Source organism: Haemaphysalis longicornis, unplaced genomic scaffold, assembly GCF_048455015.1.
Source record: "Haemaphysalis longicornis isolate Haplotype H1 unplaced genomic scaffold, Haemaphysalis longicornis Haplotype H1 scaffold_3, whole genome shotgun sequence".
Classification (NCBI taxonomy): Eukaryota; Metazoa; Arthropoda; class Arachnida; order Ixodida; family Ixodidae; genus Haemaphysalis; species Haemaphysalis longicornis.
Window position 1 is genome coordinate 127,283,480 of NW_027526335.1, and position 144,179 is coordinate 127,427,658.

Here is a 144,179-nt window from a genome sequence, read left to right on the forward strand (position 1 = left end):
GAGGAGGGCATCAGGATGCCGAACCGATCCCGGCCGGGAACCGCCACTCCCAGAGAACGGGAGGCCGTGCCGATCCCCACGTCTCTCCGCAGGGTCAACAAGCGGACCACACTGCCCCAGACCATCCGCCACGAGGCGGCCGCCTTTCTGCATGACCAGCTGAGCAGGCTACCTGCACCATTTTACCGACGGCTCCATCAAGCACAGCACGGGCGCTGCTGTTACCACGTGCGTGGTGCTCTAGCTGGTAGCAAGCCGGAGTGGCCGCCTGCGCTTCCCCGCCTCCTTCACACGGGTGGAGCTGGCCGGACTGCACCTGGCGGCCGACCTCCTACCAAAGAGGGGGGCCCAGCGGCCACCCAGGGGTGCTCATCTTCACGGACTCCAGGCCAGCCCTGCTGCTGCTTCACGCGGCCGACCAGCCCATCAACAGCAGCGGCTACGCCACGCTCCCTCGCCGCCATGTAGCAGAAGGTGACCTCCCAAGGCTGCGACCTGCGGCTCCACTGGCTCCCGGCCCTCAGTGGCAACCGTGGCGAAGAGGACGTGGTCACCCTGCCGAGGGAGCCAACGAGGAGGTCATTGCCTTGGACGAGACCCGTGCCATCCTGGCCCGCATGGCGCAAACGATGCACCCCGACCTACGGTTTGTTAATAGCCTGGCGCCACGCCACTACCTACTCGCATCAGCAGGGACCCCTGCCGGCCGGTGCTCAAAATGCGGCTCGACTGCTGCAATATGGCGGAGCGCCTGGGACGTAACGGGTGCAAGTACTCCCCTACACGCGCGGAATGTTCGGTACCAGAAACGCTGGAGCACCTACTCTGCTTCGGCCCCCACTCCGCTGTGCCGAGAGCAGAGCTCGAGCTCCACCGACTGCTCCAGCGTCAAGGCCTACCCAGCGCCGGCGTAGTGGACGTCCTGTTCCCGAAAGGGCCTGCGGCCACCCAACGGAAAGTCTTCGCCTATGTGCTCCTATACCTGGAGACGACCGGCCTCACGCAACGGCTGTAGCACGGACTGGAGTGTTACTGGCTCTTGTGCCCGGACTGAAAGCTCTATCTCTTGTTCTTTCTCCTCTCGTTATATCTTCCTATATCTGTCCAACACTACACTACTTTATCGTTTCACTGCCCGCTTCGCTTCCCCCAGACTGGCTTTTATGCAGGTGGGCTCCCTGTCGAGATCAAACGTATCCCCAGTGCACTTCATTTCCATTTCCTTTCCCACAAGCCACAACCACCACCTATATTACTGTTCCCAGCCATTCCCTTCCTTCTTATCGGTCATTACTTTTTTCGATTTTCGTGGACTTTGCAGAATATGCACGACGCGAAGCCATGGGGGTGGTCGTAGTTGATTCATCCCATCGAACTCTAGCCACTGTTTCCTTTCTTACTCAATTTCCAACCCTACGCCGAGAAACGGCTATCGCTCTTGCCATAATTTTCAGCCCTAGGATTAATACTATAATAAGCCACTCCAAATCGGCCATTACCACTTACTCCAACGGGCGAGTTGACCCCCGAACTTTACGCCTTCTGTTGCAGGAACGCAATTTCCCGAAACGAAAAATATATATTGTTTGGGCACCGGGCTACTCCGAACTCCAAGGAAATTATTGGCACACGAGGTTGCTCGAGAACTGGTAATCGGAGATCCCAGTGACGCTGCAGAATCTGCTCAACCGTTCTCCCTTGGGTACCGCGTCTTGACCTACCGATCAGTACTCGATCACTACCGACTGTCCAGAGCTCGCTTTCTACCACCTGACCCATCCCTTACCTGCCGCCACGGTGTTGTATGGCGCGAACTTCAAACATCCACATTTCCCCGCCCCCCCTGCCCTCGTGTAACTCTACTACCCCGAGTTGCACTCTAATCGATGTCATCTTTGCCATCAATACGCAGATCTACCACATGTGATTTGGTCCTGTGAAGAAAAACCCCTTCAAAATCTTAAAAAGCACCCCGTTTTATACGAAATACGAACGAGGAGCAGTGGGAGGCCGCGCTGCTCAGCACAGACCATATGACCTAGGTCTCACTAGCCCTGGTGGCCGAAGACGCCGCAGAGATCTACATGAATCCTGCCGTCGCCGAAAGGACACTGGGGTCGACCTGAAAATGGTCCCACCCGTGGCAACAATAAAGTTTAATCTGAGCTGATCTTTCAGGTGAGTGTTGTCGATGGGGACTTGGCTTCCTTTCGCTTACAGCTGAGTTGCTAACCCAGGCTGCATGCTCAGCTTTTGCACACTTGCTATGCTTTGAAACTTTTTGGTTTATACTTGTCACGTTCATCTCTACTGCCACATTTTCACCCCTGCTACATTTTCGTCATGCCTTCCTATTAGTACAACTCTTAGAATGGTGCACACCGCTATAGGATGGCGATATTGCTGGCCATAGTCGAGTCCCGAAATACTGCGCTATCATTTCATTGAAATGTATCGCGTCTTTACCAAACGGGGGCCGCGGCCTGCACTGTTAACTTCCGGGATGAGGTCCACTACCCCAAAGACTATTGCGTTACGAAGCGCCTGTGTTTAATATTCGCGTCAACCTATTATCTTTCACCGTGGGCTTGGCACTCAACTTTTGGCACTGTGCAGACCTCGATATGAATAATTTCAGCCCTTTACCTGAGCTCTCAAGCGCCTTTAACCGAAAAGCCTGCATGTCTTTTCATTGTCATCGTCCCTGCGACACGTCGTTGCCGCCTTGTTACCTCAAGGACGGTGGCGTGGGATGTAGTAAAGTCATGTCATAGTGACATTTGTTTTTACTTTGTCTTTTACAGCAATTTTAACTATTTAGTTTTATTTATACATGAAATATTAACCTACTATTATACATAACCTCTACCTCAGCTTCATACTGAACAAATCCTCGTCATAGCACTGTCGCTCTTTGGCCTTGGTGCCCTTTCGCCAAGAAAACCTAGCGTCATCGTCATCATCATCGTTACCGCCTAGCGTTACCACCACAAGGTACCCGTCAGTACAGTCTCACCCGTGTACCATTGCCTTGCATATGACTACGCTGCCATTTTTTCGGGCATCGTGCAAACATCAACATTCTGGTCCTTACCTATTTGCTGCAGGTCTGCGGAATTTAACAACGTAGCACGTAGCCTTAGAATTTACCTTACCCCACATGGTGAATCAGCCCACTCGCGGTTAAAACAACTCATTCTCACCAGCGCATGTGAAACAGTTAATACCGTACTATGCATATGCGGATATAGCCATCATAGCCCTGTTTAAGTAACGCTTAACGTTCGGGTACAGTTTACTGGCATTAAAAAGAAAAAAAAAATGCCAGACTACAAAAAAGCTAAATACAGCAGAATCGACGCCGATCTAGAAAGGTTCAACAATGACATATTCCTGCCGTCCTTTTCCAGTCGCGACATCAAATATGACTGGGTGCTCTACACAGACAAATTATGTGCGCTAGCAAATCGGCACATTCCACTTGTTTCATTTACAAATGATAAAAACCTTTTTTTGACTGCATCCATCCGACTGCTTAAAAATAAAAAGATACGTCCATGACGTGCGGCAAAACGACTTGATACGTCCTCAGCATTTCAAGCGCACAAAACATTTATAAAACCTACCCTTCTACAATTCAATCCTCTAAACAAATATATAGCTGTAATGATTTGCTTTCCCTTCCGATATCACATTTTAGTAAGATTTGGAAGCTAATATTCCCGGAACACAATGCTCAACACATTTTCTTGCTGGATGAACACCATGCTCCCCTCTCAGACAATCCTTGCACATCAGCGTTAAACACATTCTTTTTATCCGTTTTCACCCGAGGAGGCCACTCCCCCGTTTCCTATGTTCCCGATCTCTACACAGATTACATGCAACCTATTGGATTAACGCCAGAGGGTATTGCACTTCTTTTCAATAATCTCCAGCTATCTACTTCAGCTGGCATTGACGATGTCAATTCCAAAGTTCTCAAAAACATCCTTTTCGTTTCTTTTATTACCCTATGTCACCTTTTCAGACAATATTTACCTACAGATGAGCTCCCCATTGATTGGAATACTGGGAGACAGTCACTTTCTTTAAAGGGGTAAAGACTTATGGTCCAAGGCATTGTGTTGTTCACCATGATGGCGCGGGTTCGATTACCGGCTGTGGCGGGCGTTTTTCTGATGAAGGCGAAAAACGAGAACGCTCGTGTGTACGAGATTCCGGCGTACGTCAAAGACCACAGGTGGTCAACAGTATTCGGAAGCCCTTCACTGTAGCCCGCCTCATCGCCGATGTTGCTTCGACACGCTAAACCCTACAATCAATCAATCAACTTCCTGTTGAATTCCGGCGATAAACATGCACCCGAAAGTTACCGCCGAATTTCTCTAATGTGCATGTGCTTCAAATTTCCAGAGCACAAAATCGATTCTCATGTTTTCCGGCCCTTAGAGCGTAACGACTGGGTTTTTACAACAAGCCTGAATTTAGGAAAGCTTTTTCAAGCGAAACACAGCTGGTAGAGTTTACGTCACAACTACATTGCAACATGAAGGAGAACTTCAGAGGGACTGCATTTTTCGAAATTTTTCAAAAGATGTTGATCTCGTACCCCAGTGCCTCCTGATTTCTAAATTATCCGCAATTTTACTAGACTCCCTAACTTTATCTTGGCTTCGAAACTTTCTTTCGCTCTGCCAGCAGTTCAATTCAGTCATAAACAATTTCCAATCCCCCTTTCCCACGTAACCTCACGTATACGACAGGGGAGCATCCTCAGCCCCTGGCTATTCTAAACCTATTTACGATTTGCCGATAAACACCTCATTTCGCATGCGAATTTTCACCGACGATTGCACTAAATACCGCTCAATCACCTTTACCTATGGACACTTAACACTGCAAAATGACCACAACAGGTTTAATAACTGTTGCAAAAAATGGCTGATATCGCTGAACAAGTAGAAACGCAAAATCATCTTTCACACGCAAGCAAAACGTTTCCGGCTATTCGCGCAGACGTCATTCTACAAGTGCATTGTTATTCATTTCACATCAAATCTTTCCTGGTCACACCATATCACCACTATACGTGCAAAAGCTTCAAAATCCTTTGTATACTCACGCTGAAACTTGCATAGCTATCCCAGCCATTTTCGTCAGCTAGCTAATCAGACCTTCGTTCGCACACAACTTGAATTCGGGACATCTGTCTGGTCCCAATACCAAACTTTTCTAATTATCATGCTTGAAGCGATTCAAAATAGGGCGGCTGGTTTTATTTCAATAACTTATGGCTACCATAGCAGCATAACGGAAATTAAGCTCTGCCTTTCTCTTCAACCACACACTACTCCCAGGACATTTCTCTTCTATGCCTCTTCGATAAGCATGCTTGCAGCAGTAAACCATTCCCACTTGTACTCGCTATATTTTCCGTTGCAACTCGCAGGTTTTAAGCTTCACACAATTATATGAGCAAAGCGACGACATCTACTCATCGGCTGTTCGGGTCATCCGTTTGTTAAAACGATCGCATCTCAATCTGACCCGGAAAAATTCCGACAACTCAAGAGAGTGATTGTTGCGATTCCGAGACGTGCGGATAGGCTTATCTGACGTACTTTACAGCCTAAAATATGGGTCAAGCGTGGTATGCCGATTACTGAGACATCGAGAACGCCCAGCCGATGTAACGTAAGGTGCCCACCATATTGTTTCACCGAACCGAAACCGAAACTGGCTTTAATCTTGTACATCATCGAATCACGTAGCACCTGGCATGCACGTGACTGTTTTAGTGGTGCGGCAGTCGCAAACTGCGCATGGTGGTATTTCTTCTTTGGGGTTTTTGCAGCATGTAAACGATTAAAAGTGTGCTTGCTTGTGTTAGTCTACGCTGTGTAAGCAGGAACAGAATCTTGACAAATTCTCCTAAGTATGCGTTCAAGGGGGACACGGCTTTCAACTTCGGAAAAATGACCAAAACATCGTTTATACGCCATACATTCCGCTTCCATGTTTTCTATTCTGCGAATTGGCGAGGTTTTTCCGCACAGAGCCATCACAACGATACAAAATACTTTTTACAGCTTGGTGAAAAATATCACCGCAAGAAGGCAAAAAAACGCCAATTTTCGGAGCGCTGTATCTCCACAACCATGCTACCGGACGCGGCAATTTTGGTATGATCATTTGGGGTTAGCGGTCCCCTTTCCGGTTCCGGTCTCTCTCGTTTTCATTAGCTTCGCGCCCAGTGGAACTTCCAGTAAAGCCTCGGTGCGTGGAACTTCGACGCGTTAAACCCAGTGGTTATTGCCCAGTGTAGCTTCGGCGCGTTAAACCCCACAAACAATGAATCGGTGCCTGTGAAATGCCGAGACATTTGGCCGGATGTACGTTCCTTAAGTTATGTTCCTTTTGTGCGTTACTTTATGTTATACCCTATTTTCTTTTCTAGAAGTGGGCGCCACAAGGTACTTTTCTAACTATACACCAGGGGCGTTTACGAAGCGAACGCCGCAACCGCCATGCTGGAATGTTAAGTGTTCGGTTGTTTACGTTCCTGTGTCCAGTGGGCTTGCGTTTCGCAATGAACTGTACAGGCTCCGCGTTACGTTAGCGGTTGCAGTGCTTGTGTGTGTGTTGTGTTTTGTTTTTATCGCGTGGGGAAAAACACGAGTGTAGATTTCAGCTTCTGAATCGCTGCTAGCGTGGGCGATGGTGACCCCGTCGGTTGCGAGCAGCAGTAGTAGTAGCGGTGGTGGTGCCGGTAGCATTCCGCAGTTCCGCGGTACAAACTTCACCGGTATGGTGCCGACTGGCAGAAAATTGATATCGATGAAGTAAACACACATTTGTAGGGCCGCCTTGTTTGTGATGTTCGCCGTTTAGCCATGTCTACCTAATGGGAGAGGACAAATGCGGAGCCGGCGCAATGTACATGCCTCGCTCACCCACGCACGCGATGGAGTTTCGACAAAACGATTACCGCGTTGTTGACATAACAATACAATATGATCCAACTGAAACAAACTTTTGACGATTGCCCGCTAAGTGTGAATGAACTGCGAAAAATAACACGCAACCGCACACCAGTCAAACTAATATTTCAAAGTTATGATCATGCTTGGGCTCATTCCGCGTATACGGTATTGGCACTGCCGCTCGGAGCCGATCTTTGTCGACCCTCTGCTTCTACCATGAATGCTTTACGCGACCAGCAATGACTGTTCTGTAATTGTATTGCTGTAAATTCCGTGAGAACCCATAAGGATGAGCAATTTCCAGTTATCTGTCGTTTTGTCCTGGTTGAGCTATTTTCCGAATAAACAATTCGCATATTTCAAGCGGCGTTGTGCTGCCTGCTTGTGCTGCTACCGACCAGCAGTGTACCACGAAAAAAGTTATACTTTCATATACCGCTTGGCAACGTATTGCGTTCGCCTACAAAACTAAATAAACCGCCGTAGTTTTTCAACGTTATGTTGCATAAGCTGGGGATTCTTTACAACACCAACCTGCATAACGACCGAACAGCTAGCGTCATTTTAAATTGTTTAAAGGATAAGAGAAATCATTATAATAGTATATTGTTAGAATGAAGTTAGTTGTGCTTCTAGCATTTGAAGGGGTTCCTTTTTGTCGCCCTTTTCATAGCTTCGTGTGTCAAAAATGGATTTTGCTCTGTTCTCTGGCGTCCAAGTACATCAGTCTGACACGAAAGTTTGTCGTGGGTGCGGAGTTTTTGCGAGTTATCGACGACGTCCTTCGATGTCCCAACTCAGCGTATAGGGGTAAGCGATGTAGCATAAGCATGCAACCGCACTGCATTTTCGCAACCCCCTGTTATCCCCATATACTTTCCGCGATTTTTTTCTCGTGGTTGTTTCCACAACGCACGACCGCACAGTGCTAGCAGAGCGAAGTCAGGGCCATCAAAGGTATCGCAGCGTGCCTAAAACAGCTGAAAGTTAAGCACAAAACTGGATGGCGATTACGATACTCCCTAATGTGATATTTGGTCGCAGCAGCAGCGCGCTGAGCCCTCACTCGTGGGTTCTCTCGACGGCAGCGACGATGAGCCTGTCCGTCGGTGGCGCGAAGTGTATCTCAGGAAGAGACAGCGACCCGCGTCTTAGGCAGGGAACGCACACGCACGCCCCCCCCCCCCCCCCCCCCCCCCCCTCACGTCTTCGCTAGCGTTGCGAAGACGAGCGTCTCGTGCGGGCACAGCATACTCCCTCCTCCCCCACTGCACACTTTTTTAGAGCGCTCGCGTCGCCACGGCAAGCCACCCTGGCCTCCTCTAGCAATTTCACGACGCTCTCCTGCTTTGCTTTGTTTCACTATTCAATCTTCGTGACCCTTTGCTTCTTTGATTTCTTTCACTATTCGGTCTTGCCATCGTTCCCCAATTATAACAACATCGCGGCTGAGCCCAGAGACGGCCGCCAAAGGGCTTCTCCCTAAAATTGAAGAAACGGCGACAAACTCTTACTAATACGCAGTGCAGCATACCGAACCGAGCTATATTACAGCAAACCGCACACAGGCAACGCTGGTGCGCCGGCAGCGGAAGGCGCGTGCCGCTGAGAGAACTGGTATGCAAGTATTTTGCTTCTCTGCCGGCTGCGTATGGCAAATGTTGTATGGAACAAAGCTGGCTTAAAGCCAATAAAATCAGCCACTGAAGTAAGTAACCCGTAGGTTTATGATTGGAAGGAGACGGTAAATAAAAATTATCTTGTCATGTTCACAAAAATAATTCAGTTAAACTTCGAAAAAAGAAGTTATGAAACTTTTACAATGTCCCAATACAAGCCCTAGAAAACTCCACAATATCACCTTTAGGCGTGGCCTTTTAGACAACAAGTGGTTGCTGACATTACTACCGAAATGATGGGCATGAAGCTCTTCCGATGAAATTGTTTTGCTGGCCGAAACACTAACGAATTGGGAGCTCTGTTAATATGTTTCCAAGATTTTCTGTTGCTATTAAGTTCACAGTTTTTCGCATCGAAGTTAAAATGTCACGTGTAGTTCACCACAAGGCGCTTAACAGAAAAGGGCAAATTCCTATACTGCATGTGAGGCAGCGCTATACATTTTCTGGGGTCAACGGGTCGCTTACGACAATATTTGATTTTGGTGCTTTAGTTGATCCTGTACTGCCTCAAAGTCTGACACCAATATTACTGATTTTAAATCTAGCCTCACCGCTAAAGATTTCAACACACAGTTTTAATGTGCATTTCAGGCTCATATACAACCATTGTAAACACCTCTTCGGAGATGCAGCAAGTTGCTCTATTGTGGCTGTAAACGTGCATGATTTCAAAATCCACTGTGGGTATGACAATCATGCTGCCGCATCCGGCTCCGTGATTCTCTTTGATCAAGTCGAATTGCTTGTTAGTATTACACAACCAAATTTCTACCTTCTGACGTGAAGGCAAAAGTAATGTTCACTGAAAGAACGGGATATAGACTGAAATGATGTAACTGCCTGTAAATTATTAGCTCTGAAAATTCAGGGTGCGCTTCCATATAGCTAGGAAGCAGTTTATATTCCACAGATGGCACGGCGAGGTACCGGGCATATTTGAGATAAGGGGATGTCTGTGGGTTTTCAGACCAATTTTATTCGTAGAAATTCTGTGGGCTCCTTATGAACATGATTGTACTGGGCTTGGTTAACAGCAACAATATTCCGTGCCACCAGGCTCACCAAAGGTGCTGCTCTTAGCATTTTGAGCAATTCTTATTAGTAAGACAGAAAGATATAAAAATCGTGGCACACAGGTTATTGAAAGTACTCACCACCAACATTACGGCATATCTTGCATACCTCCTCGAGGATTTCCTTTGTAAGAGCTTTCTGTTTAGCATCGTCCACTAATATTGCGAAACCGCCATAATTTTTTTTTCGGAAATTGGACGTTCATGGTGTACAAAATGGCCGACAGATGGTACGAAAAAATCCGTCAAAAAAACACGAACTGGAATAGGGATAAAAGTAGGTCAATGAATGCTCCGAAGGACTCTAGAATCTCCGCAGTCCTTCCACTCCCAGATAATCTCCAGATAATCTCCGTAAAGACAGTAACATATTGCCCCGAACCATGTATGGGTGTGTTTATTTATTGTTTGTTTTTACTGCCAGGCCATGCCCGTCTCTGTTATCTGTGTCCCAAGCTAAGCGCGTCTTCCATTCTTTATTTTTATGCCGCACGGGCTATCTCATTCAGAAAAGCAGACTGTTTTGTTTTAACGTCACTAGCCTAGAATAATCTTTTCTGATCTTCAAAGTTATGGATGTAAATCGACGGTTCGAGAAACACTCGCGCCGAAAGACTAAGGTTTTGCGTTAAATACCGGCGACTGAACAAATTCACCAAAAAGGACGTGTACCCCCCGCCCCGAATCGACGACGCCCTCGACCACCTCTGCCATGCGAAGTACAGTCTCCCAAAGTTTTAGGAATATAGCGGGAGCGACGACCGACCGGCATGTCAGCACCTTATCACGGTGTTCAGCAACAAAATAGGCGAGAGTACGCGCACGCGCATAGGACCATCTTTTGTATGACTCTCATCTGCTACGCTGTTTCCTTGAGAGTGGCACACCCCCTGCCGCTGCATCTGAATCCCTTTGTTCCCCACGCTGCTTAACTACCATTGGCGGTAGCGAAACAGCCTCGCAAGATAAGAAAAACAGGGGGTCTGTTGCCCTGAGAAGAACAGCGGGGCAGACGGCGCTCCCACAGCAGATACTTCCATGCGCGTGCGCGTACCCTCGCCTACTTTGCGGGTGAACACTGTGATAAGGCGCTGACATGCCTATCGGTCATCGCTCCCGCTATATTAATAAAAATTTTGGAGGCTGTGCTTCTCATCGATGGATCTGAAGACCGACTACTGGCAAATTGCGGTTGACAAGAGAGACCGAGAAAAGACCGCATTTTTAACCCCGGACGGCCTATGCGAGTTAAAGGTGATACCATTTGGGCTGTGCATGCCGCCATCCACGTTTCAAAGAGTGATAGACACTGTGCTAGCTGGCTTGAAGGGGCACACCTCTCCCGTTTACCTCGACGACGTTGTGGTATTCGACCGGACTTTCGACGAACACGTTGCAAGGTTGGAGTCTGTACTCCAGGCCATTCGTACGTCGGAGTTAATGCTGAAGCCTGAAGAGTGCCGTTTCGCGTACGAGGAGCTCAAGTTCCTGGGCCACGTCGTCAGCTCCGCGAGAGTCCTACCTGACCCGGCAAAAACTTCAGCCATTGCTAACTTTCCAAGTCCGAAAGACCAGAAGGGCGTGCAAACATTTCTCGGACTGTGCGAATACTACCGGCGCTTCGTCGCAAACTTCACATGCATTGCACAGCCATTCCCACGCTTGACGAAAAATAGCACCCTTTTAAGCTGGGAAAACGACCAACAAAAGCATTCTGCGAGCTGCAAAAACGCCTGCAAAGCCCGCCCGTGCTCGCTCATTTCCAGGAAGACGCCGAAACGGAAATGCACATGGATGCCAGTGATATACGCTTGGATGCCGTCCTCGTTCAAAACCAAAACGGTCGCGAAAAAGTAATCGTCTTTGCAACCCGTGGTCTGTCGATGGAGGAGAAACAAATTACACCGTCCTCCCGTAGGGGAACCCTGAGTAGTATGAAAGCAGCCATGGGGTCGATTCATGTGCCCATTAGTGTTCAGTTCGTCGTTTCCATTAGGTTGAGGTACGTAGCTACCTTTATATTTACAGTTTGGTTTCCATGGTGTCTACCACACTTTTCACTTACCGGAACTACGAAATGGGAAATTGCGTTGAGCCCATGGCTGTTTCCCATACTACTCAGGGTTCCCCTACGGGAAGATGGTGTAATTTTATTAGACGCGATGGGGCTATGTCCCTCCATTGTCGTTGTTGCGCCGTCCACACCCCCACTGTGCATGCTCGGCTTGCTGAACACCCAGTGGTGTCTTATCGTTTAATGGCTCCTGGAGCGACAGTGTTAGCGGTGTCTTCCTGGGACGGCCCGAGATAAGCCGATCATGCGCATTGGGGGCGCCAGAACAAGGGAGGGACAGAGCCCCGACCATGATATGCTGGAGCGACAGTGTTGTTGGTGTCTTCCTGGGCCGGCACGAGACGAGCACGCTTCCCCTTAAAGGGCTTCTGGAGCGGCAGTGTTGCTGGTGTCTTCCTGGGCCGGTGGATGGACGGATGACGGAAGACGGACGACGGAGCCCAGAGCACGAGATTCTTTCCATCTAAAACTACTCAGCGTCTGAAAAAGAGTGCCTCGGTATTCTATGGGCGATTTCAAAATATCGCCCATACGTGTATGGTAGACCATTCAAGGTTGTGACAGACCACCATGCACTGTGTAGACTCGCCAGTTTGAAGGACCCTTCAGGCCGTCTTGGGCGGTGAAGATTGCGCCTGCAAGAGTTTGACGGTACGATCGTCTATGAAATCGGCAGGAAACACTCCGACGCCGACTGCCGGTCCCGCGCTGCCGTCGACCCACCAGCAGAAGGTTCTGATGAAGACAGCGCCTTCTTCCGAGTCGTGATGGAGAGCGACCTAGCCGCCCAACAGCGTGCCGACCCCGACTTACGCGTGATAATCGACTACCTCGAAGGTTGCAACGTCGCCGTGCCTAGGACCTTCAAACGCAACCTACAAGCATTCAGCCTGAAAAACTCCGTTCTCGTGAAGAAAAGAATTTCAGCCCCGGAAGCAGAACGAATTATTTTCTTGTCATCCCCGCAGACCCCCGCAACGAATTTTTGGAACCGTGCCACGACGACCCGACTTCCGGACATCTCGGAACAGCCCGCACAATTGGAAAACTCAAGGCGGAGTACTACTGGCCCCGCCTTGCATCCGACGTCGTCACCCACTACGTCCGGAGCTGTCGTGACTGCCAGCGACGAAAGACGCCACCGACGAGACCCGCCGGACTTCTGCACCCGACCGCCGTCCCGTCGAGGCCCTTTCAACAGATTGGAATGGACCTTCTGCGCCCGTTCCCTGCATCCCAATCCGAGAACACGTGGATTGTGGTAGCGACAGGCTACATGACGCGCTACGCAGCGACCGCCGCTCTTCAGAGGGGGACTGCAGAACAAGTCGCAAAGTTCTTCATAAGCCAATTTGTGCTGCGACATGGAGCCCCGGAAGTCCTAATAACGGACCGTGGACCGGCCTTTACTGCGGAGCTGATGCAAGGAATATTACGCTACAGCAACACGGATCACCGGAGAACGATGACGTACCACCCCCAAACGAACGGACTAACAGGACGTCTGAACACGGCAACCGCAGATATATGGTCGCTGTACGTCGACACTGAACATGACTTGGGACGAAGTGCTCCCTCCCGTATGTCACGTTTGCGTACAACACGTCTATCCAGGAAACTAAGCAGATTACGCCGTACGAGCTTGTCTACGCAAGACGGCTGACTACCATGCTTGACGCTATGCTTCCGCATGTAGAAGGACGACGACCTCAACCCCGACGTCTACGGATACCTTCAGCATGCGGAGGAGGCCCGCCAGCTCGCTCGAGGTCGTACAACAGACCAGCAGCTGATGGATGCCGGGCGCTACAACCTCCGACGCCGAGACGCCGAGTGCCACCCACGGGATCGTGTTTGGGTTTGGACTCCTTTCCGACGACGCGGACTCAGTGAAAAGCTTCTGCGACGGTATTTCGGGCCCTACCAGATTCTACGACGTGTCGGCTAGCTTACCTACGAGGTGATCCCCGATTGTGATACCGGAACATCACGACGACGCACGCGGCCCGAAGTTTTCTACATGGTTTGGTTGAAACCTCACTATGCAAGATGACGGACTGAATTTTGTTGTTTGTTCGCATTGTCTTTTCTTTTAGCATCGGGTCGATGCATTCTTAGAGGGGGGTCATGCCGCGAACAATGTATGGGTTTGTTTAATAATTGTTTGGTTTTTCTGTCCTGCCATGCCTGGTTCTGTGATCTGTGTCCCAAGCGAAGCCCGTCTTCCATTTTTAATTTTTATGCCGCACCTGCTATCTCATTCAGATAAGAAGACTGTTTCGGCTTAACTTCAGTAACCCAGAATAATCTTCTCTGATCTACAATGTCCTGATCTACAATATACTTCTTGGATCTACAATGTGCTAGATGTGAATCGACGGTTCGAGAACCACGCGCGCCGAAAGATAAAATCCTGCAGAGCAGACGCCACGGCATTGGAATCGTCGACGCTCGCCTTCGCACGTCACTTTGTTGACTGCTGCTTCGCCGGGTGTATTCTTTGAGTTGTTAGGGAAGCACAAGTTCGCTCCAGTAAACTTGTTTTCATTGAAGAAAACTGCGTTGTCTTTGGCGACGTGACAATATGAACATAAAAAAACAACTGGGCTAATTCCGCTGTAGGGGTATTGGAACCAGAAGCGTTCGGATTGCAATGTGTGTACGGAAACTCGGGGCTACGGCTGCTGGATGACTTTAGCTTTAAGGGAGCATGTGCGTTGTGGTCTTGAACTAAAAAACATGTAATTTGTAAAACTACTGCGTCCTACAAGAGTGAATTCAGCGTTGCAGTTGCAAAAGCATTGTTAAAGCGGCTAGCAAGGAAACTGTTGTGTAAGGGTAGGAGGTGTAGGCGGCGCGTGATAAGTATTATAAGGAAAAAATAAAACGGGTGCTTTTCATTTTTTCTCCAAGATGGCTTTTCTCTTAGTCGCGGTTCACAACAACTTGGTGTTGATTTTATTCTTCGTAAACTAGCCGGCCCCATCCGGGAGAGCCATTGGGCCTGAGACAAGATGTTCAACTATTTCAAATCCAAACCAAAGACCTGACGGGCCCTCCAAAAGAAACTGGATAACAAAGACAAGCCTGCGCTACAATCTGTGACTGGAGACCTGGCGACCCTGCAGGGTTTACTCTAGTGTTTGACGATTTTGATGCCAAGAACAGCAAGACTGCGTCTTTTATTCCTGTCGAATCACTTGAAGCTGACCGCTCTACAGCACACAAATGGGGAGCTTAATGCGTTATCAAGTCTCAAAACAGTAATCGAATCGTGAGAGTCATAACGCGTCAAGCAGCAGCGTCTCATGTTTGACAGTTCAAAACGAACTCTCTTCAGTCCTTGCGCCGTTCACCTGGACCAATATTTTCACAGAAATCGCGCCATGTAGAGTTTATAGAAGCAAATGGCTGCCGTTTTGGGAGCAGTGGGAGGCAATATCGACATTGACACCAACAGAAATTGTTTACTAGCTGAGGAATAATCTTTCCGGAGAGGTAACTAGAGCCATTGCCAACCTATACATCACAGAGCCTTCTTGCAAAAATGCAATCGAGATCGTTTGCTCCCCATTTTTTGGCCTCTTTCGCATCAAACAGGAACACCTCTTGCGTCTCCGATTACTAACTGCTGACCGGTATTCCTTCGATGTGATGGCTTACGCCGGCTCGTCGACACCTCTCAGATCCATGCTCGAGGTTTCATGACGGTGCAAGTGCGGACATAATATAATGCAAGTCGATGATCATGGACAACCTGATTCTGCAAATTCCCTCCCACATTGTTGTTAAGCGCAATCGACGGAGCACGCAAACATCGGCGTAATCTACTGGGGTACGCACGTAATCAGCTCATACCTGATTGCAAAATGTGATGCACTTTATTTGTAAGCAGGACGAATACCGTGAGAAATGAAACTTGTGTTTGACAAGGTGTGAAGCAGCTTTGGAAACACCGTTGATTAGTGCCACGAGGACCCTCACGAGCCATGGGTGCTGTCTTTCACAGCGTAGGAAAATCACAACAGAAAGCAAGCCATTGTTTTTTCTGAAACAACAGACATGTAACGTAAGGCTACACGTCGCAGCCTACAGGTAGCGCCAAAAAAAATCCCGGGCCATTTCCGCTAACTATTAACGTTGGGAGAGGCGAATAGTGCAGTGTATCAGTGTATTCTTGTCGCATCTGCGTTTTTGCCAACGGAGACGAAATTGTTGGGGTAGAGGCATACAGCTGCGCCTGAAGCACGACGCGTTGTAGCGCGAGGCATTGGAAAACGAGTGTCCCGATCTGTTCTTTTTTGACGCCGACAGCCCGAGCACCTGCACGGCGAAATCCCTAAAGACCGGGGGGTGTTGGTGTCTCCTGTCATGGTCGTCTTAGCTTGTCTTCTGTAGTCACGGTACAAAAATACCGGCACATTCGTTTTCCAACGCCTCGCGCTAGAATGCTTCGTGATTTAAAGACACGAGACTTGTACAGCAAAGCTGTATAGCTCTACCCCCAAATGGTTTCACCTAAGTGCACAAAAATGCCAGTTTGCCAAGGATACACTTAATTATACACTGCATACTTCGCCCATCCCCAGCTATCACCTTAGCGAAGACGGCTCGTTTATTTTATGTACGAAACTACCAGCCCTGGACTGTAAAGGCCCGGCTCCCACAAGCATGCTGTACGTCTGTCCGTCTGTCTGTCCGTCTGTCCGTCTGTCTATCCGTCTGTCTGTCTGTCTGCCTGTCTGTGAGTATATCTCTCCATTCAGCCGCCCTGTCAATTTAACGCAGGCGTTAAACAATACGTTTATGCAGCCATTTTGTAACATCTCAACATATTTATATACTGATTTTAAACATAATTACATCTCCAGATTTAAACATCTTTATACAGCAATTTTTAATCATCTAAGACTGGTTGCAACTATCATAATTGACAGAATTGTTCAGCCAAAACAAGACATTGCGCATAACTGAAGCAAACCATCAATACATAAGCGACAGTAGCACTGTTTCTTTAATAAAAAATACATGGGTGCTCTATTTAATAAAACATACACCCAGAAAACTAGAAAATCGCTTGCCTGCGGCACTCGGGGTGTTATTCTAATTTCTTGATGCGCGCACTCCGAGCAGCTGCACCGGGTGTCCTTGCCTGCTGGCTACTTTCCCTCGCACTTTTTGGCGTAGCATTTCCCCATCTCCGCTTCATCGATCAGAATTTCCTGTTAACAGTACGCAAGGCCGCCGGAAATCTAAAAATCCCGCTCTTAATAAAACTCACACAAAAATACTGATGGCGCACCGCAGCTACCAAGGCTTTCGTGCAAGAGCGAGAGTCCCCAATCCTTCCTCCCTTATCCGCGGGAGTGTGGAGGTCGAAGGTCGAAGCACGGCGGCGAGAATAAACCAAAAGTCAGGAAAACTAAACCAAAGTTGGCCTCTAAGAGACAAACCACCTACTACGCCTCCCACCCTAAACGAACAAAAAAAAATCTGCCCCTCAGAGCTTCCGGAAACGTAAAATAGCGAGTGCATGGACCAAATAGTAGATCTTTATTATTCCATTTATACCACATGACACTCCCGGCAACCGAAACTTACAAACTATTGGCTCAAATACCATGATTGCCGATTGCGTGTTTCAACGCCCCGAAGCTACACATGGGGTCGTGAGGAGCCAGCACAGCGCTCAACTACGACGGCTTTGAGGTGTGCCGTGGTGGAAGGCTCCGGATTAATTTTTGCCGCTTGGATATCTTTAACGTGCGCCAAAGCATCGACGAGTGGGTGTTTTCACTTATTGCCTCCACTGAAAAAGCAGCGACTGCGGCTGGGATTGAAGCCGTGTCCTTCGGCTCAGCAGCGCAACGCCGCAGCAAGTGGGCCACCAAGGCGGGTACTGAAAAACAAAGTCAGGATGACATTGATTGCGGCAACTATATCGGCGTTGATGATGCCCAACAACCCCGCTTTGGGGACTGCTTTCTCGAGCACAAGCAATGAGCTGTTTCGTGTCCACGAACATCATAACCTTAAATTCTATAACTGGAAAACTACAGCATTGGAGCGGTGGTGGCGTGCAATGATACGCACATGGCATGCGTTATGGTGAAGTGCGAGGACCATTTCGGTCTCGGACAGCGCGAAAACAAAATGTGGGAAGAGGAAGAGTAAACCTATAGTACAAGAACCTAAGATTGGGTCAATTATATTTATGTTGGTTTTGCACCTTGATGAGTACTCCTATGCACCCATTAGGCACTACGTCATTTGACTAATTGAGTTGACAGTGTGCATTACGCTTATCGGGGTCAGAGAGTAAATTGGCAAGATCCTCTTCATGAAATTATTTCCCGGTCAACTTGCACCGAAAAATAGGTACTGAATTTCAAGTACCATATATCCTACGTTATGCACGTATCGGCGGCTGAACTGCACACGTTCTAACATAAATTAAAAGGAAGAAAAAAAAAAACTCATGAGATTTCTTTAATATGGGCGTAACAATGCTGTAAAATACCACAAGGAGGCTGCTACTTTCCGCCTTGATCTGGCTTGCACTGTAGACGTCCGGTGTTTGCCAGGTCTATTCAAGATAAATGAGCTTCCTGCAAACTTTTCGCCCTTCGAAAGAACCAAGAAAATCTTCCTCTGGCATGGTAGGAGGTGCACAGTGAAGTGCAAAGCATCCCGTACAATGATTAGCTTTGCTAACGGTTACGGGTTGGCGACTTTCGCCGCCAAAGCTTGTGGTTACTCCTAACGTAATGCGTTCCGGCTGAATTTTTCGCAATCTTTTAGTCGATCTTTGCAGTGCGTCGACCAATGTGATATTTACAATACGTCGCGGAGAGCGAACCAATTGACGACGTTGGACCCTGAAGGCGCAATGTATAGTTGTCTAATGGCCGCGCTTCTCCCTCCCTCTGTTTCGCATGAAGTTTTCCAGGATACTGCTATAAACAAAAAACGGGGATTCATGCAAGGGGAATTGTGAATGAGGCATCAGGAATTCGCGCAAAACCGGCGAAGGCAGTCCAGCAGTGCGTTCGCAGCGACGAAAAGCGTGTGAGAAAATCTGACATTGTGGCTAGTATAACAAGCCGAATGGTGAGTGTCTAGTCACCCCGCAACTAAATGATCATCAGGGGTGCTATTCAAGAAGGCCCGAGATTGACCGGAACTCAGGAGACACAAGCTCAAGCGAGATCCTGGTAACGTGATGATGATATGTAGAGGGGGAGCTCAACCGCAATAAAAATGCGATTCATGCTATTTCCTGTTTATTGAGAAGCCGTAACCGTTCCAAGGCAGCGCGCTCTAAGGAGGAGGGACGAGGGTGTGGCACATTTTTCAGTGCGTCCTGTCGCTCCACTGCTGCAGTGGTGGTTACTGAGCAAGCAAATCCAGCGACTTTCCTTTGTCGCGCTTTTATTTTTTTAATCTGTATTTGACTGCAAAATTTATCTATTGCATTATTTGAGGCGTTCATATAAGCTTTTAGTTTGAAATTTGCCATCCTAAGAAACACGATCTGCCCACGTGTCACGTGGCACGCACTATTCTACAGCTTTCGCTTTCAATTCACAGTGTTGTGAATGTTGAAAACCGGGGTTAATTAATTTCTCAAAGGTCCCAATTCCGGGCAAGTCACCCAAGAAGGCAGGTGCTACTAAGAAAAAATAGCAACAACCACAACTTTTCAACTTTGCTTACTTTATTTCGCTTTTCTCTTCACAGCTCTTCTTCAAGAAAGCTCTCTACAGTCATTGCTTTTTTAGTGAGTCCAATCCGCTCACTCCCCTCTCCTCGTTCGTCCTCCTTCTGCTCTCGTTCACCTCCCTTATGGCGTCACGCTGTTATCTTCGCTTTCAACTCTCCCCATCACAAGCTATGCATGCACTGATTCCCGACCGACTACGAAAAAGCTGGACAAAACCCATTCAAATGCGTAGAGACCGCCTCCGTGAATAATACACGCCGTTAACTACATACTATCCTGCCAGTTCGTTTTCGCCAGAGTGATCGGGCACCGGACGCCTTAAGCGAAATTGTCTGCAGCGCTGACGATAAATAAAACGCGCGGTCATGCAACGCCACGTTCGAAAGTTTTGCGAGCAGACGGTAACTGAAGCGTACGCTCCGGCTGCGGATGGATATTCGCATGGTAGCACCTGCCGAAGCCATTTGCGGCGAACCACCTAAAAAACGCCGGAAAAACATGTATGCAGTAATCTTACTGCACCCATACCGACAGACAATCGACTGATGGCGGCCGCTGGTGCTTCGGTACCAACGCTTCCGTTTAAGGCGCCCGCCGTCGAAAAGCGCAGCACACACAACACCTGCTCCTCCGTAGTCACCGAGCGAACCAAAGTCGTCGCAAAGGGGTTCGGGTGCCAGCTGTCTGCACAGTGAATGCCTAGTAACTTCGATAGAGGAAAAATAGCTCGAGATTCCTTCTCCCCTAAAGAAAAAGATCTGTCGGCAGAGATATATGCCTCATACAGCGACCGTGAACAATGAACCATGCCGCAGCGCCGCTACCACGAGTGTAACGAGTTCAACTCTGCCGTGCAATAGCAATACCGAGTTTCCTCCGAGTTCTCGTATCAATCAAACACAGCCAGCCCATTCGTGGGCGCGGCGTAGCAACCGAAGTCCCACCCAATCATGGCGTCGACTTCGCAGGTGGGGTAGCGTCACAGCCATGGAGTCACTTGCATTTGATGCTCCAGTAACACAGTAACACAAGTCCCCACGCCACCGTCAGTCAAATGTTGCCACAGTCGGGGTGGTGTTCGGTCCTAACGAAGAGATCGCTCTAGTCCGAACGATAGAAGCGGCCCAGATGACGAGATTTTCCCACAGCAGCAGTCTTCATACATAGTACAGACAGCGAAGACATCTGACACGACTTCAACGTCTGAAATTCACTTGTCAATGTTCAAACACGCTCATGAAATGCTAAATTGGGGCGATTTGTTAATACTAAACCACCTTCTGCACGTAAACAAAGCCGGTCACGTTTGACAGAATCGGGAAAACGTCACGTTCCTTTCGATACAGTGAACTCCTCCGCTCACTTGGTTTGGGCTTCCGCTGAATTGCTCTGGAGCCACCCTGAAATCACGTGGCGAACACATTTCTGTGAAAGAACACCGAGAAAATTGGAGCCGGCCCGCGCCGCTTTTAGAGGGCGGAGCTTTGAAAGAAGGCTGAGGTCAGACCGAATTTTTAAAAGAAATAGCGGGGTTATCTGCTTTACGTAACGCATTGCAATTGCTACTCTATTCTAGAAGGCGCTGCACGTGGATGTTCGCATAAGCTGTGCTCTTTCAACGTGGGCGGCCTCAACTGGGCGTGCTGATAATGCCAAGCGTGCTCCGCGCGATTGCGCAGGTGTAACTCCAGGTTTATCGGATGATTTACTATCGCTGGAAGCTCGGAATCTCGGGAGCGAGCTATATCTGGCCTACTGGAATAGCGCCCCAGGTCGAATACACAGCATTAGGATAATACGACAAAATGACAATGAGAAAATATATTCCGTTGAAAAGTTTTTATTTCTTTACGTTTCGCTGTATGACTCTTCTCAATTTGGTAATTGTTTATTTCATTCCCCGTACTGTAGATAGCCACTAGCAGCTTGGTGGCCTGATCGGAGCGGTCTGTTCTTTGCACACTACAGCGTCATTAACTTTAGTACAGGTTCCATTAACGCTATGTGTTGAATTTACGATGTGCTGAAAAAGAAAAAAGGAATTGAGAATAACATAATGGTTCTCGCAAAATAGAAAGAACTCATCTATCCGTGTTCGACAAGTTAAGGCTGTTTATTGTGAGACGAATTAAAACCAACTTGACCAATTTTGCGTTCTTCTGCTTTACTTTCTGCTGCATCTTAAAAAAGGTATGTTGCGGTACGAAGTGCAATTAAACCATTCGTCCCTTTCATAGGAAGTGCGCCTACTATGTTCTTTTTCAGAGACCCTTGATCTGATTTTATTGTATTATTTAACGCTCCGACGCAAAGCATGCGATGAGGCGCACCGTAGGGAAGGGCTCCGGATTAATTTCGACCACCTGGAGATCTTTAACGTGCGCCGAAATCTCGTACACACGGTAATGTTTGCTTTTCGGCTCCATCAGGAAAGCGGCCACCACGGCCAGGAATCGAACCCGCGTCCTCGTGCTCAGCAGCACAACGCCTTAACCACTGTCCCACCGCAAAGTGTATTTTTGCATACACTCTCTGTGAGCAAGTTAGCATTTTAAGTGTAATATTACCTTTACAAATGCCTACCGATTGAGATGTCCTTGCATGCGAGCGTACGCGCATGCTTCGACTCAAGAATGACTTTATGCAAAATTAAACCTCTTTTTCCCAAGTGGGGTTGCTCCTATGTTGCGATATTTGGAATTAGAAACAGGAATCACTTCGCCTTGGGTCACGTTGAATAATATTTGTTTCCGAGCACAAGTTTTAAAACTGTTGTAGAAGAACAAACGGCAATAGTGCATGCGTTTTATTCTGAACTCCGTTGGTCTCCTAGGTAATTCCATCTTAAAAGCACAGAATAAATATTTTGACCTGTGTGATAGAGAAGTATTACATTACTCCATGTTTGGAAAACGGCAAATATTTTGTTTATTTTCAAAGCCCCCGCCGCAAATAACCTTTTCACTCCGCTGCGGCTTAGCCTTTTTTCTGTCGTGGCATTTTCAGTGAAATGTTTACATTCTTTCGCGATGACGTGAGCAGCCTCGGCAGTAATGCGTTACAACTAATGACGTTACCAATAGGCGTTAGAATTGGTTAATTTAGTAGTGTTTTCACACAACTACAGAATAGTAATGTGTGACGTACTTACAATATGTTTGGTAACTAGTATGGTCCCCAACACGTTGCAAGTTTTAACATTTCCTTTATGAACCCCTTCGCCGCGTGTCCTCAAAACCGGCAGACGTGATGAAGAGGAAACACAAACCCACCTTGCCACACCAATTCTTCAATGCTCCAGATAGCGTTATTTCTATTCGCGAAAAAACAACTATAAAGAACCCTCGCTGGGGTTCTCAACTCCTGGCTCAACTACAGTTTACGATGTCGTGGGTTCGGATCCCACCTGGCGGGCATTTTTCCTTTGACCTACCACAACCTCCCCTTTGCTTTCCGAGGTTTTCTTGGCTGCCAACCCTTATTTCTGTGTTATTTCTACGAGCCCCTCATTTCCTATTCTGATTCGCTATATATATATATATATATATATATATATATATATATATATATATATATATATATATAGTAAGGAAATGAGGGGCTTGTTGAGGAAATACAGAAACATAGGTCGGCAGTCTAGAGCACTGCACGGGCCTGATTTTAAGGCCCGAGCCCGCTTTGTGAAGCCCGAGCCCGACCCGGGCCCGTAACACCAAGCCCGGGCCCGGCCCGGGCCCGGGCATTCATAAGTGAGCCTAGCCCGGGCCCGGCCCGGGCCCATCATCTCAAGCCCAGGCCCGGCCCGGGCCCGTCGTCTCAAGCCCAGGCCCGGCCCGGGCCCGTCGTCTCAAGCCCACGCCCAGCCCGGGCACGGTCTTTTTTTTAGCCTACAGAGGGCCCGCATGTATGTGACCAGGCCTGGTTTTAGACGTTGAAGAAAATTAGTTTATTATATTTGGTCGAGTATCTTCGTAGCGGGAAATCAGACGGAGCATCTAGTCTGTACAAGCACGCCCTGAATTGTAACGCAAAAAAAGGGTTGAAAAGTACACGTAGTTTAGCTCACACCGTCTGCAGTTAACGCCACATGGGCGTAATAATAGCTCGTATTCTTACACGAGAGACACCATCACATTTGATGGCCAGACTCTTGGCAACTTCATGTGGTTGTTTCGGTCACAAGTTGGTATTAATGAAATTTCTTGCTCTCCATTTGAATCCACGCGTATGTGCGTGCGTTGAAATATTTTCCCTGGAGTGGTTGTTAAGCGGTGGTGCTTCTCTAGCACGCGAGTTTGATTTCCAGCCACGGCAGCCGCATTAAGATTGGTTCGGCATCTAAAACACACGTACATAGACATAGGTGCACATCTTTAGGGTGTCTTAATTAATTCCTTCCCCTCTAGGGCATTCCTTGTAACCGTATCTTTGATATGTAATACACCAAAATATAAAATCTTGATGCAGCACATGAAATGTCATTAAAGTTACAGTATAGTGGCTATCAGCCCTAGCAAAACACGTTTTCAAAACAATGTGTACAACTAACACCAAGAAGCGCGTAAAAGTATGCTCAGAATTTTCAATTTTATGCTCTTTTCTACACTTCATGTCGGAACTATTAACGGCCGGGCCTATGAATTCAAGCCCGAGCCCGGCCCGGGCCCGTGGCGTCGAGCCCGAGCCCGGCCCGGGCCCGCGGCACTGAGCCCGAGCCCAGCCCGGGCCCGGGCCCGCCGATAATCGACTTCGGGCGGCCCGGCCCGGCCCGCGGGCCGGGTCGGGCCCGGGCTTTCGGGCCGGCCCGGGCCCGTGCAGTGCTCTACGGCAGTCTACAACGCCAAAGGAGGCATAGGGGTGTGGTTAGGCTCTATTTTTTACTACGGTTAATCAAGTTACGATTTTTTTAATTATAAGGAAGAAAGAAAGAAAGAAAAACATGCGCCCAGAGTGGGGACCGAATTGGTAAGGCATTCGAGATCTAATCGAAAGGCGTGGGTTCGGTCCCCACTCTGGGGGCGTGTTTTTCTTTCTTTCTTTCTTCCTTATATTAAAAAAAAAATCTTAACTTCATTAACCGTAGTAAAAAATAGAGCCTAACCACACCCCTATGCCTCCTTTGGCGTTGTAGACTGCCGACCTATGTTTCTGTATATATATATATATATATATATATATATATATATATATATATATATATATATATATATTGTAAGGCGACAGGACGCTTCTCTCAGGGAGGCAGCAGAGCGAACGGTTCCGTCCTTTACTTGCCAGATCGCGATTCCACACGCACGCGACTTGTGATGATGATTATGTACAAATGAGGATTGTAATGGTTATGGACAGGTGAGGGGTTGACCACACCGGTAGACGGTGGACGGGCACGGTTTGGGGCAGTTCACAGGTGCACAAGTAAGCGCTCACAATATATACATCGGACACAACTCCGCCGTGATAGGAAGCGGGAATCTAGTCCATGACCTCCGCATAACACGTGCAGTGTGCGCCGAACTGCGCTATCCTGTCGACGACTTTCCTCTCGGCTTCAGCTGTGCCTTAAATTTCAGAGAGGTTGAGAGACCGGTGGAGGTGATGGTTGGGACGTCACTACTTGACCTGTCTGTGTTAATTTGAACAGATCACCGGTGGTGTATCCGTTTAACGATGATTTTTATCTCTGTGTTCTCTAAGCATGAATAGTAGACCTATCTGATTTACTTAATTGTTTTGATAGCACCGATTATCAGGCAAATATACTGTCAGAAAACCAAAGGTGACGCAGTTGCCTTGATGGGAAAGCAATTTACTAGAGCGAATTTGTGCTGCCCAAACAACTTAAAGAATATACAGGCGGCGAAACAGCAGTCAAGAAAGTGGTGTGCGCAGGCAAGTGTCGGCGAATCGAATACCGCGACGGCTGCCCAGTAAGCAGTTACCCTTTGGCGCGCATGTTTCTCGAAATGTCGAATTACAACGGGAACACCAGAGATCAAAGAAGTTTATTCTATGGTAGTGACGTCAGGGTCAAACACTCTCCCTATCAAAACAAGTTAGCCCTTGCTGCATTCAAAAGAAAGGAAAGAATAAACGCAGGTTGTTTGAAACACTGATAACACAGCCGGGCACAGCCGGAAGGTCAATTTAAAACAGAAGTGTATAAACAGGATGCATTGTTCGCCGCATTTACTCACCAGGCATGGAGTGCTGATATTGAGATATCCAAATTCCACCCTCCCCTCAGGGTAATTGATACATGTGAAAGTGCATCCAATTTGAGGTTGTTTTTGTTTCTAAAGAAAACAAACAACGAACGAACGTAGATTACAAACACTTCATGGGAGTCTAAGAGGAGTTCAGCCAACTAACAGTGGTGTAAATAACGCAACATGACCTGACGTGACCTCTTTGCAAGCATGCCATAGTTTGCCACGTCCAACCTTTGAGCATTCTTCCTTTTAGTACTTCATGAGGTACAGCTTAGCACAACTCGCCGCTACAGAATAGTGTTGCACGCAGGAAATGTAATCCGCTCAGGCCAATCACGACCAAGTAACCGCATTTTGTGATCGCATAACCAAGCAACGATAATATTCAAAGCAGCTCGAAGTGCTGTTTAACAGAGATAATTCTAAATCACATGCATACTTCACACCGTACTGTGTTTCCTAGCAACCATGGCTGACACAGCAATGCATTGCGCAAAGCCATCATTTGCACCTTCTTGAAATAAACACATCGCGCTCCCGATGAACAGCAAATAGCTTGCTCGGCTGAAGAAAACTGCAATCTAGTCCAATTTATTCTTAGCAGTTTCCGGATGTACCTCACAGCACACAGGCGCTTTGCGAACCAGTGCGTCTAACGCGACACTCGAAGTAGAGGTACCCCCTTCGCACACTAGTGCTACAGGAGCTCAACGGCAATTTGGCCAGGAAGGAAGCCGTGTAGTCTCAATGTGCGGTGACATTTCAGAATGGTGGCTTCGAAACAAGCCGCATTAAACGTAGTTCAAAAAATTAGATCAGCTTCACTGACTTAACATCGCGAACACCGATGTTAACAGCGAAAACGTATGGCGCTCCATAATCGCAAGGCTAAGATTCATACCACTTCTCGCATCCAGCATATAAATTTGCACAAGCTGAGCTAGCTGAGCGGTTAGCTATCCATGCCACTCTGTCTCCCTTTTCGGGCCTGTGGATTCAGCCAACGACACCGTACCCGTTCGAGCGCCAACTCTTGCTTGCGCTCGCGATCCGCGGCTTCTTCTTCGGGAAAGCGCGTGAATTTACCCATTTTCCGAACATTCCAGAAACCACCGCCAAGCACACTCATATATACTGCAAAACAAAACCCCAAATCGAAAAATCAAATTTGTTTGGACGCCCGCTCTCACTTCTATGAAGCGAAACGAGTTTGCCCGTGCATCAACAGACCTCCGCACCGGCACGCCAGAATAGGGTGGAAGACGTGAGGTACTCCCAGCTCGTCACTATCAGGGATATCACGCAGCACTGTCGGATAGAAAGACAAACGTTCCTTCACCTCAACCCAGCCTGTCTAGAGAGCAACAACCAGTCCTTCACGCATTCAATTTGGATCCTCTCTCTCTGTCTACGACTCATGTTCTCGGAGCACTACGTTGCCGAATGCAAATCTTGTAAAAAGCTAGGGTCACTCCGCCGCATAATAACGGACTGTGAATTGAGCTAAGCAAATCTCCCACCTCCTCTTGGTAGGTGGGGAAATTTGGGAGATCTTGATGTCTAGCCCCTTCCATTCGGCCCAGCTTGCGCTGGTGGATAGGGCGCAGGTGGTCACGATGCCACTCCAGTGAACAAGGCACAAGTTCCAACGGGCCACCCGACCCACTTTAGACGCTCAGTAGCTGTACTCCCCTCTGTTTCTCGCTGTCCCTTTACGCTTCATACGTAGCAGCAACGCGGGCAAGGAGCCTTATTTGACGCTTCTTGTGATTAGGAACGTCAGGCGCAAAGCTGCTCAAAGCAATAAAATGGGGAATACCTTGAATTGAATTATTATAGTCAGGGTTTTCTAGATTTAACTGGACACAAAAAGACTACGTACATTGACTACTGCTTTCATTGTTTGTTACAAGAGGAACTCAGAGACGACTCCATGTGTCCAAGCAGAATGCTGCGAGACGAGCACGCCTGAGCTTGAAGACGACGCGAATGGTTTCGCGTAAGTGATTTATTTCTAAGCTGGAAAGGTTGGTGACACCATGGATATTATTGTGCCCACATAAGGGCATAGCTCTGCTAAACGTATTAACTGTAAGAGGGTAGAGGTGGCAAAAGAATGGTGGTGAGAGGAAGGAAAGAAGCGTAGCTGGTTGTAGACTGTGCTGACTTTACGGCTGGGGTGGTTAGGGGTATTGGTGTCGCCCTGTGGCCTAACTGCGCTTGGTGCTTGCTCTACCCCGCGCTAGGCGATGCCCTCTGATGCCCTCTAGGCAATGCCCTCGGTGCACCCTTGTTATCACGCTCAGTCCTATGAAATCCTCTACCAAGACAAGCGTCGCTGTTAGAAAATTATACAACCCAAGAAAGGTAACAAGAAATATAGAGCATGCTAACGATGTATAAGATGTAATTAGTGATTGGCAAAGTTGGTTCACGATTGATACTATAGATTAGAAAACTATACCAAAGTGGGACTAAGGTGTATTATGATTGATTAAGGTGAATGTAGATGAATTAGCTTATATTAAAGGGTAATAGGAATACAGTAAGGTAGATACTTAAATTATGGTAATAACCGGTGAAATTTGGATAAGGCAGGCAAAAATAATAGGGTAAACGAAGATGGATCAGGTTGAGAATCTGGTGGGTGTGAGTGACGGTCAATATATCACTGAGATGGTAAACTAGCATGGCTCCTGTGTGGCAGTGTATAAGCAGATACTAGTCACAATACGAAAGCCTGAACCACAATTACCACATCGACCGCGGGCGTGATTACTTATCGCGAGGCTTTCAGTTTCAGAGCCCAAACGCAGACCTAAGTGTCCCGATAAATGTTTTCTGGAGTTTCGAAGAACAGTTGATGGGCTGCCGTTGCTTACAACATTTAAAGAGAGATGGGACATCCTTAAGTACACCATTCTGCGAAAACAGGCAGTTATGGTAGTATAGTTGCAATTTTCCAGTGAAGTAAATGGCCGCCGCCGTTAGGAGTCAATAAATAAAAACGCATGCGCGATTCTACGAAATTTGAATCCTGGTTCACGAAGTAGCAGCGCAGTGATCTGCCAACTCTGCTATCCCAGCTCGAAAGAAAGGCGATAGGCGTCTGCCGCCACCGCCCTGTAACTGCCTTTCCTGTCTACCCGACCCACCACTCACGATGTCCTCTTTGTCTCAGTACTGCCATGACGGACACAATAGATGTTTCTGGAGTTTATTTAAAATTTCTCATGTTCGTGCTGGTGGGGAAGCTTTTGCTGGGGCCTTTTTTACTGTTGTTCTTGAGCTAAAGCACCGTCTTGGAAATCGTCTTTGAATCCCTCGTGGAAATATCACGTGGTTCGAATGACCTACGCAACGAAGAGGAGTACCACGCACCACGTGTTATGCTTTGATAATTTTTGTTAACTTGGTAGAGCAAGGTGCTCGCTGATATGGATGCCTGATTTTGCATATCCTTTCTCGGGCTCCGCTACACGCCGCAGGAGGGTTTCGCCACACCCCTAGCTAGCCCTTTCGGTCTTTCCGGTGTCAACTGGCGCCATAACGTAAAACACCCTCTAGCACATATAGAGCGAAATGAAAACAGCTAGTTTTCTGAAAAATCCAACTTAAATTATGCCTGTTTGGATAATTGATTGATTGTAAGGTTTACGCGCTAACGCCACGCAAGCGATGTGGTGCACCGCAGTTCTGGGCTCCGGATTAATTTTGACCACCTGGGTACCTTCAACCTGCTCCGAAATGTTGTACACAATGGCGTTTTTCTTTTCGTCTGCAGATTGCGATAGACGTCAGTGTTGTTGCATTTTACCATAGCTGCACGCTACTAGAGGAAGGCGGTCCGGTAAAGACAAAACTAAGGAGTTGAGGAGAAAAAAAACGGAGGTCCTTGTTTTATTCCCAAGCTAATACATCAATAAATGCGTGCACTACGAAGCTCCCTTTTTTGTTTTAGGTTTGTGTAGTCATGAAGCTTAAAAAAACATGAAAGATCCTTTGGTCCAGATAAAAATTTTAATTGGTAAATTCTCGATTTTTTGGCTCATCAAATGTCAGTTAATCTTGCACTACCGGCTCATGTTTGTGTTTGTGGGCTTATTGGTTTCTAGAATTTAGAAAAACAAACAACATTGTCTTGCAAGAAATAAACGAAATCAGGGCTTAAAAAGCTAGAGGCAAGAACGCTGGCAGTTTTTTATTTTGTTATTAAAATATTTTTCTAACGCGTTTTTTGCTTCATAACCAATCATTACGGCCACCGGTTGTTTTAATGAAGCACTGGAAGAATCTCTCATGTATTTATAGTTTCCTCAAATATGCCTAACTTTGTCCCCTTTTAAATAATGTTGACAAGTAATGGGTGTGACACCATATTTGGCAGCTTGCAAATTTTTTGTATATAAAAACAATTTCTTCTGGAATTCTTTTAATTTTTATCCGGGCAGCTGAATCAAGGGACAGACAGACAGACAGACAGACAGACAGACAGACAGACAGACAGACAGACAGACAGACGGACGGACGGACGGACGGACGGACGGACGGACGGACGGACGGACGGACGGACGGACAGACAGACAGACAGACAGACAGACAGACAGACAGACAAGCAGACAGACAGACAGACAGACAGACAGACAGACAGACAGACAGAGCAAAATTCTGTGTTTTAAAAGCCCAGCAAAGGCAATCCTTATTAAAATCAGATTTTGAACGAAGTTTACATGCACAGGGCTCCTTGTGTAAGTGCGAGGCGTTACACAGACTGCGGCGTTAAAAAATGAACGTCCCGGTGTGTGTCCCGTCGTTTAAAACAGTCTATGATTCGATGGTGGACGCACAGCTATGGAACATTTCGGGATATCGGTATTCCTTACAAAAATAGCTCGCGATTTGGAATGGAGAGGGGCACTCGCCACAAACGCTTTATTTATGAGTTGTTTATTTATTTCAGGTATCCTTGTTGTCAGGACGCACTGGTCCCATTGCGGGACTAAAATAGGCTAATCTTTTGGGCATGTTTGCTCGGAACGTGAAAAAACGGTTAGCGGCTAAGCCAACTTTTATCGGAAATGCTCAGCAGAAAACCGCTGCTACTGCATGAGTCGTTTTTAAGACTGGCGTTCCTAAATACTCAAGAGAAATGATATTTAACCACACCTTTCACCTGAACTCTGTGTCACAGCTATGCCTTGCGCTAAATCGTTGCTGGAAATTTACCTTTAAAGATAATATTGTCTGGTTATTTTTATATATGCCGCCTGACCTCGATAAAATTCACGTTTAATTGCTGAGCCGTAACTAGAAAGAGCACCAAGGGCCAAAGCGTATATCGAAACTTAACAGCCACGCCAAGGTTTCCCGCTGACACACGTACTTTGTTTAGTTAAGAGGTTTATTTTATGCTTAAAATACTGGACTGCAGGTTATGTTCTGCGCTCTCTGTAGTCTAACCCGAGAGCATTTCTCCAAGAAAAATACACCAAGCAAAGTACGCGCGACCCCACGTTGCTATGTGGTTACTTCGTATGGCATATTTTGACGATTTTAACCTGTCCCCTGTAACGCGCAAGTAGACTTACGAAAAAAAAATGCAGGAAAAGATATTGACGGCGAAGTTAACGCGATCATGTAAAAGACATAATACCACGTTCCTGCAAGAAACCGTTGTATTTGAAGCACGGAAATGTGGAGCAAACATCCCTTCTGCTTTAGAAACATTCTTATCCAGCTCCTGCTGCCACTACAAACTGGAACGTGGAACATTGAAAGTATTTTGGGATTTTTAGTGCTTTGACCTCCATTATTTTCGACGGGTGGGCCAGTTGGTATGTTTGCTTCTCCTTTATGAATTTCATCTGGGAGTATTGAAGTTGTGGAAGCCTTCATTCTTCGGACGTCATTCGTGCAAGCATGTCTCCTGGACGCCCAGCCTTCATTATGCTGCTTGGTTCCTTTCAAAGTAAATCGCCTTGCGCCTAATGGCGCATCCTTTATTGCGGTACTTGTTTGGAGCCATTGCGACTGAAACGACGTTCTAATTGTAGCAGCAGAAATATGGCCAACAGCTGGCTAAGGTATAGCCGTCCAGAAGAGGTTGCACCAAAATTTACATTCGTGAAGTTTACGGAATCTTTTTGGTTGGAATGACTTCGACTGATAGGACTATGGCAATGCTGCTGGCCGCATTGCAGCCTATGTTCGATTAGAGCCGTATTAAAACGCACCTACTAATTGAAAGACTACCTTTAGGAAAAAGGGCGCGCGTTATAAGCGTCGAAACGGCATTCCCACGCAACTGTATGATGATCCCCACAGAAAATGTGGGGAAAAGGTATTTTTCGTGGCAGATCTTAGAAACAGATAAGTATCCCGGTCACTCTAAAAGCAGCTTTCTGTTATTAACAAGTTTTCAGACTCTGATCAAAGCCTTTTAATCGAAAAACACCACCTATTTGTGAGATACCCTCGCGATGTGTTTCTGTGGACAATTTAAAAGCTCAGGGCCACTTACACTGCAAGTAGCATTGTATCTTAAGGAACAGCGCGGACTAACAGAAACACAATAAGAAAGAAGTGAACAGGACAAGCGCTGATTTTCAACTCGATTTAATAAAAAAGACGTCGTAACTACTTATACATACACAAAATCCTCCTCCTCCAGGCGACGTGCCCACACCAGCAAACGACATACTAACAGAAGCAAAACACTCCACTGTTTCCAACGCACCCTTCTTAACACGAACACCTTATCGCAACGACCACTCCAAATAAACAAATTATTTTTCTTGCAGGACAACTGATGATTTACTGCTACATTCACTTCCCCATTTTCTGATGTAGTATTTTTGCAGCAACTCTCTAGTACGCCTGTCTTTGTACCTGTACAGTATATCAGTCTCGCGGAAAAGCGGCTGGCAACGGTGCTTACACGTGCGACAATTTTCGGCCAGACGTGCGATAGTGTTGAATCAGAGCGCAAATGACGACACAAAGGACGATAGCAAGAGGACACACGAAGCGCTTCGTGTGTCCTCTTGCTATCGTCCTTTGTCTCGTCGTTTCGCTGGGGTTCAGCATACATCACCAACTCGCCCAAGTTTTCATGGTGCGATAGTGTCTTCCGGAGACACTTGCCATCCTTCCTTTTGATGAAAGCCACTCAATAAACGACAAGACACGGAATTGAGGTACCTGAAAACTCCATCACCAGGCACGTCGTAGAACAACTGAAGACCACATAAATAACAAAACTTGAAGAACGGACTATACGCTTAAGTTTACTGAGGGCACGAATAAGACAGTCGCAAGCCGCATTATACTTCTCCATCGCTTTCATGTCTGAAAAATGGTATGATGAGACCAAGACTACGGCCCCAGTTCTACAAGGGATACCACGTTATTATGCTGCATAACGCCATGATTACCATTCTTATCGGCTCACCAACACATACAAATACTGGGAAATCGGTTGAGTCGCAAAGGCACTGCTCTACTATTGATTTATAAGTTTCTCACAACTGAACATAAAGAAGGAGTACGATTCCAAGAAGAGGTCTACTTAGCCCTCTGAACAACGTACATTTTCTAGTTACACCTTAGACGCAGACCCTGCATGAGGCCTAATATGAATAAGTCTAGCTCACGGTGCCAAGAAAGAACTCTGATAAGTGCATGGTGGCAGACTTCGACAGTTATATCAATGCCCTAGTCCCCGCACAGCCAGCGGTTCGGCATGGCTGAATAAAAAGAGGCGGGATACGGTCAAATATTTGCTTGAGGCTGGTTTCTAGCGTGAGGCGCAAGGTTCGACAGGTGTGTCTAGCCTCAACATTAGAAAACTAAAAAGCACGCTATTCGCAGCTCACGCTGAACACCATATTATGCCTTCGAAACGACTTCAATTGGGTTTATTGTTTGTAGTGGAAACATGAACATGAAGCTAAACAAGTTCGCTGAAAAAAATTACTAATGAAGGTAATGAGGAGTGGGATGCCCCCTTTATTCTTGTGGAGCCCCACGCTGTACTGGGCCGCTTGAAACGCAATACTACGCCAGCGAAGAATCAGATCACATATGGCATTCTCCAAAACTTGGACGAAGACTCGGTGAAGGCGCACCTTGACCAGAACACGCTCAGTGAGCTAGTTGAAGCACAGCGTACGTCACACCTCCACCGCCTACCCCTCGCTTCCTCAGGTACACGCGCTCTCCAGGACTTTGGCCGGCCATCCCTCTCCCCTCATCACTAATTCCAACGCAACTCCTCGTCAATTCGTCAACGCCTGAAGAATATCCCGGTACATACACAGGCGCACTCTTCGTTCAATCGGGGACGAGGCGAAGCCCGGTTGAAGATGCTTTATAAACAATACAGCGCCGACTTCCAAAAACGATTTACTGACATTGCCCAAGCTACAGAGCGCCCGCGAACACCGTAGTTACCGGGTATTCGAACGGACTTACCGCCACACCCGTCACCTATCGAAATCTGCCCGTCACTTGCCACTAACCACACATGCCACTACCACACACCAACTATACGTGACCATCATTACGGACTCCCAACAAGTCTCTCGTCTGTATAAAGCTGGCCTTGCACCACCTCAGGCGCGCCCCGTGCTGCACCACCTTCACGGTGACATTGTAGTTTCCGTCATCTGGACCCCAGGCCATGCTAGCCTTGCAGGGAATAAGGCTGCTCATTCCGCAGCCCACGGTCTCCTCCGCCAGCCACTCTCATCGGCAAGAACCGACATCGTCTGGCACCTTATCTCTGACCGCCAATGCCAAAGTCTGCGGGATTCTACATAAACCCTATACACGTGCCCTATACACACACTATAAGAGCATACCGTCCCCCACACCCAGTCTTTTCAGCAATCAAGCTCACATATCGGTGTCTACAAACAGAAGATTTCAACAACCATACTATCCTCTGCCTCATATCTCCGTCCCTTTTCCCCCACAACCACCAACACTGTGACAGCCCTATCACAACCTACTAGCTTTTGTAGTCATGTCCCCACCACCCCCATTCACTCCCACGACCTAGAGCAGTGGGACTCTGCGCTGACCTGCTCGGCGCCGGAGCACCAACATACCCTGGTGCAACGATGCCTGGATGCGGCGCAGGCTCATGGCCTCCGGGGCACACGAGGCTGACCACGTCCCTTTTGCTCTTCCCTTGTGTGCTCAATAAACCGGTTATTTTGCCTTATGTACATAGACGTAAATGCTATAAAGCTTCGCTGGAATTCAAATCAAACAGCGTTAACAGAATCCAAGAATTGGGGCACATATTTGCAGTTTCTTATGGTAGCATAGTTATTACAGTAAAAGCTCGCTATTTGGAACCTCACTATATCGAATTTATGAATAATTTGAACTGTACAATTTGTACCGGCTAAGCCACTTTAGAAGCCCATTTATTAAGAAGCCCGTCAATTTGAAGGTGAGGGGCCTCCACCACGGATACTTTGAACTACGCACGACCGCCAGCTTGGGGCATGGAGCTCAGTCACAGAAACACCCTAATGCCTACAAAAGAGGCTGTGTCGATTCCGGAAAGGACAGAAAAACAGAGAGCGAAGTTATATTACGTGAACGCAATGTAAAATTCTATAGCGGACGTTTTGAAAGGAATTTCTTTATGGATATGGTAGATGTGGATACGAGTTCAGAATTTGTGATGTGCTGACAGATGGTATCATTTCTCAGTTCGTAGGCTGAGAACCTGTCGCTGGCAGTAACCCGGAGGACGTGGCCGGCGAAGTACCAGTGCGGCCATCGCTCCGAAGTAATGACTGAATGGAATGCTACCCGTCTCCTCTTCAGTCTTGGAGTACGCGAAAACGAGGCCTTCCGCTACATTCGCTCGTTTGAGCAAAGTTTTAGTTTGAGCTTTCAAGCATAAAGGCACGTTTCAATCACGGCCATTTTTAATATTTCAATTGCTAACAAGCTATCTCTATTGCTCCATAATGACGTTGCAGGCCTTTTCTGCTCCACCTTTATTAGATTGAAATTTCAATTTTTCGAACTAAGGTCTCGTCTCCTCGAAGTTTAATTAACAAGCTTTACAGCATAGAGATGTCCTGCTTATAACAGACAGAACGAAACAACCTATTTTTCATTTCATTCTACTTTGTTTCCGCTATGAGTCAAATACGTAACCCTGTTTGCATCAACTTCTCTTATGTGGTTTTATCAATAAGGAGAGTACTGGTAAGCGCCACTGAAACTTGTGTTTAGAGCGCTCATATAAAAAAAATTATAAAAACAGAAACATTGTTACACTAAAAAATTTGCCAACAGCGATAGTCGTGAGATGCCCACAATTGTAGTTTTCTACGCACCAGAGTTGAAGGCGAAGTGTGGCCATTGCAACCGAACGGAATTGGGGTTAATTCACAGGTACCATTTTTACACTTTCCTTTTTTTCTCGTCAGCTCACCGTCGTACCCTAAAGCAAGTTTCTGCAATAAAGGTGACCATATGTTACTCAGATGTGCTTCGGATAGCGAGCGTTGTTCACCGTGCAACAGAAATTTGTCCATACATTCCTTACCAGAAACTATTTTGAAGCAAACATCAAATTAAATCAACTCGGTAATTGGCCGGGGCTTACTTTGAACCGGTTCTTCAAAATAAATCTAGGATATTGCACTAGAAAAACCGCGAAAAATATTTCTTGCTTTCTGAATCGTACCAACTGCGAACACTCACATGAACTAAGATTGCCTGCATGAAGGCTAACGTAACTTCCTGCATACAAGTACACTTTGATGAATGCCCCTGAAAAAGAAAATAAAACTACAAGTTCCTCACAGAATTTGCAAATTCCTGCATAAGGTTACGCGCAATAAGTTACATTTGAGGTCAACAAGGTGAAACACTGAGCTAGATGGAATACGTCTATTGATTAAACAGCGCAAACTAAACGGAACAAGACAGCAGCTCGTGTTGAGTAAATCTGTCTCGTCATATTTAGTTGGTGCTGTTTAATCAAAATGAATTCACTTCATTTCTTGCACTCTATTTTTCTGCCGGCTGTAGGATTTGTAGATATCTTAAGAAATGAACACTGCCAAACCTCCCAAGAAAAGTCACATCCAGAAGACTTTTAAACACAGCGAGAAAAGTAAGCTGGGATACACTATTTTACCAATCACGGTGCACTAGTGGCACGTGTAACGCCTGGCAGTATCAACCGTTTTACTATAATGGCAGAACGCTGGTTATTATGCTTTCTTGTTCGCCCTATACAGAGAATGCAAATTATGGCAGCTTTTGTTACCTGTGCTTAAATTTGCGCTTCTTATCGCTACTTTTCTTTGTAAGACTTCTTGATTCAGATAACTTGCGATAAATAGCATTTAGACATTAAATTGTGAAATTTGGGAATGTAAATATCAGAGCAAGACCAAACAGATAGCAAAGCAGGTGACCTGAATTTCCAATGTGTCGCCTACCGCCAACTAGTGGACAGGGCAAGTTGCATTAAGCTCTACCGTGCATATCTCGTGCATTGCTTTGTTCACTGCAAATGGTGTGCAACCTCCCTGCCCAATATCTAAGACAAGCATCCTCGCCTCTTCTAACTTTGTTCTAGCAAGCAGGTTTCTAAAACGGAATTTTTTTCCCAATAATAAAGAACCACTAGAAATGCTGCTGCCTAGTTTTATGGCGGAACCTTCAGCTCCAGCGTTTCATGGACCGCGTAAGGTACAAAAATTGTTGAGAGGTACACACACTACTCCCAAAAAATCTCTGGTGCAGATGGGTTTGCGTACGTGTTTTAAAGGTGAAATCATGAAGATGCCTATTACTTACTTTATTAATGCTATACAATGTTTCTCCATCTCTGTCATCGATTCCGTCTCTGCGCTTGTGGCGCGACCTCCTTCAACCGGTTTTTTTCTCCTATATTGTGCGCGTATCTTTATTCACTTTTAGTTTTTTTCCCTCTTACGGCGAGAATTACGTACGAAAACTCACTGGCACTCGCCACAGGTTCCATTGAATGAGGGTTCTTCATGGCTGGTGTACCTCTCTTCTACTTGGATGCAGATTCAAGGTCAGATGTCACGCAGCACGTACAATTCCGAAGCTTTTACACTTCCAATTCACTGTTTTTCAAGATTAGTGAACGCAAAGATTACCCATTTTTCCTCTTGTTTCCGGGCCGATCGCACAAATATAGGCTATGAAGAAAGGAAAAATAATAGCGACAACGTTTGTTCTCTGCGGGCCCCAAGTGGTGTATATCATTGCCCCCTTACCAATGGGAATTGTCCGTTTTAGGTTTGCCGAATTCCATATTACCTGTTCCCACTTGTATACTCAGCGCCATGTCTTCTAAATAGTTCGCGTATACATGTTTCTCTATATTTGAATTAGGTACCATTGAAGAAAGAAGGTAGCATGGTTGGCAGAACACCGGGCTGGTGCTGTGGAGACCCGGGTTGAGTTCCCATTGGACAGCACGTTTTTGTTTACTCATTACAGCGGCTTTATTTATTTTGACCGCACGAGTACTACACCAACAACAGCAACCCTTTTGTGCCCAATGGGGCACTTAAGGCATTCACTGTAAAAATGGGAGTTGCGCGATTAGGAGAAAGAGAGCGCGAGGTCAGGGCAGGGAAGGACCGGAGCAGCGGAGCGTGAGCTTGGTGTAGCATAACAGGAAAGAGAATATGAAGTTAAGGAGGAGTATTGCGGATTATTTTAACGAAGGGTGACGCAGCCGTGCCGGAAAAGGGAAGCAGTTGCCTGTAAAAAGGGTAGGCCGCCATATTACGAGAAATAAGAGCCGCCATGGTAGAGGATTATACCGACGTGGTTGAACAGGATTGTCCTGGTGGTGTCTGGGGATTGGAATTAGCTTCGGAGGGGCTGTCCCGGGGGCTTGTGAAGTGGTGACGGGCGTGGCCGCACGGTTCAAGAGCAGGTCATCAGAAAGCTTCTGGCGATGGCAAGGAGCGGAACGAGCTTCCCAGGATGCTCTGCATGGTGCTGGTCTAGTGGCGACGGATGCGGCTGCGAACCTTAGGAGGGCGTTGAAGAGGGCATGAATTAAATGTCCAACTACGGTTTTCCCTTCACGTTCTTTTCTTAGAAAACGCAAGCACAGCACGTCCAGATTTTTTCTTTGTTTGTCTGCGTACTCAAAAAATATTACCTCGCCAAATACATCTGAAGAACGAAAAACTGAGCGCGAAGAACGTTAATGTTTGACGTCCTAACGAGGGTTAAATAGCTGAAGTAATTGTAAACTCTACTCACCGAGCACAAAGTTCCATCAGGATAAACTCCCTGCCGAGAGCGGACTTTGCACCGACAGGTTTTCACGAGATTATGAACCGGAACCTAAGTGTTGGAACAAACACAAATATTTGACCTTCAAGACCTCCTCATTACCAGTGACACCAGTGGTCTATCACTCCTAAATGTACGTTTAACTGGGAGAACCATTATCTAAGAGATCGCTTAAAACATCCTGGAGAAGTGATGCTTGACATAACAAGAAACACAATTTACAATGCAAATACTGCATGCAATAAAGTAATGTGTTGGCGGACTATGATATATTGACTTATATTTGGGACCTTCCTACGTAAGATCGAGTTTTAGTACGTTGACACAGCAGTTTTTAAGCATCAGTCCACGCAGCACTACAAATTGATTAGATATAAATCCGAATTTTCTCTACCCATCTACGAGAGGTGTGTGCAATGATTCTTAAAAAACTTTACTTACCTTTCTGCTCAATTACCTTATATAGGGAGTAGGAAAAGCGCACACCCAGAAAAATATGCTGTTATTATGAAACCTCACAGTTTTTTCCGACAGTGTTGCTAAGAGTACCGCGTGTTTCATTGTTTCACAATGTAGTTACTAGAAATTCGGACGTTTGTTCACAGCAGCAAGTCTAAAATAAGAAGGTTCACTGCCACGTTTTGTCGACTACGTCTTGCGAAATAGTTTACCGTAATCAAGCAACATCAAGTTCATAAAAACTGCAGGTGAGGACAGTGTGCGGCACGAAACGCAAAGGAGGGTGTTTTCAGATTATTGGTGCAACGTTTGCCTTTTCAGAACGTCAGCAATCGTTTGTTACGAGAGGAATGAAATGAAATTTAACGCAGATAAAATCAAAGAACCACTCAGCATAATATATACTGGGCAGATGGTGTGCTGCGAAAATTATGCCGCTTGCTGGAAACGAAAACGCGGTTTCCCCAGAGGGGCCTGGCTGACTTCATTATGTGGCCACCAGGAGCATCCATGAACGATGCGGATCTTAGCCGGCCCCCTCCCCCGCCGATGCCATTTTCCTGTTTTCTTTTCATTCGGAACAACATTTGCTCTCTCCCGGTCTCTCTCTCTCTCTCTCTCTCTCTCTCTCTCTCTCTCTCTCTCTCTCTCTCTCTCTCTCTCTCTCTCTCTCTCTCTCTCTCTCTCTCTCTCTCTCTCTCTCTCTCTCTCTCTCTCTCTCTCTCTCATTTTCATCAAACTGAATGAAGTGCAAAAATCTTACTAAGGGTGTAAAAACATTCTGTGAATGTAAAAGTCAGTTCAGTGAAAAAAACGGCATACTCACACGTTCGTATATCGTCATCCCGTAATTTTGGTAGAGAATGCATTTTGCATATGGATTTCCGACAAACGTTGTTTCAGCCACATCTAGAGGTATGAAGCGTAGGCACTAATTTTAAACGAAGACAAAACTCCAAAGGACTAAGAGACAGCCAATATAGTTTTTGTACTAAACGGAGGCCGATTGCATCAGAGCGAAGCGGATGCAATATACCTACCTTTAGATCGCGCGATGATACGTCCCTACCTGGTATATAAATGCACAAATCATGATAGAGCTCCTGGAGACAGGTTGCGGTTTGTCATTATCGAAATCTAACACCATCACTCACGGTAACAGCAGCGGGATCCCAGTCTTACTACCGTTCCTAACTCACGTTAGGAGCGAGCTGACTCCGTTGTAGTTGTCACGAACAGGATTCCTATCCCACCCATAACCTTTTTTTTTTGTTGTATTCAGGCACGATTTATGGTAATAATGACGATAGAAATGAAAACCACAAGGGCTGCTAGCGCACATACCAACGTACATTTTTTATGCTGACAAGAACAGAAAACTGCTGGATATAATTTTCGAAAAGGGGCTATTGACCAAACGTCCTGCAAAAGGAAGAATACCACAAAAGATTCCGAAGAGCGCTGTATCACGACTAATTTTTATTTAAAAGGCAAAACATTTATGTGGTCACGTGGCACTTCACGAGAGGTTTCAGGTGGCTTTACAACATGCCGCACAAAAAGTGGGGCAGCTTCGTACTATTGGCTCGAAGCACCGAAACTGGCGGCTCACCTAACTTATTCTTGGTTCGGCTAAGTTTACACGTGGTTATGCTTGCGGAATCGGAAACGTTTTCTGCGTGGTTATTCTCCGAGACGTGGTCAAGGTTTGGGTGTGGTATAGTCGTTATCTCCCTAAAAAAACACTGAACACTCGGTCATCAAAGTATCTACAATGTACGCGTGCCCCCGGCTCTGCGGTGATGCTCCAAGAGTACCGGAGGGCGCAGCGGGACGAGGGTTTGCTCAAAATTTTTGAATGTTTTGATGGTCATCGTTCAGCTTGCGTGGTATCGCGTGTGGGACGTTAATTGAGAAGTTAGTTAACGTTATCGCTTCTTGGCCTTCTGGTTTGTTTTGTTTTCGCATTAATTATTTTATTTTCGCATAATTCCTCTCAGTCTCGTCAAACTGCACCACTCATCGCAACAAGCGACAGAACGAGCCACCCCGCAACGCGTTTCCAAAGCCGTGCGTGTTCCAGTAATATCGCGCCTCCGACATAGGGGCGACACGAGTCCCGCTGTAGCGCAGCGAGGCAAAGAGACAGTGAAGCGGTGCCGGCTCTCACTATCACGTCATCGTTCCGCGAGGTTTTCCTGCGCACATTTGCCTGCCGAACGATCAGTCCTACCACCGTCGCTGTTAAAGTGTACAAGGAGAGCGATGCACTTGTTATGTAGTGATAGCGAAAGCATGAGCACGAAAGCATCAACCGAACTTCACCACAGCAAATGGTGAAGGTCAGCTAGTTCATCTTTACTGTGGCACGCTAAACACCCAGGGTTTGTAAAAACTTTAACTGATTCCTCTGTCATAGGAATCGGTAAAACACAAAAGAGAAATGTGGCGTGGTGTTCAGTGAAATGAGAATGATTTTCTGGTCGGCGGCTGTCTTGTGCGTATGCTTGGCAAGCGACGCCCTGTTGGCGGGTCGCTTCGTCACGTGACGATAGGAAGTCAGGAAAATCTTGGTGTATCGCGGCATAGTACACTTTCGTGCTAAAATATTGTCATGTAGCCAAAGACGACGCAGTTGTCTTGAAGGAAAAGCAAGTTTATGAGAGTGAATTTGTGCTGCCCAAACAACTCAAAGGATCGCGGCGGCGAAACATCAGTCAACAAAGTGACGTGCGCACACTGGTGTCCGCGAATCGAATACCGCTGCGTCTGCTCTGCATTCGTTTATCTCTCACCGCGAGCGCTTCTCCAAAAGTCGAATTGTATACAGAACACTGTGGATCATAGAAGAATATTCTAGGTTAGTTCGCGACACTCTCTCTATCAAATGAGACAGCACGTGCGGCATACAGAATAGAGCATGCGCTTCACTTGGCCCACGGATAACAGAGATAACATATCCCAGCACACCCGGTCGGCAAAATCAAATCATAAACAAACCCAAAGCATGGTTGGTGGCATTACCCCTCCTCTAAGAGGGCATCGACCCGATGCTGAAATAAAAACAGTCCTGACAAACTACAAAAAATGCTCGTCATCGTGCGTAGTAACGTTTCAGGAGGCGAACCATGTGCACGATTTCGGGCCGCGTGCGTCGTCGTGATGTTCCGGAATCACCATCGGGGATCACCTCATTGTTAACTTGTCCAACACGTTGTAGAATCCTATAGGGTCCTAAATACCGTTGCAGAAGCTTCTCACTGAGTCCACGTCATCGTATGGGAGTCCAAATCCACATACGATACCCTGGGCGGTACTCCGAATCTCGGCGTTGGAGGTTGTGGCGTCCGCAATTGACCAGCTGCTGGTCCGTTGTGCGAACTCGAGCGAGCTAGTGGGCCTCCTCCGCACGCTAAAGGTATCCTTTGACGTCGTAGTTGAGGTCGTCGTCTTGTACATCGCAAGCATGGCGTCAAGCATCGTAGTAGGCCTTCTTTGATAGACAAGCTCGAACGGTGTCATCTGCGTAGTTTCTTGGAAAGACGTGTTGTACGCAAACGTGACATACAGAAGGACTTCGTCCCAAGTCTTACGTTCAATTTCGACGCACATAGACAGCATATCCGCGATCATCATGTTCAGGCATTTCGTTAGTCCGTTCGTTCGGGGGTGGTACACCGTAGTTCTTCGGTGATTCGTGTGGCTGTATTAAAAAATTTCGTGCATGAGCTCCTCAGTAAAGGCCGTTCCGCGGTCCGTGATTAGGTCTTCAGGGGCTCCATGTCGCAGCCCAACTTGGTTAAGAAGAACTGGGCGACTTCTTGTGCAGTCCCCATGAAGAGCGGCGGCCTCTGCGTAGCGCATCACGTAGTCTGTTGCAACGACAATCCGCTTGTTCTCAGATCGAGACGTAGGGAACGGGCCCACAAGATCCATTCTAGTCTGTTGAAAGGGCCTCGATGGGACGGCGATCGGCTGCAGAAGTCCGGCGGGTGTCGTCGGTGGCGTTTTTCATCGCTGGCACTCACGGCAGTTCCGGACATTGTGGGTGACGTCGGATACAAGGCGGGTCCAACAGTACTTCGTGTTGATTTTCCCAATAGTGCGAGCTATGCCGAGATGTCCGGAAGTCGGGTCGTCGTGGCGTGCTTCCAAAAGGTCGTTACAAAGGTCTGCGGGGATCACAAAAAGATAATTCCTTCTCGTTCCTGGGCAGATATTTTTCTTCACGAGGACGGCGTTTTTCATGCTGAATGCTGGTAACTTCCGTTTGAAAGCCCTAGGCACGGCGACTTTGCGTCGTTTGAGGTAGTAGATCGGGACGCGTAACTCGGGGTCGACACTCTGCTGGGCGGCTAGGTTGCTTTCCGTCACTACTCCAAAGAATGCGCTGTCTTCATCAGAATCTTGTGGTGGTGGGTCTAGAGGGCGCGAGACAGGCAGTCAGTGTCCGAGTGTTTCCTGCCGGATTGATAGGGTACTGTAACGTCGAATTCCTGCAGGCGCAAGTTCCACCTACCTAGACGGCCAATAGGGGCCTTCAAATTGGTGAGTCAACACAGCGCATTGTGGTCTGTCACAAACTTGAACGGTCTTCCATACACGTATAGGCCAAATTTAGAAATGGCCCATATAATCGCGAGGCACTCTTTCTCAGGGCCTGAGTAGTTTTGTTCTTCCTCGGACAGACCACGGCTGGCATAGGTGATTACCTTTTCTCACCCGCTTTGCTTTTGGACGAGGACAGCACCCAAGCCTATATCACTGGCATCCGTGTGAATTTCCGTTTCGGCGTTTTCGTTGAAATGAGCGGGCTTTGCAGGCGTTTTTGCAGCTCGCAGAGTGCTTTCTTTTGGGCGCTTTCCCAGTTAAAGGGGGTACAATCTTTCGCAAGCGCGTGAGTGGCTCTGCTATGCGCGCGAAGTTTGAGACGAAGCGCCGGTAGTACGCGCATAGTCCGAGAAATTTTCGCATGCGCTTCTTGTCTCGCTTTCTTGGGAATTTTGCTATGGCTGAAGTTTTCGCCGGGTCATGCAGAACTCTCGTAGCGTCGATGACGTGGCCCAAAAAGTTAAGCCCCGCGTACGCGAATCGGCCCTTTTGAGGCTTCACCATTAAATCGGACGTACGAATGGCCTCGAGTACAGACTCCAACCTTGCAAGGTGTTCGTCGAAAGTCCGGGGCAATACCACAACGTCGTCGAGGTATACGAGGCAGGTGTGCCACTTCAGGCCAGTTAGCACAGTGTCCATGACTCTTTGAAACGTTGCTAGCGCCGTGCACAGCCCACACGGCATCACCTTAAGCTCGTATAGGCCATCCGGGGTTATAAATGCGGTCTTCTCTTGGTCTCTCTCGTCCACTTCAATTTGCTAGTAGCCGGTATTCAGATTCATTAATGAGAAGTACTTCGCATGGCAGAGGTGGTTGAGGGCGTCGTCGATTCGTGGCTGTGGGTACACGTCCTTTTTGGTGATTTTGTTCAGTCTCCGGTAGTCAACGGAGAATCTTAATGTGCCATCATTTTTCTTCAGAGTATGCCCGGTGCAGCCCAGGAGCTTTTTCATGGCTGCATAATGTCGTCCCTGAGCATGTCGTCGACTTGTGTCCGGGTGGCTTCCCGTACGTGTGAAGACATGCGGTTTGGTGACTGAGGGGTAGATCTGGCAGCATCTTCGGTTATAATTCGGTGGTTCCCTAGCGGTGTCTGACGCAATTTTGAGTTCTACGAAAAACACCCGCTGTAGCGACGCAGCGAAGCCAATTATTTCTTCGGTTTTTCTTCCGGTAGCACCGGGTTCACGTCGAAAGGATGTGGAAGCTTGAAGGCATCTTCGGCTGCGTGTTTAAAGTCGGCGACAGCGGTCACGTCACTTGCTTCTTGTGTTTCTTTGAGGAGCGCAAATGCAGCGCCCTTTTTTATATGTTGATGCTCCTCGTGGAAATTAGCGACCAATACGTGGGATTTACTTTGCTAAAAGTGCGAAATTCCTGTTGCGACGGAGACACCACGCTCGAGAAAACTTTGGTACCCCTCTACGATAGCATTTACGTCGAGGACAGCATCTTCACAGTATACGGTGATCATCATACTTGCGCAGGGTGGCAGAGTGACGTGATCATCGCAGATTCGTACAGCAGCATGATGTTTGTGGTTAATGTCCGGCATCCGGGAGTGATCGGAGGAAAAAGGTATCCACTTGGTTCGCAGATGAATTATTGCACCACTGCCCGTCAAAAAGTCTATTTTGAGAGTTACGTCGCGGGAGCAGTTAGGCAGAATGACGAGTGCAGCAGGGTACGTGCGCCATCTATGGTGAAACGCGATGTGCACGTTCCAACTCTGTTACGAGATAGCCTCCTGCTGTGCGCATCCTCGAACCGTCCCATCTGGTCGTAACTTTCTTCAGCTTGGACGCGAAGCTCATTACTGGGTAGTTGGCTCCAGTGTCTATGAGGGCGACTACATCAAAGCCGTCGACGGACACCTTGACGTCGGACGCCGCTTTCTTCGATTTCCGAGTTCGTCGGTGCGTCGCATCTCCGCTAGTTCCTGTTGATGGTCGGACTCTGTGCGCCATCGTTGTCGTCGTCTTCACAGCGGCGGGCTCGGTTATGTCGGGTACGCGTCGCGCCTTGTGGCTGTCGACGTGTTCGGGAGTCATGTCAGGGTTTGGTCGGGTCGTCGGGATGAGGGCATGTCGTGAATCACGGTTTTCAGGGCGTCCTTGCGTCGTTGGAGGGTTTCTGATTTTTCGCCGCAAAGCAACTTCACCTCCAGAAGTTGCTTCTTTTAGTTTCCCCCGAGTGGGCTGGAGGACCTTACACGTGCGAAGTCAGCATGCTACGGCGGTTCGGCGACTAGAATGGGTGGGGCGACGGCGACCGGTTGAAACGGGCTTGTCCACGGCTGGTGTTGGACACGTGTTCTTCGATCTCAGATGGGCGCTGGCAGGGTCGCGTGCGTGCTGCGTCGACGAAGTACCTTTGCAAACCGAGCCTCCTGTAGGGGCAGCGACGGTAGATGTTGTCGACGTCTCCGCAGTGGTGGCACAGCAGACTATTATCGGCGGTTCGCCGTACGTCCATCTTACAGGAGACCAAACTCGAGCGGGAGACCTTGCAGTCGGCGGCTGACTCTAGCTGGACTAGCGAGGTGGCTTCCAGGGCTTGTTGGGAGCATAAAGGGTTCGTACCCAGCACCTCACCAGATGTCACGTAGCCAAAGACGACGCAGTTGTCTTCAAGGAAAACAAGTTTATTGAAGCGAACTTGTGGTTTCCTAACAACTCAAAAAATACACATGCAGCAAAACAGCAGTCAACAAAGTGATTTGCGGACACTGGTTTCGGCGAATCGAATGCCGCGGCGTCTGCTCTGCGGTCCTTTATCTCTCGGCGCGAGGGCTTCTCGAACAGTAAAATTGCATTCGGAACACTGTAGATCATAGAAGGATATTATAAGTTAGTTTGCGACACTCTGTCTATCAAAGGAGATAGCCGGTGCGACATAAGGAATAGAACATGCGCTTCACTTCGCCCACGGATAACAGAGATAACATATCCCGCCCGCAGCCAACATAAAGATAAACAAAGCATAAACAAACAAGTCCAAAACATAGTTCGTAGCAATATACAACCCGAAAACAAACAAGCCTAACTATAACGTACTCTTCAGTACTGAAGGTTTTCTTCCCCGCAAGAATGTGTGCAGGTGTGCACCATTTACAGGCCAGATGATTCGTTGTACTGTCGTGAGTTATGTGACGGACGTGACGTAAGTGAAATCTTCATGAATCCCATAATAAAACACTTTCGGGATAAAACTAGCGAGCAGTATATCACGGCTGCCGGTTGGTCTGAAGCGTCCCGGAGGACGCAAAAGACACTGACAAGCTATGCGAGTGCCTCGAAAGGGTAGAACGCCTGTTGGAATCCAGCATCGCGCTGCAACATAAAATATGCAACAAAATGTGAGGCGTCGCAGCAACGGGAGGAGACATCTGCGATGTCATGCGTGCGAGAAAACAGTACTGATATCTAGGATCTGCAGGCAGCACGATGACCCTCCAAGCCGACCTCAAAGAAACGATGATGGAAGGGAGGATAATGCGGTAGTTAATTCCGCCTCCCGGTCGAACCAGGGAAACTAGTCGAGTCCTCTTCAGGTGACACTCTCGCGAAGGAGGGAAGCGAAGGGGGCCCTCAAGAGGTCAGAGGTAACAAATCTTGGGAGACGTGTTCAATTATTAGAGTTTTAGCATAGCGGCTAGCGGAGGCTGACGCTACGGTAGAGGGTTACCGGGACCCGACCGCGCATGCGCGCGCGGTGAGGGCGAGGAGGTTGCGCCTCAGTGGAGAGAAGGCGCGGGCATGGCGAAGGCCGGCCGGCGGAACTAACCCTCCCTCTCCCCCGGAACGAATTTTTCACCTTCCCAGTCGGGCCCCGCTACCCGCCACCGTAGCGTTAACGGACGGTACCCGGTATGCTAAAACTCTCTATTGTCGTACGTGCCGCTCTTGCGCTCTCCACAAAACCTCCAAGAATCAAGCATGCATCACATCAGTTCCTTGGGGGAACTACGGGCACCGTTCCAGCATACTGCGATGGATATAGTGGGGCGTCTACCGATTAACCAGCGCCAGAATCAAGTATTGACTGTTTTTGTAGACCACCTGAGTCATTACGCGAAAGGCATCCCACTGGCAGGCCAGAAAGCGGAAACCGTATCGCGCGCTTTCATCGAAAGAGTGGTACTGAGACATGGAGTGCCCGAGCAGCTTCTAACCGACGAGAGCACGAACATAGTCTCGCGGGTGATGAAGCACCTGTACGACCTTCTGGTATAAAGAAATTGCAGACTAAGGCGTATCACCCGGAGTGTAACGGCACAGTAGACGGGCTCAATCAAACCCTTGTAACCATGTTGTGTCATTACGTAGCATACGACGAACGAGATAGGGACAGGTGTCTTCCTTTCGCTGTGAACACATCCAACACGGCAGTCCACGAGGGCACAAACAAAACCCTGTTTTTCCGCCTTCGCGGAAGCGACGCGGCGTTCGCGAGCATTGTTGACGACACTCCCAGAATGCACTATAACACCATGGAGGGCTACCGCGCGGAGCTGGCCCAGCACCTTTCAATTTCCCACAAACTCGCGGTCGAGGCCCAGAACAAAGAGCCTGAGAAAAGAAAGTCGTGCATTGATAAAAACAGCCAAGACGCCGGTTTTCAGGCTGGGGACAGGGTGTACGTCAAAGTAGAAGGCCAGGCCCGCGATCTGGCTTAGAAGCGTATGCCGAAATGGAAAGGCCCGTTTCGGAAAGTCTAAAAGCTATCTAATGTTATGTGCCGAATCAGGGGAATCCGTATGAAAGGCGAAAAAATTGTAAGCGTCAACAAGCTGAAAATTGCTTTGGATGAAGTATAAAGCGAGCCAGGAGTTCCTAGAGGGAGTGGTTGGGCAGACAAGCCCCGACCTACGTCCACGGAACGCGGAAGCCCAGCAACGAACCACCCGTTCGCAGACGCTTTACCTAGAGTCGTGGTCGATGAGAGAATTCAACCTTCCCAAACCACAGCGGTGAATACCCTCTGCCAGCCGACGCACATTTATGCCTTGCGAAGCTGGGGGCCGTGCCGTGTCACAGCTAACCAGCGTTTGTCCTGTATATGAGGCAAAAATTCTAAATTGCAGTGTTCAATCCTTGTTTCCGTAAACATGTATGTTGCAATTTGCTTGGGTCAAGAATCTAAGATACAAAACGGGAATGGCGTTTGGTCAGAAGTTTTAAACGGGGCCACGCATTCCTATTGACCACAAAGTGCCACCGATGGACCCTACTGTGCTTGGGAAACATGCTATATGTGTCGAGGGTGTGTCCTGCCGTGTACTGCAAGCCTAGCCAACCACGCAGTGTGCCTTAACTCCTGCGTATCAAGACTTTTGCAGGAACAAAAGTCTTCTCTAGGGATAGGCGGGTGTGACGTTCGGTCGTTGCCACCGGTACCACCGTTTGCGCCATTCCAGATGCATACAACAGCGTCCTTCGCGGGGACGAGCCCAAGTCGACCTTGAAGCACCCGCAACGCTGGTGGAGGCGTCACGTACGCGCGGGGAGCGAACAATGACCAGCCGGGCCTCCTTTCTTACCCAACGCGCCATTGCTAAAGGGCAATAAATGGGATCTCATAGGGCGTAGTGAGAGTAGGAGGATAGGTGAAGCCTTTACGGTGCTAAAAAAATGGACACGTCCTATGTTTCCGCGGTCTAGTGGACAGAAGAGAACTGGGAGTGGGGTTTGTAGTCAATAAAAGCATAGCAGGCAACATGAAGAATAATATATCATTAACGAAACTGCAGCAGGACTTGTAATTAGGCTCAATAAGAGGTACAAACTCAAGGTGGTACAGGGCTCCGCGCTCACATTCAGCCACGATGATTAGGTAGTGAAACGCTTCTATGAAGATGTGGAATCGGCAATGGCTAAAGTAAAAACACAGTATGCTGTAGTTATGGGAGACTTCAATGCTAAAGTAGGCAAGAATCAAACTGGAGACAAAGCAGTTGGGTACTATAGTCTGGGCTGTAGAAATAGCAGGGGGGACCTACTAGTGGAGTTCACATAAAGGATTAACCTACGCCTAATGAATACCTTCTTCTGCAAACAGGAAAGCCGGAAGTAAACGTGGAGGAGCACGAATGGGGAGCACAAAAATGAAATAGACTTCATATTATCTGATAACCCTGGCGTCATGAAGGATGTGGAAGTGATCGGAAGGGTAAGGTGTTGTGACCACCGTATGGTAAGATCTCGAATTAGGCTAGATTTGAGGAGGGACCGTAACAAGCTAGTACGAAAGAAGCTGATTATTGAGGTAACAGTAAGACGTAAAGTAGAATAATTCAGGATCGTGCTGCAGAACCGATATTCAGCACTTACCGAGGAAGCAGATCTTACCACAAAGGGAGCTAGCGACAACCTTACACATTATAACGGAGTGTGCAGTAGAAATCGGGCGAGGATGGCTAGACAGGATACTGGTAAACTTTCCAAAAGAGACGAAAGATCGAAATAGGAAACAGCAAACCATGACGATCTCCACCCCAGCTGACAGAATAGAACTAGCAGAGCTTTCGAAGTTAATCAATAGGCGTAAGACAGCTGACATACAAAAGTATAATATCGAATGAATCGAATACGCTGTAAAGAACGAAGGTAGCCTGAAAGCAGTGGAGAGGCGTCTTGGCGTGAGGAAAAATTAGATGTAAGCACTTAAAGACAATAAAGGCAATCTCATCACAAATAGGGATAAAATAGTCACAGTGGCCGAGGAGTTCTATAGGGATCTGTACAGTAGCCGGGACATCCAGGATAATGGCGAACGAGAAAGTAGTTGAGAGGAGATAGACATCCCACCAGTAACGACTGAAAAAGTAAGGAAGGCTTACAAAGAAATGAAAGGGGGCAAAGCACCTAGTGAGGATCAGATAGCAGCAGACCTCTTGAAGGATGGCGGAGAAATTGTACTTCAAAAACTGGCAAACCTGTATACTCAATGCCTAATGACCGCTAGTGTACCGGAATCTTGGAAGAACGCGAATATTATTTTAATCCATGAGAAAGGTGACATGAAGGACTTGAAAAATTACAGAGCGAACAGCGTAGTGTCAGTAGTCTACAAGGTAATCGCCAACAGAATTTCTGCAACAATAAATTTCAGTCGACCTAAAGAACACGCAGGGCTTTGTAAAGGGTATTTAACAATGGACCATATTCACACGATCAATCAGGTGATAGAGAAGTGCGCTGAGTATACTGGACCCCTATATATAGGATTCATAGATTATGAAAAGGCATTTGAGTTGGTTTAAACCTTAGCAGTCATTCAGGCATTACGCAAACAGGGGGTAGATGAGCATTATGTAGGAAAACTAGAATATATATACAATGGGTCCACAGCTACAATCATCCTCCATAAGGAGAGCAGTAAAATACCTATAAAAAGGGTGTCGGACAAGGAGACACACTCTCTCTAATGTTATTCACAGCATGTTTACAAGATTTATTCAGAACGCTGGAATGGGAACAGGTGGGAGTAAGGGTTAATGTAGTATACCTGAGTAACCTCAGATTTTCTGATGACGTTGCCTTGCTAAGTGACTCGGGGGACGAATTGCAATGCATGCGTTCCGCACTAGACGAACAGATTAGAACCGTGGGCGTGAAAATAATGTGCAGAAAACTAAAGTAATGATTAATCACCTCGGGACAGCACAGCAGTTTGCGTTAGTGGGCGAGGTAGTGGAAGTGGTAAAAGCATATATCTACTTAGGCCAAGTTGTGTCCCCGTATCCCATTCATGAGGCAGAGATAATTAGAATGATAAGAATGGGGTGGAGTGCATATGGCAGACATTCTCAGATAATGAATGGCAGCCAACCATTGTCCCTGAAGAAGAAAGTGCATGATAGCTGCATCTTACCGGTACTCACGTACGGGTAGAAACTTGGTAGCTCACTAAGAAGGTTCAACTTAAATTGAGAACAACTCAGCGGCCAATGGAGCGGAAGATGATGGGTGTAACATTAAGGGACAAGAAGAGTGCTGAGTGGGTCACGAAACCAACGCGTGTTATGGACATATTAGTAGAAATTAAGAACAAGAAATGGACGTGGGCAGGGCATGTAATGCGAAGGCAAGATAACCGTTGGCCATTAAAGGTAAACAGTGTGGATCCCTAGAGAAGGCAAGCGTTGCAGGGGGAGGCAGAAAGTTAGATGGGCGAATGAGATCAAGAAGTTTGCGGGGATAAATTGGTCGCAGTTAGCACAGGGCCAGGGTAATTTGAGAATAATGGGAGAGGCCTTTGCCCTGCAGTGGGCGTAGATAGGCTGGTGGTGGTAATGATGATGACGGCGCCATCCCTCCTTTCCACGCAACCCGCGGAGGGTATAAGAAGGCGTCGAGACATGCCCGCGGGGTCCCCTTCACCCCCCGACACCAAGTGATTCCGCCGTAGGAAGCCGCCGTAGTAGAAATCTGACAGCGCGCTCCTGTATTCCGTCCTGGGAACGTTACGGGGAAGAACGCCGCTCCCCGCCTTCCTCCAACACGGACCAGTGGGCCCGTAGCTGCACTGCGAGATCACCTCCACAGCCAAGCGGAGTACACGTTCCCCGTCACGACAGCTCGAGCCCCCGATCCAGCGGCGAGGGGGCGCCTCCCGTGCACCTCAGCGCGAGAGTGAAGGATCTCGCCTACACGGCCCGGAACCTGCCATCCGCCTCGCACGCTCCTACCTAGCTGACCAGGAGCCGGACGAGCGCCGACGCTTCCTCGTCCTCGAGACCGGTGAGGGTGCCGGCACCGTTTGAGCCCTCCTTGATTAATCTAACATTTATCGGTTGATACCCGTTCGTGTCAGTGTTTCTTTTCCCCTAAACTGTGCATTGACCCAGTGAAATGAAAAACGGCGACCCAGCCCCTCTAAGGGCTCGTCACACTTGCCATGCAGAAGAGTGCCGTGGAAACAGGAGTTTGTCTGCAGCGGGAAAAGGCAGCCGCCTTGGCTCCTGGTCAACGGGGTGCACTGGCAAGAAATGTCTTTTGTTGCCTCGTTTGGCAAACATGTCCAGTTATTATGAAGGAAAATTACTTCTCAGAGACGGTCTGGTACGTATGGAAGCTGGCAGCGGTAAGTGTCGCCTCTTTTCTCTGGAATGGTCGTGTTCAGGGGTTCAGATGATGTGTACTTCCGAGAGCTCGCACATACTTTGCAGAATTAAGGGACTGCGACTGAAATGCCCCGCAGTAAAAAGTTGCGGCAGGCGGCTCGCAGTCTGTCATTGCAGTAATGTATTCATCCAAAATGATGGCGGAAGTCTTTCTGCTGCCTCAACAGATGTCGTGGGAACTGTAGTAGCCGTGAGTTGCTCGGTGTTCGCGTCGGCGATGCTCACGGAGTGGGCAGGTTCGGGGAAGAGGGGGTTACGCGAAAATGTCCATGTGACGATTAAAGAATCATTTGGGAAAGCATTTTATACCGACTGGTATCGAGGCTTCTAAGAGCGCCTTTTTATATATGGAGTGCTTGTTTCTAGGTGTAGCTGCCACTTCGACGGAGTGTCCAGTGGCAGAGGGGTTGGTTTTTGTGTGCGGATTTTCGGTGAGGTGTGTAGACGCGTGCCGCTTTAGCTTAGCCTTGAGTGCCGGCGGGAGCTTGAGCCCCGTGAATTTTGATGTGCGATGGGATTTTTGTGCTTCAGTCATATACTGAGCCCCCCGATTTATAGGGGCTTTGCTATGGCTGTTTTTTGAAATAGTGCCAGGGCTACTTTGGAGGATTGAAAAAACCAACTTAAATTTTCTCCTTCTTTGTGAGTTTCAGTGCAAACTAGGGTGTTCCGTTGGTGACCCGGCAGGATGAGGGTGGCTTCCATTACACGATGGGTGGTCGGCTACATCCTGCCCAAATATTTGAAAAGATACTCAGTCGATGAGATGCATGAATGACGAATGAATTGGGTGAGAGTGCATACGAACATGGCTCCCCTGGCATCCAAATCCGAAAGCACAGTCAAAGGGAGGAGGTGCGTACAAAGAATGGTCTGTGCGCATGGGCCATTTTTTGTATGTTGAGGCGTAGGCTCAGAATGTGCGTGACATGTATAATCTCAATGGAAAAACCCAGCGGTGCGGGAGCTCCGCTTTCAGCGTTTGCATGATTATGGGACTGGCTAACGCTGAAATACGCTGGAGACGAAAACGTTGCAGCGCGCGTTAACCCGGACGCTGAAACACGCCGGACACGGAAAAGCGTGGACCCTGCGCCCGCTGGAACGTAACTTAGGAGACCACGCCATGCTCGTGCTTCGTGTTTAATGCGTAGCAATCTCTGCGCCATGCATTTCCACAAAAATTCAGATATCGCGGAAGTTCCACCTGTAATTGCTATACTAGCGTCAATGGAGATAACTGATCGCACGAAATTTTGGAAAATTAAAAAAAACAATAATAAAAAATTACGGGAAATGGCGGAACACGCGCTGCATTTTCAAAATGTTGCAGATTTCTAAGACGTTCCACTTGTAATCGTTACAATAGGGCAAACAGTGATAATTGGAAGAACCACATTTTGAAAAACTAAAAAAATTAAGAACAATACAAAAATTGCGGAAAATGGCGAACCGTTTAACTCCCTGCATTTTCACAATAATGCAGATTTAGCGAAAGTTGTATCTGTAGTCGTTATAACAGCGTAAATGAACATCATTGGTTGAACGAAATTTTTAAAAATAAAAATGAAAGCAATGAAAAAGTACCTAAAATTGCCAAATGTATGACGCGTGACTTCTTGACAATAATGCAGATTTGGCGAATGTTCGACCAGTAATCGTCACATTAGCGTAGACAAATTCATTGGTAGAAAGAAATTTTAATCACTAGAAAATAAGAAAGACAAAAAGTTGCGGAATATACCGAGCCCTGTAACTCCTTCAATTTCCGCAATATGACAGATTTCACTAAAGTCCCACCTGTAATCGTTATAATATAATAATAATATAATATAAGAATATAAGAAATAAGAATATAATAATATGAGAAATAATAACTAACATCAAGAGAAAAAAACAGGGAAAATGGCAAACACAATAATGCAGATTTTGCGGAAGTTCCAAATGTAATTGTTACATAGCGTTAATGGAGATACTCGCTCCGAAGTGATTTAAGAAAAGGAAAAATAATTGGCTGCAAAAAACTCACAATCAAGACACGCGGCATAGGAATGCTACGCATTAGCTTATAATTATCTGAATTTATACAAAATCTTTTTTCTTTATAGTCGCGTAATTACGAACACACATAGCTGTTAACAGGAAATGCAAGCATTATTCCTTCATGGAAACGTATCTAGCGGTACAAAAGTTTCTTAGACTCATTTGATCACTTTTAAACTCATTTCGCCGTGCTGACTGCATTGTTTTATCATTGCGCACCGTCCATAGGGCTCAATCGATTCAGAAAGCGAACGCATTCTCCCGCATAAAAGAGGAAATATTACACGATCATCGATACTACCCTTTTGAAAATTGGTTCCTTAGATTCCTTTCAGCTATTAAAACACGTGTTGAGAATTATTTCTTGAAAATGTACTATTTAAAAAGCAGAAAATTAGAGAACGTCAAAGAAGTAAAATGGAAAGTCAATCCTTAGCTGGATTCTTTGCGTTGGTGATCCTTGATCTGTCGACAACGTCTTCGTACAGCAATGCCTGGAAGGGTATCGTCTGGCAAAAAGCGCAAGTCTCTGAGGTGCAGCACTATCTCGAAGAGTAAGCACGCGCGACAGCTGCCAAAGTCACGAAGGAGTCATTGCAATTTCAGTCGGTTGTAGAAACACATCGAACGTATTCCATTTCACGCTGACAGCAAGATTTGTCGTATTCACTTGCATCAAACGGGTTGTCGTCACTGGATTAGTCCTCACATTGAGATACTTGGAGCCCGGACCAGCTTCCGTAGCTTCTCATGTTGCTACAGACACTTCCCGGAAGCATAAGATCCACTTTTTTTTTTCAAATACTCACCGGTAACTTCAAGTAGGCACAGCTCAATTGTGAAATCTTGACATGATACTGAGCCGCCCTACCACTGCAAACTTTTGACCGGAAGAGGGCAGGCAGGAGGGAACAAAGTGTTCCCCGGCTGATCGCCAGAACATGTTCCGCATACGCTCCTTACCATTTTCATTTCTTCGCATTGTGGGCTCCCCCTACCCGCGGGTGCCCTCCCACGACAGGCCATCACTAGTGACGGCCCATTCTCCGAATTTCTTCCTTACGGCCGTGCTACAGCCGAGCCACACGTTTTCTTTCTATCTAAGTTCACCGTTTTTTAACATTGCTGGGTAGGGCAATGGGCTCACTGCACCATATTTTTCTTTTCGACTGGACACATGGTTCCCGTCAAAATAAAACGGCTGCTCGCTAAAATAATATAAAAATACAACAGCACGCAGACTGGGACAATGTGGTTTTCAAAGACGTCCAAAAATACCTGTCAAAATGTGAACTGAAACTTACACGATGTCTTCAAAAAGCCCTGCTTGCTTGTCTTTTATGCGTCCGTTTTGCCGAAGGGCCAACTCTATAGCCTGATTTATAAATCCACGGTGCAATCTATGCCACAGCAATGCTCTCAAAAAACACCCGGAATTTCTGAAGTTATTTATATATCCGCTTGTTTGCTTAGAGGGCCACCCTTACCTATTCCAACATTACCGCGATTTTTGCTAGTTTGCGTTGTTAATGCAAATTTGTAGCGAAGGTTTTTCAAGCGCGGTTGGAATGGTAATAGCTACAATACAACAAACTTTCATTACGACGGACACCTGTAATGCAATGAAACGGGATGATCTCTACTCGTACGTAGTACTTTTTTCGTGCAGCGCTCGCTAAAAAAGCAGGATTTTTCACCACCCGAGAGCCGCAAACACTAAGAAGTTTAGGAGCACCTGCGTATATCGCGGCGCTGGAATACAACGAATTGACCACATTGCCAACGCGGTGAATTCCCGTGTCCAGCTCAGCAGCGGCGCCATGATGCCGGACCACAGCGAGGACGCTTGCTATCCCGCGTGCCCTCGCTGAGTCCCAGTTTCCCAGGCAACTTAACCGTGTTATTTAGTGCTTTCGAGCAACCTCCCGCATGCAGTCAACTCAGGTCCGCGTTTTCCAGTGATTTCCGTTCTCTCCAGCGTATCCATTGCTCCCCTAATGGTGGGAAACGCGTGGGTTTTCCGACAGAGATGGGTTGGTGTAAATGGCAAGCTCTTTATCAGACACAGAATCTGAATTTTCTTGTCCGTTTTTTGAAACAGTGCAGAAATGACCGACGTTGTGGGCGCAATCTCAAGCCCTCTGGCTAGCAAGAATATATTCTTTGGTCACCTGGGTGGCTGTCACAAAAGCACCATCGTGGTCCTACTGTAAACGTCTGGCCAACCGTATATAATACGGCGTGCTGTCATTTCGGGTAGCATAATAGCCTAAAATAAATAACTGCCAGACAAACCTAAAAGAAACAGTCGACGCCTAATTCTAAAGAACTTACGTTCTTATATGCCACCGCAGCTAGTCCAGCCAGCCCTTGGCTGACACATATAGATACCCGAAACAGACCTCAGGAGGCAAAACCACTTGACGTAGGAATAGTGCTGACTCAAACCCACCCAGTACGGATACCATGGCTGCAATGCCAACTCGAGCGAGGGCCTGAACCCCTCTAGTGATTTATGTTGCTCTGACGGACATCCTTGATAGGTATTAAGGTTGGTCAATATATTGGTATTCCGGGATGAGTGGGTCCACTTCATCGGGCCTTCTTAACGTATATAGTCTTCGAGATGCCCGTACCGCTTAAGCAAGCGTTTCTCAATGTATGCGCTGCTACATATCGCCACAACGCTGTGGTACCAATGAAGTGTTTCCTAATTGCTCCGGTGTACACCTTATTCTTCCAAATTTCCTGAGAACAGTCTAAATCTACGGCTGTATTTCTACTTGTTCCTAAAAGTGTTACAAGCGTTTACACCAAGCTTGTTCGGTCAGTCGTTCGCTACTGCACACCACTAACAATAAAAATAGAGTGTGTGCTTCTTCAGTGGTGTGTAATTCTGGCAGTTGGACTCAGATTAGTAATATAGACGCGATCACTGCGCTCCTCTGAGAACATAACCCACAAATACTGTTCTTCTTCCCGTCTAGGTGGATAAACCCTGGGGGCATGGTGTTGCTCATTGTTAGGAGGGGTGAGTGTGGGGCGGACAACAGAACGCGCTGAGATGTCGCCTGTACAACCGAGGGTGGTTTTGCACATTAAACAGACGATAACAAAAAAAAACAGAGCAAGTGCGCATCACCCTGCAATCGTGGTGATGTGGATGCTCACCGTGGCTTTACAGTAGATGGTTCGCCCGTATTGTAGGCGTACCTCGGACTGAATAGTGAGAGTTTGGTTACTATTTCAGTCGGTATCGCTCCTTGAAAATTTGGCCTTGTTCTACAATGCTGAACGGAAAAATTGAAATAATTCCGCATGCGACCCGTAAACTAAAGTGCTTAATAAACAGCGAGAGCTCCTCGCATGGGCTACTCTTATGTCTTGAACACCTTGCCCCCTTTTTACAGCAGTGAGATGGCACTTGGCCGTTTAGGGAATACAGGTCCAGGCAGTGGCTCGAGGTACGGTGTCTTCTATGCGATTAGATAACGGGTGTAACATCTTGTTATCTCGAAATGGTGAAACGAACCGTTATCCAGTAGCACATAACCAGAAAAAAGGGTTATGCGCTGTTGATAGCAAGTGGAAGTTGTGTACGCGATCATTTGACCTATGCGCTTGGACGATATTTCCGATGTTATTTAAGTATACCTTTACGTAGACAAAATCCTGAGAGATAAAACAAAATCACACCTTATTATTTGCGTTCAAATTTGTCAGCGCAGGCGCCTTAGAGCCTACAGAGAGGCATTAAATTGAAATATACAATTCAGAAAATCTGATTGCTGTTTCTGAAACTAGGGGATGTCACCCAAGCGTATAACGGCGAGTTTAGATCTGTTAAAAACATTTTTAAAACACTTGCTCACTCAAACATTCTTACAAGTGATAACAATGCAAACAGTCCCGATTATAATTAGTGCAGGATGTTTTCTGGTACTTACTCGAAACAAGAATTATAAGCAATGCCAGAGTTCCACCTTGCATACTTTGAAAGTTTCTTGAAAACCACCTAGTGAAGGGAGGGCGGATTTTGTACATTTGAATCACCATTCGACAAAAGAATTTTGATATAGTCAAGTTTGAATGGTGTACAGGGAATGTCGGAAAACGGGTTTTGAGATGCCAGAAAACATTAGCTACTATTAGTTTTCAAACGGGAAATATTTGCTGGTTCAGAACAGAAGGGACGAAAGGGGCGCTATGCAAAAATATTAGCATTAGATAGTTTTACACTGTAAAACCACCAGAAAGATTCTTGTTTAAGCATGATTTCGAAGCCCTTTTAAGTGCTTTGAATGCGAGTGATCCAACTATGAATTTGTTGTAGAGTTAAAACGCATAGCAGTTTCCAGAAAACGTAAAACTTCTATCCGCATTTCACAATATTTTATCTAGGCTCGGCTTCTGTTAATATTGTAATGTGTTTGGAGTCCGCATTTCTCTTATACTTCGCTGGTTCATATTGGAAGTACGAATTAATCAGATTTGTGTTTGTTCAACGTAGATAACATTTTCAGAAATCGTCTTCTGCAATTTGGACATCTTAGTGCGTCATCGATTCATAAAGGCGAATAGCAATGTTTTACTATTGCGTTGCGCAGCAGTATTGTATCTGTAACCTTATTACAACTTTGATATCAGCTAGATGTGCATGCATGAGTGGCGAAAAGTATTCTATATCATCCATGCAATTTCCAAATGCGTAGCGCTGACGACGTCTTCTTCTTTCCTGGTATGAATGACGCACGGCGGTATGGCCGAGTGGCTGCGACGTTGAGCTGTTGAGCCCAAAGAAGCTGGTTTATTCCCAGTCTTGGTAGCCGCTAATCAGATTGAAACGAAACACAAAAGCCCTCGCGTGTCGAGGTTTGTGGGTGCAGTAAATATCCTAAGGTGGTCAAAATTATTGAGGATACCTCCACTACAACTGCGCCACATAGCCCATTTCAGTTCAGCTTCAGCGCATTAACCACCACAAATTTGAGGTTTGTATGACATGTACCCCTAACCACGTCCTATAGTTTTGGTCTTCGAAGGTCCGCTCACTTAATGCCAGTATTGATCTTGGATATTCTATCTAGGAACCTTTGTGCCATCAAATTCGGAGCACTGGCGCAAGCAAAAGCTTCTGCGTGGCCTGCGAGATGGTCGAGTAGCAATACGCCAAGACAAAATACAGGATCGTTAAAGTAGGCAAGGAACCTACACCGTGGGCGCTGGATGCGTCATGTTTTGTGATTTAAAGCTGCACTTGGGTTTTACCTATTTATAAAACCAAAAACACAAAGCATCGTATTCGTTTTCTCTTATGGGTGAACCGCTGTAGTCTGCCTAATTGTTGCTAGCATTCTATTCCAGATTACTGAGATTTCATCTTACCCCGTTCCGCCACTAGAATTGAAAATTTGAAAAGTCGGGGTACACAAAAGATCTGAAACTTTTTCCTTAAGACCCATAAGTGACTCTTCATTAAAATGTTTCCTAGTCATTGTTGCTTGCTTGGTAGCTTTATCGTAACGTTACACGAGAAAGTTTTTCTAGGGAAAGGCTTTATCAACACAGGTATCGACCTTTCCCTAAGCCACACTGGTCGATTACACCTGAACGCACGCAAAGTTTAATACTAATTTAGACTATGTGGGCAATAACAAAAATTGCAGATGAAATCTACTTTTGAGACTTAAGATATACAACGCGACACCTTACTTCGACGCCCAATGATCGTTTCGAAAAGCAGTTGATCCATTTACTACATACACTTGACAAGTACTGAAAGTTAGCGAAGAGAGAATGACTAGAAGCAAGTGTTTTTAATCATCGTGATGCAGGAAACACAGATTTCCTCTGCGCGTCTGTGACTTAAGATGTGAGCGTCAAAGGTTGCGGCTGCGGAGTGTTTCAAAGTGTTTAAAGGGGCACTGAAGTGATATGTAAACATTGCGGGATTACTAGCGCAAATTGTAGTCCGGAGTCCCGGGCACTGAAGTGATATGTAAACATTGCGGGATTACTAGCGCAAATTGTAGTCCGGAGTCCCCAGGCCATGTTTCGACCACTCTAGGCGCGTTTACGCGATTTTATTTAGTAGAAAAACTAATTCGAAAACGCTGTCCTCCTCTCTTTACGCTCGCCCATTTTCTGTGGGGTTTTCGTGTGACGTCAGGAGGGGATGAGCTGGCAATTGGCTGCGCCACGGCTGCGCTACTGCACGGCTCCCCGGCCGACAGTGTCAGTCGGCCCAGCGCTCCGTCCGCCGGCCGCCGGCGGGTCGTCGCAATCAAGGAGGTTAAAAAAAAATTGCTTGGTCGCAATTCGTTCGCTTAGTTGAAACGAAGCCAGGACACGTTTGTGAATGGAAGAATGTGCCTTTCTTTACTTGGTTTGTTTGTACACTGTATCTAGCTCCAAGTCAAGGTCGCTTCACACAAGCGCTGCACATGCGACGCTTCGCTGACTGGTACGCCAGTAGGAAAATATAAGGCCTCTTGAAGGCGGGAGAAGAGTCAGCGAAGTCAATATAGGTACTAAGCAAATAAAATTTTTACCGTACAGCGTAAAACTAGGGCGCGGGAAGCACTTTTTTGCGCTGGGCGAACAAGCACAGCGGTCAGCAGCACGACTACGCATCTGCGAACGCTTTTCCGTCTACGAAATGCAATTGCTAGACGTGAGCTACTGTGGAAACTCGGGCGACGCTTACTGCACGATCGCAGTACAACAAATAGTCACCTAAGCGGCTTGAAATGCCAAAACTAAATAAAAGTGTAAACCGGTTGTACAATATATACCCTATATTAGCAAGGCATTCGCGTCCCGCTCCGTAGCCTAGCGGTCTGGGGCGCTATGATTTCACCCCAAATGTTTTGCGACTCACGAGTTCGAATCCCCGCGGGTACGTGCTTTTTTTTTGTAAGTTAACTTTTTTGTTTTCCGCCGATGTTTTCTATATTGAGTTCACCTTTTTTTGGGCCGCAACGTTCATGGCTACACGAACTAGTTCACAAAACGCGCGCAGGCTGGCACTGGCGCGCTAGCGAGTTCTCGTTGGCGTGCTGTTGCCATAAGCACCGACTGCTTGCACGGCCGTGGACACAGGCCAGAATGAACAGACCTTTGGCCTGGTGCGAACACGCTTTTTACGATACAGGCATGAGGGAGGCAAGCTCCAAATATGGGGGAAAAGCGCATGCCATTTGGGCGTCTGCGGGTACGCGGAGGGCGTTCATGCACTGCGTAGGTCTCGGCTAGTGAATGCTACGACTACAAGCCGTCCTGGGAGGCTTATCTTGTGCATTTTACAGCCGACAACATGGATGGCAGAAGCGCGGTACGACGATTACTGAGATATTGAGAATGCCCATCCAACAACGCCATTGGTTGTTTTACAGAACCGAAACCGAAACCGAAACTTGTTTGATTGCTAACCTTGGGCATCGTCCAATCACGGCGCCCCTCCTCCCAACGTCACAGCCTTAGTCGGTGCGGCCGCCGCAAACCGCGCATGGTAGTTTTTCTTCTTTCGCGCTTTGTAAAATAATTACCGATTTGTCAACCGGATAAACGATGAAAAGTGTGCTAATTTGAGCCAGTCTACGCAGTGCAAGCAAAAACGGGAGCTTGACAAATTCACTTCAGTGTCCCTTTAAGATGCGAAGCATCTCTTCCTCGGGGGGTTGTCCCGCGTCCGTGCCCCATCCGCAGCGCATGTGATGATGATTGTAGCGGGATGCCCCTAGGGGTTAGCCAACCAAAGAATCCATCACGAGATAGCTTCGCGTTCAACCACCGTCGTCATCTTTCCGTAGGGGAACCGTTCAAGAAGAAGGAGAAGAAGAAGACAAAGCTGCGAAGAGGAGGGCGTGTACGTTGCTCTCAGCCGGTGCAACAACGTCAACAGCCTTTACCTCACCAACGCTGACGGAGACTATCGATTCTACCACACAGCCGACAACATAAAAAAAAACACGATGGACTAGTTTCGGCGCCTCGACAACCACCGCCTACTCATCATAACACAACAGTACTTGCGTGCCTTTGCAACCGGTGTTTGACCCGGACGCGGAATTCCCTCTGGCGCTATTAAACACCAGATCACTCAACATAACGGCAACACAATGGAACCACACCGAACCCCCAGGATGCCTCGCATCCTCATCAGGGTTCCCCAAGGGAAGATGGTCAAATTTTGTTCTTTTTTTGCCAAACTAGGGAGATATAAAGAGGGAGAGAGAGGATTTTTGTGGGAGAGGAAGTAGTTGGGGCTTAGGAAAGGGAGTAAATAGATAGTAGGGAGCTCAAGGGTGGAACCTGAAGTATAGAGCCAGAAATTCAACAGCTCCTTCCCTTGCCCTGTTAATGAGCTCACGCTGATTTTGAAGCAGCGAGATAGTCAGGCCTGCCTTCCATGTCTTGATAGAAGTCGAATATGTAACGTTTGAGTTTTTCTCCCTTGAGAATACAATCGGATATGGCTAGGCTGCGTGGTAGACGGTGGATGCTTCCCCCAATAAACCACAGTTCAATGTTAATGTCTGATTACTGAATGAACACATTTACGCACATTGATTAGTCGATATTTGTCTTGCTTTATCTTCCACGAAGTTGCGAATCCGCTTTTTTGGAGCGTTGAAGGATGCTGTTCCTAGGCAGAGAGATGAGGAGGTGTTCTTGACGTTTTTTTGGGACGGAAGTGCGGTAGCCGCGGTCGCCTGGAGCCTGGAATGCGAGTTGACGTGCCTCTTGGTTGGTGCTTCGTTCTCTTTTTAGCCCTTCTCTACGGTTGTAAAAGTGAAGTTGACTACTTTCTTAATTGTGGGCGTGAGTATCTTGCCGATCGTTAGATATTTTGTTTATAAAAAGGAAGGCTCTAAATTCCCCATCTTCATTCGTGTACGTAGGAGGGTCATGCAGTCACAAAGATTGCAAGAGTAACCAAATACGACAATCGCTGTCCAGAATTTTCGTGTGTCCCGGTGTCGGTGTATACTGTGTATTCGTGATTTTGGAACGTTGCTCCAATGAACCTGATCCTGCCATTTTGCCGGTCTTTGCGTCGGTTGGGATTCATGGTTTTTATATTGATGATATTTGGTACGAAGTCCCTAGATAGGCCACATGTCCATCATTGTGTCAAGTCGAAATATTTTGCACGGTAGAGGGCGCCATTCTTCGATACGGTGGCACGTGAAGATTGTTTTCCCGGCCGCTCCCTTGGTTTCTGTGATTACTTCAACGGTGTTGTAAAGAAAAAATTTGAGGACCTTTTTTTAACCTTCATCAACAGCCCATTTACATCTACTGCAGGGCGAAGGCCTCTCCCATTGACCTTCATCCACTTCTGTCTTCCGCTACACATGTAAATTACTTGCTTCCTAATTTTCTTTTTTTTTCGCCCATCTACCAAACTGATGGCTTTCCTCGTCTTCTCGGCCCGTCTCTGGGTGTATATTTTGTTACTCTTGTAGTTTACCAGTTGACAGCTTGTCTCACGGTAAAAACTGCGAGGTTGAGGGCTATCTTATAATGCTCTCCTGATGATGGGTAATGTTTGGTTTTATTCTGTGCAGGTAATTTGTTTATGTGCAGGCTCTGCGATATCCGTGTTATCACCAGTGGCTGCATGAGTCATATAACTTCTTGTCTCATTCCTGGTCTTCTATTGGTTACGCGTTTAATAACTTTTGCGACTGGTGAAGAACTGCTTCATATCAGCGATTGTAAGATGGGATATGCCACTTGACTCAAGAGCCATGCCGAGCATTCTTACGTAGGCATCCTTTGTGACGGGATCCGCACCTATTTTAAACAATTCTGAAGGAAATGTTTGTACGTCTACCCGCCAAGAGTTCTGTAGAGAATTTCGGCGCTAACACAAATTCCCGGGAACAAATAAAATAAATTACTGGCACCCCCGCGAATCGAACCTGGGCCAAAAATGGAAATGTAGCTAGAGCCCGTCGTCTTACCTGTTGGGCTACGAGCGTACTTGGAGACAGGGAGACAGACGCTGCACACACCGAGCGCAGCTGCGGGTTTTCCCCCTGCGTTCTTACGGAATGCTTCATGTTAGCGTCACGCAATCTCTGGCGCCGCTGTACGTTACGGAAACGGCACGCGTAGCGGCCGTGTTCGCGCCAGTGGTACGTGCATTTCTTCTCCAAAAGGTTTGGCTCATGCGTAGCACCGATACCAAACAACCGACTACCATCCGTGGAACATGCATTGACTTAACGTTCAGGAAGAATACATAACGACGGTGCCTGCGCCCACGAGTGCCCATGTCTGCGTGATAATACTTCTTGAAGTGTTATCTGTTCTTGCGTAATCTGGTGTCCCGCGCGTTCATAGTAAACGACTTTTTAGCACGAAAGTGTATTATGCCAAGATACACCAACATCTTACTGAGCTCTTATCCATGAATAAAATGACAACCCCAAAAAAAGTTCCATTGAAGCCGTTACGCCCGCGTTCAAGCACACAAAATCTCTAGCCGAAACTGGAGGTACGATGCGCTCTGACAACTGAGCTCTCAACTCACGCGAAAATAGTTCTACGAACGTGCCTTATAGCCTCCGCTATGACTTTTATTCAGATGGCCAGCTCTCTAGGAAAGGCGACGCAAAGTATTTCATCATGACAATAATGAACGGCGAAGGCTGGCGCCTCGATGCCAGCGCCTACGTGTACGGGGGAGGCGCGGGAATAGAGGCACCCTAGCAGCGTAAGCTGCGGTGCTTTTGCTCCACCCCCCACTGCTTCCTGTGTGATGACCCGTGTAAAAAATTGGTCGCGTATCTGCTCCTTTCTTTGCAAATGTCGTCAAAAGACGACACTCTTAGTAGACATCAGCCAAGGAAATGCCCCACTTTGCTTTCCCTCTCACCTCTCATGCTGTTCCTGATCTGTCGCGCTCATCCCAAGGTAAACACACTAAAGGTTTGCTCAAGGCGATTTAAATTTACCGCGTTCCACTGCTACAGGCCGGGTTCCTCGATACTAGCGCTGCAGTACGACGGAGACGCGCGTGCATCGAGGCGGTCGACTTCAAGTTTTATAGAACCGTGTTGCCGCTCTCCACGTGCGTTCCAAGCACAACATAAAACCGAGCTAGTGGAACCTTTCGTTGCTGTTGCCGCGTGATTTCTCATATGCCGCCAGGAGGTGGCGCGGGCAACAGCAGGTGGCAGTTTTCTGCAGTAGATGTAGATTATCATTTTCTATCAAAAAAGCATGCAACCAGGAATTTTTTTAAATAGACACTGTAAATATTCCTTGTGTATTAATTTTTGGTCCTATACTTGCGTAAATTCTTGTTCATGTTCAGCAAAGTTGACAAGTATCAACATATAAACCGGGCTTAGACGCTCACATTTGGCTGTGAGTATATTAGACTATTGCACAGTATGCATTTTACTTTGGCCGGGTGGCTGAATCGAGTCACAGACAGACAGACAGACAGACAGACAGACTGAGAGACAGACCAAAATTTCTGGGTTTAAGAAGCCCAAGAAAGGCTATCGTCGTTTAAAAATTGGCCGCGTATCTGCTCCTTTTGTTGCAAATGTCGCCAAAAGACGATAGTATGTATCGACATTTCCAAAGAAAATGCCTCCCTTCGCTTACCCGCTCACCTCTCATGTTGTTCCTCTTGCTTCGCGCTCCTCTCAAGGTAAAGACGTCAAAGGTTTACTTAGATAATTTTAAATTAACCGCGTTCCACTGCTCCATGCCGGGTGTCTTGATGCCAACGCTGCCGTGCGGCGGAGACGCGCGTGAATCGAGGCGCCCTACTTCAAGGTTTATAGAACCGCGTTGCCTTACTCCATGTGCGTTCCAAGCACAACGTGAAACCTACCTAGTGAAATATTTCGTAACTGTTGCCGGTTGATTTCTTAAAATGACACCAGAAGCTATGGTGGCATGGGCGACAGCAGGCGACAGCAGGCGACGGCGGAGGGAATTTTTTTCGGCAGTTGATGAAGAATTTAATTTCGCTAAAATCGAGCATGTATGATTTCTGATGACGGAACACTGCAAATATCACTTCTGTATTAGTGTGTTGTCTTATATTTGCGTAATATCTTGTTCTCCTTCAACAATGTTGACAAGTATGAGCATTACACCGGACGTAGACGGGTAGATTTAGCTGTGACTATATAAGACTATTGCGCAGGCCTTGCTTGACTTTGGCCGGATGGCTGAATTGAGTCACAGACAGACAGACAGACAGACAGACAGACACACAGACACACAGAGAGACCAAATTTTGTGGGTTTAAGTATCCCAAGAAATACTATCGTCTTTAAAAACCGTTGCATTAAGTGCCGCTGTAAGGCAACGACACTGACTCGGCGCATGTAGGGCTCGTGACTGCTTTGGTACGACGAGAGACGCGCCAGCGTGAAGCGGAACGCGTTCAAGAATTTGCGATCCAAGGCACGTTTATACAGGTGGTGGTGCTCGCATCTTCCGTTTAACAGGCTGACCTCCTCACAACGCAACAACGGCGTACACGCCATGGAGCAGGAAGGCTGTGGTCGCACCTTCGCCGAAACGACCCACCGGCATGATGTCGATCCCCAAGATCTCCCGTAAGTCATTCTGCTTTCGCTGCAGTGGACCGTGCGTTCACCAAACGATTCGCTGGCAACCCCTTCGGTTTTTTCGCATGGTTAACGAGTGCCTGTGGTTATAGTCTGATTTACACAATGCTCCGGAGCGTGCAATAAAGTGTCTAACTTTGATGCGTCTAACGGTGTCCTACCAGCGAAATATAGATAGCGTTGTAGAAGTTCATATCGATGCACAGTAACCGTTGAAGTTCTCCTCTAACTGCGCACTTCTCATTCTTGTTTTACCGACTCCTATAAAAGAGGGATCAACCATATTTTGTCTTTAACTGATCTCTTAGCACGTGTGGGCCTCTGCACAGAGAGCGCCTTCGGCACACGTGCACACGCACGCGCCGACCACGCTGTTAAAATATGAAGTATTACCCCATCCGTTGATTTCCGCGAGTTGATTTCCGCGAGTGCGCAAGGGGTTGTGATAGGCATCGATGGCTCTTGCCAGTATACACCGAACCACATGGTACGGGTGGGCAACAGGCAACGACCCGTCGGCACTGAACCAAACAAACGTTGTGGTTTCCCTGGGGCCCGCTCAGCCTACCGGTCTCCGCCATTGGGAAGAAAGCGCCATTAGAGAAGCGTAGGGGGAGCCTACTAAAATATACGCACCACAAGTGGGTCCTTTTAACGTCAATTTGTTTCCTTGGCCGAATGCTATCGAATCAGACTAATCGAACAATTACGGTTGCCAGCGTCCAATCATGCATTGTTGTGCAGATGCAGAGCGTTTTGCGTCTTCTGAATTTTTTTCTCTGTTTCGGTTTGTGTTTCGGGATGTTTTTGGTGGTGTTCTTTTAGGGCGGTGTAGAGGTGAAACCTGTTTTATTTTGTTCACTGTTATATTGTTTATGTTCATTTTCGGTTTCTAGGCTCTTCAATGTCTCTCCACCAGTTATTACTATTACCGCAAATGACACGGCTGCATGCTTTCTTTTTACGTATAACGCAATTTGTGCACAAATGGGGTCAATACACGCAAAGTGCTTTTTTGTTATTTTGCGGCCGAAAACATGATTTCTCCTATGAAGAGCAAAGCCTGTCTTTGAAAGCAGCGGGTAGGCCAGACTGCGCCAAGGCCATGCTTCCAGAGCCGCTTTAGATTCGGAGAGTGCCAACAAAGGAAAGAAAAATGTGATGGAAAAAGACTTTCTGTTAATCTACTGTTGCTCTTTTTTGTTGAGCTTTCTCGTTGCGCTCGTCGTCACTTCACCAGCCCCATGAACAGCAGCCGAAGCAGCTCGTTCGGCACGTTTACATCGCCAGGTGTCCCTTGGTGGCCCCCGCCAGTAAGTTCGCCTCTCACGGAAGCTTCATTGCACGTGCAGCAGCCGCTTACCCTCCTCCGCCACTGGTGTTTCTCTTTTCCAGCCAGGCGTTCCATAGCGCTTAGTCAGAACAAGCTGGAAATGTTGACCTTCGCCTATGATTCCCTTTTGAGGATCCCGCTGCAATTTTGTCGTAAAAGCCGTTTTTCTAGGCCTCGAAACTCCCGTCTTAGTGTTTACGGTTAGAAAATTCCTTCCCCCCAACTAAGACTACCCTTGTGCTTTCAAGGCTGTCATGATGCGTACTATCAGAGTCCTTAAATACAGTTGTAGTCATGAAAATCCGCCGTCACGCCGTGAAAGAGCTTTGTGCAATGCCAAAGGAGGTGATGATGCGGCGCTGTCTTTGATCATAATGGCAGCCGGGAAAGTGGTCGGAAGGAAGTAGGCCGCGAAGAAGACACTCTCTGCTATATTAGATGCGACGCTGAGAGGAGCATCTCTTGCCGGCGGCCCTGTCCTGCCTGCGTCCGTCGTCCGCGTCCGCACAGCTGCGTCTCTCCTCCGCTCCCTCCTCTCTTCTCTCCGATAGCGAATACTCTCTCCCAACATCTGCGGCCGCGCTGCGCGAGGCAGCGCACTCTGCGCATGTGCAGTATTCTCTCTCACTGCTGTCTCCTCTCCTTCGGGCGCGCTGCTCATAGAAGCGAAGTGCCGCGCTCCGGCCGGTCTCTCAGTCGACGGTCGTTCGCGCTTGCGCTTGCACTTGCGCTTGCTCTCTTGCCATACCCGACGATTTCTCGATGCGAAGCCAATGGAACACCCTTCAGCGTCGCATCGCAACAGGGTTCCCGCGAGGGGAGGTGGGCGTAATTTTTAGCCAAGCTCTTTACTTACTCTTTATTTATCGTGTACCGATGAATTGGAACGATTATGTTATAAGTTCTGGAAGTGTCCTGTGAATGGTCATGCGGTTAACTTGCTGTGTTCTTTGCTGCCGCTAGAGTTGCAGAAGAAACGACGAGAAAGCGTCGCAATTTCACTTTCTTTCTGACCCCGAGCTTGTCTACTGAGGTTGTGAATGTCCTTTTAGAGCAAGCAGAACCTTTGGTGTCTGCGGCCCGAGTGGCGCCGATGGTGCCTTGAGACGCCGGCAGAATGCATCTCTAGTTATCGAGGATAATTGCAGCCTTAGAGCATGCAAAGTGCGGGTGCGTTCTGGGGTTGAGCTCTCTGCGAGTTCAATCATGGGGCCAGATATGAATAGGGAAAGGTCCACCACCGTATGTGGAGAAGTTGCAAAGTCAAGGTACGCATTGAGGTTCAGATTCATGAGTCTGGAGTGTCCCAATGACGGCAGAGATATGTCAGACGAGGGAGTGACTGCTCCTTTGTAATGCACTTGCCGTGTTGACAAAGACAGTAATTTCGTCGGCGTTGGGCATAAGTTAGGCGCGCGTCGTATAAAGAATAACATTAAAGGACTCTGCCAACATTTTAAAGAGCCCGCCGGAGGGTCAATGGACAGCTCTCAGAGTTGCTTTTGATTGGTGTTTATTACTCGTGGGTTTATGTTATGATGAATACCTTTCAATCTACGAGCGAGAGTGAGAGAGTGGATCGCGTGATTTGTTGCGTACATACCTTTGGTTGTTGTTGATGTGCCAAATAAGGGGCTCATCGTGTGTTAGCGGCAATAATAAATAAAAATGTTTAAAATGCCCCTGTCTTATATACGAAACTCCCATGCATCCACCTTGTTTTTGACAACATCAACGACTACTGGCACTAGCGAGAGTAACCATTATTTCACGGCAGTCAAAAATTTCAAACAACACAAGCACTGACAACTCACCACAGCTCTTGTTTACGACGAGGGAAAGCATTCACAAGCTCAGTCCGGGGAAGACGCAAAGAAATACTTTGCCAGCCGTGCAGCTTTTACTTCTGCACAGTGGAAACGTCTCCCCTGTTTTTCTCACGGGGCTCTGTCGCAACAGGCGGGCGAAAGTAATTACATATGTCACTTACTATATCCCCCTCACGCCAAGTAAAAAAAATGTTTCGAACCCTAGGACCTATGAATACCAGCAGGGAACACGTTCACCAAGCCACTTAAGCTTTCACGTGCGTGAATTTTCTTTAGAGCCGAACAGCCCCATTTTCAGATATTCCCTAGTCGTGCTCTCAGCGGGCTTTCAAATAAATTTTGAAGCTTCCAAACTATAGCTGGGCAAGGCTAAGAGAAGCGCAGGTGTCAAGCACCTTGGAAGAATGTAAACCATCACGGAACCCAACTAACGCCAAATCCCCTATGCATCACCTCTGATGAGAAATTTCTCAGAATCGAATCCAGACATCTGTCGATCGTTTTGAGCGCGCGTTCCGCCAAGTAAGATCCCGTATCGGACCTTCCTTCCAGCTTTGTTTTGTAGCAACCTTGAGGGCATAATTACCAAGACCGTGTTTCTATAAAAAAAAAAGTGCCGCCGAAATTAGGTGCACAGCAACCCCCCACACTGGGGACGTCGGGGCCGCTTGTGGCCCTCCGATCTGCGGTTGCACCCTTGGCGGTAGCCTTTGTCCCCAAACGACACTTGAGCAGCAGTTTTATGATCAGAAAAGTATTGACGAACTCTCGTAATATTGTGAGGGGCACCGTTTATATACACCACCACCAGTCGACACAGCAACCACGGTAATTTACCAGTCTAATTCAACCTAACTCACAATAGGCCACCCTAATTCACGCTAATTCACTGTAGTTTCTCTAAATTTACCAAATGCCATTAAAATCCCACACTTATGTAACTAAATATAAATTGATCCCATTCTATCTTAATGTATCGTAATTCACAATATCTCCAACCATCACTTACCTCAGCAATTTTATTCCACCTAAATTTATCCTAATTTATCTACCCGAATCCATCCTACCCAACCCAAATTCACCGTACCGATCACTACTATCAATCACCAACTAATAAATATTCCATCCTAATTCATTTTGATGCGCTTAATCCATGTGAGAATGTCTCGTTTTTGGTGAATACTTCTGAAAAGTATGAAATATAGTACCAAAAAAAACGTACTGTGGACATGTTTAGCCAATGTAAACTCCTCCAGAATTGTATACTTGTTGCTCAAGGTCCCAAAGTGAGTGTCTCTGCATGGACCCTCGACGAGTTCGAACAGAGGTAACTACAAAAAAGAAACATTGGCAACAACGGGGCAACAACACAAAACTCCCCGCTAAATAAAACGGTAGAATTCAATTTACGCACACAATGAAAACAGATAGAAGTTGACCAAACGTTTAGCATTTAAAAAGTGCTGTAGGTGTGGACCTTTCAGTGTCTCATAACTGTAGTAAATGCATATGAATTAGTCTTGAAATGTGGAACCTAAAGCTGGTAGCTTGCGCGTCGTCATGTTTCAAAGCTGCTGTTGATGTAGACGATTAAGTTACCATTGCCGCAAACACCACAGCGGCAAAATTTTTAAAACAAGGGACCCGTAGAGGACAGCGCCTTTATTTTATTTGCATAATAGGGCTCCTGCGCTGGAATTTGTCAACGTGCGACGCCCCCTCGTGCCCGACGCGTGTGGGTAGTACAGAAGCAGACGACCCGCACCGCCCTCTATGTCTTTTCAATTAAAATGCAGAGCGAAACTTCGTTGAACTTACTTGAATCGCGTTTTGGTGTGCTTAAATGATAGCATACTGAATAAAATAGCCCTTTCAGTAGTGACAGATGGTAAACAAAATATTATCCTCTAAATCAAGCCGATATATCGGGTTTCTCTTGAGCAAGCTACCGCGATTTGTGCAACGTGCGTTATAATATTGTAGCGGAAGGCGCTCAGCACCCCAGCGCAAGCGGCTCCTGCGAGACGGGGCTTTTCGTTTCTCTCCGGTCTGCCGCCGGCCTGACGACAGTGCGCCTTTGTGGAAGACGCATATTGGCGACTGCGCCGCCTACTCACTTCGGGGGTCATTCCCCCGCTCTCTTCAACGGTCGCCGCCAGGGGAGACATAACTTGTTGTCCGGCCTGCTCCTGGCAGTAGTCCTGGCGCCGTTGCCGTCTGCTCGCTTGGGGGGGAGTGGAGGGGGGGGGGGGGGGGCATTTTCTTCTCTTTTTTGAAGGACGCGGGGGTTCCCCTTCTTTCGCTCCTCGGGGGACGCTCTCAGCATACGCATCTTTTGAAAATAAACAGTCTTGTCTTGAAACTGCAAACTAGCTCCACGTCTGCTTTCTCGCCTCCTTGAGCAGCCGACATTCTAAGCTGCTACAATATCACCCGGTATGGTGGTCTAACTTCCTGGCGATAATTATCGTTCTTTCGTGTTGCGCACGGCCAACAAAGAAACAATTCGAAAGTAGCATAGAACACACAACGTTGCTCTCCTATAGCCTGAGGCAACGGTAAAAGGTTGCTTCAGCGGGACCATAGAAGCGGACTAGAGCAGCGCAGCCGGCTCAGCGCACATCACCGTCCCGGCATGCCTTGAAAACGAATGGAAATGTTTCTTTATATTGTCCCAAACTAAATGACTTTTCATGCTACATTTTACGCCGCACGTTTTACGAAGGGCACTCTACATGTATGCTAGCGGGTAGAAGACGTGGCAATAAACAAAATTAAAGGACCCGAAACAAGCACCAAACCGCGCGTCCGCTGGTTGCTTGGATGTGTACTTCTGGATTTCCATTACATAACACAGCCGTATACCCGGTGTGCGTCATAAAGTTTTGCATACGATCGTCATCAACTGAATTCATTACCTCCAAGTGCAAGGGTTGGCAACCTAGTTCCCAGGGGGCAGTTTTATGCGGCCCCAGCTCGTCGGAAGACCCCCTATACTCCTCCCCTTGTCACTTGCTATCTGAAGGCCCACACGCCAGTTTTTAACTCAAATGGGGTTAGACGGGAGACAAGGACAGGGAATTGATCGCTTACGGTTGCCATTGTCCCCCACCTTCGCACTTACCCCCGTTGTGGTCAAATATTGTTGTCAATTCGATCATTCTTTCATTTTTGCCTGCAAAGCCCCTCACCGCCCCCTCCCACCCGATTCGCCGTCCAGCCCTCCGCCCCGTCGGCTTCATGCAATTCGGTTCTCCACCTCAAAACGTTGACGACCTCTGATTTAGTCCAGCAATTGCGAATTTGAATGGATGAAGCAAGAGTGTAATTGAAATGAGAAAACAAGAAAACTGAACGGCTACTGTGTTCACCCGACTGCTTCATTTTGCGGCCTAGCAGCTCTTTCGTAATCACAAAACAGATTTCACAATGCTGATGCTCGCTAACTCAGGCACGAAACTTTATAAAAAGTGAGCACTGCACCATTTATTCGTAACGGCGACGCAGACCAGTAGTTTTTAACGAAACTGCAAGCACTAAAGCCCAGGTGCCCAAACGCGCGGCGCGCCGCATGCAGCAGACGAACCTGCGGTCCGCTGGACTCGCTAACTTGTATACGTACGATCGTTTACAATTACGTTACCTTTTTTTTGATCGTCTGATATTGGAAAGTCTTTGTCACCAAGTGTAATAGCTTAAAGAAGAAGCGCTAACTTCAAATTCCACTTCATGCGACTATCGCTCGGTGAACCTCCGAGTGGCAGAGCGCTGTCACAGTCGCATCAGTTTTCGCGACGCTGTAGACATATTTAGCGCTGCAAAGCTTTTTTACGTTGCCCTGAGGTGATCACCAAAAATGATCGGACGCGCAAGGGAGGGTCTAGAGACCATGTCACAAAATAATCGGGGCTATTGAGGTCGTTTTGCTTCTGTAAACACGGGATCCTTAAGTACCCCCCAGAAGCTTTGTACTACCCGGAAGTCGGTTTGGTCTCTTGTCATGCAGAGCCGCCTGAGCAGGCAGGAGCGCTATACTCACGTGGTGACGACAGTAGCACGAAATCGTAGGCAAGAGAACCAATACGTCGTAATTATGTAGAGTACGAAATATCGTCACAGAACCTTTGCGCTTAGGCAGCGTCAGCGAAATGTAGTAAAATCCAACACCCGAGCTCTGAAAAATTTCTCAGCGCCTCAGACGCCAGGAAGCTGTTTGGCCCTTGTTTCGTATGTTGTAGGCGGCCTTCGACGTCGGCGATGGGGTGTCTTTTTCTACATGAGAAGCATACTGTCCCTTTAGGTGCTTTTGGTGGGTAGTTTCGAATGTGGTCGTCTGTTTAGTTTACTAGAAGTATGTGTATGACACACGAACGTGATGTAGGGAGGTGTTTCAGCAGAATATTGCCGCGAACCATGGATCAAATTTGTTTATTTATGTTTTGGCTTTTACCGCCCGGCTATGCGGGTCTGTGTTATCTGTGTCCCGAGTGAAGCGCATGTTCCATTCTTTCTTTCTTATGGTGCACGGATTATCTCATTTGATAGGGAGAATATTTTGCACTAACGCCACTTGCCTAGAATTGCCTTCTTTTATCTGCAGTTTTCTCGATGCGATTGACCGGTTCGAGAAACACCCGCGCGAAAATATCAATGCCTGCAGAGCAGACGCCGCGGCATTCTCTTCACCGACACTCGCCTGCGCACGTCACTTTCTTGACTGCTGCTTCGCCGTATTTGTATTTTTGGAGTTTTTAGGGGAGCACAAGTTCGCGCCAATAAACGTTTTTGCTTTCACGACAACTGCGTCGTCTTTGGCTTCGTGACAATATAACCAACGTCTCTGATCATCGACCCTATCTCAACGACGGCGTTGGGATGAGGCGTACGGTTCATTTTCTTGCTCAGTAGTGGTACTCTGCTCTGCTTCAGTGGTCCGTGTAGCTGTAGCCAAGATACATTGCGCGACGTCAACAGTACAATCCCTTCGCACCCTTAAAGGGCGCCTGTATGCAGAATAAAAAGGCGAACACAAATTTTTCTAACTTCTCGGGTACTTCCTTGAAGGGCCTTTGTTTAGGCGTGGTGCATTATGTGGTAAGTTCTTACAAAGATTCCCAACTGATTTTACTGCGTAGAGAAGGGGCATAGAAGGTCTAAGTAAGTTTTTGAAAGTGCCCCGGCGGGGCGGCGATAAGGCGGTGAACTCCAGTGGTTGTATCGGTTGCGGTTTCTGCTGTTTCTGGTCGTCCCCACCCGGGCCACAATGGGCCGCTTAAGATATCAGGAGAGCCATTTGTATTTGGCCTTAATTTCTCATTGAGCATGTGATGTACCGAGGTGGAAGGAAGACTAGTCGGCGTAGCATATTTACTGGCAACAGCAGTAGGAATTACTGAAAGCGACTGGCCTCGTTTTGTCATTCATCTTGATGATGACCCAGTTGTTGTGGCAGAATAGAGCAATGTTGTGCTTGAAAATGTTTCTTATGCCCTCGTCTATTCCTCTGGGTCGTCACAATGTCACAAAATCAAGGTTCTGCACGCTATTACGCCGTTGTTTACGTATTCCCCAAGACTTAGGAAAGCGCGTTCCCTTCATGAGGGTGAGTTGGTGGTTGGGTCCGCGCGTGCGAGCGAGGTCAGCTCTAGGCCTTTACGTTTCCTGCTACAGTTATAAAAAAACATGAGCCTTTATTTCTTGCCGTAAAGGTTGCAGCGTTCTATTAAGAAAGAAGAGCCCTTCAGATTTGCTAACTCTAACGCCGCACGATGATTCGTTGCAACCATCGTTGACAAGTGGGCGAAATTGTCAAAAGGCCTATGAAATACCAACATACGTTTTTTTAAGATGATGGATATGTATTTCGTGCTGTAACTGAGTCGAACTTACGTCTCTCAGTATTCTCCAGAAATTGCGCTATTTTGGAGAAAGACCGCCAGAAAGACCAGGTCAATGTTGCTGTCTGTGCTTCAGGGCTCGGTATATTCGTTGACATTTACGAGCTGTGGACAGAACCGTATACAGCATGAAGAAGGCATAAGACTATTGAAAACGTGCTCCAAGAGGGAAGAGGATAAAACTATTTGGCTGCCAACTGGAGTTCCTAAACGCTGGCCAGAAGCCCTTGGGCTGTGGCAGCATTTTTGACAAGTCTGACGGCCCCGAGAACTTCCTCCGGGCAAAACGAGAAGCTAATTTTAAGGGAATGATCGTCATTATTATCAACATAATCATTATCAGCCTACTCATGTAAACTGCAAGCCGATGTCCTCTCCCAATGATCTCCAACCACTCGTCCTGTGCCGCTTAAGTCTGCAGTTTGCCCCCGAATTTCTCCTTTTCGTCCCTACATTGGGTTACTGGCATTGTCCTTCATTTAGACCACCTCTTTATATTCACTCTGTTGGCCCAATGGTCTGCGGGTTGTCGGTTCGTCTCACTACATGGCCAGCCCAAGTCCATTTTTTTTCTTTATTTCAACAATATTACCTTCATTTCTAGTTTGTTCCCTGATCCAGGTAGCTCGTTTCCCCTTCCTAAGTGTTCGTTCCATTATTCGTTCCATGGCTCATAGAGCTGACCTAACTTTGCCTTCTAGTTGTTTAGTGAAGTGCGAAGTTTCAGCTCCGTGTGTCAACGCCGACAGTATGTCCTCGTTCGGGATTGTTATTTTTAGTGACAGAGCTTACTTTCGATTATTTGGTAGTGGTTGCCCGGTGCTCCCCAGTCCATACCTATTCTGCGCCGCATTTGTCTCTCGCGGTTGCGGTCAGCACTAACCATCTGCCTGAAATAGTTATATTATTTATTCTAGCGTTTCGTTTCCTAAGCTGAAGAGGACCTCTTTGGTATCCTATTCGTGATTCCTTTGGATTTATTTATATTTATTTCTAGTTCCACGGCCGTGCGCTTTTATTGTAGTTCTTGAAGGATTCTTTGCATATGTGCTGCAGTCTCACTCAGCAAGACTATGTCGTCAGAAAATCTCAAATGGCTCAAGTATTCCTGTTTATCAGTAATTCTATGTTTTGCCGAATTTACCGGACACCTATGGGACCACACTAGAAAGGTTCAACCATGCTAGGAAACTTTTAGTGAAACAAAAACAGCTGGTTAGACAGTGCTCTCACCAGAGAAATATCTGGCCACACTGCTGTAGTGGTTGGCAGCCACCTCTCATATTTATCAAACTCAAGGCGGCTTGAGGTGTTTCGCTCTTCGGGTAACCTTTCTGACGAACCGATGGTACTACGCCAAAGTCCACAGGGTGGTCACCTGCCTTTGTTTTTCCTGACATACAAAAAATTCTGTAGAGCTCGCCTGTTCTACCTTAGATCTTATTTGGCTTGATTGTGCCAAATTGAAGGATCACGTTCGCGCCGTTTTCATATCGAGTGGATGAAAACTCTTGGACATGAGGTCCAGACCAACGTACAGGCCTAACACAAAGGTAATCCTCTGAACACTGCCCAACGTTAAGCTTAACCAAGTTCTCCTGGACCTAGAATTCAACCAATGAATTGTTGACATCGTGCGCTACAATGACACTCACCACGATCACCAGGAAAATTTGGCCAAACTGGATTGCACGCAGGCTTTAGAGGCGTCTGGTTAATTACTGAAAGCACCAAATACTACCAAGAAAATAATTTGATGTGATGTTCTTTAGTACACGTATCATCCTTCTATCTGCGGCCAGCACAGAACATTATAGCTAACCTGACATCCTAACAGTAGTGCACTCTCATGTCCAAGTAAGAGTTCCCGCCTAAGAGTGTCCAGTACAATGCGAAGCGAGCATACAAACGGTGGACGCGGCAAGAGCACCGGCTCAAAATGGCGTAGACGACCAGTGTCCCGATTCACCGAAGACCCCTCTCCTAATTTTTAGGCAGATGGCAACGCCCACTGGAACAGAAAAAAGCACCCAAATAGGCTGTACCTCTCCCCTAGCAGCAGCCTCCTAAACGTCATACTCTAAGCAAAAAAGTGTTACCCTGGAGGTATATTTGCTACAAAGGTAAATGACTGGGACCGAGTAGACAAAGTGCCGTGAGCCTCCTATTCCGCGCTTTCGTTAGAGTTCAAAAGATCGCCGACAAAAAACCTGATTACAGACTTCCCACCAAGACTTATTCCACCTACCTTCAAAGCAACATATTCCTCAAAAGAATCTACCTTAGACGTACTTGTCTATTTTGGTTTCCCCCCGAAAGAAGAATCCAGGTAACAACCTATTCTAACTCACGCTTCGCTTTTCCTCTTGTAAATTCTCCAGGACCACTGCGACAACCGAGTCGTCATTTAAGATAAAGCGGAGTAAAATAATTTCAATAATTGACCCTGAGAAAATTGACCACATTACATTGATAAACCGAAAAGAAAACGAACTATGAAGTAAACAAAGTTAAATTTCTACCTGACCAGCTCCTGCTGAATATCACAGACCACTCTGCAGAACGTCCTCTTTCCGATAAGCCCAGCTACAGGGTATTAAACCATATGTTCATCTAGAAACATCAGAAGTTGCTGCAGTAAAATTCCTTAACTCGATACTAATAAAAACGTAGAATCGAGGTCTTCGTGAACGAGTAAGAGGAACGTTATACTCATTCCCTATCAAAATACACATTACATCTCCTCTGTTGGGAGAACCAGCGGCGTTGTAGATATTTTCAAAACATATTGATAAAGAAAAAAAGTATCCCTGAACGACCTCTTAATTTCTTACCACCAATTAGCGCATGAATATATTAAGGGTTACAGAATGACGTAACTGAAGTTTTTCATAGAATCAGACAACTATTTTTTTATGGAAAGCAAGTCCTTAGCGACCTCAACGAGAATGCTCTTCATGCACCAAGAACGTGGATACAAGATGGATATAAATTTCGAACAAGATTTTTATATCGAACCACTATCCTAAACTGTAACCGGAAATACCGAAATTAAATCAATGCCTAGAATGACTGCCCAAGAAGTTATTATGAATAACCTAACAGCCAGTACTGGCATAATTATTGAACCTGGGACAAAAGGAGATGACATAGTCGTCTTCCCAGTGGAAGAGTATAGAGATTAGGCCAATAGGCAGCTTAAAAGCCATTGCCACTAGGAGAACTTAGCTCATGATATTATGGTTTACCCCCTAACAGATCTGATGTCCTAGTAATTCAGGAGGACGACTGACCTAAACCCATTGAGGCCAATTATTAAGCAACTACGACATTTCTACCTTCTACCTAAGATTCATGCCGTCCCCGCAAAATCACTTTTAATGGCAGAATTCATGGCCAGCCCCTTGTTTCCAACAACACCACTAGTGGTGATCCGTGTTTCTGATCGACAGCATTATCCGTGTTTCTGAATCATTATTTGTCATGGAATGCGGCAGCTCTGCCTTTATTTGTTCAGGACACCTCATACTTTCTCCGTATAATAGAAGGGAGAGGAAAGGGCAGTCATGTACTCGCTAGCACCCTCGTAGTCACTCGTGACTCTGAGGCACCATATAGGGCATCCTTTACATCGAAGAAATCAAAGCGATATCAAAGTATTTCCAGAAATCCCGCCGCATCATGCGCCACAAATTTCCATAATTGACGAATATTAGTTTTAACAATAAAGAATATACAGTTGACGTCTTTGCGCCATGACCTATTTTACGGATAAGCAAAACCACTGCAGTGTCCCTATATTTCTTTCGAACTTGTGAGCTCAACAATTTCTATTTATATTCGAAGAATATTTTACGAAACCCGGTACGAATTGGGCCCCATCTTTAGTTGGCTACTTGGGCGTAACTTTGAGCAAGGTAATTTTCTGTTATAAAAGGTTTTCAGCAACGAAATGAATATGTGCCCTAATGATGACCATTAACACCTAGTTATGTAGGCAAAGAACTTTCTCTAGTACCGGGACTGGGTAACTTTGAGCTGGTATATGGGGAACTGGTAAAAACACCCATGCTTTTATGCGCAAAGAAAAATTAGCACATCTAACACACGAAAACTAACATATTCAGTAACGCAGTTTGTTTATATACGAAAATAAATAAGTTGCCTTAAGAGTATTGCAAACCCTAGAACCGGTGAGGATTTAGGAATGCGATATTAGCGTCAATTTTTTTAACATAAATTTTCTTATTGTGTAGCTTTATTTTGTGGTAGGAATGGCGTCGGGGCGCATTCGATTAGTGTTGAAAATGGTACTGCTCAAGCGAGACCTTTGCCCCAGCGCCGTACACTCGTAGCTGCTTCACATCTGTTCCTAGGGTAGACGCTTCGATATCCATCACGGGAGCATCATTCCCTTCACTCTAACTCGCTCTGGTTATCTTTGCCGGCCGTCTCCCCTGCTCCACCATCGGTTTTCTCAGTGGTGGACGTTTTCCCGTTCTTTGATTCCTCACACTCTGTTGGCCGCTGGTTTGTCTCTAGTCGCCGCCTTCCGCCACTTCCGCCGCTTCCGCTTTTCTTGACTGCCGAATTACCGCAGGTGTCAATCTTTCACATTTGCTGTTGGTGTATATAACTTAAAATCTACCGCAGTGTGCCCCGCACAGATAAAATAGAAGACATACAGCGTGGTATGTATCGTGCCTATGTTATGTAGGGTTATCGGGTGGTGCCCAAAGCGGCGCCAAGTCCATCACATCATCTTACGCGGAATATGTGTGTCGTAATGCATGTGTCATTATTACAACGACTCTTTTGCCCTCCTTCTTTTTTTTTTCCTGTCTGCGTTATTACGGCTGAGAGAGTCGGTGAAACGCCCGTACAGGCGCTATAGGGAGAAACGTGTTTGGCTAGTCGCCTAATTGCAACTTTTGTAATGAACACTGTAAAATTACCCAGGTACACCGTACTGCATGCTGCTAAGTGACATTTACTTGTTTACCCAGTCACCTTAAGTACCTTTAATAAGCAAGCTAGGCAGGTTAGAAGTTTTTTATTGAAATGTATGTTGCATACGCACCATGCAACATATCAGAGGGGACAGACCAGAGGGGACAGAGGTTCTACGCTGCGTATATACTGCCGTTAGACGGAATCATTAGGCTTCCACTAAAGCAGCGTCCACTGGCGATTCGCGACAAATGCCGCGCCTGGCACTCTTTCGGTGTCTCTCGCTTTGTCTAACCTAAAGTAACCTAACACTCGGAAAGCAGCCACTTAAAGCACTGAAAAATAGCCTGTCACAAAAATCCTAATTGACCTAAGTCATAAAAATCCCAATTGAATCAAAAGACTATAAAAAACAAAGTAGGCAATAGCCAGACTCCAACTACTGGCCTTGATTTCCCGAAGCTACGTCATAACGTCTGCACGACACCGGCACACGCTCAGCAATCAATGTGCGAGTGTGGCTTTAAAACTTCGAATTTCCTTGGACGGCGGCGCTCTAGCGATGGATGCAGTGCTGTGCTGGAGCGCCGTCGGAAGACACCCAAGACACTGCGAAAGTTCTATATAAACTGGCACGCTTAAACATTTCTAGGTACAACAACCTGCCAGTGTGTGGCTGACGTGTCATGGGGCTTTTATGGCTGCTCATGTTTTATTCGGAATAGTAAGCAGGTAACAAAAAGCTGAGGTGGTAGAATGGTTGCGTGCTCGTCTCGCATTCCGGAGGCTCGTGGTTGAAGCCCCACATACAACAAAAAGTAATCCAATTCCCTTTTGATCTCGAGTAGTTACTTTGTATATGGGAGCACATTTGAGATGTGTGCAGTTGTTCCGAGCATTCCTTGGCATATTTTTTATTCTTTGATACTTCAAATTTCTCGTGTGGTATCCGTCGGCCATTCTGTGTGAAATTTATTGAATCTATAAAGCCGCCGTTCGTGGTGAGTCAATATATACTTTCGGTGGTTTATATTCCCGGCATAAAAACATGGTATGTGAGCAGGAGAGACACACACTGCGCACCATCTGCCCCCCACCCCCCCTTGATCTTCTCCGTTGTTCTTTATTTCAAAAATTACGTTGTCGATTTAGCTAATAAGAACTTAGTACAATGTGGTCGTGAATATGGCAACAATGTTTTATTCCAAATGGTCCCAAACCACCTATGCTGAAAAATGCTCTTTACCAGATTTTTAAATAAACATAATAATTCTGTAGGTAGGTGTCAATGGTAAATATTGCATGCTACACATATCAGGTGTAAGAGCTCTGTTGTCGGCCATGTAAATATTATATATTATAATATGTTAAAAAATATAATATGTTATGTAAATATTATACTAAATAATATACTTATACCAATCAGACCCACGCTGTGAAAATGAGCATGAAAGAAACCCGTTTATTCGCAACACTACAATTCAACACAGGCCCTCGTGTTTAACGATCTACAATTTTAATCGTTTTGGGAGGTTCGCAGTAAACTATCTTTTTTATGATAGGGCTCAGCTTTCCTCGAACAAAGAGTGTGCGGCTTACTTTTTGAAATAATAATGTGCCTACTCCTGGTATGTTATAATGCCGTACACAATTGTATTCAAGTGGCGCCAAACACAAAACGCGATGTTTGCTAGTCATTTTTGGAAATATTGTTTCTTACCAGCAAAGATGCACGTTGAAATAATCCCTGGAAGAGTTGTGGTTTTCAAAAAACAAGATGGAACTTGGTTTGTACTAAGGGTGTTCGGCCTTCTACGGCGTAGGAAAAGGATTCATCTTGTTGAAAAAACTCTAAGCTTCTAAAAAACTTCCAATTGGTTAAAATAAGCAGCCCTTTCGCTACTTATAAGCATGTAATAGAATGCTCCGTGACATTAACTTGGATTTAACAACGTCAAATGTGGACATGTGGCGAGGAGCGCAGAAATTTTGATAGCCCGAAAATAGAATGCAAAGGTCGGTCGCGCCACTGCCGCGTCTATGTTGACATTTTCGCTAGAGCACTTACAGATTACTTTTCTGTTCGGCTCACCCACTCAAATTTTTTAGTTGCATTTCTCAAAAAATGTACATATAAATATACCTCTAGGCCACGGCGTACTTCTAAAGCTTTTTTGACTGGTAGCCGCAGTTGCCCTCCGATGATATACTTTGAAAATTTCAACGTAAGAAATACATAATATTTCGGGATTAATCTCAAAAAAAAAAAATCGAGACTTGCAAGCCCACTTGTTTGCCTCAGTATTTCAAAGGAACGTCTACCCTCGCAGCGTCACAGAGCGTCAATTTCATACAGTGAATAAAAACGTTTCTAACACAGTGTGACTACATTAGGTGGTATAGTGTCTGTTGGTTTCAGTGGATCTTAGCTTCGGAACCAAACAGAGCTAAGGACAGGGGAAAGGTCAGAAGATACACACTTGAAAAGCAACGCCATGTCCCTAATAGTCATGAAAATGCACAATGAAAAAGATACAAACACGTCTATAAATGAAACCTGCGTGCAGGCAGTTCACGATCCTGATATCGAATCTGTAGCCCGGAATCCTGCAACCGGTGTAAATTCACCAACGCATATTCGTTCGAAAATTTTGAAGACTAAGGGATTTGCGACGCGTTACTGGTCTTTGTATGTCTGCAACGCGGGTACGTGATAAAGAAAGGGTGCACATTTGCGTTCTATAAAATGTATAATAAAGACCCTGCAAATGCCATATTTATGTGACCTCTTGTACACATACAGTTTTGTAATTGAGACGACATCCTCGGTCGTCGCCCCCCCCCCCCCTCCCCCGGTGCGCTCCACTGCACAAAACTATTCCTGTCTGTCTTTCCAAGAAGAAATTTTATTCCATATTTTTTCTTGCGTTTTCATAGGCCGCCAGGTTAGTTGAAAGCAGTAAGAGAAAACTAGGATAAGTTAACGTGCGGCCATCCCCTTCTTCTACGCGAGAAAACTTGCACAACCCGTAAAGCGAAGTTTGAAAAAGGTGCGACTGTCAGGTACGATTTCTTAAGGGCGATAGCTCTTTTTGGGTAACTCGCACGAGCGAATTGTGGCCCTTACGTCTATCCTTCAAATCAGCGGGCCGGCCAATACGTGAACGGGTATTTTAACAAGTATATTCAGGCAAAACCATTGGAAACTACAAAGTCTGGTAGCACACTTTATAATTGTCAACAGTCTGTAGCAGAAAGACCATATTTGGCATATTTACGAGAAACCTGAAAACATAAGTGATACTAGCAGGGCATCTTTAATTACAAATAATTGCGGGCTTGAGTTTTCTGATACCAACAAAAACGCATTAAAATATTTCAAATAGAAAATAAAAAGTATTTGCGCCCTAGCATCAGGCATCAGACGATGGCACCCGAAACCCAGAACAAATAAAACTTCCCAAGTGATGGTACGCCAGCGAATTGAATTTAATTATGCAAACATCCATATACTTTATCATGAGAGGAGTCAGACGGAGAGGCAGAGCGTGATGGGTGGTGGGGCTAGCCTATTTTCTTCTTCGTCCGACATGACGAATACAACAAGCGGGCCTTGTCCGACGACACGTTTTTTTGCATTTGGGATTGATTGACTGATTTGATTGATTAATTAGTTTAACGCGCCGATGCTACACAGGCCATAAGGCGCGCCGGGGTAGAGGGCTACGGATTAATATTGACCACTTGGGAATCTTTAACGTGCGCCGAAATCTCGGACGCACGGGCGTTTGGGCGGACACCAGTGTCCTCCCAACTACGTCTCTCGAGTCGAGCGTTGTGATCGTTTTACGAAATCTTATAGTACTTTTTGTATTACGTTAAACCAGCTGTTGTAGGATAATTAAATATATTATTTGCCTTATTATATGTGGGTTCAGTGTACCGATGGCATGAATGGTGATTTTGGTAGACGTAATTAGCCAGCAGCCGCAACATTTCTGTAAATGCATGTGCACTGGATCGCTATCCATCAGCCCGCACATGTCGAGCGATACTGCACCTTAGTTCGGGTTATAAAGCGGTGACGGTACAAGAACTACCTTTCCCGCTTTCCTGAATGTTGGCAGCAAGATCATACTTAATTTGAAGCATAACCGACCTCCTAGAAATGTAACAAGGAAACAAGGTCTCGCTCAGCGCATCGTATTCCAAAATTACCTGCGCGGGCTGCCTGTTTGCATTCTCGCGCAAATATTAGTGTTTGTTTCGTCAATTAGAATTAACACTTGCATTCAAAATTCTAGCCGGATTTCAGAGCTTCGAACAAGATTCAGGGATTGTGAAAACAGGTTCCCGTACACAATGACCGCATCTTTCCCTTGTACCTGAGAGTGAATCATACAATTCGGAGGAAGTTTTTTTTGCATTTTTCACACATGCTGGTCACACCCACCCCTTGCTCTTATTTCTGGAGCCTGCAATCTGGCCAAATTATTTTAAAACATTCATTCACAAACTGCCCCTCAACCGCTCTCCTCCTTTGTTATAGGTTCAGTTTGTACTTATTTGTCGTACAAGAGCGACTAGCTGACACTGTTCTTCCAACATTTTATGGTCTCCAGAGCGGCGCTCGTGGTATGTTCTTTGTACATTCTGTAATTATTGTTTTCATTGTAAACGAGCTAATCCAGATGCGACTATTTACCGGCAATTGTGCTACTTTTAATACCCTCTACTGGAATCATGAATGGGTCACCGTGTTTGAACCGCCTTATCCCGTTTGCCTTCGTATCCTCCACAGAAAGAATCCGCTGAATTTTTTCACCCTTTTCAAGGAATTTTGTTGCCTGAAGCTTAGGAATATACTTTTTTGGGTATTTTATAATCTAGCAACTTTAGGCAGAAGTCACATATAGCGAGCGTTTTTTTATCTATCTGTCATGGGCTGTATTTAATTAAGCATAAACCCGTCGCTGCTCCAGCAAACTTCAGATGAGTCTTTTACCTTATTTTAATTTAGTCTAAACTTATTGTACTACACAGTTTCACCCCTTAAAGAAGAAATAATATCGAATTGCTTGCAAAGTGTCTACGGAGCGTTGTTTACTTCATTTATTTTAAATATAATTAGAAGAGTTCTGCATGTGGTATCACGAAAAGTGATGGGATTCAATTTTTGGTCAAAAGGAAACTTTGTACAAATTACATTTACTTATTCTAGATACCTCAAAATGCTGAAGCATGGATACAGCTTCTGAGCTCTTGCAAAGAGGCCGAATTCAATGGTGATACGAAAAGAGAAAGTCTTATTGCCTCATTTTGTTTTGCTATGATTTCGCCACATACTTGCCCGAGATGGAAGTATAAGGCGTGCCTTAAAATACTATTCGTCATTACAATTTCTGTTTTGCAATTCCTCTCACCGAACTGTTTACATTTTTTTCGCACTCTCTTTATTGGCAGGAATAATACTCCTGAACGTATGCCTTCACTCTACTGAAGAAATATAAGGAAATGTTGAAGTTGTTCACACCTTTATGCTATCCTTCTTGTGCCTTTGGTATGAACCGTATTTCAATAAAAATTAAACAAAAAACGATTGACAAGCCCTGCTCGCTGTGCTGAAGGAAAATTTCAGGGAAGCTTGCACTCACGCGCAAGACCTGAATGACGACGAAGTTGTAGATGAGCATTGCCGGACACATAGTTACTTTCAGTAACATTGTTTATTTGCATATATGTTCCGGGGCTAGCAATCGTCATCAGATGCATCGCTTCGCGGCGAGTGGTGGATGAAAAGTCATCCTCAGCATTGTAGACTTCCACCAGCTTTAGTCTTCACCTCCAGTTTGCTGTGGCGGGGTCTGCATGCCCTCTCAGGAAGGATCGGCACACTCGTAGACATGTCTCCAACTATCCATAATGATTTCTAGAGAATGCGACAGCCGTGGTATCTTCTCACGAGCAGGTCGTCTTTTCATCTTTAGCATTATCGCTGGAGTTTTTTCTACATGAGTGGTAGCGCATGACGGCAGCGATTGAGTGCTCTTTTTTTGCTACAGCCACTGGGCGAAACAGGGACTGCGCGGTCACTGCGAGGCCCGTACTTACGACCAGTGGACATTTTCTTGTTTCTCGGTATTTCCGCTAGTTTGTAGTGGCGCATCATCATCATCATTTGCGTGAAGCGCCACTATCCTCATCATGAACAGCTGCCCACAATCGTCATCAGCGGTGCTTTCCCGGTGGCATCAGCAGTGCCATAGCGCTATGCGAGAGGACGGGAGATCGAACCCGACTCAGCAGCTGGGCGGCCGCTCGTTCTGGCCAAATAGCTAAATAAATGTTCTTCAACACCACCGGGCCTACGCGACCTGAATAAATGTGGGAGACCACAGCACCCGACCGAGCCTGCTCCCTACATGTTGTGACCATGACGTGAACCGACCCAGCCAACGGCATACTGACATGGCGACGTGGCGGGACATGCCGATACCGGTGTTCGACGCACGCCAAGTCAGAGGACGGTTCTTCAAGTTCGAGGATACCCTTTGGCTCAACCATGTCAGTGTACAGCCTCTGAAGCACTCCATCCTCTGGGAGACGCTTCCACTAGAGCTCCGCCGCGCCCTCGCCCTAGCACCACCCAGCGCCACCCCCTACGATGACCTTCGTGCTGCCGTGCTCGCGCACTACGGTTTCAGCGACAACAGCTTTCGGCCGGCTGCAGAGGAGATACCCGTGCCGCCCACGCACGCTTCGCCGCCGCCTGCAGCACAATAGGTACCCGCTCGGCTTGCACACACTATGCCGCCCCACACGGTACCCTCCGTGCCACCCAGCATGGCGATGTTCGCTCCCACCGCCGCCGACACGCTGGTCTCCATTTCCAGTGCGGCAGCTGCAACTTCACCGACATGACCTGAAACCAACGATATCGCACTCGCTCACCGACCACCTCCACCCTCGCCCGCTTCTGCCACGCCACGCGAAGGCACTGGTAAGCCAAGCAATACTGAAGCAGCGACCTCACTTCCTCCTCTGATGACAGCGCCACCTAAACCTATCCCCACGGCAAGCCATTCTCCGACGTCACCCCACGACCGGTCTACCTCAACACTGCCCCCTGAAAGCCATCCTATACGACAGGAACTGTGGGGCACAAATGGGATACACATCGGCGCACCCACCCCCTCTCGTCGCGACATTGCGTGTACCGTCACGGTTAACAAAATGAAGCAGCAGGGGAGGGGTCTTTCAAACAAGACGTCCTCAGCTGCAACATCATTGTGGACACAACTGCCGTGCATTTGAGCGACCTGCTTGACAACCAGGAAACACGCGGCTAGGAGGCCTCTGAAAGAGCGAAGATGGACAATGGCACTCGTGGTGGTTTTTTCAGTGACGCATCCTTCCAAGTGTGAAGGAACATGAAGCAGGTGAACGAGTGCCAATGTCACTTCCCCAGAGCCGGCACCTTAGACGGACATAGCGCTACTTACGCCGCACACGTCGTCATGCCCCGTGCACAGCAAGAGCTGCCTGCATCACAGGAACGCCGAACCATCAGATGCCGTATCCATTCGACCACGTTGTGATCCCGACTGTGCTCTCACCATCTGCGAGGCATCTCCTGTGCTTCGGGGTGCGCCTGTCAGCTTCCACATCGCAAGGCGTCCGTTTCTGCGCTCGCCCTCGGCGGCACTCCCAGCCAAGACCACGCAACGGCATCAACTGTCACCGGACGCTCACACAGAACTGACCATACCGGTCTAAGGACCTCGAACGTGGACAAACCTCTATATCTGATTGTGTTGTGCATACCTGTAAATATATTTTTTCTTGCACTCTGCATCAGACATACAATTATCTTAACGCGCTCCGCGCTAGTGGGGGGGGGGGGGGGGCAGCTCTGTAGTGGCGCATCATCATAAGTTGCATCCAGCGCCACTATCCTCAGCATGAACAGCTGCCTACCATCATCATCAGCGGTGCTTGCTCGGTAGCGTCAGCAGTGCCACGCGCCACGCGAGAGGACGGGAGATCGAACACAACTCAGCAGCTGTGCGGCCGCTCGTTCTGGCCGGCCCGACGCGACCTGAATAAATGTAGGAGAGCCACAGCCCATCACCGGGTCCACGGCTCCCTTTCCTACAAGTTTTTTTTTTTTTGCTGAAGCTACCATGTGGGCCGAAGACACTCAGCATTTGCCGCGAGGCACGCGCTCATGAGTACTCTGCGTCTTCTCAGTATTTTTCCTGCAACAGCAAACTTACAGCTTGTAAAACAGCTCCGCTTTTAAAAAGATGGATTCTCATTATTTTCAGAAGGCTCACATCACAGCAGAATACAGTGTGTGTACCCCACAATAATTGTATCGCAACGCTCAACTTTTCTTTTAGAGGAAGATTGCTAACAAATACGGCCTAAAATTTATAGGCACACAAATAAGCCTTCGTTATAAAAGTATGGCTACGTTGTTTAAGAGCAGTGATACCTGAATTAATTAGCAAGATCTAGTTTATTTTCATAATTTGGCCTTTTAACTCAGCCAGCTACTTTGAAATGGATCTTCTTTCTGTCAAAGTTGGGCATGTAGAGGGACAACCAGAACATATTGTTCGTAAATGTAAGAAATGTACGAAGTCATTACACAAAAGACTAACTGAAGAAAACTATACACAACAATAAATTTAGTTTATGCTGAACTTGGTGACAAAAATGATCGGCACCCGGTGACAATAACCTGCGGCAAGATTTATTGGGATTCCATTGATGGGCACACAACTTTAAAGTATAATATAGTGCCATAGCTCATCCTTACAGGATGATGATATTGTCGTTTAAAATGCAGGTGTGCATGTTAGCACTTTCTTTTTGCACCACTTTTTATTTTACTTCATTTGGGTTCCTAGAAACTGAATTTATATTTGCAGCCATCACATAAACGGTATTCCTGTCATCTGAAAAGATCTCAGAACCTTTTGTGCACTCAATACCAATAATGTGGCTTATAACCGTAGGTAGTCAGATTAAACTAAGTTGAAGCCTTCACTTCCACTCGATTTATTACTCGGTAAAAACCTCGCACAACCAATAACAATAATTTGTACTTATAACACTAAAATCAAGTAACCTGCAAAGATGCCAAACTCATATAGCTCACAATGTCACTAATTTTACCTTGCTTTTTGTTAGGTTATAATCAACCCTCTTTCACCGCTTTCATTTATCGCAGCAAGGCAGTTGGAACAGGTATGTTTTGCAAACTGCCTATCTCCCGTTTCAGGCGTGAAGCGCCATGTTCAAAAGAAACACAGTCGCTTAACCAGTGCGCAGTGCTGTGAGTAACATCCATGTGCAAAAGTCGAGTTATTTTCAAATGAGTAGGAGTAATTCCGTAGAAAACCTAGAAGGGTTATTCGGGAACCCCCATCAAAAAACATTTGCATTTTGATTCCTTATATCTTCTCCACATATGGGGAATACCCTACCTTTCTGACAGCTACGGTTTGCCGCACATTCTTGTGAGTTCTACACTCAGTGTACCGAGACCCCTTTACTAAATGAATTTGAGTCGTTACTTGACCCGGTCTTGTCAGGCATGCGTATCTTGTCCTCACATGTTTCTATACCTGACATAACATGGCAAACACACTCAACATAAGTTTATCTAAGCTGCAAGCATTTAGAATGGTGTAGGTATGGAGATTGCTCAACTGCTTTCTTCGAAAATTCACTCACGTTGAGGGAAGTAGAATAAAGCATCCTCACGCAAAGCTTTATGTCGATAGGACTATTTTCAATGCTATTATTAGGCAGTTACAAATTAAAATTACTTTACTAACGTACCTTTGCCTGCCATAAAGTAATGCTCACCATTGAAGGCCACGAGCCCTTATTTAATGAGTGCATCGTAAAAGTAAAGATAACTAACCATATGTCATAAGTGTCTTTAGGCGTACTGAATTAGGCGTACTGAACTATAAGCGAGTATATCAGGGATTTTTATTGGGTTATTGTGGGGTTTAACGTGCCGACGCTACACAGCCGATGAGGCGCGCTGTAGTGGAGGGCTCCGGACTAATTTTGACTCCCTGGGATCTTTAACGTGCGCCGAAATCTCTAACACAAAGGCGTTTTCGCTTTTCACGTCCATCAGAAAAGCGGCCGCCGTGGTCGAGAATCTAACCCGCGTCTTCGTGCTCAGCAGTAAACGAAGAAAGCAAACAAACCGATGGAGACATATAGTGAAAAACTGGTGTGATAAATTGAATAAAAGATGGAAGTGCAACTGGAACACCACTATTGTTGCAGCCATATGTGTGACCTGCTCCTCTCCTTATATTTCATATAATGTCCCTGAATTCCTTAACATCACCGGATGAATTCCACGGAAGCACTATGCAGCTTCGCCGGTGAATCAAGGCCTTATTGCAGTTTACTTACTAGCGCAATCATCCTACTTGCTGATGATTGTGGGCATACTTTATAAAAGGCTGTGGCTAGCGTTCCATCCAGACGGAACGATATACAAGTGCTAAAGTTAAGTCCAGACGAAACAGAGCGTTGCGGGTTATCCTTCCGCCCATACGGAATACAATTGAGAGCATAGCGTTCCGTCTAGAAAGAGCCGGCGTGAAAATTAATGCAGTTCGGTCCAGGCGGAAGCAAACCCGGCTGATCAGACGCCATGTTCAGTCTTCAGATTTGGTGTGGAGGTTGCGCCTCACATGCTTTATTTTTTTTTGCGTGGGTGCGCCAGTGTTTTGTAACAGATAACTTCGCGCCCACTTTACTATTGACGTGCTGAGAGCAGTAGGCCTTGATTTCGCACTCCACCGGCCCCTCCGCTATCGCTCACTAGAACCAAGGCCGACGTATCCATCGCCATAGTTCCGATCATCTGTAGTTCGTAATGGTGATCACTAATTAAAAGTTATTCTGGCTAGTCAATGAGCGGAAGCGGTTCGTTCAGCTGGGTAAATATCAAGAAAGGCTGCTCTCGCTGCTTGTTGTGAAGCGGGCGTGGTCGAGGTAGTGGCTTGGATTTCCGTTTGACGGAGTTAGAGTTAGTTTGTTGAAGTTAGAGTTACTCGGCGGAAGCAACCGTGGTTAAGTTTAACCGTGGTTACTAAACTTTAACCGCGGTTATCGCAAACTGCGGTTTCGGCTGTTACACGCGACAAGACATTTTAAGTGTGGTGACCGCGGTCACTTGGTTGTAAGCGTAACAAAAATAAATTAACACACTTTTAACTTCACGATAAAAAACAAAAGAGAAGCAGTGTAGACAAAAGGAAATATCGTTAAAACAGTCGCTTCAGACCCAAACGCAACGCACTCGCGCGCGGCGAGATTTAGGTGAGGGGCTTCCACAACAGCTCGCAACCGGCTAGGAGGAGGAGGAGGAATAAACGTGTCTCAGAAACAGTCCGCCCTGGGGAAGAGTCCTTATTCCAGGACCCCTTGAGTCCGTCCGGCTTCTTGGGCTCTCTGCACCAGCTAAAGCTGGTCGTCAGGGTCCGAGCTGGACAGAAATCTCTCCCAGTGCTCAGGGGAAGGGAAGGGCAGGGGGGGTAGGTGGGGGTTCTTATCACAGCCCCACATGATATGGTAGAGGGTACCCGGAGCCTCGCAGAAGCGGAATTGCGAGGAGTACAGGGTGGGGGCCAGAATGTGAGCTCTAGTGGGGCGGGGAAAAGTGTTTGAATGCCTCGGAGGTGGCGCTCTTGTTCTTTAGTGAGGCTTTTGTGCGCAGGGGCTAGGTTTTCTCGCGTCGGCTCGGTGTTGGGAACTTTAGGCTTAGCGTCGCGGTGGATATTTGACCGCCGCTATCTATACAGCTTTGAATTTCAATCCATAGCCCAATTTTTTACCACACTAACATTCACTTTCTCGCACGTGGAAGTTCTTTTCCGCGTTCAGATTGATTTCGAAGAGCGTCGTTAAGCTGTTGCTGCCGTGGTCTGGTCTGGTTCGATAAGCTATTGTGACAACTCAGTGTTATTTGGTACCCCGCGGCCGTATTACTTGCACACTTACGAGGCTTGAAAGCAAGATGCACGATAACGCCTCACAGATTTGAACCGCTGCCCCCAGCCAGGTTATCCGTCTTGTTTCTCTGTTTTTTTGCGATTGCTCCGTGAGCAATTCCACGTATGTGGTGAGCCTTCTGTGCTTGTCCTTGAAAAATGGATAAAAGGACATAACTATGATGAAATACAAATAATGAGGACACGGGCCTTCGTCAAGCACGTCTTTAACTCACAGCAACTTCACTAACTAAACATTCAAGTCAACAGAATGACTGGGCAACGAGCTTTTCTTAGACACCGTCGATCGAAGCTCTGTGCCATAATCGCTCCCTTGGTGCGAGGGCTTCCAAACCGCAAGTTGTGGGAGCTGGGGGATTCACTGCTCACGTGCCTCCCTTAGGAAGCTTTCTCAAATAAATAAATCCTTCACGTGATTGGTCACTTCTTTTTGTACAATACACATGAAAAACCTGTTGTGTTTGCAAGAGTGCTTACTGTATTGAGTATTCGTAACAATAGGTTTACAGGAGAGTACTATGTCATTTGAACTTGTAGTTTTTTAAGACGTGACTGCTAGTTAATGGACCTCTCATTCATTGCACTGGTAAGAACAGTTGTTTGCGTATCGTTGCCGCCTATTGAGGGATCGCGCCGGTATAGCAGCATGAATGCAATGAATATGAAGTTTTCTTGGATAGTGATACGTAGCTTAGACAAACGTGCAAAATATGTAGGTCAAGTGCATGTTAGGGTCCACCTCTGCGGTGCCTCACCGGATAAGGTGTTGCGCTACTGAGTCCAAGGACGCCGTTTCCATCCCGGCCGCAGTGGGTGGTTTTTTGATGGTGGCGAAAAGCGAAAAAGCCAGTGTGTCGAGATTTACGCACATTTCAAAGGCAAAGATTCCCAGTCGGACAAATGTATTCTGGGGCGCTTTACTACGGCGCGACTCACGGCCCAAGTCTAGATCGCGCGAGTTTAACACCACAATCAATGAATGCACTTATAGGATTTAGGACTGCATTTCTTTCTACTGTTTCAACAACACGTGCCCGTTTCCAGTAAGGTTGCAAGATCTTATATTGCCATATTATTGAAGTGCTCTACATAAACTCTAATACACTTACACTCGAAGCTAAAACAGTCAGCTTCCAACCGTGATACCACCCTTTTCTAACTCTAGTTATGATTGGGGCCAGTCAGTAGATAAAACCCGACACATCTTCGTTTGTGCTTCTGCGTCCGGAATGACAAAGCACGACCTAGGCATTGTAGAGCTCATGATAGCTGTACTTACTTTATACACAAGGCGCAAGAACTTAGTGCAACAGGGACGGAGCAAACTATCCTGTGGTAAGTGCCATCTAGTAGCATTTAGAGCGGTATGTAAACAATATATCCCAGCATGCACAGCGGCGCACAGTGTTAGATTAGTACACGCCAATCTATAAGCAAATAATGTATGGTATCTATAAATATGCAAGGTTAATACGGTGCCAGTATGCTGAATTCATACGCAAATAAAACAAATTAAAGCATTAAACTGTTTACTTCATAGCGAGGGGTGAGCCGAAGCCAAAGAATAATGCCCCGACGGGCGAGGTTACAATACAGACTCGAGCAGAGCGACAGCATCGATTCGCTGCTCAAACAGGAATGGTTTACAACGCTTGCGGGGGTCTATTTGTACCCAAAAGCGGTAACGGTCAAAACGCAACAAGCTGGAACACGCCACGAACGCCACAGACACACACAACGCTCTTTCCAGAGTTCGTAAGCCGTTCATAGCCTCGGCGCGCGTTGAGTCCGGGAGAGGGGAGAGAGGAGGACTTCGCTGAGTTCGCGGGGCCTCTGTGTCCTTGAAGAGCGTGGAGACGAGCCTCGCAGGCAGCCGCCGAAGTTTTGAAATGTGCCCAAAGCGAAGCGTCTGACGCTGCTTGTCGCAACTTGTCACCGACATGGTGGAGCCTGACGGCAGAAAGGCGCACGAGGTAGCTTCGCCGCACAGCCGTGGAGTGCTGCGGGAAAGTACGGCGGCGCTGGCCGATTCGTAACAGTATCAACAAAGTACGTACGAAACTGCGGGTCTTACCGTATACAAACAGTATATATGCGAGGTCTCGTACGTGGTGTGCAGTGAATGTGTGGATGGCAGTTCTAACGCACGTTGTACCACCTGTGTTTGTGAACCAACTGTTGCATCAGCTAGCAAATTCTAAATGCCGTGATCATAACAGGTAGCCACAAAATAAAACAGACCCAATGGAGCAGTGCGTAAGCACTATCGGCGCGCTCCCTCCCGACCCAGCGCCTGCTGTCGATATAGCTGAGTGAGCATGAACGTCCATCGTGCGTCAAGGCATATCAATTTGATGCATTTCCACCACAACCCATCGTCTTTTCCGACTTAGCACCCGACGTCGCCTTACACAGCGGAACAGGCGAGGGGAGCGATTGCAGGCGCTGTGCAGCACGCGGTTAGCCCTTGCAACGGTCCCGTTCAAATCCGAGATACATTCGCCAGGCACACTTTTTTGTAAGCATTTGTACATGAGTACTGCACATACAAAACCCACTGAGGCACTGCGGGTGCACAAAAATGCTTAATCAGCAACCGTGACGCATTTACCCACTATATTAGCCTAAATGAAGATTGAAGGCGGAGTAATGTTTTTAGAACACAGAAAAGCAAAGAAATAGAAAACTAATAAATAACTAGGTATATAATATATATAAATAAATAAATAACCATTTAAAACACCTGTATCTCATACACCACCGTAACATGACGAAGGCAAAAATAGCCTGGAAAACAAAGGGGCAGGAATGAACGAATTGTGATAGTTCCCCTCCAGGGTACCGCCCTGAATTTGCACAAAAATGCGTGAACGGCGAAGTCAGTGACTTTAATGGTTATGATAATCTGAATATACGTAATTTGTGGAAGAAAACCACATGCACAATGAATTGAAGGGACGCAGTCACTTTATATTACCAGTCTGTTCGTCATATATCGACCGGGAACCGTTCACTCACGCATGAAGCCTTACCATCTAGTTTCTCAACTCCAATTTTCTCTACACCGACAAATTAAGATAACCGAACTCGTGTCGCCCACAATATCTTGAAGGAGGACACGCCTCATCCCACGGCCTAGGCCACGGGGCAAGGAGGGGAAACGAAGCTTCCTAGCACGGCCACGATCGGCATTGCACTGTGCAGCCACGGAATGAATTGCGGTCGCTACCATTTCGTCCATCAGGTGCCGCTACCCCCTCCTTCACCGTCTCAGCTACGAAGCTTGGCAGACCACCTTGGTTTTCATTGTGACATATTTGGTCGCTCACCCGCGCTTAACGCAGTGGGCTGTTTCGCCTCCTATATAATCTTGCTCCGTGGCCTAGGCAAATGCCGCAGGCTGCCGGACGATACAGAGAATGCTACCGCTGACAAGGCGCGCACAAAAGGCGCCGTTCGCTTTCTTGAGCAACGAGGTGCTGCCACTAAGATAAAAAAAAATGACCTGCAGTGAGTGGCTGGCGGAGGACCCGCATACTCTCTTGACTATCTCGAGAGAGGTGCAGAACCAAAGGTGTTGCGTAGATAGTTTTCACGCACCGTGCAATCGGTGAGTGTTATTTTCTGGCCACCTCTGCGGTGATTGACATACTACACTCCAGAGCACAGAAACGGAATTCTGAAGAATAATGCCTGATACAACGCATACAGGCCCGAAGGAAACACGCAAGATTTCCGGGCACAGTTGGTTTTGTAACGGTAAAAAATCTACAGAAATTAAGGGAATTGCCTAATAATGCGTAGCATTCTTACGCCGCTTGTCTGGAGTGTGAGTTCTTTTCAATCAAATATGGCTATGAGTCGCCAAAGGCGTTGTATCATTTTATTCTTGATAACTTTTATTTTGTTTCCTTTTGCCAATGATGTAAATTTGTACCAATATCGCGACGAAGTACCTTTACTTCGCTAATTATATTTTGTGTTTCCGGATGTGCAACGCGTTCTGCAGAGTTGGTCCTCTTATGCAATTTTTATTGGTATTTCCATCGTTCTCTTGCGTACTTTTGTTGTTTACTCTTCGGTTTTGGGGGAGATCCCGTTCTTGATTTGGTGAGATAATGTATTTGGTTGAAATTTCATTTGTCAATTTTTTTATTTTTTGGGTTTTCGAAATTCTCCCTGCAATTATCTCTATTTAGGCTATTGCAACAATTGAAAGTGGAAGTTCTACGAAATCTGCATATCTGTCGCAATGCAGGACGTTACACGGTGTGCCGCTTTTCGCCTATTTTTATTTCGTATTTGGAACATTGTTTTCCGTAATTTTTGTGTTTATTCGTCGGTTTTTAGGGAGGTGTACACGATGCATATTTTTATTTTGTTGGAGTTTTTTATCTTTATCTGATCAATTTCCCTATTTTTTCGGTTTATTAATATTCTGTACCAGCATTTACCTCCATCTACGGTATTACAACGATGACATATGAAACTTCCGCCAAATCTGCAGTTTTGTGGGAATGCAGGACGTTGCGCGGTTCCCAATTCCGCCATTTTTATTTGCTATTTTTAGAGTTCTTTTCGGACTTTGTTTATCCCTTGGCTTTGTTAGGCGATGCGTAGGATGCATATTTTTGATTTTGTCGGAACATTTTTGTTACCATTAATTTTATAAATTCTTTTTATTTCTTGAAGTTTCAATATGATACCCGACTAATCATCTCTATTTACGCTATAATAGCCATCAAAGCTGCTACTTCCGCAAATCTGAATTGTGTAATGCAGGGCATTACACTGTTCCGGCTGTGGCGGGACCCGGAAAAGAATGCTACGCATTAACATCACGGGAACCCAAACCGTAACTCACCATTGGCTGTTTATAGGGATCGCGACAAGTCATGCACTCTTGCCTTGACACAAATCTCGACACTTTTTACCACTGTATCCTTTCAGACCACGCAGATCTAGCAGGATGAAAATATTATTCTCACGCGGTGATACCAACAGGGTAACACGGTGGGTCATGTTTGATTGCGGTGCCAGCAGCTTTAGACAAACAGCCAACCACTTGAAAACTACGACGCACCACACACATCAATCCCGTTTCGAAAGCAACACAGCACTCACCATTAACGGCGACAGCCTAGCTACGATACATAAAAACCTTTCTTTCTGATACCTCGGTGACTCCAGCCTGATAGTCTTGCATCAGGTTATACGCACACAACAACATGGCGTACACACTCCATATGAAACCACTGCCCTGAACACGAGCGCTGACTGGCACACTGCGTTCCTTCGACACACAGGGACAGGATTTTAAACGCTGTGTTATCCCTCCAGATAATCCATGCGCGTCGAGACATCACTTCATAGCTTGGAGCAAAATTTAGTGTGCGCAAGAGGCAGACAGCATGAACCAGAGAAGTCGGTCGAGTCGCGCAAGCGACGTGCCGTGTTACATATATCGTGTTTATAAATAAGCACAACGGCGTATCTCCAAAGACGATTTAAACTGACGCTGCAACACTTTCTTCCGCTTCTTTTCAAAATATCGAATGCTTACAGGACGTAGTCAACCAACACATCATGTGGATAGATTAGGGGGGTTCCAAAGTACCTCAGATAAAAATTACTGCTTATGCCCATGAGGTACCGAGAAGCTTGCTTGATTATTTTAACTGTCGAGCACTTTAGGGTATCCGCTTATCGTCGTGCCTCGTCCAAAGTCACGGTGTCATGCGGCATCACGCGCCCAAACAGAATCACGCGGCGTCACGCACCAAAACAGAGCCGTCGAAAGATACTCGTTTGTCCTTCGATTCAGCCTTCCGGCCGAAACTTGAGAATATGCGTGAACCAGGTGTTTATATTAGCAGAACCATTTGAAACTCCTGGAAATGCTCCCACTGATCATACATGTCACCATTATTTAGCGCGAAGAAAACTGCGGGTACATTTTAGGAAAACGATACGTATCTGACCAGCACTTCCCGCGTTCATTTATTCATTTATTTAGTTGTGCGTGTTGGGTGGGTTTTCGCTGTAGTAAGCGAAATAAGTGGCTGCGAAAGAAAAACGAGCCCATAAAAATTACCCGAAACGGCTACAGCATGTGGGAGATGAAAGGAAGCACAAAAAAATCGCGCCAATCCACCCCGTGAATGTGGTTGGAAAGCAAAGCTGTAAAGGGCCCCCAGAACGATTACCCATGCGACGTCACTTAAATTCACTCACATCTCTCTACAAATAGCAAAACCAGAGAGAAGTGAAATGCACTTAACCACACCATTTATTACTTCAAAGATATATATTTGTTAAGGTTAAATCAATGTATGAAGCATGAACGGTGTTTGGTTGAGTTGTATTGGTGTAGCACAAGAGCGGAAACTTTTTTTTATAAAATTAAAGTAAGCTCCAACCCGGTGTTAGACGATCTGTCTTCTCCGTCTTTGCGCCGCAGACGGAGGCGACGAGATTTGCGGCAGAGAAGGAGGAGGAGGAAGAAATACTTCTGTTCAGATTTCTGAACGCCCCAGAGTGCAGCCCTGGGGAGTTTTTTTTTTTTTTAATTGCGACAGTATGCCCTTTGGCATAAGTTCCTACAGGTACAAGTTTGCACCCGTTTCCCGGATGAAGTCCAGAAGACAGCGGTGGTGGGGCCCCCACAGCCATCGCTGAAGATCGGGGGGTCTCCCCGGATGCAGGCCTGTGCCGCGAAGGTGCCAGGATCTCGCTGCACTCAGTGAAGGGCACGTACATAGCAGGTGGTTGGTGTCGGCTTCTTCGGCAGGAGCCGTACAAAAGGGGCCGGTCGTGGAAAACGGGGCATGGTATCGCGGTGGCCACGCCCGGGTTACCGGAGGAGAGAGGGCCACCCCAACTCGTAGTCTACGCAGCAGGACCTCCTCCCAGCGAGCGAGCCCACTGGGAAGGTCTGTTCCACACGGTGGGATGAAAGCACGTGTGGCGCGACGCAGATCTTCCTTTAGTTGGACAAGTTGGTCATGTGGGTCAGTTGTCAGCAAGGGCAGGGGCCGTGGAACCGACGTAACATGACAGAAACTATCCGCCGCAATATGAGCGGTGATAGTATTACGTCGTATCCATGACAGTCGGAGAGGGCAGGGCCACGTGTCCAGCAGGTCATGAATGTCTCTTGAGACAGACGAGTTGGAGGCTACACGTCGCAAATCCCGTATGGCCGCCGTTGAGTCCGTGTAAATGTGTGCCGTAAAACTTCCAGGAGCTTCAAGAATTGCCGGTAGGAGAGCTTGCAGTCCGTCCCGGATGGCTGTAAGCTCCGCCAGCATAGAAGGCCAGGTGCGGAGTGTTTCATATGCACAGTGATTCCTTCTTCTGTGGGGCCCATATGCAGTCCGCGCGGCCTGTGTTCTTTTCCACCCGCTGAAGCTGGGTAGGTAGAGAGGGCCTGGACAGCAGCATCTCCCATTGGTCTTGTTGGGTAGTTGACGGAAAGAGAGGAGGGTGCTCAGGGCTAAAGTCGCACACCCAGATTACGGGGCGGAGTGTTCCTACTTCTGAGTAAAATTTACATTCAGGGTCGTAGCGATTCGGATACATTAAGTGAGGACGCGTAGGCTGTGGGAAGGAGCCCGGATTGTATGAGCCGCAGGGTAGTTTGTTGTTCTCTGGAAAGGTCAGGGTAAGGCAAAGGTACGGTCTGTCTCAGAAGGCGATAATGCTGGGTTATCTCCCTGAACGTGACAAGCGGGTGACTGTCCTCTTGCAGCTCCATATCACGGGAGGTAAAAGCGCAGGCTTGTTGGGTGGGCGTATTTGTTGCCCTCCATTGAAGCGTGAGGGGGTGTCCAGATGAACTGAATGGAACCGTTAGGGGAGTGGTTTTTTAGCACACGCAGTGCAGGTCAGGACACCCAACCCTATTGGTGATTCCAGTAGGCTTGCTGGGAATCGCTGGCTACCCTCCGAACCCCTGGTTGAGCGAAAGCCAAGGTGATGGCTGCCTCTTCTGCTGCCGTCATTTCTTGGGTCCTAAGCGAGGTAAACGCACGGAGGTTGGTCCTGGAGGTAGCCACGATGATGGCGTATTGCTGCCCTCGATGTTTGGAGGCGTCTGGTCTGTGTAGATAACGGCATTATCCCCACCAAGGGTGGTGTTTAGCGCTTGAGCCCGTGCTTTTCGGTGACCCTCGTCATGGGAGGGGTTCATATTTCTAAGCAAAGGGAGCGTCTTTAGTTTTAGTCGCCAAGAGTCTGGGAGTACGTCAAGCGGAGTGACATTCTAGGCTGCCCAGCCAATCTGGTGAAGCATGCGGTTACCCATTGCAGTTCTGAGTCGGACCTTCTGGTTAGAAATATGGCCTTCTATCAGCTCTTCCACCGTGTTGTGGAGCACCGTGCTAAGCAGCCTCTGTGTGGACGCACTCATGAGAAGACCAATGGCCTGCTCGACCGCCTTTCTAATCATTATATAAAGCATCTCTATGTCTTCCTTGTCGAGAGAAGACAGGGGGTGGACGTAAGTAACTCTCGAGAGGACAAAAGCTTCAATTAATCGAAAGGTACCGGATTCCTTTAGGCCTCGCTTCTTGGTGGCAACTCGCCTGATCATGTGTATGATTTGATTAATGCTGTTTTTGAGGCGCTGCAAGGAAACGCCACTCTTGGTGTTAGCCTCGAGATGTAGGCCTAGGATCTTGATGCTGGGGCTTGGAGTGATGGCCTGGCCATCAAGGAGTATTTGAATGTATTCCTTGGTGCAGCGTGAGGGCGGACGACAAGGAGCTGTGATTGTTTACGTGAACACTGGAGGCCACAGGCTTTAGCACATCGGCGTACTAGAAGTGAGATGCCATGCATTGGTGTGAGCTTCCTTTAATTTTGTAACTCTTAGCACATGTGCAAGGTGCGCATGGGACCGCTTGACGGGCGTGAGTGGTCGCGTGACGCTTTCACATGGCATTCAGCGAGAACGCAGGGGTAAACCCGTAGATGTGCTAGGTCAGTACACCACCTGTCTTCCCAATCTTCGCGTGGGCTCGTAGCTAAATCGGTAAGACAACGGGCTCTCGCTTTGGTAGTCTATTAGTTCCAGGTTCGATTCCCGGCGGTGCCAGTAAATTCTTTTATTTGTTCGCTGGAGTTTTGTGGTGACACCAACGGTCGCGAAAGAACCCTTGGGGGGTAGAGGTAAAAAGGTTTGCTTTAAAAGAACACAACTCCCGCTCGCGCTGTTTCAGATAGAACACGAAACAAACGATAAAGAAAAGGATGCGAGCTATTCATAAGAGAAGGCACCCGAGCATTGCGAAGGCGTAAATAATGGTAAAATAACGAAAGGTGTAAATATTCGTAAAATAATGGATTGGAGAAGTTTCAGAGGAGGGCTGTTCGTTTTATTTATAATAAATATAAAAGAAATGATTCTCCGTCAGGCATCATGGCACTCAATAAAATCCAACCACTACACATTAGACGCCAAATTGCCCGCTTAGCTTTTCCGGAATTCCTAATTAAGTGTAAGACTGGATTATCACAGACTCCATTCATTAGTCGATTAGCCACGAGGAAAACACGACACACACATAGCCATAGTTTATCCCCATTCTTTGCCCGAACAAATACCTTTAAGTTTTCATATTTTCCACGCACAGTAGATGAGTGGAATAAATTGCCAGAAAGAATTTTTAGTGGAAAGCCCTGCACGATCATTTTAGCAACTTTTAATTATTGACGTTCGGGTTTTTAGCGACGCTTCTCAAAGTGTATGTGATTACCACATTTGCTAGTTTTATTTGGATTGGAAGCCCTGTTATGTTTGTTTTCACCGTGGCCTGTTTATTTCGTAGTCTCAAAGTGAATTCTGAGTTGATGTCACCCCATTGTTTTTATTGAATTGTATTGCATTGTATGTGCGTGTACATTCTTTTTGTTCTGCCTGTTCTGCTTGGACCATTTACTTCGTCTGCAGTATTGTGTAAATAAATAAAATAAATAAATATTGCATTGCACTGAACAAACCTCCGTTAAATTCATCCAAAAAGGAGTGAAACCGGAAGGGGAACAGCGTGAGGGGTGCTATCCAAGAGCTCACCTACTCTGCCGAATCACTGCTGCGCGACTGACAGCTTTCGCTTCAATAAAGTTGCGTTAACTCCCCCCTACCCCGCATACCCCCCCTCTTCGCCCCCCCCCCCCCCGCCTGTGGTTTGGCTGACGTCTCGCTCAGCCATGCGCCACTCGGGGCTCAGGAACGAGCGTAACTCTAAGGGCCGCGCTCTTTCCGGGATGATTAGAGAGAAATTCCGTAATGTTAGGCAATTTTTTTACCACGCTATCTTGGAAGTAAACTATAGCCGTATGTAAAATATGCCGTGCACATATTGTTTGCACTAGCTTCCTGAGAGACGTTAATTTTGAGTATTGCGGAGAAGTTTTAGCATTGCGGGAAAGCTCCTGTAGTCTCCGGGTACAGGCCACATGTTCCTCAATAGGTGGGTGCTTTTTCTCGCCATTGCATATGACGGGTTCTGGAAGACGCATCTTTTAACAGGCGACAGTCTGTCTTGGCCTACTCAAAAGCGAAAATTGTTGGTCTCTCTCTGTGTGTTTCTGTCTGTCCGTCGGTCACTTTAAAAGGCTAAAGTCTGTTCCTAAAAGTTGTAAATGTTTCTTTGATACACTTTTTCGGTGTAATAAATCTTTTGTTCCATATTCGTGTCATATTCGTCAAGTCTGTTCTACAAAAGCTAATAATAGGCTTATTGAAGAAAGAACGTTTATACATAACTAGTGTTTTCCTTGCTATTTTATTTAAACGCAGGTGTGTCTCGACATTGCGATACGAATGAAAGAAACGCGTTGAAAAAAAGTTTTAACCAGGAAATACTAATAGGGCTGCCTCAAGCGCTAAGTCCAAACAGTACTAACATATGGCGCAGCAGTGCTAACGCGGCAAAACGGAACTCCACATACCTGCAATGGGTGCCCTGAGAGAGGAAAGGAACAGCGGGAGAGGTGTACGGGTGAGACACAAGAGGCAGGTACGGGGCAAGCGTGGCTGAAGGCAAACAATTTGCAGCTACGCGTGCAGACGCACAGCCAATTTTTAAGTGTGCTGGACAATAAACGGATTATACGGGGCTAAAAGAAGCGGTGGTGGGTGTTGTAGGAGCACGGCGTTTGTACGCGACACTGGAATTACCCCGTTATTTGTCTGCGCTCACTGACTTTTTCCGTATCTCTGCCAAGCAGGGGTGTACAATGGCATCCTGCATTTATTAAAGGTGACAAAGCAGTAAAAAACAGTTACAATGTGTGAAGGGAAGGTTATATGATTCGCATCTCGTTTGACCATTCAATATTCCACAATGTTCAGTGATAGATACGGGCTAACAATCGTTTCTCACGTTCTTTGTTCATACCATGCGTTGTTTTTTCTATTCTTTTTTCGTTTTTAGTTCAACGCTCATGTAATAGATGTTGTTCAAGGCTTTGAAGTATTGAAATAAATAAAAAAATACTAGTAATGTTTACAACCCTTTCAGAGTCTAATGTTTCAAAAATTTTGAAACATTTTTTATATTCATTATAAGAGCAGCACTGCCAGCAATATTAGTAAACTCAATGTTGTTGCAGTTTTGTGATCTTCATGCGATTCTTATTCGGTTACGTAGATACGACCACCCCTTCGCGATGCTTATGCAGTTCAGAATATTTCCTCAATGCATGGGACCCTGACCCGCGCCAAACATGTTCAGCATGTCACGCGGTGCGTGACCAGACATTCATGATAACACAGCGTCAAAAGATAGATACCTTGCGACGTTTTCTGCAACAAAAATGACCGTTACGTATGGCGGGGCTTTCTTCTCGCGCAGCTGGTGTAGCCCAAACGACTTGCACGCAGCAACCATCCACACACACAAGAACTAGGAATGCCACTGTAGAGAAGAGGCCGACAGCATAGCTGCAAGATCGGACGACTTTTCATTCGTTCATTGCGTGCTCACGCGCAGCCCCCGCTGCCCACCTACTTCGTCTTCGTCTTATTATGTACTTGCTACAGCACGCGGTATTTCCTGCCATGCCATTTGCCGCGGTAAACTCAACATCCTCCCTGGGCCGAGAGTGGGCGTCCGCCTCCAAGGGGTATAAGCGCTGTGCTGCCCGTTTGACTTGCTGGCCGTTTGGGAAGATGATGGTGAGTCTCGATTCCATCTTTGTCTTGGAACGCCGCGACCAGTCTTCCGAGCTTCCGTTGCAGTGCTGGCACGATTGTCGTGGCGAAAGACTACATGACACGCTACACAGAGACCGCCGCTCTTCCGAGGGGGACTGCACAAGAAGTCGCCAAGTTCTTAAAAAATCAAGTTGTGCTGTGACATGGAGCCCCTGAAAAAATCGCGGACCCCGGAACGGCGAGGCCGGCCAGCTCGCTCGAGTTCGCACAAACGAACAGCGGCTGGTGGATGCCGGACGCTACAACCTCCAACGCCGAGACACCGAGTACCGTCCAGGGGATCGTGTGTGGGATTGGACTCCCATCCGACGACGTGAACTGAGTGAGAAACTTCTACTACGGTATTTCGGGCCCTACCGGATTCTAAAACGTGTTGGCCAACTTAACTACGAAGTCATCCCCGAAGGTGATTCCGGAACATCACGACGACGCACGCGGCACGAAGTCGTTCGCGTACTTCGCCTGAAACCTTACTACGCAAGATAAGGAACTTTTTTTGTTGTTTGTTCGGTCTGTCTTTTATTTTAGCAACGGGTCGATGCACTTATACCGGAGGGGGGGGGGGTAATTCCGCGAACCAGTCATTTGGTTTGTCGGTTTATGCTTTTTCCGACCGGCTGAGTCGGGCTTTGTTATCTGTGTTGTCTGTGGGCCGAGTGGAGCGCGCGTTCCATTCTTTATGCCGCACGTGTTACCTTCTTTGATAGGGAGCGTGCATCGAAATAACGTCACCAGCCTATAATAACCTTGTTTAATATACAGTGTTCTGAAGGCAATTCGATGGTTAGAGAAACACTCGCGTGAGAGATAAATGCCCGCAGAGCAGACACCGACGTATTCGACTCGCCGATGCTCGCCTGAGCACGTCACTTTGTTGAATGCTGTTTCACCGCCTTTGTATATCTTGAGTTGTTAGGGGAGCACAAGTTCACTCCAGTAAACTTGTTTTCATTGAAGACAACAGCGTCTTTGGCTTCGTGGCTTCGATGGCTGCGGAACACCGTGTGTTAGGATTAATGAATTTTCCGAAATGCTTGTTGGGCAAAGAGGGAAAAAAAAGGCAGACTTAGCTTTCATTGCAAGTGAGCTGAATAATTTTGCCGTGTTGCGGTATTTATTGGAAGTGCTAGCGCTGTTTTACTGTTTTACGGAATGGTACAAACACTTTTTTGTTGGTTAGTAGCTTGACGGATGTATTGAACCGAGGTGGTGATGGCCGTTCCGTAGTTGTTACAGTGGGAATGTACTTACTAATCAGCTCATGTAATTTACTCGTGAAAAAAGACCAGTTAGTTTCAAGGGGGCGTAGAAGAAAGCTAGTTAGATACCAATCAATGAACATAGATAGTTCATTAAAAATGGCAGCGTAGTTTAACTTATCGTATGGTGTAATTGCCTTCTTTGAAAGCTTTGGCCGTGGTAGTTGATTTCAAAATGTGGCATGGAGTACAGCGTGATCATTGATATCGGGAAGGGAAAATAAAGATGCAAGCTTTGCGTGATGTGACGTCAGGACAAGGTCATGGATGTTTGCGGAGTGCTCTGTAACTTCTGTTTGAAAGGAAACAAGTTGGGACAAACCAAATGTTAAAGACGTGTTATTAAAATCACTATCGACATTGTACTTCGAAAGGCTTAGTGATGTGTCGGACGAGGTTATTCTTGGAAACTTTATGTCGCCTATTAAAATAACCGGAATAATACGACAAGAGCTACGCAAGATATAAAGTACATCGTGGAAGTTAGCAACAAATGAAGCATCGGCGTCGGGCGGGCCATACCATACTTCAATGATTACGAGGGGGGGGGGTATGAATTTTTGCGGTTGACGAACATTATTTCAAGGACAGAGTTAATGGTTACCTCCGTGCAATTTAAACTGGGGCGTGTGGCAATGAGAATTTCACCACCCCGTTTATCATGACGATCACACCGAAAAATGGTGAAGCCGCGAAAACAGGGAGCTAATTCAAAATCTGAAAGAGACGGGTTAAGCCAGGTTTCAGTTAACAGAACGATATTGCACTCCGTCACGTCTATAAGGTTGTAAATATAATCGCTTTTCGGTAAGAGGCTTCGTATGTTAGTGTATACGCTACAGTAGTTAGCGTTTGTTTTAGGTGGCGCGCGGGCGGAAGGAGATAGTTATGGGGACGTTGATTTAGTTTTTTGGAGGCATGTTTAAAACGTAAGTGGTAAGTTGAATTTTCAATTGTTAGTTTGTCGTAGCGGAGCTTGTATGTTTTGCGCGACGCTTTACAAAATTCAAGGAGGCGCTTCCGGGCCATGCGGGTACAGGGGGGGAAATGTTTCCTTATGCTGTAGTTAGTGCCATTTAATTGACTTGCGTTGGTTCGTACTTGGTCACGGTATTTAAAATGGTTTAACTGGGTGATGATGGGTCGATGTTTGTGTTGACAAAAACGACCAATTTGATAGGCGTGTTCAACATCTAACTCTTGCTTAAGGTGCGCATATCGAGGTGCGCACTAAACAAATCAATGGTGGACTTCTCGGACTGTGCCCAAGTTTCAACAGGCACCTTCAAGGCCATTAAACACAAGGTCCTCAGAGCCATCCATCCGAGCTGGTAGGTAGGAATATTACCACCGTTCTGTTCGGCAAGAGTCTGTAAATCATCAACTTTCCCTTTTACGGTGGCATTGGCTCAGCAGTGTTCTTCTATTCTGGAAAGCCTTTTAGTTATTTCTTCAAATTCTTGATCATTTTGCAAAAGAGTGGAACGCATTAAGTTAATTTGTTCGACCAGAAGCTCCTGACCCGATTGGATACACTAAGCACGCAAATAACAACGCTAGACGTTTGAGTAGCAGCAGGGCGAGTTTCCCACCTAACGGCCGAGGTTTTCTTCACAATACACGAACAACACTAAACGCGCTCGTAGGAGATGAAAGTTGGCAGAAATCAGAAGGCAAAAGTCAGGGCTTGGCAGCACAAACAAGGTAACGTATTTGGTATGCTTCGCAAAGACGGAGCAGGAATTATTTACCTACATCAAAAGCAAGTGTAATATGTGACCACGGGCCATGACTGCGGTTCTGCCGAGGCCACTTAAGAGCGCGCCGCTTTGCGGATGCTTTTATCCTTGGGAGTGCCGTCAGGAGTGTGTAGGCACCTCTTGACCATGAAACTACCCATACAAGGAGAGGCTGAAGCAATAGAGCGATTGATGGATTCATGGTTTGATTGATTGGGGGGTTTAACGCGCCGATGAAACGCATGCGATGAGGCGCGCCATAGTGGAGGGCTCCGGATTGATTTTGACTAACAGGGGATCTCTAAAGTGCGCCGAAATCGCGTACACACGAGCGTTTTTGCATTTCGCCTCCATCAGAAAAGCGGCCCCCGCGGCCGGGAATCGAACTCGCGTTCTCGTGCTCAGCAGCACAACACCTTGGCCACCGAGCCACCGCGGCGGATCTGAAGCAGGGGAGAGCCGAACGCTGTACAATGATGTCGCTGGCCAGATGGCTGCATTTCGGAGGCATGTTGTAGGGGGGTTGTCTAAAGGGTCTGCGCTGACGCGTGCGGGTGGTGCGTTTCCGAGGAGACCAGACATTCATGGAAAGCCTCCTGGGAACCCTGAAGCGATGCGGGAATTCCGGTCACGCAAAACATCTCAATCAAAAGCAAGCGTTGCGTGTGCGCGTTACCTATGACTGCCGTGCTGCGGAGACCACTGACAATATACCGGTTAAATAGCAAAGATGTACCGTTTATATAGCAAATGCGCTGACGGGCCGTCAGTTACGTATGTGAAAAACGAGGTTCCTTTTCTGTCTATTACGTCGTGTACATTTGGTGCGCCATAAACTCTTATCTGTAAAAATTGTAGAAAGTGCGTAAATTTTTGAAGTCACCGAGTGTTCCATCTCATTATTGTCTGTTTTTGTAGCTTTTATTGCGTTTACTTTGATGGATTCTCATATAATATGCAAAAATCTGCAGAAAACGCCCCTGCTAGTCCGTGCTCATCCCGTTGTTTTTTTCTTTTGTTTCGATGAGGACCTGCTCACAAGCCAAGCAGTACATTTTGTCAAGTTTATGCGTTCATTAGTTTGGGAAGAGATAACTTTTAGACTATGAATACATAGTTCTGCATTCTAAGAAACTAGAACAGGATATAAAATGACACCATTGATGAAATGCAAATTTTCTTTTTAAGTGCCAACTTTGGTGTTCTGAAAAGTGTTTTATTATTAACCATGATTACGAGTTGCGATAATGGGCAGGTGGCGAGATCAATTACGGGATATCTTACAATACACAAAAAAGAATTTAGTAATGCGTAAAAAACGACCTTTTCAGACAGAAAGAACCGAAGCACCAAAATTTTGAAGGGTACTTTAAAACAAACTTAGCTTGGTAGCACGCAAAATTTAGGATAGTGTTCAAATGTGGAAAGAGACCCTAACATGATCACAAAATATGCGGTGGCTGTAGAACGGAAAGCACCTTGTAAACATTTTGGCACACTAGCTAAAACTAGAGCACTGCACGGGCCTGATTTTAAGGCCCGAGCCCGCTTCGCGAAGCCCGAGCCCAACCCGGGCCCGTAACACCTAGCCCGAGTCCGGTCCGGGCCCGGGCATTCATAAGTGAGCCTGGCCCGAGCCCAGCCAGGGCCCGCCATCTCAAGCCCAGGCCCGGCCCGGCCCGGTAATTTATTTTTTGGCCTAGGGATTGCCCGCGCGTGTGTGACCAGGCCCGGTCTTTGACGCTGAAGAAAGTTTGTTTATTACATTCCGGGCGATCAGACGAAGCATCTAGTCTGTACAAGCACGTCATGAACTGAAACGCAAAAAATAAGGGTTTAAAAGTGCACGTAGTTTAGCTTTCACCGTCTGCAGTTCACGCCACATCGGCGTAATAATAGTTCGTATTCTTGCACGAGAGACATCATCACCTTTGATTACGAGACTCGTGGCAACTTCACGTGGTTGTCTAGGCCACAAGTTGGTATTGCTGCAATTTTAAGTGCGAATGCACTTCTTAAGCGAGCCTGAAGCGTCCGCCGCCGTCCGCATAGCAACAGCTGCGGGTGCGCGCGCTCCTCGTCTTCCTTGGCAACGGGGGGAGATGGGCGCGTGCTGTCTGGCCGCTGACATGGCACATACCCACGTGGGGGATTGGCCAGGAATCGGGCGTGAGAAGGGCTAATGCACCCGCTTAAAGGAGTACTGACACGAAATTTCAAAGCTGAGATCCGCTCTAGCAATCAAGTACAACGATAACACAAATAGGTGTCTGTGAATAAATGCATCTTTCTTTCTTTGTAGTTGTGTGTGTGTGTGTGATCTCTCTTTCGCGAACATTACCGAACCGCGCAAATTCGACTCGTGCATTCGCACTTTCACATTCTTCCCATCGGGGAAATGCGGGGAATTTTTTTTTATCTGCATTTGAATCAACGAGTATGTACGCGCGTTGAAATACTTCACCTGCACTGGTTGTTAAGCGGTGGTGTTTCTCTGTCACGCGAGTTTGATTTCCAGCCACGGCAGCCGCATTTTGATTGGTGCGACATCTAAAACACACGTGTACATTCATAGACATAGGTGCAAAGCTCCAGGATATCGGAATTAATTCATTACCCTCTTGGGCATTGCTTGTAATCGTATCTTCGGTATGTTATACACCAAAATAGAAATCTTGATGCAGTACAAGAAATGTCATTAAAATTGCAGTATAGTGACCATCAGACCTAGCAAAAGGCGCTTTTAAAACAATACGTACAAATAACAGCAAGAAGCGCGCAACAATAAACCAAGAATATTCATTTTGATGCTCTTTCCTACAATTCACGTCGGACCTATTAACGGCCGTGCCTATGAATTCAAGCCAGCCCGGCCCGGGCCCACGGCGTCGAGCCCAAGCCCGGCCCGGGCCCATGGCATTGAGCCCGAGCCTGGCCCGGGCCCGCAGATAATCAACTTCGGGCGGCCCGGCCCGCGGGCCGTGTCGGGCCCGGGCTTTCGGGCCGGCCCGGGCCCGTGCAGTGCTCTAGCTAAAACACAACAAAAAACATTTTCGAGGGTAGAATTATGAGAGTTAAGGAAAGAGCTGCAGAAGTTTTCACCTGTGATCAAAAAAGAAGTCCCATTATTGAAACACCGGCTGCCAGGAATTCAGAGTTCTAGAAATGAAAGAGTGGAGAAGTTACGGCTAACAAAGCGACTGGCAGATGTGGAACATAGGCCCTGAGTACATGTTTTAAAATTTGTTCTTTACAGCGGAGTTGTGCAACGATGTTGTGTGTAGAAGTCCTTGGGATCTGCCGGTGGTGCATCTTGTTATGGCACTGAAGACCCGGAATCTCTCGACGTTTTAAACAATAAATTTACGGGGAAACCAAATAGAGTATATTTCCTGACTGCACTTAAACGTGAACAAATATGTAATGAAATGCATGTCTTAGCCAACTAACTTTTGTGCAACATGGCATTGCCCACGCGGCTGGCCCTGGACTAAACAACACAAGCAGTGGGACTGTGGTAGAAAAGAACCAGGCAGACGTCAGTACCTGGTGTCCACAGAGATGTCCTGAACGGTTAACTGGGCTAAAAAAGGGAAAGGACAGCGCGTCGCTGACATTGGGATGCCCGCACTCAGCTCTTGCGCAACCTCGTCGTCGTCTACCGACACGCGTGCTCGAGCACTTTATCGACATCTGCCACCATGGTGAATTCAGAAGACACAACAGTATTTCTCTAGCCTGATAGAGGTCAGCTAACACGACAAGATGCCGACCATACTCCTAAAATACTAGAAGATCCGACCGCAAGACCCCGCGCCTCGCTGTTTTTTTTTCGGTTTCCTTCACCCCGCCTACCACTGAAATTCCGAAGAAGTGTCTCCACAGATCCGACTAGTTACATTGTCAGATACGTCCCTAAACTCCCGCTGACAAATCCCCGTACGCTTCCATTGCTGTAAAGCCTCGTGCACCACCAGAGAAAAAGAACACCAAAAAACAAGACAGGTAAAACACCAAAAAATTAGTGCCCTTCTACTCTGTGAAGAAGGATGACCTTCAAACCTGGACGCAGTCCACGGATTGCACGAAATTAAACACGTTTATCGTATTTTGCGATGGAACATATTTCCTTAGCGATTAGCTGAATGAACCTCTGACAGATCCAAGCCTTGTTCTTGCAGACAAATGTGGAAATGCCTGTGTCCCTCCCGCGTCGAAATCAACTTACTGCTTCTGTAAGGCCGGGTTCAGACTGTTGCCGCAAGTGTCGTATTAACTTTAAAGAATGACGTCATTTTACGTCTCAGCCCACCGAGCTGCGTGACATGGCATTTTGTACGTCCGTAGATCACGATACGGGTTTTGCGTCGGTAATCTGAACATAGCCTAACACACAAATCCACTAAGCTCTACCACTAAGGACTCCGCACAGGTCCCATTCTGCCGTTTTACTAATTAACGTCCGCGTTTAAATCTCGCACCAGCCCAACAGACATGCCAGTCATCAGTACGGCATGAAACCTATAGCTGCGCGTGCACGCCTCCCGTCCTCCCTCCCATTGTTGTCCACTACAAACCTGCGCACGTATAAACCGGCAGCCGGTAATGTGCACATGCTTAGAAGTGAGAGACACCGATGAAAATAACCCCTGAAAGCCCTATGAAGAAGTGATACTGTCTCGCGCCGGCGTTCCGAGCGGGCAGTTTGCTGGTCATACGGGAGGGATTCGCCGCTACTCCATGAGATGAACTAGAGCTCTTTCCATCATTGCCGCTTCCAGTCACCGGTTCTGGGCGGGCGTACCTTCTCATAAAACTGAGAAATGCAGCTCCCGGAGGTCACGCTGCATTTTAGACCCCTGCCTGAAATTATCTTTTTACGATACTGGCTCAACATAGCTTACTGAAAGGGCAGGTAGACGTTGTGACCGTCAAGGCCCTCATTGACACTGGTGCGCAAATTTCTATTATGAGTGCTGCCCATCGTCGTCGTCTTCGTAAAGTACCGACCCCTGCCAATTCTTGTGCTGTGCGTGTCGCTGACGGAAGTACGCCTTCGCGTGCCGCAGTATGTGCTGCCCGTGTCAACATCACTGTTGTTCTTTTCACAGTGTTGGACCAATGCTCATATGACCTTATTGTCGTTCTTGATTTTCTTTCCGCCCATTCTGCCCTAATTGACGGTTCCCAATGCCTACTCTATCTTGAGCTGCCCTGTTCCGATGCCACGATCGACTGAATTGAGCAGAAGTCACGGTTAGTATCCGCGCACCACACCCGGTTACCACCGTATACTGCTACTTATGTCCCTTTGACGCCGAACCCTTCAGTTGCAGACGGCGTATGCGAGGTTTCGGCCACCATTGAGGTGCTCCTCACGCGCAATGTCGCGCTGCCTCACACCCTGTTCACTGTAATTGGCAACCACGTTGAGCTCCCGTTTCTCAACTTCGATTCTTCTGCGCACCTCCTACCGGAGGGCACGTCGCTCGCAACGATTTCCCTTCTAGAGGACTACTACGTTGCCGCCCTGACTGTCGATAATAACGTTGATCATTCCAACGAGAAATCACCAATTACAAAACCAATCACTGTTGCGCTGCGATGATTTTCTCCGATCTACCACCCGTGCAAGCCGGTGAGTTCCTCCATCTCCAGTACTCTTACCCGGATATTTTTTACCATGAAAACCATCCACTCGGTAAGGCAATCACTTTGAAACAACGGATCAACACAGGGGATGCCAGACCCTTTCACTGAAGGCCTTACCGCGTGTCCCACGCTGAACGTAAAATCATTCAGGAGAAAGTGGACACCATGCTCCGCAAAGATTTAGTAGAGCCTTCTTCAAGTCCTTGGGCTTCCCCCGCCGTCTTAGTAAAGAAGAAAGATGGCAGCTGGTGTTTTTGTGTCGATTATTGCTACCTATACAAGATTACCAAGAAAGACGTGTACCCTCTGCCTCGTATAGATAATGCCCTTGATTGTCTCCATGGCGCAAAATACTTCTCATCCATCGACCTCCGATCCGCATACTGACTGATTGCGATTGACGACCTTGATCGAGAGAAGACAGCCTTAATTTGCAACACCAGATGGCCTCTATCAAGTCAAAGTCATGCCGTTCGGTCACTGCAATGCGCCAGCCACATTCGAACGCATGATGGAATCTCTCGAACACGGCTTAAAATTGTCCACATGTGTCTTAGCTAGATGACGTCGTCGTATTTCCCCCCAATTTTGACACTCACCTTCACCGACTTGCTGACGTGCTTGATTTGTTCCTACGGGCAGGTCTTCAGTTAAACTCGAAGAAATGTCGCTTCGCGCACCCCGAAATACCCATTCTTGGCCACCTTGTTGACGCCAATGGAGTAAGACCTGATCCCGAGAATATTCGCGCCGTCCAACTTTCCTAAGCGGCAGTCAATCAAAAATGTGCGCAGCTTTGTCGGCCTGTGCTCATACTTTTGCCGCTTTATACCGGACTTCGCCACTATCGCCCATCCCGTCACAGAGCTTCTTCGAAAAAACGCGACTTTTTCTTGAGGGCCTGACCAAGAAGGAGCATTCTCAACCTTGGTTTCTCTGCTTACAGCATCCCCTATTTTGGACATTTCGACCCATCCGCCCCAACAGAGGTCCAGACAGACGCCAGTGGCCACGGCACAAGTGCTGTTCTGGCGCAAAAACAATTTGGTCGCGATCACGTTATTGCATATGCGAGTCGTCTCCTGTCCACACCCGAGCAATATTACTCGATCACAAAGCACGAGTGTCTCGCCTTGGTGTGGGCAGTTGCCAAATTTCGCGCCTATACCTCTACGGCCGACCTTTCTCAGTTGTTACGGAACACCATGCTCTATGCTGGCTTTGCTTGTTGAAGGATCGGACAGGACAACTTGGCCGCTGGGCTTTAAGCCTTCAAGAATACACCTTCTCCTTCGCGCACAAGTATAGCCGTCTACATCAAGATGCCGGCTGTCGCTCCCGCCACCCCATCCACCCACCTCATACGTGCACGTTTGATTCCGATGCGTGTGTCATGGCCTTATCTGATTTCCTGCACATCGGGGAGCAGCAAGGCCGCGGCCCTTCGTCGCGACACATGATTGAACAGATTGAACCTGCACATGCTGACCCGTCGTGTCATGCCTTCTTACTGCAGTATGGCGTGTTGAACTGCCACAACTTTCGCTCTGGTGGTCCAGCCTTGCTACTTGTTGTTCCTGAGCACATCCAGTTGTCGATACTACAGCAGCTTCATGACGTTCCCACAGCTGGTCACCTTGGTTTAACTCGCACCTATGACAGCACACCCAGAGTTGTCAGCGACAGTCTTCGTTCCTGCTCTACCGCCCACAAGACGTCGACTGCCTACCACCCTCAAACAAATGGTCTTACAGAACGTCTTAACCGAACACTCATAAACATGCTCCGATGTACGTGTCAGCTCACCACTGAGACTGTGACAATGCGTTCCCTTACGTCACATTTGCCTACAACTCTTCCCGACATGACACGATTGGATTCTCCCCCTTTTGTCTTCTTTACAGACGTGAGCCGACATTACCAATAGACACGTTGCTTCCTTCATGCCCGGCTGCAACGGAATACGCTCACGAAGCAATCACACGGGCCCAACTCGCACGCCAAGTGGCTCGTGCAAAACTCTCAGCATTCCTAACGCTGCAAAAGATTCATTATGATCGCTGCCACAAAACACTCGTTTTTTATGGTCCCCCAGTCGTCGTTTCGGCCTGTCTAAAAAACGTTTGTGATGCTACAACGGTCTGTACCGTGTTTTGCGCCAGGTAACAGATGTGACCTACAAGATTTCCCCAGTACTGCCAACGGGTTCACAAAGAGGCCATCAATCAGATATCGCTCATGTGACATGACTCAAGCCCTACCAGGCGCCCAGAAGTGGCCGTCAATCAGATATCGTTCAGGTGACACTACTCAAGCCCTACCACGCGCCCACTCTTCTTCCTGCTACCTAGCACCGGGACGGTGCTTTTCCTTCCGGGGGTTATGTTCCGAGGAAGATGTAGTGAAACCACATGCTTCCCGCCTGAAAGACCAAGAGGCTATGTGCCCACGCCATGTCGGCTATGTGCCTTGCGCTGACAGGGAAAAAGGTGGACGACGAGGATTGGTCTCTCGCTCGTACCGCGGCCAGCTTGCCTCAGTGGTGACTCTTCCTACTCGGACTGATTTTCTGTAAATACCTGCCAATACACCACTGTTCCTTGCGCCTTCCTTGTAACACTATGTTCATGCACACTAGATTTCACATATCCGGAGAAAGATGCTCGGATTTTGGTAGGCCGCTTTTGTCGTCGTCGTGCTTTCAAAGAGGAAATGTTGAAAAATGTATATTCTAATAAACTTCTTAATATTGTATTAGGGTTATTGTGAAAGAAGCTCATGATTCCCGAGCACGCTAAAATTATCATCAACTTTATGGAAATACAATTCATGGTTTGCTTCGGACATCTCGTCACGTTGTTTTAAGGCTGTTGCAAACAGTGCTGCCAAAACCTGTGCACGAAAGGCCCTTCGAAGACTCGGAGTGTCAACCATGGGGCTTAGGGCTCAGGGGTGCTGGAGACCAGAGGCCCCTCCGACGCCGACGAACGTGCCTACTTACTGAGCGACCAGTGGCATTGTTCAACAGAGAGGAAGCTCATTGTTCTGATGTCAGGGTTCGGTTGTGAGAACAATGATACGAACGCACGTGACGGGCAAAAGACGAGAGGCAACACGTTTCTCCAGGGTACAAAAGTAACACATTTATGGGAAGCAGCAAAAGACGTAGGACACAAGCGACAAAACAAAACACACCATACTAACAACTACATATAAGGAAACGGAGACCTACGGCATAAGTTACAACAGTCCTAGAAGTAACCAAAGTTTTACAGCTAAACAAGTGCTTCCATGTGAAGGATAAGAACGTGCTCACAGAGATCTTCCTGGTAGAGGATGTGGCAGTCACGCGCTGACTTTGCAGCTGCGGCGTGAGCCGTAGCCGTTTCATATGGAGGAATGGCGCTCAAGGCTGTGCCTTGACTCGCCGGAGCAAAGTACGGCGCTGCAGAGTGGCAGGAATTGAATACGTGCCAGCTCCGAAGAGGTCGCACGAGTCTAGGCTCCCCTGAGCTGAAGGTACCTCGGTATGTGAAATCAGCAGGTGGTCCACCCGACGACGTGGCGACCCCCGCAGGAGGGTACGATGCCCAGGTTACACGGCGCAAATCTAGGCTGCCTCGATATCGGCAGGTGTCCAGCCCTACGGCGCGGGCGTCGCTGTGCCGGCAGGAGCTGTCGACGTCCTGGCACTACGGCACGGTCGTTTTGACATTGGTGCGTGCCCTCGTAGCGCCAGGTCAGCCCTCAATGAGCAGCCCTTTGCTCCAGCCGGTCTTGCTGGCTCCCTGACGTTCCGAAGTCTTCCTCCTACTCTTTACGCACTTGGCTTTTCTTCCGTCGGGTTCCCGCGTACGGGTGATTGGCCACGCTTTGCTTCAGTTCTGCCTATGTTCTTCATCTTCCTTACTACTCAATGATACCTGGAATCTTGCTAAACCCATGCACGCTGCTAAATCTCCGTGAGTAAATTGGGAGAAGCGTGCCAAATTCACAAGAATATAAAGGGTCACCCAGAAGAAGAGGTCCGTGCAGTAAACCTTCGTGTTTTTAAAGTCGTCATGATTAAAAAAAATGGCTTGGGTGCCGTCTTCGTCCAAACATAATCTCTTACCTGAGTACATTCCATATAAACATCCCCCTCGCGAGGGGCACGATCAAATGCAGAGCATTTCTGAGGGCGCACGACGTTTGAATGAGTCAAGGATATAAGGCGCGTTCGCAGCCTTTCATTGTGTGTCGGTTTTGTGGCGCAGTGGGAAGAGCACCATGTACCTCGCGTTCCGCCCACAGGTAGTGAATGCGTTGTATCAGCAGCTTCTGGACGTAGTTTGAATGAGTCAAGGATATAAGGCGCGTTCGTAGCCCTCCATTCTGTGTAGGCTTTGTGGCGCAGTGGGTAGAGAACCATGTACCTTGCGTTCCGCCCGCAGGGTCGTGGGATGGAAACCAGGCGCCGGTAAGTATTATTTGTTTATATAGTGTAGGGGGAGGGGTGCGGACTACTACGGACAACTAGAACGGGTGGCATCGTGAGTTAAAGAAATGCTCTGCATTTAAAACATGCTCTCCAGGCATTATTACCCGAGATTCGAGAATTCATTGCCACTGTAAATTTTCTGCAGCGTGATCACGGAGTGCTCACAAGCCTTCTCTGCCGACTCCAAAAACACGAATAAAAGGTTAAAATATTGGGCAAAGTCTTGAGTAATACATAGACTCCCAACGTTTCAACGAAGAGTAAACTGCCGACATTGAACGAGAATAGATTGTACTCCACCACAAACTCCGATCACGCTGTGCTTTAAAACAAGGAATCAAAAAATAATTTCAGCGTATAAATAAGGTATTACTCAAGATATCCGATTCTCCTGTCGTAACGGAGTCTAAGAAGGAAGTGCTGGATAATCGAGCTCCAGATCTCAGCCATTCTGTTTCAAGCCTCACCACACAATTTCAAAACAGTGAATACCGAATCGACTCATCAGCAGCACCAAAAGAAAACACGTATATACAGTGAAGAAGAGGAGTGTGAACTCTACCATGCCTCGGATTCAAGCAGGGCCCACGGGACACAGATTACGACGATCTTCAGTCTGCGGAAACCGCAGGCAAGGCAACGAGAAAAAGAGGCCCTCTAACACAACCTAAAATTGCTGTGGTTTAGCCTATGTTAACCACAGTTCTTAGCGAAAGCGTTTTCTCTCTTGGCTAGGCATGTTTTTCTGGTGGGGTCGAGGTGTCCTTCGCAATAAAATAGAGACACCTTTGCAATAAATACACTGCATATTTATCATAGTTTTTCGCCCTACAGCGTTTTTAAGCCTCGCCGTTGTACGAGCAACTACAGCTGGATGTTCGCCTTCCGCCAGCGCCCACAACTGTGCGCCGCACGTGCCCTCTTGGCCTTAATTCCTTCCTCGCGCCTATTACTGAGGCTGCGGCCTCCTCGCCTTTCTCCACCCCGTGGCGACACGGGTATTCCGCGCCACAGGTTCCGGTAAGATGACACGTCAGATCTTGCATACAAAATTATAGGGCTACAAATCATCAGTCATCATTATGAGGGCACCGTTCCCTCCTCGCCTATTTCTCCCCTGCAGCCTATCTCGTCCCGTCACCCAGCCGCACCTCCGTGCCGGGCGCACTACCAAGTAGCGGCACGGGTCCCGCGCACGTCTTCGTTTCCTCCTCACCCGTTTCTCGCTAGAAGGATTGCAAGCTGGGCTAGTTGCAAAGATATATTCTGGGATGAAACCAGCGCGAACTTAAACAAAGACGTAGGAAGTGGAACACAAGTTGTATGAACGTCCGTTTCGGAGAGGATGAATTGTCATTAGGTGGCCCCACAGCATCCCTTCTTTCCTCACATGGTACTAAGTGCCGCGAATGTAAACCTAATTTTCGTGCCATTGACATTTTATGTAGGCACTGTGAACAAATGCCCCGCGAAATTATTGACGCGTTCCACATAACAGAAAGACTAGGCAAGTGTGTCATCCAAGCAAGCGTGTGTATTCATTCCAAAGAGATTGTAAATCTTCGTGGGCATTAACTGTATCTGATGTCTATCTACTTGCCTTATCACGGTGGTGATTGGAAAATAGCTTTGCGAATGCACAGTGCTTTATTTGTTTTATGTTAAGGGTTTATATTAACTCTTCATAATATGAAACTTTAATTTTTATTCCAGCGACTGTCCTTGAGTTCTACTTCCTTTGTCTTTGTTTAAGCTCGCGTTCGTTTTATCCTAGAATAAACCTATCCCCCCTCCCCCCGGCCGCTTATCTCACCCCGCCATTGGGCTGCTGCTCCGTGACGGGCGCTCGCGAAAGGGGGTGTGGTTTGACCTCTAACTCTCAAGCTCAAAACTGGTCACCCCGCGAAGAGCGCCCGAGGTAGCGTTGTGTATCTTTCGCCACAAAAACTGTGTCCTCGCCAAACGCCATCTTTATGAATGCTGTTTCCATGGCGCTTGACCCGTCTTATAATGCAACAGGGGCAGCGCACGAATGATTGTGCAATATACAACACGAAAAATGTACGATACCTCCGAAGCCCTTGATAATACGCACCAAAGGGGCGCTCCCTCAAAGGCGAAAAATACATCAGACAGTGAAACAAACAGATGTAATCTACACAAGTGTCATCATAAATGGCTTCAAGTGGTTCCAAAAATCAACTATTATCTCAATCACTTTCACCAATAAAGGGGTGGTCGCTGTCACAAGTCTGTAACCATGCAGACAGACGTCTGCGGCAAGAGCCATTGGCACTCCAATCAACGGTCAAGTTTAAGCTGAGCTGAGTGGGCGAACCAATTTACTCATTCTCACGGGACATGAAGGATGTTCTGAAACATTCCCCCGATTCGTGCTAAGCAGAAACTTTTCACCGACATATCAGACACTTCGCCCCAGCGTGCTGATAGGGTCTCAACAGGTTTGGCTGGTCATGACGCCAGAAGCTTGCTAAAGCACCAGTTTGAGTGCAGCAGCATGACACTTCCCACCCCTCCAATCCAGTCGCACAGCCACTTTTTGATGTATGGAGTCCACTGGGAGTTTCGCAACTCCTATATGAAGTACGTCTGGTGAAGGCAACCGCCTCTGTGGGGACCTATGCCACTCCCACCGTGGCCACTCGACGAGCCCCCGGTATTTCTGAGGCGATGGGGGAGATAGGTACAGGGGGACCTGCAGTCGATTCCTGCAGTGGGTGCCTGCACCACCTGTGGCACCCTTGACACCTTCGGCGGCGATTGAAGCCAAGAGCAGCCGGAAGAATATACGGTCCAAGCAGCGCGATCCATCGGCTACTCCGAGGAAGTCCGGTGACGGACACGCGCACAAGCACGCGCAAGGACGGACGGACGGACGGGGACACACACACACACACACACACACACACACACACACACACACACACACACACACACACACACACACACACACACACACGCACGCACGCACGCACGCACGCACGCACGCACGCACGCACGCACGCACGCACGCACGCACACGCACACGCACACGCACACGCACAGACACACACACACGCACGCACGCACGCACACGCGCGCACACGCACACGCACACACACACGCACGCACACGCGCGCACGCACGCACGCACACACGCACACACACGCACACACACACGCACGCACGCACGCACGCACACGCGCGCCCACACACACGCACACGCACGCACACGCACGCACGCGCGCACGCACACACGCACACACACGCACACACGCACGCACGCACAGGAAGACGCGCACGCACCCGCGCACGCAGACAAACACACACACACACACACACACACACACACACACACACACACACACAGTCAGACGCGCATGCACCCTTGCAGACAAACACACTCACAGACGCACACAGAAAGTCCGAACGCGAATACGGATACTAAAACTTCAACAGATAGCTAGCCTGCCCCTGACCGGCACAAGGGAAACACTCCAGGACAAGAACTGAACTCTTCCATAACAATTCAAAGTATCCAGTTCCGCAGTATACAAAAGCACCTTCATCAAACCCAAGACGTCCTGCGAGAAGCTGTCACTAAGGATTAGCTCGTCATAGAACTCTCAAATTTTACTTGATGAGCTGGAGGTAGGCCTTACATATAGGCCTTAAGCTCTCGCTCAGGCAACTATTACATACACGATGATACCACGCTTACATGCAGACACGCTCGAAACACTCCTTCACGTACACAGCAAACCATGGCTATCAGGGCGCCTTCCAAGGTGTTGGAGGGGAGCTGTTGCAGTTGTTCTTCAGAAATAGGGAAAGGACCCGTCTTATCCAGCAAGTTATCGCCTTATCGCCCTGACAAGCTGCCTGCGCACGCTTTTTTACAACAATGTCAATATTAGACTTGTGCACTTGTTCGAGTACAATGGTCCTCTCAACAGCTTCCAGGCTGGCTCCAGAGCTGGCTCCAAGAATCAAAAATAGAAATATTGACCGGTTTACCAGACTAAGACTAATTTTATGTACCACCACCATTCAAAGAGGCAAAACTGTTTCGATACCACGGACCCCATTTCCTGATTTTGCTAGCGCTGACAATACAACCATCATTGATTATCCTTCCTTCCAAATAGAGCCGTTTGTGTATGCTTCAGATCAACCCTCCACCGACATAGAAATATATTCAAATCATTCAAAAACAATGCACTGCATTGCATTCAAACTACGTACCAGTAAAAACAAACAAAAAGAACGAATAAGCATAACCCATGGATAACAAGAGATTTCATCGACGCTAAAAGGAAGGTTAAGAGACTTAGGAAATCGCTGAAGAAACAAACCCAATCTTCCTAGAAATGTTCGTTGTACTGTTATTGGTGACTTGAAATCGAACATCAAAAGAGCTAAATGTCACTATTTCAAAAACGTCCTGCCGAGCTTTATTGAAAGGTCTCAAAGGAAATTTTTGACTACCTTAATAATAAAAAACTTGCCGCCAAACCGTCCACAGGAACAAACCGCAGTTACAGTGAATTCTTGAATATGTACAGCCGTGAGCTGAAGTAAACAGACCACGGGAGCCGTGGCCAAAACTAATCGCTTCGCCGTCTGGTTGCGGGGCACCTGCTGTCGAGACCGCGCACACGGCAGGCGCGGCCTAGCACTAGAGCACACATGCCGCTATCACTCGCTTCTTCGCGACTGCTTCTTGCTTCGATAAATCAGCGCCAGGGGAATTACACTGCGCAGTTAGAGCAACACTGCCGGGCACCACCCTATCATTGAAAAGGATGCGACTCACCTGATATGCGGCAATGGTGCTACGCTGCCACACATATCGAGCTGTGGCTGCGTTGGGCTCATAGCCCTTTTAAATTCAGAGCATTTCTTAGCCTCGCCTCTTCCTGCGTCGGACGGCGTCCACAGCTCCGCGTCCGCAGCAGGTGCGCCTCTCCTCCTTCCCTCCTCTCTCTCAACAGCAGCTGGCGCGGGCATGCGTCGTAGTCAGCCCGTTCGCTCTGTCGCGGTCTCGGCGTAACAGGTGCGTGATAGCAGCGCGGTGGGGCGTGGAAGGGCGCGCGCTCTCCCCCCCCGTACTGCTCTCCCTCTACTGCGCGCGCATAAATGATGCATTCAGCCCTAATACACTCTCGTCTCGCTCTCCTCTCTCTACCCCAAAACAACACCAACGCAACTACGACCCAACTACCCACCCTAACGCGACTTTACTCTTCTCTCTCTACCCCAAACCAACACCAACGCAACTACGACCCAACTACCCACCCTAACGCGACTTTACTCTCCTCTCTCTACCCCAAACCAACACCAACGCAACTAAGACCCAACTACCCACCCTAACGCGACTTTACGCGACGTTAACGACCCCCAATGCTCTGCATTTACTCGTGTTCCCGTCGCGGGAAGGCGCGGGAAATTTTTTTTTTATTCTTCGGTATCACAAGGTCGCAGAGGGAAAGCAATGAAGTAAATACATCCAAAAAAAAAAATGCCAACCAACGTGGGTACGGGCTATCTTGCTTGTTTTGATATATTTGCGCCTGATGCTGGGAAAACTTGTCCCCTGCTGAAACAGGCTTCCGATCCCATTACAATGAAACCTATCCTATTTAGCTGCCACAACCCCTTAAGCCCCACCACCAAATCCCGCAATTGTTCACTTCACACCTCGTTATAGCACTTCGGATTTCGCCAAGGACACCCACCGAATCGAGCATAGCAGCTTTTTTGTGACAAATGTGTCGGTGTGTGTGCGTGCTTGGGGCAGCTCGTATGTTTCTCATTAATTAAACGGCTCAAAAAGAAATACCACACGGGTGATTGGTTAGGTGAAACCCACTATATATCTTGCTTTTGGAGCATTTATTAACTGCTTCGAAGTTATCAAAACCAAAAGTCAAAATTTCGGCCGCTAATTCATTAGTAACATAAATGCATCCCGCGAAGCTGACATTTCCACGTTCCTTTGTTTCGCAGTTTAATAAACTGAAGATATTAAGATGTCGGATATATACAAAAATGGCTTACGATTTTTTTTCAGTTTTTACGAAGGTATTAACCAACGTAGCTCAAGAAACTAAATGGAACCATTTCTAGTCAGCTATTAACCTATTTTTGTGTGATCGATGAAACTTGGCATGATCCTAGCAGACACAAATGTGGATGCTGTAAGGCGATTTTCGCAGTGGTTTCGGCGAACATGTTGAGGCTGCTCGAAAGGGTTCGGAAGCAGTACCTTCATGTTATCGTATTCAAAATGCGACTGCTAACTATCTATGAGGCCGACTGAGGTAAATCTCCCCGCTATTGAGTAGCCGTTGCAATAGTCAACAGTAGTATCATTTGATTTATAGTGGTGTTTGAATAATGCACTTTATAAGCTAGAACTGTTCACTGGAACGATGTGTTGACAGCTGTAGACATTGTTAAACGTTTGTAAGTCCAGCGTGAACTAACTAGAACGAGTACGTGACACTCCTCACAGTGGTCTTTGAGGTAAAATGTAGTGCATTCTTTCCTTAGATATCCGCATTCAAACGCGAGTTCTCGGGCCCCTTTAAACGTAGCTTGAATGCAATGCGTGTTATATCTGACAGACGATGGCGGCACGAAATACCGCAGATTTTTTATGCTAGTGGTACTCGGCCGGTAGCGTGCCAAAGATTCCTTCTGGGCTTGCATAAGTGGTGGGGGACCCCATGATGAAATAGAGTGATACGTGTCCTATTGTCACACACTCAACCATTGCAGCCAAAGTCGCTCATACACATATCTCTATGCCCGCCCATTGACTTTGGCTTTTCTGCATAGTTTAAACGTTGTGCAAAAAGCCAGCTTCAAGATTTGGACTGTGCGGAGGCGTTATTCTAACATGTCATGCGGCAAATCCACTTTTTTAGTTCGCGGCAGGGTTTGGAAAAAAGGGGGATTTGGGAGTATCGCAGAGGGACCCACGGAGTTCGAAGTGTCCTCACCTTCCTCTTTTTGTCTGCGGACCCCCATCTGAGAACGACGGCCCTGTGCAATGCTTTTTAAAATAATACGGGTAGATAAACTTGGCTGTTTTGAAGTATACCGTCGTTTGTTTGCCGCATGACGTCGACCATAAGCTGGTACTATTTTTATCTTCCATAATTGACTGAACGACTATCTCTGGATCAAATCCTTCAATTTTAACTCGTGTCACTGTAGTGCGCAAGAACTGTCGATAATGGTTTCAAGTGCAAATAAATCTAATCGAAAAATGTAGCTTGCATGCGTTTCGATAGTCGCTGGGTATTGAAGGCGTGCTTCAATAGTATCTCATATCGCAATACAGTTTTTGAACATTAAATGTATGTGTCGGGGCCTCGAACTTGAAAAACTTGCGAAGTTGGATTTTCCCGAGCATTTGCGAAATGGCACATATGCCGCGTACGACAAACGAAGTTTCATAAAGCAATGCAATAAATACCTAAACACAGCAGTATTTGTAAGAACCTTAGCATGTAAGGTTAGCATAAATAATTTTTCGAGCTCGCTGATATTCTCGGGAGGCTATAATCTCGAAAGTGTCCTCAAAACCGACAAAGACTGTGTTTTGTATTATTTTCTTCGACTGCACAATTATTTTTTTCTGCTTCATTTTCTGCTTCAATATTTGGCGCGGGTGTGTGTGTGTGGGGAGGGCAGGGGTGGAGGGGTGCAAAAAAAAGTTCGAAGTCAGAGATAATCACGAGCGCGCCAACTGTACCAGTGGAGCCGCGTTGCTGCCGATTGCGCCAGCGCGCCGTTTCCACAGGCGTGTTGACCAGCAGACAGCAAAAGGGCAGCGCGGTTTCCCTGGCATCAATTTATCGGAGCGTGAGACAATAGCGAAGAAGCGATCGATAGCGGCATGTGTGCTGTACTGCTAGGCCGCGCATGCGCTGTGCGCGGTCTCGACAGCAGGTGCCGCGCAACCAGACGGCGCAGCGATTAGTTTTGGCCACCGCTCCCGTGGTCCGTTTACTTCAGCTCACGGCTGCACTTTACATATGTTTTCCAATCTATGACTGTAAACTACCTTATGTTGAATCATGCGACGAAAACCAACTTGAACCAATCACTGTAACCGAAGCAGATGTACTGAACCTTTTGCTAAACCTTGACGTAAAAAAAGCCCTGGCCCGAGAAGGTTCCAAAGCAGTTTCGAAGAAGTTATGCTGAGTGGCTAGCAAAGTATTTATGCGGTATTTTCAACAAATCCCTCCATATATGTGGTGTTCATAGGGAATGGAAAAACCAAAAATAGTCTCAATAACTAAATCTGAAAAAAAAATGATGATGACTCAAATTTCAGACCCATTTCCATAACTTGCACGGTATGCAAAATTTTGGAACACATATTTCTTAAATATTGGACTACTTACATCGAACGGAAACGGTTTATGCCGTCGTCCTAAGATGGATTTAGTAGAGGGCTATCGACGGTAGGTCAGCTTTCTGAACTGATACACTACTTTGCCTCTTGCATTGATAAACAAAAACAGGGATACCTCATTTTATTAAACTTCTAAAAAGCTTTTAATTGTGCCTCGCACAAAAATTAATTAAAACATGAGTTTGGTACAGCAAATTGCTCGGCTATTGGCTGGATTAAAGATTACCTCTTTGATAGGACACAGTACGTGGAGACAAACAATGAGACGTCCTCAATAGTAGCAGTAACTTCCGGAGTACCTCAAGGTAGCGTCCTAGCACCTTTGCTGTTTATTATATTTATTAATGACTTACCCCTAAAAATTCCCGTGAAGGTAAATTTTTTCGAGGATGACTGTTTACTATATAATGAAATGAACTCCCACGACGATCACATATCGTTAACAAATGTCCTCGAAGCCGCATCAAACTGGTGCGCTAATTGGCAAATGACAATTAACGCAAAAATTACCGCTTTGCTGACCATTGAGCGAAAAAGACAGTTGTAAATTTTTCTACACCACTATTAACATATCCTTGGCACGACTGTACGAACATAAATACCTCAGCTTTACAATAAATCAAGATCTTAGGTGGGACTCTCACATACCAATAGTAACTTTGGCCGCATTATGCCGATTGATATTTCTTAGACGACGCCTTTGGTTTGGCCCTGCCGAAGCAAAACTAATTGCATACGAAACTTTCATCAGACCTGTGTTAGCGTACGCCAATATCTTTTGGTTTCCTTTTACTGTCACTAAAATTAAGAAGTTATACGGCATACAGAGGAAATCAATTAGGTTTGTTTACAATAAGTACCGGCTACCTGACTCGCCCACCGAAAGCTGGAATTCTAACACTTCAAAACAGAGCCAAGCTTGCACGCTTAAGATTTATGTATCAATTGATTCATGATGAGATAAAAATTAATAAATCCAAATACACTTCTAAGACACAAACACGAATAACTCGCCACACGCATTCCGAAAAGCTTAACGAGTGTTCCTTCCACACAGACTTATTTAGATATTCATTCTTTGCATTAGCAACACAGGAATGGAATGTGCTAAGCCCTTCCATAACAAACTTCACTCTATTAGATAATTGTACCGCATTAGAAAAAGATCACTTACAAGAAGACAATGTTTAAATGATTCTCTTGTGAATTCCCTCAAATATTCATGTTCTGTACATCTTTCCATATCTTTTGTGGGATTTGTTTTTTTTTATGTAAAGTCGTAGTAAATGCGACAAGAAATATGTTGTTCTTGCACCTACTGGTTTTTTTTTTCTTTTTTTCTCAATGTGGAAATTCTGCCTCAACAAACGATGTTTCAGTGTTGAAAAGTGTTTAGTCCTAAACATGTATCACCCCTCATGTATGTAATGATAGGATTCCTTGAAAGTGCATATATTTGTTTTGTATTTTTTTATTTTTTTATCAAATGCCCTTTCTGCGGAAATCCCAAATGGGATTGGCACTATTTCTAAATAAATAAATATTAAATAAAAGCCGAACTCGCGGCCCTTGAGTCGTGCGTCAAATATGCATTTGCCCCCAAACAGATTTGCTTAATGGTGTTCTTTACCTTGGGTAGGCCGATGAAACCGCTTGGCGTCAGGGCATCCTCAGCGACCTTAAGTCATTCAAGTTACCGGGAATATGCTAAACACTCTTGAAGGTTAGATCAGGAAATAACATTTCCTGTGAGAGTTGGCACAGCACTTTTAAGTGTGTCTATCCAGAAAAACAGGGTGCAACAAGGAGGTGTTTTCAGTTTCACAGTGTTTATACCGAAGATGAAAGTTTTGGGAAAGCACTGCCACCTTTAATTTTTTAATCTGTGTAAGTAGAAAACGTCCACACATCCTTCATTATGTGTTTTTTTATCAATGTGTGCACGCCTAGTCCAGCCTGACGCCAAGAACATTTCTGCCTGGGCTGATAAGAACGTGTTTAAAATCAATCCGGAAAAAACTACGCGCGTTGTGCTCTCTAGAAGGCCAATGATCCATTTGAACCATAGTAATTACTCTTACTGGCGTAGCGATTCCTGTTAAAAAATAACATAATTATTTAGGCATACTACTCGAGAGCAAACTGACATTCATCCCATTGTTAAGAAACCTTAAACAGAGTGATAAAAGCAATTAACATTCTTAATCTCCGTTTGTACCAATCCTATGCTGGAGTCAAACAACACGTGCTGCGCCTCTGCTCTGCCTTGGCACAGTCCAGGCCGTTCTAGGGCAGTGTCATTCTTGGGCATTCAACAAAAACGGTACGAAAAATGTCTGACCCAGTGCTGCATCTGCGGCTTCGCTTTGCATGTGGCACTTTCTGCAAAAGTCAATTGAAAAGCCGATATCTCGGAGTGTGACAGATGGAGCCTATATCACCAGAGAGTATACATAGACTCACTGTATGCCTCAAAAATTGTGTATATGGGCATCCATCTTGTTATTTCGACCATAAATAATGGATCCTCACCCCAAATCTTTTTATATCATCGATCGATTTACCTGCCTTAAACTCTCGCTGTGAGAGAAGAACCTTCGAGCTCAAGGTACACGTTTGAAACATGCCCACTGCAGCTATCTTTAATTTTTATACCACCATGGCACCTCCGCACTCTTTCCTGCGACCTGTATTATACGAAACGTGATAAAAACACGGTACTAATTAGTGATACTGCATCATTTCTTGTCGCTGCAAAAGAAGTACCTGTGTGCAGAATTTTGCAGCAATGATTCAAGCCCTGCTACCGCTGTGTGTTGTGTCGCGGACGGAGAGAACATTCATGTCTGCAAAACCATGAACCTCAATAACAGTGTGTTCAGGGAAGAAGCACACAGCAGCCTAATTATTTTTTACGCCAATTTCCTATATAAAATTCTCACGCTTATCATGTACACAAACTCTCTTAGCATTGAACTTGCGCTGCCATCTAGAAAGCGACCTAAAAACTATACATTCAATATATTTTTAAAGCTATTGTATTCGCTTATACCTGAAACCTTGTAATAACAATATTCTGGCTTCCAGGCTACCCTTGCATCGTCTAGAACAAGGTCGCCGATGGAACGGCTGATAGCGCTGCACCTAAAGGATCAGTTGATATAACAACAGTTTCCTGCACGTACATCAGGCCAAACATCCCAAACCAACTTAGCAAAACATGGAAAGCAGGCTGGAGCGCGCAGACAGGCTACAAAATAGAAGTTGCAAAACGACGGTTGCGTGTAGAAACTACTGATATACACAACACACTAACAGAAATTGCCTTGGCTACGTTAAGAATAGGCCACAGACATGTAACACACTCCAACCAACGCCGCCTGTATAAACATTGCCGAATGCGTGGCGCGCTTGTCAATAGGAAGGGTAGGGACGCTTAGTTCAGGTACTCATACGCTATGTGGCGCGCGCCAGAGGACACCTCGCCTTACGTCACTGCTCGCGAGTCGCGAACGTTGCACCCACTTCTACGACGTGTGTCTGTCAGCTTGCCCGTTGGGTTTCTAGACACGTTTTGCCGTTTCGAGCCGTTTCTTAGCCGCGACGGGGCGATAGTTTTGGGGCGCACTGAGGATCTCGTTCAACGTGTCCCTCGCTTCATACTTGCTGCATTTTTCCCAAGATAACTGACGGAGGTGTAACTGAAATAGCAGTAGGAACATATTAAGTGTCCGGTAGACCAATAGCGAACGGGAAAACGATATTTTCGGATGCTGCAGCCATTAATTTACTGATGTTTTTCTCTTTGGGGGATTTAGGCAAAAAAATTGCGTGAACATTTTTTTCTTCAGGCGCTTACTTCTACCATACTTTCCAAAATATCGCGTGCTTGTATATTTCAGAAGATATAGGAATCAAAAGGAGAAGGAGCTGAGGGGTCCGCCAGGCTGTCCTGGCGCTTTTACAGTACAGACCTCAATTTTAAAAGCGCGTACCGGTGCGGAGTGCGAACGGCGGGGACAAAACAAGACCGAAATGCGGAGGGGACAGAGGCGGTATGCCCCACTCAGACAATTTCGGAGCGCGTGATCCATTTGATAAGCGTGCAAAGCCGGCATCAGCCTGCGGCAGCGCAAGTGATTTTGCTCCGATGCAACAGAGGTTTTATAGTCGACAGACCCAGACAGACAGGCAAGATGAAAAGGAAGAAGGCGTAGTAGCGCCCTCTTGGCAACGCTAAACAAACTGCAAACTATTTTGCATAGTTTCCGAGAAGCGGCGCTGGCCGGTGAAAATTAGAGAACGCATGAACGCTACGGAGTGGGGAAGGGTAGGAGAGAGCAACAGGAGAGTGGCTGTTGGCCATTTTTTGCTCACCCGTCAGGCAATGTTTATACAGGTGGCGTTGCTCCCACCTAGTCATTGGATGACGACGGCCCCAATATAGCTGGTGTAGAGAAGGCCTGTCTGTAACCCACATTCTCATTCATTGCAAAGCATTTAACACCACCCGACGCAAACACTTCCTGAAATTTACAGACAATATACCGCACTGCACCCGCGTTATTGTATAGCCGACGATCCAAGTTTCTATTGAGCATATGAGCTTCAAAGTTGGAAATAAAGGCGAATTCATTGCTACAATTCGTTTTTAGGGGAAGTATTAGGCGGCTCATTGAAAACTGTGAAAAACCTACCACCATCTGCTTAACATTTTATTACGATCCTATAAGGATCAGAGACGCTAAGTACCATGATTTTTCAAATTCGTGGACTCTACTGTAGACAAATGCATTGTTGCTGAAAAATACAGGAGGTGTTTTATGAACGTGTAAAAGCCCTACGACATTTTGTGAAAGCAATTGTTCATTTTTCGAAAGAGTGTAACCCTTTAAAACCAAAAACAGACATGTGAGTTTCCTGTTGAGTCCTCTCTGTAATTGGGAAGCCCTTAATCTAACCATGCTGAACAAGTGACTGATGATACAAAACACGAGGTGCAAATCACCCGAACACATTTTTTGGGTTGTGATGCCTGTATTAAACCCTTCCAAATACATTTGGAATAGTGGGCAACGCTTACAACTAAATAGAGTGTATAACTATCTGGACTCATTGTAAGTACCCTAGGGCAGACGTTTGCAGAAATGAAAAGTGAGATCACACCACACCTGCGAGCGCGGTAAATACAGTAGGAGTAACTATTACGAAGGCTCGATCATCAGACACCTTATCTTGAAGTGAGGGTATGGAGTGCTGCCTGGTCAAGCCGTAAACATCATACCGGATACCTGAAAGGCTACACTACATAGGTGCAGCAATGCCGCGCAGGTTCTTTGGGCGCAGAGAGCACTCCCTTGCCAGAGGGGGATCTGAGCCCCCTGATGTAGTAGAAATACACGCAATCATAGTCGTAGCAGTGGGAGTACTAACCTCCGATGAAAGAAAACTGGTTGACCACAAGGGTAACAGAATGGCTACCACGAGACGGAAGGCCATTAACTTGATGGACATGCGACCGGAGGGTGATGGCAGCGCTATGGTAAACGCTCCATTGCGAAGTTTTTACATAAAGGCCAACGATGTTGACGGTTCATTGATGAGGAGGGTGCCTCAACGCAACCTCCAATACCCCTAAGGGTGCAAGCCCATGAAATTAACAAAAAATATTGCACATACTTTCACTGCAAACACGCTTTTATTTTAGTTATGCGCTCATCGATGTGCTTGAGCGAAGTTTCTTCGTTTCCAGTAAATATTTTATACGGCAGCAACTGTTTCGTTCTTCCTACGACGTGCAGCATTGTCCAATAGACATTGCCAAACTCTTCATGTTAGAAAAAATGGTTTTATTAGAAGCCGAAAACAATACAATACGTTGGGTTCAGCAGCCCATAACTTCAGACAAATCTTTCCGACAAATAACTTCTTCTCCCCACTGCTTGCATTCAGTAGTATAGTTTGTGGTCATGTCGATGATGTGCTGTACAAGAAGAAAAAAAAACCGTTGTCACGTATCCAGAAAATACAACTACAAACCTAGTTGGAATCCTCTTTTTCCTATTGAAATTTCAATTGTCTCATTGCTTGGTTTGCAATGCTAGAGGCCAACTTATGTCCGCGTACACGCATACACACACTACTAAGGGTCTAAACAAAAATTGTATTAATAGTAAGACAAATATTTGTGTAGAGACCGGCATTATGCGACATACTGTGCCCTTTTTGAGGCCACCCGTATTTATAGCGGGGAAGCGTCGGTGTATTTTGAAATATTGCTACGAAAATCACCGTAACTGTTACTAATATATACCGGACACCATTACCGTGAGATGCCATTTTCTGGCTGTTCATTGACCTTATAGTATTTTCAAGTGGCCAAGACTAAAACCTACCTGTGAAATTATTCAGTATTCAAGTCTCAGAAGAGGCCGAGTATCTAGACAGTAAAGCAATGCGTGGAGTATGGACACGGGGTGGCGCGTTATTTGCAGAAGAATATTTACATTACTTGTTTACAGGGTGCTGCTTACAAAATGCACGGTGGAAGAGAGCGCCTCGCCAACAAAAAACCGAACAACACATGCGTCACCACCAGAGTCCTCTTCATGTTCTTTCCATGAGAATGACGCACTTCGGCACAGCGCATCTTGCGTCCTCTTTATTGCGTGTGTTTCAAATGCGTCCTAACAGTATAAACGAGCCCAATTATGGATTCTCTACGCTCCGGCAACCACAAAATGCCATTTTAACAATTATTGTGGCTGCCTGCTGTCAGTGAACTGATGATCATGCACGTCTCCGTCAAACGACGGCAATGGTTGAACGCGAAGCTTTTTCGTAAAGGGCACTTTGGTTCTCGTCTAAGTTTTCCAAACCGCTTCGACCATGTGAAAATGGAGCAATCGCATATTCGCCGGCTTCATAACGCGAGGGACCCAGATTCGATTCCGGCCACGGTAAGTGTTTCTATCTTTCACTTCGGTGTTTTCGCCTTAAAGATGCCATCAGGGAGAACACAAAAGCTTCGCTTTAAAAGCATCACCTGTAAAACTTTGGCTTGGAAAAAAAAAACTGTTTCGAGCACAATTTTGCAGAATACTAGATTTCCAGGTGATACAATTATAATGATTCCTTTGATACTATAGATCGTGCCCAACACTCAAAAGGCAGCAAAACCACTAACTATGATTTCGAAGTCCTCTTTAATGAGCTCACGGAAGTAACATTTCTTCAGCGACCGGCATGCTGGTTCAATGGTTGAAATGCTTGCTGTTACCCCCATGCGCCGGTGTGAAAATTCCGAACTTGCGTAAATACGCTTCTTTTTATTTGTTCTGGTGTATAGAAAAAAATGCTGAAACTTGCGCTAATTCGCGCAAAGCTTAGACCATAGCGAAGCTGCAGGATTTGTTTCTACGTGGGCACTGAAAAACGCGACACCATGCATTTTTACAAATTGGAAATTGTTTATTTACACGTTCCGCCATCGCTTCGTCATATGCATCGCTATCATCGTGTTTGTCATGCCCAGCATTATATGTGCGGTAGCGCTTGAAGACAACCGGTAGCGCTTGACGGCGCGTATGTGCAGGACGCATGCGGGGCATTCTTGGAGTCGCATCGAGGTAGGAGTAGCACAGAGCGGAGGCGTTGTTGGTTGCTAGGCAACGCGAGGTGCTCCTCGGGGTTTTCTCCTGCTAGTTTTTCTTTTTTTTTTTGCAAAAGCCACTGCGTGACCCGGGTACGATCGGCAGTGGCCGCGAGGCACGCGCTCGCGGGCGATCGCCATTTTCTTGGTGCTCGGGGTTTTCGGAAGTTTTTTTAGCTAAAGCCACTGCTCGTGTCCACTGAGGGGGAAATCTTTCTGTCGGCATGCACATGGCCCCCCCCCCCCCCCCCCCCCCCGCCGGCGGACTGGGCTGTGTCGGTCGGTTTCGGCTGCCCTGCTTTGGTCCGGTGCAATGACAGGGGTCAGTGGTGTGCCAGGCCCACTGTATTGGGTATTCAACGACCATGAGAGCTTGAGCAACTCCCCAAGGAACTCTGAGGGGAAGTTCTTTCCAAGAACACCGATGCGTGATGCGGGCGCACGCCCGGACAGCCTGGGTGGCTACCGAGGTTGGTGCTTGGCATGGTAGTTCGATCAAAATTTGCGGTCGGAAATTTCTGTGGATAAACTATGATTCTTTTTGGCCGGGGACGGCAACGCGCTCCTGTAATCCAGTGTGGGTGGAGGCCGGGGGGTCAATGTTGCGAAGTGCAACTGCACTCAAGCGGTACAGTTTGTGTTATAGTGGCGCACGGTTGCTGAATCAATGTGAGCGCTACTATGAGGCCGGGGGAGTGGAAGTTGCGAGCCCCTGTAACCGCAGCTAGGAAGGGGCCTATTTATACACGAACCGATCTGCTCGCCGAGGGAGATGGCGAGCCCTCGTAACCTAAGTCATAAGGGTATATGCGATACAGTTCGTTTTATCGTGCCATGCTGAAGCATCGGTACACACAATGATGCTGGGGGTGTAGCGAACCTCTGTAACCGGAGCATGGAAGGGGCCTGTTAAGAAATAAAGATACGCAGGCAGGGGGCGACAGTAGGGGGAGTAGAAGAGGAGGAAGAGAGGATCAGGGGGCGCTCACTGCTTGGCTATCAACTCCATCACCGTATCGGAAGCCAGACGCTGGTCCTCTTTCGCTACACATTTTCTGGTGCCGTGAAACCCGGGAACCGGCATACGAGCAAATCTACGTTCCCTGGCGCCGCGGCTCCGAGGCACGCGAGGCTTGGATACCTTCGTACTGCTTTATCCTGGAAGCCTTGCCCTCGGCCGCCGCCCCTTTCGGCTCGTGCCCAAGCCCGCCCTTGTCCCCTTTCTATTCGCAACCCCAGCGTCTTGCTTCATCGACTGGTGCCATGGACGCTCTTCGTATTCGCCGAGATGTCCTGCGAGCGACCGTCTCCGGGACCATGACAGTCCTCGACGCCTTGCTGCGGAGCCAGGCAGCAACGGCCCTTGACAGACAAAATGTCCTCGACCTCATTTTGCATGACCAGGTGAGCCTTCACAAACTCGACGCCCAAGTTCAGGTGAACCTGAAGGATGAAGAATTTGATGCTGACGTTTTGAAAGCGATCGAATATGACGAGCGTATCTAAGCCCTGCGAACGCGCGTACGCTTCTCCGCGAGCGAAGACTCTTCCGCAAGCCCCGTCCCTCAGCCTCAGGCGGCCCTGTTTACTGCCCGCATCGCGAACTCGAATACTTGCTCGCTTCCCGAGGAGGCCCTGCGGCCAATGCTTCCGTGTGACGTGCCGCCCATCCGGCAAATGACTGTTGCGCGGCTAGAAGAACAGGGCAACGAGAATGGAGGCGCTGCGGCCTTTCAGGACGCCAAGCAGGACACCGAGGTGCTCAGCCAGGGAGAGAGGCTCCAGCAACTGCGCAGTCCTGCTGCTTCCGTGACTGCCCTTTCAGAGAAGTCTCAAGGACACTCCAGGGACCTCGGCATCGCTGTCGCGGCTATTGTTGCTGAGACGGCCCAGCGGCCCTGCCATGAATTTAGCTTCGCGAGAAGTCTTCTACTTTGGAGACTTCTCAGTGGCCTCAGACGGACGCTGGTGTCCCATATGCAAGCCTCACTTCGGAGACGCCAATACAGCTCTTCCACAACCCGCGCATCTATGACCCGACTTCCTCTCCGGACACGTCTGACCGGCCCTGCCATGAACTTGGAATTACCGATTCGACTCCCGCTTTGGAGGCGTCCCTGCAGCCCTGTTGCGACTGTTTTGTTGGCAACGAAGCTCTCGTTTCTGAAACATCTCAGCAGCCCTGCTACGATGGGAAGAAAGTTTTGTTGCACCCGGCAACAAAAACGCGATTCGCGCAGAAGGTGTACTCGCTTCAGGGGATAACGAAGCGCCTGCTCCTCCGGCGCTCCGTGAGCGAGCTTCGATGCCGGAAGCGAGCTTCGGCCGCGCTCGTCCATCGTCCAAGCCCGGTGGGGAGGCATCCTCGTGGCGAAGCAGAAAAAATGCTTCGATGGTGACGACCTCTTCTTCAGCAAGCGCAAGTCGACGCTGTACGCACCTTTCTACACTGCTTATGGGTCCGACGAGAGGGAAGTCCCATGGTTCACAGAGAAACCGCATGTGCTGCTGGAACCCAGCGATTGCTTCACAGAAGCCGTATCAAACATGAACGCGACGAGAATGCCACTACGCTCGCCGCGTGACCTCCGTAAATTTGACCGTCCTCGTCAGCTGCTCCCATTCGATCCCGGCGGCTGCCTTCTGGTCGAAAACCTGGGGCATGGTTTCTCTTCCCGGGTGACAATATGAACATTCGCGATCTTCACCTTTAGCCCTTAAGTCACTTTGATTCAGCAACCCAGCAAGCGCTCGTTGCCCGTGACGCTGGCTATACACATGTACCGAGATCGACGGCACCGAGAGATCCAGCGAAATGCTCCACTGAATCCCCCAGCCAGCCTACAAGCATCGCTACTGTGGAATTATGCGCCGCCGGAAGTCGAACAACTGGTCGTAGTAAGGCCCGGACTTCGCCACTGACCGTGCCGCTGCCAGCTAGCTCCTGACCAGCTTGGCGGCGGCGGGAGTATAATAAGAAATAAAGATACGCAGGCAGGGGGTGACAGTAGGGGGAGTAGAAGAGGAGGAAGAGAGGATCGAGGGGTGCTCACTGCTTGGCTATCGACTCGATCACCGTGTCGGAAGCCAGACGCTGGTCCTCTTTCGCTACAGGGCCTTTAATGCGAGCTGGTCTGCTCACCGAGGGAACTTGATGAGCCCTTGTAAGGTTCAGTCTTGGGGGCGAGAGTGCGGAGCCACTGGGAGTTCCTCAGAGGATCCCGTCTATTTCGAAAGATGGTATTTGTGGAGCAACTATGACTCTCTTGGCTAGGGGAAGTAGCGAGCCCCTGTAATCCAGAGTGGCAGGAGGCCGAAGGCTGGGGGTGGTAACGCGCCCCTGCAATCCAGCGTGAGAGGAAGCAAGCGGGTTAATGTTGCGAAGTAATCACTGCGCTCAAGCGGTACAGTTCGCACGTACACTCTTAATCTGGTTCCATGTAAGTTCCAGTTAAACGGGGCGATCCACATATTTTTATCTGGATCTAAACGAAGAATAACTGGAACGAGAGATATAAGTGGATCTTATATGGAACTGTGCATTTGTTTTCTTTAGGTTTGTGGTTATTATGTGGAACCGAATAAATTAGGGGATGCGCTGTCGGCCGTTCCAGTTACTGTTCCACTTATGTCCCAGTAAAAATTTTGGACACTGCTTTTGTATATTTTTTGCTCGTGTCTTGTTCCACATAACTTGTGCGCTGCAGTGAAGTATGCACTGAATCGTGCATTACCTGGAACAATGAATCACATATATATTTGACGCGCTTTGGCGCACAAGCGCACGCACAAGCACTTGCACGCACACGCCCACAGACATAGATACAGACACGAACGCACACCCGCGCACCCACACATACACACACACATGCATGCAGTCACACACGCACACACGCACGCACCACATAAAATTTAATAAACTTCGTCGATATCTATGGAACTGCCTTAGAGCAGTTTACTTATATAAGAGGGCTAAGGCGTATTTTTATGACGTTATTTGACAGAAAAAAATATGTCCACTGCTATAACAACACCGTACAAAGCATAAAAGGTGCGAGAAAAGGGTATCTTAGCGAAAATAGAAATTTCATGAACCCCTCTCAGGTTGTCTGCGGCGCTCAAACCGCTTTAGTGAATATCGTCTTTTGCTAATTGCAGACGCGCAGTACGTCTGAAATCACCAATGACTTGAATTTGAGAAGGACCAGATGTCCTCAGGTTCTCATTCTGCGTTTGGGACAGAGCCGCGGTAGTGCTGAAGAATTCATTGGGCTTTTGTGGATACCTCATAAAGAAATATATATAGTTGTTGAGACTATTGCATGTTCTGCATTTGGTCGACATAGCGTCGCAGAAACATTGTTTTTTGCTCAATGCTCAGCCATCAGCTCGCTGTGTTGTAGTGCGTGCACAATTTTAAGTGCTTTACAGGAACGTATAAATGGCTACAATCTGCTGTAAAATAGGTACTTAGTCCACGTTATTTATGCCCTGATGCGGTATATACATAGTGTTAACCGACTGTGCCGCATTTCGCACTGCATGCAGTTATATATGCTTGGATGTTCGTTAGCATTTTTCGTCTCGTGCATGCTATTAAGGGTGACTCACCTGATCCAACTCATATGGGACTTACTAATTCATGACGCAAATTCATGAGACTTACTAATTCAAAAGCACCATGTACCGATACAAGAAGTTTAACAAATTCACAGAAATGACACTAACGACCCGGTTTGCTTCTTCTAGAAATACAGTAGACCCTCGTTAAGACGAACTTGGTTAAAACGAACACTGATTAAGAACCACAACATTTTTCTCTTGTAACGTCCACAATGCAATACACCTCCGCTTAAGACGAATTTCGGATAATACGAATACATTTTTACCGTCCCATCGGGTTCGTCTTAACGGGAGTCTGCTGTATATCATTTCTTTGCAGAAAAAAAAAACAAGAAACGCATTTTGGTTTATCCAGTCTTCACTGGAAGGCGCTAGCGGTCTACCATGCGAGAGTTTTATTTCTTTGTTTAATTAGAGAAGCGACATATATCTAAAATAAGCAAACTAGGCCGTTGTGAATATCGGTATGTATTTGTAAAAATATTCGTATTGGTGCACGATGGTTTTTAAGTCCGTTGGTCATGACGTAGTAAGTCCGATAGGAATGCTAACAGGTGAGTACCTTTTAATTTCCACAAGCAAAAACAAAAGCCTCTTTGCAGGGAGTGGTTGACTGGGTGAACGGAACTAAACTAAATATACCATGTGATACCTGCATTATTTTGTATGTATTAATGCTGAAATGACATTGTAATTCCGAATTATGCTGTGCAGTACAGGAAAAATGTGCAGAGGTAACTTGCTGTTGTTGTGTGTTGTCATAGTAATTGAAGTTCATTGAATGATCCGCCTTCTACAGCTGCTTCCCCAGTTGCTGTTTTCCTGTAGTATTGGTGTTCAGGAGGGAAAAGGGCTGGGAAACAGGCCGATGTTTTATTACTCGCGAATTAGCTGTAAGTAGCTTTATATAACGTGGGTATCTAAGAGCGTCGCAGTATATTTTATTGACTACGGAAAGGCTTGTTGTCAAAAAAAAGCAGTAAATGAAGCCACGCCCTTTTGCGTTCATTGTAAACAGTAACGCAGAAATTGTCATCCAAAGTTAAGCTCGGATATCGCACGCACTCACGGCCCACCGCGAGAAACAACTTTAGCCAGTATTAACGCGCTAACGCGGCTATTATCTGAGCTTTGTTTCGGCCTCAGTGGGCGTAAACGTCCGCTTAGACACATATGCCCGTTTTCCGAATCAAATAAAAGCCATCACGTGTGCCGAGTTTGTATGAGCTCTTATGGGGGCGCATCGCCAAAGCCTCCGCGAGAACGAAAGTTTGCCGAAGCCATGAGGAAAAGACCGCCACTCCAGTAGCGCATTCCATGCGCATGCGTCAGCAGCAGCACGGCAGAGCTGTTTTTGCGTTGATTCACGGTACAGTGGGGCTGCAACGGGTACGACGACGACGGATGAAAATCGGGACAGCGTCAACACTTTAAACGACAGCAGCGCTCCCATCTTCCAGGATTCCCTTCGCTAATTTTATGGTCTTCCGCATGCAGCGCCACCAGTGGCATTCCCAAGCGGGTTTCCCAATTGCTCGCGCGATGCGCCTGATATTTACTAAAGAAATTCTCGGTCACGCTGGCGAGAACCGTTACCGCCGTTAGCAGTCTGATTGGGTTGATTGCGGCGTGCAACTGCGAATTTTTTCATATCCCCGGGCTGTATTTCCTGTTCGACGAAGTGGAGTTTTGCCAGGAGGCGCAAAAAAGGTCAGTGCTGCTTATTTATGTGCTGGTAACGGTTGTTGTTCAGTGACATCCTTGTTAACTGCTTCCGATAAACATACCGCTTCTCTGCCCGTTATTCGTGTGTCGTCCATGCTTGTGGTCGCGGCGTGTAACATTTTGTGTTGGAGAAACCTTTGCAGACGTAATTTACCAAAACTTCCGTGTTCGTGGGTCAGAGTCGGCTGGACATTTCTGACTGCATACGTTAGCCATTGCTATAAGGAAGTTGCTGGTTTGCGCGTTTCATGATTGTATTTTCCCTTACTGTGTGGCTTTGCTTAGTTGTGTATCTCTGCGGTAGCGAATCTTCTCGGGTTAGTCGCTCGCGATAATCGCGGGTGCACACGTGTAAAACTTCCAAGCAAGTTTGTCGGAGCGTCCATCCTTAGATTTATTGGTATTTTTAAAACTTGCGTGGTAATTGCGGCGTTGTGTTAGTCTGCTGAGTAGAATGCATTTACTGTGCTTACCAGACCGGGAGTCTTCAACCTTGCCCCTTGCGCGCAAGGTAGACGCTATTTCGAGTTGTGTTGATGTGCTTTCAAGGCGTCATCTTACGTTTATCTGTTCCATGATTCCATGTTTCATGTTTATGTTCCATGTTTCTTCCAATTCCTTTGACCAGTTGAGATGATCTATTTTAAATACCATTGCCTGAAGTGTAGAGAAATGGAAGGGACAGTTGTCTTAGCAGTACCGCAGTAACAAACGTTTCTTTTGTAGAGGGGAAGAAATGTGGAAGGAAACACGCAGCGGGTATATAGAATGTGTGCTGCCGTTTCTATGCTGTTAATGTCAGTGGTAACTTGAGACTTCAGGATAATTATCCAATATCCATAATTAGTGGTTGCTGCTTCACGAACCGCGTTAGAATTAAGCCACTCTTGCATTTTTATGCCGTCAATGTCGGTGGTAACCCGAGAGTCGAAATAATTTCCGACAACGCTCAGGTGATAAGTTCTTGCATCACTATGTGCACCCAACATTAACCCATTTCTGTGCTTCCTTGAACTTAGAAAATATACTGCGAAAACAGATTGCTACATTCTGTATTCACCCGCCGCGGTGGCACAGTGGCTAAGTCGTTGCGCTGCTGAGCACAAGGTCGCGGGTTCGATTCCCGGCCGCGGCGGCCGCTTTTCTGATGGAGGCGAAAAGCAAAAACGCCCGTGTGTACGAGATTTCGGCGCACGATAAAGATCCCCAGGTGGTCAAAATTAATCCGGAGCCCTCCACTACGGCGCGCCTCATCGCCCGCGTTGCGTCGGCGCGTTAAAGCCTACAATCAATGTATCAAATCAATGTACATTCTGTATTCGATCTGTATAACCTGTCCAGATGGCTGACTGTGAAGACATTTGTCTCTACACTGGTAGTTTGCGACAATTGTTTTCCCTTGTCTGAAGAACAGAAATTAAAACGAATTATTTCCATTCCTTACATATACCTCTGAAATCATGGCTGTGGCATTCACTGTGGCTGAAGACATATTCGGCACGCCGAGGCGTCGTCGTGACAAGTGTGGCAGATTATGAATGCATTGTGGAAGTCATACAGCCACGAAAGAGTGCCTCTTGAGTGTTGCGTATTATACAGACGTTCACCACTCCGCATGGAGCAATGACAGGTGAGCCTAAAAAAGTTCAAATATTTTTATATTTAAAATTGTTTCGCCTGAAAACGTTACCAGGGATCGTGCTGCAAAATAAATTTTAGCACAACTAATCAGGCATTGTACGAGATCTTGTAGTACTCCCTTCTTAGAGGGAAGCGTAAATTTATGCTTCGATATTTTTATACTGTTTTTATTTTCTAGGAAATAGGGTTGACCGGGACTTAAAACAATGGAACAAGGAATGCATACTGCCATTTTCCTGGTTATTGAAGGCGTGTGTTCACCGTTCTTGAAGGCGTGTGTTCACAAAAAGGAAACACATGAAAGCCGTTGTACGGGATGAAATCATTGCATTGTACAAGTAAGTACGCACTCCCAGTTCTGGAACTTTGATGGTCCCTTTTTAGGTAGTTGCAATATACGTAATGGCTTCGCAACTCCGTTTCAGTGACAAATTGACCTGTAGGTGAAAACGGCAGTAAGAGCTTTTGGGAACACGTTGGCAAAACTTTCCTGGAAATGCACTCCGAGGAGGCCCTGCCAGGAACGCCTGCATCTCAATTTTAGTTGGGTAAGTTGGCATTTTATTTTTGTGGGACTCAATTTATGGTAGTGTTTATTGAAGCTGGCATTTCATTTTTGCGGGACTGAATTTGTGGTAGTTTTCTTTGTACCAAAATCTTACTGTTAAAAATAAATCGTGAACTCCAATATTGGGAAATACCTTCACATTCAGCCTGTTTCGGATGCTGCAACATGTGGACAAAAAAACTATTATTTTG

General features: G+C 47.0%; 2 long non-coding RNA genes across 4 annotated transcripts; one reads left to right on the forward strand and one right to left on the reverse strand.

The window, feature by feature from the left end:
• Positions 1-21,371: 21,371 nt before the first annotated feature.
• LOC144173424 (uncharacterized) lies at positions 21,372-83,799 on the reverse strand. Of its 3 annotated transcripts, XR_013323265.1 has the most exons (8): positions 83,658-83,799; positions 72,313-72,421; positions 59,268-59,335; positions 40,362-40,444; positions 39,044-39,127; positions 36,112-36,231; positions 25,733-25,831; positions 21,372-21,561 (listed from the first exon to the last, which is right to left on the reverse strand). It is a non-coding gene; the product is annotated as an uncharacterized LOC144173424 (long non-coding RNA). The 3 variants fall into 3 exon arrangements; XR_013323264.1 differs by lacking the exon at positions 72,313-72,421; XR_013323266.1 differs by lacking the exons at positions 72,313-72,421; positions 83,658-83,799 and adding an exon at positions 71,076-71,200.
• Positions 83,800-141,154: 57,355 nt separating this feature from the next.
• On the forward strand, positions 141,155-143,730 carry LOC144173425 (uncharacterized). Its single transcript, XR_013323267.1, has 3 exons — positions 141,155-141,764; positions 143,268-143,409; positions 143,599-143,730. It is a non-coding gene; the product is annotated as an uncharacterized LOC144173425 (long non-coding RNA).
• Positions 143,731-144,179: the final 449 nt, after the last annotated feature.